The 144,179-nt window shown below is 39.2% G+C and overlaps 1 protein-coding gene across 1 annotated transcript; it reads right to left on the minus strand.

Moving 5' to 3' along the window:
* Window positions 1-23,812: 23,812 nt before the first annotated feature.
* STAC (SH3 and cysteine rich domain) lies at window positions 23,813-93,805 on the minus strand. The gene is made up of 11 exons (XM_015619830.3): window positions 93,324-93,805; window positions 69,805-70,081; window positions 51,473-51,573; window positions 49,182-49,263; window positions 47,644-47,759; window positions 43,269-43,350; window positions 40,000-40,064; window positions 39,012-39,100; window positions 35,234-35,285; window positions 34,964-35,101; window positions 23,813-26,855 (listed from the first exon to the last, which is right to left on the minus strand). Exons 1-11 carry the CDS (start codon window positions 93,438-93,440, stop codon window positions 26,757-26,759), a joined length of 1,218 nt encoding a protein of 405 aa, XP_015475316.1. The 5' UTR covers window positions 93,441-93,805; the 3' UTR covers window positions 23,813-26,756.
* Window positions 93,806-144,179: the final 50,374 nt, after the last annotated feature.

The following is a 144,179-nucleotide window of genomic DNA, read 5'->3' on the forward strand; positions in this document are numbered from 1 at the left end:
CATGGGTTAGCAGAGGTCTAGGAGACAAATTCTTTTTGATGCAGGCACTGGGTTGCTGTGAAGAAGGAGGTTTGTGGATTTCCTTGCATGTGCCAAAGCAAATAACCGGATCATTGATCACCCAGAATTCTCACCTTTTGTTTTGCCCCTTTATTCCATATTTTGTAGGTTCCCCAAGTACTAAACTTTTTCAGGTATCTAGGTTGATGGGATGGCATGACAGTCTGGCTGCAAGTGCCTCCTGTCACAAGGGTTTTCCCTCCTCTGTTTAATCCCTATGGAAATGAGCCTGTGTGAGCACGCTCTCAGAGGATGTGTCCGCCTACCTAAAAATGCTTTGCCAGCATCAGTCATATTTGACAGAGGTGTATTTGTCTCAAAGTGTCCTACAAGGCTTATGAAAATGTCTTGTGGAGGAGAATGGTGCATCCACAGAGGAGAGGCTTGTGCTACACTGGCATCAGAGAGTCACTAAGGTAAAGAGACACTGGAAACACTGTTCACGGGCATTGTTTCTAGACGGGAATCATTGCCATTTTGGCAAGAGGGGAAAATTCCTGATGACATGCCCACTTTCTTCTACATTTATTTATAATATTGTTTATAGTAGTTACTTTTGTTTTGGTGTTGCAAAGTGGCCAAGATGAAAGCACATATTTTCAGTTCTGTTCAAAAAACAAACACTAAAAGCAAAGCAGTCACGGGCTAAACTAACATGAGCCTTGCACATCTCCCTGCAAAGGTGAGCTTGGTTTAATGGGACACTCAAATGGTGTTTGGTGTGTTTTATCTAAATGCAGGGGTTCTGTGGAGGAACCTACAGACTAAGGGATGTGTGTCACTGGGATCAGCTTGAATTCAGAAGCTTGTGGAGAACCCCCTCTTGCATCTGTCATCTGACCTCTCTCATTTTTTTTTATCCTGTAACATACAAGGTGATCTACTGCACTGTGGTTTAGTGTCTCTTCAACCTTTCAGGTGATCAAAAACCTCTACCAGCACCTTTGGATTATATAGATGAATCAGGGGGCACATGAGGCTCCTGATAGCTGGCGCTACAGAGCAGTCAGGAATTAAATAGGAGATTAATGGGGTTCCCATAGTCTGTATGAACATGCAAGAATGTAAAACTGGCTTTCTCTGAGTGCTTTGTGCATTTTGATCTGTTACTAATTTTTCCATCTGCCTGCTCTACCCTCATGGGACCTCCAGCTCCCTGGCCCTTCTTCCTGCTGTACTGTTCTCTAGTTAAGCACTGATTTTTAGGCTGTGCCATGTGGGGTTGTGTCCACCATGAAATTGCAAGCGTTTGGGCCCAGCACCAGGGTAGGAAGGTGAGGACAGAAGAGGAGAGCAAGACAGAAGGTTGAGTTTCACTCCTGGCACCAGTGCAGATGTGATGTGCCTCCAGTGACACATTTTCTCCCTTGCCTTGCTGGGAGATGCTCAGCAGTGTCTCTGGGAAGGAAGATGTGGCTCCAGGGATGTCTGGAGCCCAGGATCCACGGGGAAAATGGGAACAATGGGGAAATGAACTGCAATTCCGGCAATGCTCAGTAGCAGCTCAAAAGCAGCAGATTTTCCTTTACATACAGCTGCAGATACAATGTGTACCTTTCCTTTTGCTAACAGTAAAACAAACAGGGAAAAAAAACAAACATTGGGGATTTTACTGATTCTCAGTTCAACAACTCTGCATTTTCCAGTGGAAGCATATATAATTCCCAGAATTTATAACCAGCTGTACTGCTGTCTACTATTTTCAATTTCCTTTCCATGATGTGGAGGTGCACCTTGCAGATGTGCTTTCATCTGTTCCTTAAAGTAGCTGAGTATATCTCACTGTAAATTAGCCAGACTTTTTTCAATTTGTCTTTTGGAAATGATCTGTAGTCTTTTATGTGTGGCCCTTAGCCACAAAACCCTCTTAAATCTCTGTCAAATAGGTAATAATGAAGAGAATACATTTTTATGCAGCATGGACCTTCTGACTGCAGCTCACAGTTATTTCTTACCCTCCCATGTTCCTGCAGCACATTGAGCTGTCAATCATCAAATGACCTGAAGAGGAAAAATGGAGACAAAGAAGCTGAGGAAAATTCTGGTACTTGGGTGAAAGTAGCTACATTTAGCCAAGAGAGATCTAATAAACATTGCTGCAAAATGTGCTTAATGGCAAACTAAATTGGCAGTATATGCTTAATTTGTATCTACTAAAACTGATGTCTTCCAGAGACACAGCCCTGCATTGAAAAATTCACATGCAGCAGAATGTCCCTTTTTGAGCTGTCTGTACAGGTGTGCAGCTACACCTTTATCCACTCATCCATCTCACAGGCTCAGTGTCCCCTTGGACATGGTGGATGCTGTGGTGCCTGTGGAGAGCAGCCAGTGCACGTGTTCTGTGCACATCTCCACAGGGCAGACCCTGTGGCACCTGCGCTGCCTTCACCTGATGTTGCAGCTGGGAGAGGCTCCAAAGGGGCTGTGTAGGACTCAACAGCAATGAGAGTAGAGTAGTCATTGGTGTTGACCAGCTGGTGGCTGCTGAGGACTGCAGCTGTCAAAGTCAGCTGAGGGCTGCTGTGTGTGGGTGGGTTTTGGGGCTTTGACAAAATCATGAGGCAGACAGACACTGACATAGATGATGAGAACAAGCATGGATATGCCTGCTTCTGATAGAACATGGATTTTCAGAGGTATTGCAACTGAGCTGCATTTCCAAGCACCGGACTCAAGACAGTCTTATCTCAGAGTTCTCCAAAAAGGACTTTTGCAGGACTGCCTTTGGCCAGTGAGTGAGGCAAGTGAGGGGTATTGAAACATCCCAGAACAGGTTGTTTGTTTTGGCTCAAGTTAAAGTGCCCTCCTGTTAGTATGAAGGGTCACCCCACATCTTTCATGTCCTGTTGGGAATTTCACCAAAGAAGCTGTGTTTCTGTGAAGATGAGCTGACCACAGAGCACTTCAGACCCTGTGTTGTGATGGATGCTCATTTTCTGAGTGTTCACAGGAGTTAAAGATCCTCTTCAAGCCCCACACAAGTCCTGTGTTGGAATTACCCTCTGTCATCTAAATTAGCCTGAAGCTCTCTTGACAGGCTCCAGAAATAACTTGAAGTCCACATCTGGTCAGTGAAAAGGAAGATCAGTGGTTTCAGTCTCTAGGTCTCTGTGGGGTACACCAGTGAGACTTATATTTCTCTTCTCAGAGTGTCATATAAAATATTTTTCACTCATGTGCAATATTTAATATATAACTCACTCTTTGTACATATGCCAGTGACCCTTTAGATTCCCAAAACTGAAATTTATCTTCTTATTCTGACTATGTGTGCTGCAGTCGGTACCCTATTTTAGTATCGTAGGATTCTTCTGAAGGCTCAGGACTGTGGAAAATCTGATTTCTGTGTTAAGAAATCACTAAAGCAAGTGATGTGAAAGTGCACACATTATTTCATGGGCATGAAAACAGAGAAGGAAAATATTAGCTCACACTTTGAGCCTTGTAGAGCAGTCTGCCTGTGGTTTCATTCTCTTTGCTCATGAACCTGACTCATCTGTAAGTACAAAGTTAATTACTGTCTTTATATGGACAAGCCTCAGATCAATCTCTCTGTAACAGACCCATCTGCTTGTGTCCAAATGAAATTTCAGCCTGTCTGGCATTTCCTCTCGATGTGTCACCCCCGGCTCCGGTTCAAGAAAGCTGAAATTCAGCTGCTCATCCTTCATCACAACTCTTAGCTGTTATCAACAATCTCTTTTGGGGCAGCTCTGCTGTTTGGTAGGTTGCCTATGTCTTGTATTTTTCCAAATATTTTGAGTTTTCTGTTTGTTCCTTCCATCTTCACACCTAGAATATACTTCTTAAGCATCCAGAAAAGTGATCTTTAACCTTTTGTTGAATCTTCCAAAAAACCCCTTTTGTTAGGAGACCAAAAAAACATCTCAAAAAACCAACCAAACAACAAAAAGCAGTCAAGAACCTCATGAATAACTAAAATTTCTTGTGCTTGCTTTCCTAAGCTGATGGTCAGATTATTCAGAATTTTTTTCTGATATTTGCTAGTATTGCTATTTAAGCAAGAACCTGGCACTTGTAAAAGCAGTGTGATTTGGAATGGAAAACAATTCTGTGATTTTCACTATAAATTTAACTACTGTTTAGATAGAAAGAGATTTAATTATTCCTTCAAAGGCCTCCCATGGCAAAAATCCAAGGGCAACAAAAGCACAACATCAGAGTGGAGAAAACAGCAGTCCCCCATCTGAAATCAGTCCTTCATTTATCCCTGCATTTATCTGTGATTTGGCATCCTTCTCTGGCTGGGCAAGGGAGCTCTGCAGTTGTATTACATCTGTGTCGCGTGCCTCTGAATTTGTATGTTTTTTCCTTGTATGGGGCTTTGTGGCCACAGCTACAATTTGCAAAGATCAGTGTTTTCTAATTCACTAATTTGCTTGTTGCTGTTTCCATGGTGCTCTCATTTGGCAGGCAGGGAGCACCCTTAACAAGTGCACTGAAGTCAAGCTGGAATTAATTTCTGCTTCTCTCTGTTTCCTTTCCTTACCCCTCCAGTGATGAGGTGTGGAAAGGACCAGCAGAAGTATTTCTTCCAGTTTGATGGGAAGTAACTGGAGCTGGAACTGGGGCACTCCTGTCCTCAGCAGCACATCCTGCCCCCCATCCTGCAGCAACCATGTCCTGGGGCAAGAAGGGAGGTGAACCTTCCCATGCTGACCTAACCCTGATGGATGAGCCCTGCTGATGGAGAGGGAAGGCACAGCAGAGGTGGCAAGAAATGCATCAATTAGGCATGGCAGGGAGGTGTGATGTTGACCTGGGAAACAGAGAGGTGCTCCTGTGAGCACAGACTCAGGGCAGGAGGCAGATACAAGCCCCTGCCACCAAGGTGTGTCACTGCATCTTCCAGGCCTGATGCGGTTCCCCATGAGCCAATGGAAAGGTAACCTGGTTGAGAAACCTGTTTCATTCCTACTCTTGGTGTCAGGGCATTTGCATACCCCTTGCAAAGGTTATTTTATTAAAACATGAACTGTTAAGCAAACTGCAACTGATCTAAATCCTTGTGGTTTCATCCTGACCACTATGTGTGCTTTTCCTCAAGTACTATTTGCTCTGTTTCCTCATAAACTTTTTTTTTCCTTTTTTTTTAAACCTGAAAATACAATTTATTTTTTTCAGTCAAACTTATAAATTCACTTCTGTGGTATACTGCCACAGTGTCCTCACTCTCAAAACTTCAGGTATAGACAGAATCTGGCTGGAATGCTGTCCAATGGAAAAGAATAACAGAATCAGGGCGGTGATTGTTCCCTTGCACTCAGCACTGGTGAGGCCTCACTTTGAATCCTGTATCCATTTCTGGGTCCTCACTACAAGAAAGATGCCAAAGTGCTGGAGTGTGTCCAGAGAAGGGCAACAGAACTGGGGGAGAGTCTGGAGAAAAAGTCTGATGGGGAGAGGCTGAGAGAGCTGGGGTTGTTTAGCCTGGAGAAAAGGAAACTCAGGGCAACCTTATTGCTCTCTGAAAATACTTGAAAGAAGGCGGTAGCGAGGTGAGGATCTGTCTCTTCTCCCAAGTAACAAGCAACAAGACAACAGGACAGGCAACTTGAGGAAATAGCTCAAGTTGCACCTGGTTAAGATTGGATATGAGGATAATTTTCTTCACTGAGAGGGTGCTCAGACATTGGAACGAGTTGCCCAGGGAAGTGATAGAATTGCCATCCCTGAAAGTGTTCAGTAAATGCCTAGCTGTGGTACTTAGGGACATGGTTTAGTGGTGGGTTAATGGTTGGCCTCGATGATCTTAGAGGTCTTTTGCTACCTTAATAATTCTACAACTCTGTGATCTCTCAGCTTTATGTTGTTGCTTGCTGTTGGCACCCAGGATTCACAGCTGGTTTATCAAGTTTTTGTCCAGGTGACAAGTGTTCACATCCAAAGCAATTTGAACTGACTTTAACAGTGAGATTTTGTGACATGGTATTAGATGCTTTGCAAAATCACTGTATATCATAGTTTCTCTTTTGCTATATTTAATACAATTGTCTTTCATATTCCTTTGTATCGACTCTCTTCAATATTCTGTTTGCCTTGTGTCTTCCTTTCTCTCCTTCCATTTTTCTGAGACCTGCCTTGTGGTTATTCTAAGCGTAGGATTCTCTGCCTCTCCCTTCTGCCTCCCTCACTTAAAAAATTCAAATAATTATGATTCATAATAATATTATGCTTCCACATATTTATTTGGTTAATAAATATATTAAGAAAATTTATTAAATACAGAGAACATGTTGCTAAGTCAACTCCACATCTTGTAGCACAATATTTAATTATGTAAATAATCACCCCACAAATAGTCCCTTTGGGTTCAACAGCAGTACATGGACAAGGGAGGATTTCTTATTAAACATTCAAAATTGGGTCCAATGCACAACATAATGAGACTATATTATGGTAATGATGCCTGCCAAGGTAAAAATAGGAGAGGCAGATGGTAGAGGAGAGAAAAATGCTGAATATTTATCCCATTAACAGTGTGAACCAGTTTGAGTCTTAAAATGAGGGCAGGGAGAGGCAGCATTGTAAATACTTTTCCTTGGAGGATCAGTTTCAGTTCTCTTGGTCATTAATGATCATTAATTCCATTAGCAGCTGTATTTCCACTTCTATTATGAATAATACCACATGAATACTTACTGTACAGGTTCCTATTTTCAGTTTAGTTCCTATGATTAGTTCTATATTCTAATTCCATGCACTTACTTATATTTAAAAATAACAAATGAACAGTGCAGGTAACCCAAACCTCTCACTAAGAAACTAGCAGTATAGCCCTTTCTCTTGTAAATTTGATTTTCTTGACAGCAATCTCCATTCTACAGCTCTTGTCTTGGACAGAATTCCTTTGGGAGGTGAAGAGTCAGAGAATGGCAACTCTCTTCAGAATTTTCAGATCTTTTAAGAAATGGGATTTGTGAAGTTTATGTGATCCTCACTTGATATTTTGGGTTCGTCAGTGTAGCTCTGTGAGTAACATGGTCTGTCGTCTAGCCAAGGTAATTAGCTCTCTCTGCAGGGAATGAATAGGAAACTTTGAAATTCAAGCTTTAAGCAGAGTGCAGGATCAGTGTGAAAAGGAACAGTGGGGATATATTATTTCACTGGACTGTATTACTTCAGAAAGCATCAAATAAACTGATAGTGAAAAACACAAGACTGACAATTGGGTAACCTCATGGTATTCAGAGCTCAGACAGAGAAGAGCAAGAATATTGCCTTGTTTTCTTTCATGTCTTCATGACCACTCAAATTCTTGGTTCTTCTTTCTGTTATCCCTTTTAAAGTGAGTCTTCACCCACCCTTCTTCAAGAACTTCAGTAACCTGTGGTTATTGAAGGACTACATTGTCTTGTGCTGCAAAATGGGGAAGATCTAAACTCTTCTGTTTTCTGCCCACCACTCCTGGTCAGCTCTTATCTTTCAACAAGCCAAGTGGCTGCACTGTGGCAGAAGCCTCTGACAGAACATCTTTCAGGTTTCCTTTTCCAATGGGTTTATAACCCATTTCCAATGGGTCTATAACCTTTACAGAGTTTGCTGAAGATCCAGCTGGTGTAAGACCTGTTAAAGACAGGATATCCCAACACTGTGCAGTGCTTTAAATCCAGCAGTCACAATGCCTGAGAAGAGTCAGTGTGAAAATTTTGCCAGGGTTTTGTCTGAGCTGAAGAATGATAAATTGAAAGGGAGGATAGTTAATAGGTGTTAGGAGCACTGCAACAATAATTAGAAATACTAGAAGCCCTGTGCAATATAAATTAATTGACTCTACACAAAAGATTGCTTTTTAATCAAATTGCTTTTGATTCACTATGTTTAAAAATGTACTATGTAGCAAAAGGTGTGAATCTGATCATTGTAAAAGTACCATAAATATTTTTCATTCAGTTCTTGAAAGCCGCTCAGTTTCCTTAAGTGTTCTCATCTTATCTCAGGAAGATAAGGGTTTCCATTTATTTTTTTATCTCTTGTTCTGTAAAATCTGTAGATTTTCTATTCATTTATGCAGATGCAGTTCTACTGCAGTCAGAAAGGCTCATTTTATTCATAAGTATAAAATAGTTGCATTAAATGCAATTGATAATAAAAGAAAGCTTATTTCATGCCCTGTTTCCTTTAGCTTACACTCTCCTCTCTATGGTGAAATAATTTATTGACTGCACATATATTGTAAATATCTAATATATTCTGCACACACTTTCAGGGATGTAGTTGTTTTTTTCCAAAAGCATTTTAGGGAAAGCAGGGATGTAATTAGATGTACAGTTTGATTGTGACTGAGTGACCTTAAGTGATCAAACTTTACAGCACCAAATGTCTGTAAAAGGCTAACTAGACCTAAATTAGTCCTTCTCTGAGGCCTTTTCTGCCAAGATTAGTCTTAGAGTGAGCATTCATTTGTTCCTCATCATGTAAAAACTTAGGTGCTTTCTCCATAGAAGAGGCTGATAACGTTGTGGTCCACAACAAGACATGAAGTTTGGCTCCCTGATAGGATCTGGGAAACTGAAGACTTGGAAACTTTGAGGTGAATTGCTGGTTTAGAATTTTTTTTCAATGCCTTGGTCATTTGAGACATCACTTTGTCTCCCTTGTTTTTTTTTTTTTTTAATTTCCTTTAGTCTCCCTCCCTTCTCTTACATAAAAGCAAAGGAAAAGGGTCAACAAAGGGCTATGGCTCAGTTTCTCTATGAGGCAGGTTGGATTAACAGGAGAAATGAAAGAGCTTTGTTCCTTGTTCATCCTTTTCATAAACAGCAGAAAATTAAATCACATGTATTCTTGGTTTTCAATAGCCAAAGCTGAAATGATAGATTTCCATCAGGCTTAGTTTGTTTACTGGTGCACAGGCCACAATGTTTGGAGGTCATGTTGCTAACAGACTTTGCCTTGAAACTGATGAATATCTCACACTCCTGCTTCTTTACAGTGAAGAGATGGAAAATCAGCATTTGAATTGAACAATGTCTTGTATTTCAAGTAACCCTACCCTGCAGAGAGTTTCTTGTCTGTATTTCAACAGGCAGCAGGGCTGATTATTATTACTGAAGGCTGCTGAGACAGCTAAGTGTTTGTGGATGTGCTCCTGCTTGTCAGAATGAAAGAAGAGGACCATGTTCAGCTCCCATTTATCTAGGCCTGTACTATGGCTCAGAGTGACAGGGATGCAACTGAGATATTTGGATTAATAAAATAAGAGTGTGCCAGCACCAAGTCACTGAGGATAGAAGACTATGATGCTGAACAAATTTAAACAAATGTTAAGATCTGAGGAGAGATGCAGACATGTTCTCATGATCCATGTATGACCCATGGCATGAGCTCAGCACATAAAAGAAGTTCATGTTATAGATCCCAAATGCACTGTTTACTTAGTACATGGCAGCATGCTAAGTGTTTATTTGTTGTTTGTATGCAAACATGGGATAGAGCACGCTGGTGCAAGCCCATATGATCCTAATCTATTTGGAGTTAGTCCAAGGTCTCCAAGTACTATGAATAAAGCATGTTATATACAATTTCTGTCTAATTTTTTTTGCTGTTGCCCCATGAAATGGCCTTAATAGCATTAGGCTAATTTGTGCTATCTCCTATAATGGACAATGAAGTGTATTTATGGGTAGAAAAGCAGTCCTAGTTTAACTTCCCTTCCCTGAATGCAACATTCATTCTTCTTCCCTTTCAGGAATGAAGAACAAAGGGCTATGCAGCAGCTTCTTGCTGATGTCAGAGTTCACAATAGTTATGTCTTCAGCCCAGTGAGGCAAGTTTTTTGTTCCATTTGTACAACTGAAGAGAAATCCCAGCTACTAAGGAAAGGCAAGGTAAAGTTTTAATTATTTTTATTTTATATTCAGAAACCCCTCAGTTAATAGAAACATCAGTGTAGGTACTGCAAACTGAGCTAATGTGATAAGGGAGATACAAGACATGATAAGCATGGTAACTCGCAATGATCTTGTTTCCAGTCATGTTTCAAAGATTTCTGTTTCTGTGAACCTGAAAAGACACCAATCCTTTCAGAGGCTTTGGGTAAAGGTCTGGTCATGATGCCATAAATGTGTGGGTGCTTCAGGGAACCAACACAATTCAAAGGACAGACATTAAAACACATTTTTAACTATGTGGGACCTGCTTCCCCATTCCCATATGTTTAGTAGATCAATATTAGCTCCTCTACAGTCAATAGAGCTTACTGATTTAAAACTGCTGTGTGCATGTTCTTAATGATTCATAGTTTTGAATCCTGGCCAGTTCTATAATTCAACCCTCACAAAGGCAAACAACCTCCTGCCAATCTGCCCTTTCTTCTCTCATCCTGTTGTTTGTTAGGCGTCTGTAGCCCATTAGCTGGCTTACTATGGTATTAATAAGTGATATAATTATTCATAGCCAGATCTGCTGATAAGAAATCGAATGCTCTGGTAAACAACTGACTACTTTTTTTCCGTGACATCAACAACAAAGTCAGGGTACTGGAAAAAGGATAATTCCCAGGACCATGCTGAAAGATTGCTTAGTTATGTAGAAGATGAGAGAATCTGCTTTTAAAGCACTGATCAGGAATGTTCTGTGTCATTTCCAGCAGACACCTGCCACCATGTTTTCTGCTCCCACCAGTGACATTTAAACTCATATGGCTGATCACTCCATGCCAGGTCTGGCCATCAAGGGAACCTGTCTTATCCCACCATCTTTTCCTCCATAAAACCAAACCAGGGCCTCAGGGTACAGGAAAGCACAAGTGGCTATTGGATTAATTTGTGGTACTTCCCTCCAACGCCAGTCTTGCAAGTGCTTGCTGCCCCTCCCTGGCTAGGAGAGTGCGTTTTTTGGGAGCTTTTTGCATATTGCAGGACTGGCTGAACAGGTGTCTGTCAGCACCCAGGGCTGCTTCTCACTGCTGCTGACTCATGTGCCAGTCACCTCGGCATGGGCACAATCCCCATGGGCACAGTTAGAATATGTGTGGTTTGCAATATGTGCGTGGGTTATATTAGATGTGCTTTACATTACTGTGATTTCTCTGGCTTTGTTAGGGTTGCTCTGATGCTCTGTGTGACATAAAACCCTCCCCCTCCTCCCCTTCCTCTCCCAGACTGCTTGACTATTAAGTGGTTTTGAGGCTGAGATCAACTGTGGTTAGAGAATTGAAAACTCTGGTTAATGATGTAAAAGCTTGGGCAGCTCTTCTTAACAAAACAAGTGTCATTTTTAATGCCTAAAATCATTTAAACTCCTTGTTCCTTTTTTCCTCTTTGAATATTCTGAATAGAATACTTTGAATACCCTGAATACTTACAAGGGTACACCTCTCAGTGACTGAATTCCATTATATGTTTCAGGTTAATAACAATGATTTTCAATGATAATTCAGAGGTTAAGTTCTGACATGACCCTTATGCTGTCTTTCACATTCCCCGTGTTATTCCTTGCAGTGTTACTGCTTTTTTGAGGCTAGTAGCTTCTGTGCAGAATGAAGATAGTTTTCTAAGTCTTCTCTTTGTCAAACTCTATCATTCTTCTGGCATGTTGTTCAATCAATCAGTTACCCTTGCTCCTCAAAACACTTCAGAAAAATCTGAATTTTTCTCATCTTTTAGGTCTTGTTGCTTTTTATTTCTTTGGCTGAAAGAACTTGTCACTGGCCTTGGCCTTGCTTTCTGAAAGCAATAAGAGCAGGTGAAAAAAATTACTCAGAAACCATCTTTTTGATGAGTTTCTGAGTAGCTGTCTTGCTGAAAGTAATTTTTGATGTGTCTGACATAATTTTTTATGCCTTTTCCAGCACTAGGTTTTTCAGCACCTAAATTGCAACTTGTTCTGTAGTTAGTATTCAACTTCTCTGTGTTGCCTGCACAGGTAACACAATCTCCTTTACACCAAGTCACATATTTATTTTTAAAATGTCTTCTAAGATCTTTTATTAAATCCCTAGAACTTCCTGCTGAAACTTCTTTTGTGCTGGGTGGGAAACCTGTAGAACTTCTGCTCTTTTCAGTGAGTTCCAGGATGTGACTGTCCTGATCTGAAGATCAGTGTCTAAAGGTCTGCCTGGCAGAGATCTTGTTTCTGTGGGCTGTCAGAACACAGCATGTTCAAATGGGTCTGTTTACAGGTGATTCACCTCCTTGTGAGTTTCTCTTGTCATGATTTTCCAAAGAGATTAGAGCTGTATTTGCTTAGTGCTAAGCTGGAACTTCAGCATCAACATTAGCAATTCTTAATACAACTTCCGTTGAACAGAGATACTCTGAAAACTTCTCTCTCCCAATCCTGACCATCCTAGATCTTAACCTGGTATCTTCAGCACAGAATTTTTATGTGTATAACATAAAAATTGAAAATTAAAGAATAAGAGGAAATCTAGAATAATGGTTTATATGTTTTAATTTGTTACATGTTTTTTTCTACCAGTTTCTGTTTTTCTGTCTTGTAATGCCAGCAAGTGCATCCATTATTAGAGAACAAGAGAGAGTGTTTAGCAAAGGATTGCTTTTTACATTGTTCCTTCATAAACAGAGACAGGGATTTGATGGTGTCCTTGGGCTAGCATGCTTTTTTCTCAGAATGCATTTTCTCACACAAAAGTGACTTGGAAACTCATTCTTCTCTAATGACAATCTATACAGTACCACCCTCACTCTGGCTGTAACATCTTCTTGGGTGGGCATATATGAACTTCACTGGGTACAGGATGTTTTTTCTTTAAGGAATACATATGAAGGCATTCACCTTAAACATTCTGATTATTAGCAGTGATGTTCCATTAATATATGTCTTCTTGTCTTGAAATTTTTAAGTTTTTCCCAAATGCATGAATCTCCATCTCTTCCTTCTGTGCCTCTTCCATCACACCTGTTTTGAAAAATAAATTTCTTAATCTGTCTTGTTTAACCTGCTCTTTAATTCTTTTCAAACTTAAAAAAAAAACCAGGCAGTGAGAGGTCAGATTCCATTCTCTGTGGGAGTCTTTCAAGACTCTCAAGTCATCAAGAGAAGCAGGATTAGGACCTGTTTGGTATGAGCCATGAGCTTTTGCCAGTTAAAACTTTTGCCTACACACAACCCCAATGGCACCTCTGGGACTTGATTCAATGGGGATGAAGGCCATCATATTAAAATTAAGGATGGAGCACAAATATTTAATCTATTCCTCCGGGATTCCACTCTTCAGGATAACAGGGGCTACTGACAGCATTCTTTTACTCCCAGTTGTTTCAAGAGTGATCAAAGCTGGTGTGCTATATGCACTTGCTCAAACAAAGATGTAACCTGCTCTGTTGGCTTTCCTGCCATATTGATTTAACAAAAGATGTCTGTCAAGTGGGAGGGTGAGTGGGTGGGCCAACACAAGATGGCTTTCCTGGGCACATGTATCCTGGCATTTCTGAGAAGCGTTTTAGCAGCTCATTTCTGAGTATGGAAAACAAGGCAGAACAAAAGGGCAGGTAGCATGCCCAGTGAAAGGCTAAGGATAACAAACAATACATGAGTTGCCTGGATTTAGGTTTCAATGTTGTGGCAATTTCGGCATGAAAGCTTACAGGCTCTTACAATAACATCTGATTATTTTTTTTTTCTAGAAGGATGTTTATGTTCTGGAAAAGCCATTATGAAGTTATTGTTTTATTTTAATTTAATTTTAAACCATCCACCCTTTTATAGCATCAGTCTCTGCATCTTACTAGTGAGTGATAGTCATTTAGGGAAAAAAAGAGGCCTGATAATTAACTTAGTTTTGTATGTTTATCTACAGAGCCTCTACAGCAGCATGAGATTTGAGAGGACTGCTCCTTCTTTTTGTTTGCCTTCCAATTGCCAAACATCATCTCTTCTGTTCCCCAAAGGAAGCAGCAGAGGTGGTAAGTCGTGCTCTTCTCAGCTTATGCACTGTGCTCTGCTTGTGTATTCCATTCAGTATGAAATACTGGAAGTAAAAAAAAGTCTTTGCCTAAAAAATGGGCAAATTTTGCACAAATATTTGTTAGTTGTAAGCAGTGCTTGAAGTCATATAATGCCCTAAGAAACCCCACCTGACAAATACTAAGCTCATAGGAGGAACATTGAAACAAATGTTCAAGTGAGATTATTCAGTAAAAAAACTCAAAAAAACAATCCATCAAAAACAACAGAAATAATTTATGCTGATAAATGTACCACAGAGGTCTTTAGCGTGGGGGCAAAGCTGTACTGCAGCTTTCCTCCCAAAGGTAGGCATGTGGCTGGGCTTGGACCCACTACATGCAGAGCAAACAGGAGGTTTTCTGGGTGGGAGTGGGCTGTAGTGTGGAGACCTGAAACATAGGGGTGTTGCTGTGGGTGTTTGTCCTCACAGGATCCAGGTGGGCAGAGCTGGCTGGTGGTCTGACTGTTTATCAGAAGACTAAAGACAAGTGGGTGCTGGAAAACATGCAAGGGTTTGGTCCTCAAGTACCAGCATACCTGCACTTGATAGGCACTTGAGGTGGCCGCACACTGCACTTACAGCTATTTGACTCTTCCCTTACGATATGAGAAAGATAAAGTGTGTCCACAGCCCACTGCCAGGGGCTGCATGTCAGGCTGAAATTTATCCTGAGACATCTCATTTGTATGCTCCAGTCCTGTCTGTCTATTGAATTATTTATTCCTTTGGCTTTTCCCCTTTAATTTCACTTTTCAGAAGCTCAATTTTCTCTAGCTATCATTCTGTATCATGAGTCATGCCCCATATACTGAGCAGTAATAGTGCATGCAAAGAGAATTGTACCAGCAAAGATATCCGAAGAAAACAGTTTTTGGAAAGTGGAATCTGCCATGTTGAAGCAGACCTAGTTTCAAGTTCCCAATCTTAATGAAATTGCTACCTGAACACTTTTTTCCTAGATTTATTTCCAGTTCATGAGAATGTGATATGTGTGATTACAGCAGCCTTAAATGACATCAGAGATCATTGCAGAACAATTCCTCTCTGAAGCCAGCAGGACTGAAATTAGTATAATGTCCACTAAATGACAGGCAATGTGTGAACCTCAGTCACAGCTGCTTTGGGTGTTATCAGTCTTTCAAGACTTAGAATGAGTCAAGTCATGCATAAATGGTGTTTATCTTTGCATTGCAAATATGTCTGAGAGCTTATTATGAGCCTCTCCAATTTCCTCAGATTGATGGTGTAGATCAGCCTGGTTCTGCGTGCTCTAGCCCAGGAGCTGAACAGGATATTTATGCAAAAAATGATTAGTGCACCAAATACTGAACTTTGAATAGAAGTCATCAATGATTTATCAAAATTGGCCTTTTATTCAATAGGAATTAAAAAGTCATGACTGGATTCTTCATGCATGTAGCAGAGGAATCTCTTGTCAGCTCCAAGAGCTGGGTGGACACCTTTTTATTAAGCCATCCATCACAACTCAAAGGGGATTCTTTCCGTTGCCTTTTTTTTTTTTTTAAATGAAGTGGAAAGGGAGAGTAATGACTAATTTATCTGGAAACCACCACTCCAGAACCAAAGTCTGCTCCAAGAGGTAACTTCCAAGAGGCCCTGATCTTTAATGGTTGCATGCCAGGATTCACTAAGAGATGCACATTTGGGGCCAGAGAAGTTGAAAGGCTGGTCTTCTGCCCTAGTTTAAAGACTGGGAGTTATTCAGTAATAGCATGGAGAGAAATTCTGACAATATGATTGTCTCTGAAATAAAATTTTAGTCCCTTTTCCTCCTTTCTTCTAGATACAAACCCTTCATAGTCAGCTGATGATATTTATGAATTTATAATTAATTTTTCTTCCTGGAAACTTTTTCCTTTCTCGGGTTTCCTCTGAGATCAAAGGGTTTTTATGGCAGCTGCTCCAATGGCAAATTTGGATTGTGACAGCAGGATAGTGTGTTTTCCCTGTATTGTACTAGACCTTGGCTGAAAACTCAAATAGTCTCAACAGGAAAGAATAGCAGACCTTGCAAATAGACACCACATAGCCCTGTAGCCCCTACATCATCTTTAAACATCAAAGAAGGTAAGAAACAGCATCCATTGCCATGTCGATTTTTTTTCTAATGCTATTTTCTTATAGAAATGGCAATTTATAGTAGCTGAAGTTGGGATTTTTTGAGCTTCCAACTCAGAATATGCCATCAGGAAAATTTTTGTATTTTGCATGCATATGGTACAGGAAATTTATGTTATGGAGAATATACTGAGCTTAATGAAGAGCTGAAAGTAACCCATGTGAAAACTAATTGCAGTTAAAATATTGAATGTTGGTAAAGTCTTATTTCCCAAAGACTTTTATCAATACAGCTTTTTTATTGCTGAACATGGTAAAAAACATTTAATCCCCAGTTGTTCTTAATATAAAACTTTTCAGAGGAAAGGCCTCACAGGAATCTGTTCAGTATTTTTAGATTGTGGGCAGGTTTTATTGTGTTGTGTTGGCTTTTAAAGCAGTCTATTTCCTCAGTGTTTTTGGCACCTCCTTCAGAAAGGACATAAAAGCTGAAGGTGTTGCAGTCATTTTGTCTGCCCAGTAGAAAACCTCACTGTGTGTCTGCAGCAATTTTGGGAGAGGTGAGTGGTCAGCAGGAGCTTCCCAGTGAGTCCTTTACACAGAGGAAAGCTTGTGTGAAGAGAAGAATGGTGGAATTGTTGGCAGCTGTGCCAGAAGCACAGGATGAATAAAACCAGCAGAAGATAAAATGAGAGCTCACACAACTCAGCAGCTGCATCATTCCAGGATACATACCTGCAGTGTCTCTAGAGTCTAAATGGGAGAGAAAACTTTGTCACAGATGTGCACAATGAAATCACGGCCTGAAATGTTCTTTGAGAGCCTGAAAAGTGCTGTGGTTTGGCTCCCACTGCTTCATCTGTGTAGTACTGACACAGCTAACATAAGGAGGAAAGGCAGAGCCAGAGGTCTCCAGCTGAATAATCTAAAACAATAAATTAGATAGGATTATCACTATAAAATTTTTCTCTATTCTTTCACTGTTTTTCCTTTTCACCTTAGAACTAATTTTCTGCCTTCCATCTTTATCAGCTAAGATTTCTCACTCAATTTTTCTTAATAGCAGTCCAAATCTGTTGCCTATCACCTGCTACTTACTTTAGAATGAAGAATCTGTCCCCATTTTACTCATTTCAATTAATTGTCATGCTTTAATGATCTTCTCCAATCCTCTCTAACCCCAAGGCACCTCCTATCTGCTGTCTTGATAGGTGATTAATGACTTTCCATTCTTGGAACGAATGTGAAAGACAAAAGAGAAATAAGACAACCAAGAAAAGACTCTCTTTTTTAGCCTTTCTTTCACCTCAATCATTTCAGGAAGGAAGACAAGAAGGCTAATAAATGTTTCACTCTCCTTCAAGGAACATCAGCTCTGTCGGATCCCAGTGTCAATTACCTGAAAAACATTTTAATGAGGGAACACAGCTTAAAAAGATAAAGTTCTTTTCTCTTACCACTTCTGTGGCTGTTGACACTGTTAACACCACCTTCCTTTAAGCTCTTATGTTGCTCCTCAAAATTCAGACAAGCCTAAGAATAAGAGCAACACTTTTTGTGGATTTAACTTTAATTCAGTCTACAGTGATTTATAGAGCACTAATTGCTGCCCAGTGTCTGTTTTGTGGTAACACTTTGAACTTAAGAGGTACAAGACTTAAAGTGCTTTACAGTCTGAACTCACCTTGTCCCACGTTTAATGGATTTTTATCACCCTTGTCCACTTGTTCTCAGCTGTGAGTAGCATGGATGAATACAGATCCAAACTTCACACATAATACAACTGTTGTTGTGATATTCCATGCAGGAAGTAGGGGATTAAATTGATCCATAAAGTCTTCTTGCTTCCCTTCATCTTCTCCAGGGCAACACTGAGCACTCAAATACATCCTGCCTATTTGAGTGATGAACTGTCATGCTGGGCACTTTTTCAAGGGCTTGACTGTGATTTGACTTGTGGCTTTTACACACTTGAAGGCTCCTTGTGCCATTCCCTCCATGGTGAGAGCCTTCATTCCTCAGTGCCACATAATCTGACCAGGTGAATGTCAGCTGGGCCCTCCTTCCTACAGTAACCTCAAATCCATGGTTAACTAGATTATTCCCAGCCTGCAGCTCAGTAGAGAGTCACCATTCCTCAGCAGCTCTGTGCAAAGCTGAGGATTCTGTTTTGAGAATAAGGGACTTGTGGTGACATAATGGATTCGAGACAGATTCTCAGGAAGCAGGAATGGCATATTTACTTTATTTCAGAGTCACTTATGCCCCTGTTTACAGTTCCTCCTGGGACTCCCACCATTTGAGGGAAGACTTTGAGTACAGCTTTGGTATCACCTAACTTACTTGGTTTTACTTAAGCCAGTTCATTTAATATTAGTCTGTATCTGGTGTGCCAAGGGGTGGATCACATAAGCTGGTTAGCTAATAGAGAAATAAACCCTAAAAGTAACATCTGTCTCATCCTGCTCAGGCTCTCAGATGATAATTACATCACCTGCTACATAGCTCATTAGCACTATTAGGTCTTCCTTCCTTTGCTCCCAAGACAGTGGGGCTTGGGGAGGGCAAGGCACTTATCCCACCTGTGTTTGACTTTTCACTAAGCAGGTGTTGAATCTTCATCTTTTCATGGAGAGACTCAAAAGCTACAACATTGCATTAGATGCTACTCTACTTGCCAGGACTTTGCTTGGCTGGTTGGTCTGAGACCAAAGCCACAGTGATATTGCTTAAAAGGTGAAATCTGACCTGCAAAAGGGTGATGTTGTTAAAAGGTGGCTGTGAAAGTGGTATCACTCAGCAGGGCATCATCCTGTGCAAGGACCACTACGTGGTGATGCCTGCCTTCAGAACGGACTTTTAGGGGCTGAGGATGTGGCTTAGCCTGGAGCTGGAACCTGGAACCCTTACAAGAAAGAAAGCAAAAGTGACGCTGATCTAGCAGGCAGAAGAGCTCACTCACAGAGACAGTTCTGAAGGCAGGAGGCTCCTTTGATGCCTCTGGCCTGCTGCAGATTGTGTCATTAATTGCTAACATTAAATGTGACTTAGTGAGCTGACTCTGTGAGGGGTGTAATTGGAGCACTGAAGCAGGAAGACTTCTTAAAGAGCACTTAAAACTCAAGAAATTAAGGTGCTTCCTTCTCAATTAGCAGATCTCATGTAAGTGAAGTCTGAGGGGCGAGTAGAGTGCAGTCAGATGAAGATCTGTGTGTCTGCTCCAGCATCTGGCCTCTCAGCTCATGTTTCATGGTGATTGGGTTTGTGTGTTGGAGGGTGCATTATGCAGAGAAGCAGACTGTATTTTTACAGCCTTTACTAATGTCACATGAGCCAACATAAAGGCCACAGTGATATTTGCAAAACCAAGAGCTATGGCATCATGACCGTGAATACAATATGGACAACCCAGGTGCTGCCTGACCCCAGACTGTGAAGTGGTGCTTTCTGCACAACTAACATTTACCCTACACTCCAGCCCTACTGCAGGGTAGCTGAGACCTAGCCTAAGAAAAAAAGCTTCATTGTCTGCATGAAGCATTCTGTAGGTACAGGAATGAGCAGCCTTTTATTTGAACAAAGTGCATGTAAATGTGCAGGATACAGAAGCTGTCCCTGTTAACACTTCATGCAGGCTTGCATGTCCCACTGCTGTCCTGGCACCTGAGTGGAGGATCAGCACAGGTTCTTTGTGGTGTCTCTGGTGTCTTTAGAGAGCAGAGCCTTGCAAGTGATGTGGAGGATAGCACTGCTCTTGGTGCTGAAGTCTCCAGGAAGAAATATCTCCCAGTCTGGGTATGTGGGAGCTTCTGCACTCCTAAGGAAAACTGTAAGAAATGCCTTAGTGTCCAACAAAGATTTATGTAATAGGAGTTAAACAAATTTTCTGTTCTTTCCATGAAGCACCTGTGAGTTAGTTTCAGGATGTCACTAAAGCAGACTTGCCTGCCAGTTGTATTAATAATGTGTATTGCAGTAAGTTCTAGAAGCCACAGGACTGTATATATCTACAGAAAAACTATAGCAGGCCATTTAAAAGCTGCAGGTATAGGATGAGGAGTAAGAGTAAGCTATTAATTTTGTCTTGGAATCATTTAGTACATTTACCATTCTATTTACATGGTAAAATGCTACATACCGTATAAATACCAATAGCACCACTAGGGGTATGATCATAATCCCCCAAATTAAATAATTCAGCTTCCCAGTACTCAACTAGAGTCTATTTATATTTAGGTGGTGTACTATGGAGTTTTAAAAAGCCCACACGATCCTATGCTGCCTTGCAGAAGGATGAATTGCAAACCAGGTGGCTGTGCTGGCCATATTCAGCCCTGGCTGAGATACAGGTGCAACAGTGGGGCTGGATGATGTAGCTGTAGCTTGGATAATATACACAGAAAGCACCACCTGTGGCAGGAGGGGAAAAACCAGGGTGGGGAGACCTTTGCAAGGCTGAGATGAAAGACAAGGCAACAGCTGATTAGGATGTGGACGTGAGTTAAAGAGAAGGCAAGAAAGGTTTTTATTCACTTTGCATTTCCTGAGCCAAGATGTGGCAATATAGAGTAATAAAGAATGTGGTTGGGCTAGAACCAGAAGTTATTCTTCCATGTTTAGTATGACTCATGCAGTACTTGGGCTTAGAGACACAGACTTGTTCCAAAGGCTCAAAATTAAGATAGTTTTCCTTGTTCCATCCTTCATCACATGTAAGTAGACCATGTCCATCCCCTGTGCTAGTGGGAATGGGGCTCACAGCAGGCCCAAAGCCCTTTGTAAGAGGCTTTTTCAAGCAGTTCACAGATGGGAAAGCTGCTGAGCCAGGGCAATGCCAGACTTGCCTTTTTTGGGACAACTAGCTTGACAGAAAACATTCAACAGAGCAGATGCATTGGATGGGCCTGAAAGGCTTCTCCTGGCAGGACAGAGTGAGACTCAGTGGGTGTAAAATGAAGATGGTTAGTAAGAAAAGTGCTGCAAGCTGCCCCGACAGAGAAGGACCAGGAGCAGAAGAGGTGAGTGACCCCTCTCAGGGAGGCACAAAGAACCACCATGTTTTGCAGTGCAGTTTGCAACACTGTTGGGGCATGCAAGGAGGCCAGGCTCCAAGGCTTTGGGCTGAAATGTGGAGTGGCTGGCTCTGTTGGCATGGTGTAGGCAGTCTGGAAAGAACCCAAAGGTCTGCTTTGCAGTTGTGCCCATGTTCCTGCAGTGCTGCCCTTGGAAAAGAGCAAGGGGTGGCATCTGCTGCCATGGCCACCCAAACTGGGCCTGCTAGGGGAAGAAGGCTACATGGAACAGAAAACACACACTGAAGGGTTTGCTTCTGTAGCACTGCTGCACTACTTCTGTTAAACATTGAATTTTACCCACAGCTATGTCTCATTTTTTCCTGTTTGTGATGCAAAGCTGAAACAACCCCCTGGTCTCTCAGTTTTGTGTTGTCAGCCTCTGACCCTGTCAGCTGGCAAACTGTTGGTAGCATAGTAATTATCCAGACATTGATTTACTTCATTCTAATTAAGGTAGATTTAGGTGTGCTTCTCATGGTGTGCATGTGTGACTGATTAGCACTTTTTAAAGCCTCCTGGCTTCCTCTCCTTCAGGTGTCCCAGGAGAAGTTATTCTTTATTTTCAATATCTCATTATTGTGAGGTGTTGGGTCAAAGTATGATTTACATGATGTTCTGACAGTGTTTTCAGGCTGCCAGTTTGTATGTGGCATGCAGTCCTCTTTGCCTGATGGGCAACGTGCACTTCAGAGCAGTGAGCATCTAGACTCTGCTCCATGCATTGTGTTATTTCCAGTTCAGCTGTTGTAACACTGGCTTTATATATTATATACATTGTCTAATACAGACAAAACTTCTAGACTTTGTCCATCTAGCTGCCTGTCTCAGTACTTATTGGGCACCATCCACTACTGTAACTCAGTGCTGAGCACAGTAAGATAAGGAAAAGTTCAGTCATGACAGACTTTTTAAGAGCATGTAGTATTGCAATTGGATTGGTGTTAATCTATGTAAGATATACCTACATATTTATGCATGTGTTTCTTGTATGTACATGAACAAAATGAGAAATTAATTTGAGCTCGTTTGATTGAAAAAAGGACATTAATGTAGGCAAGTGCTGTGCAGAGTTTCTTGGGCCACTCAAGAGATGGATGTACATGATGACCTGCAGCAGTCCTACTAAAGTTTTCCTGGGCCTCTTTTGTACCAACTGTGCCAAGTGTTCATTCTCCAGGCACATAACAGTTTTCTATATAAAGGATGGTTTTAAAAATAACTCTCATGTACCTCTTAGATCCAGACGCTCTTTTTAGCCGTGGAAAACTCAACATTGTGATGACATATATTCCCACCGGGGAAAATATTTATTCTCCTTGCACTGCAAAATGTAGTGTGCAAAATCTGGATGATAATTTGGGACCACATTTATTATGAAATGCCTCAAATATGAAATGAAACACTTGTATTGGTCTGATCCTATTTGTAGTAGAGCAAAGGAGTATGAATACATACAGAAGGAGTATGCATGGGAATATCATTCACACTCCTTCCTCCTTATATTTTATGTGTTCTATTTAGGAAGTGACCCTTACCCACCAGCCAATAAAGGAAATTCTATAAAAAGGGGAAAAAATGCACCTCTTTTCTCATTTCTAATAATAATCATGAGCAGTACCTTCAGAGGTATGGTAAAAAGGTACAAGATGTGGTAGTCAGGTGTTATCTGGTACTGATATAAATAGATCAGACAAATGACATCATAGGTTTTTGGGAGAACAGTAACACTGATGAGCCTTTTGCATTTTACTGATGAACTTTAGTCCCTATGGCATTCAAGGGTTCTTTTGAACTTTGGATTTAAATGGGATAAGATTGGTATGGCATACTGCATTTATTCAGCATCCTTTATGGAAAGAAAGATGTCTTTTAAATGCTCAATAAATCAGACTTGTCTGCACATATTTAAAATAAATGAGTTAGGTTCATTTTACAATGACATCTGTCTAGTTCCATTTTAGAAAACCTACATGGTCTCCAGCGGCTTCTTTAGAAGGTTGCAGCTCTTCCAAATCCCCCATGACACTTTCTGGCAACCCTGTGCATGTTCCTCTGATGACACTGAGTGCTACATTTAGTCAATTGAATGTTGACAAATAATTAGAAAAAAAAGGCTGTAAGCAATTCTAAGGTATCTAATGTTTGTAGCCGTAAGTGAAGTAGTTTCCCAGGGGCAATGAAGCTCAACAGTGTTGTGCTGCAGCACTCTTCTCCAGATGGAGCCACTGAGTCAAAATGGCCAAGTGCAGGAAGAGGTCACAGTAAACTGTGATATTATCTTATTTACTGATGGGAGAATATTATGATTTGGGCAGCTCATAATTCATGTTGGTCAGCTCTTGCTAGCACAGAGGAAAATATTCTATAGGCAGTTTTATGTTGTGATGAGATGTTGAATGGCTAAAACTACTTTCTGATATGCCAGAAACAAGTGTTCAGTGTGGCCCCACCACAAAACTTCCCCCTGAGTCTACGTGTTACATACAATGCAGAAATATGTTAGAAATGGTTTGATAAGTGTGGCAAATGCAAATGCTGTAAATTTTAAATGGAAATGCTCAGTAACATCTGTTGCTGATGGATTTAGTGACTGTTCTTCAAGGTGGGTAACCAAAAATTCCATAGTCTTATGCAAAAAGCCATGACACATACACTTCTCTTCTCCTTCCAACCATCACATAGTCTTTATTAAGCAGAATATTAAATTAAATCTGAGCAGCATTTATCTTCTGAAATTCAATTTTTCTGAACATATGTCAGATAAAATCCATTCCATCTTCTGTCTGATTTTTAACTGCTTGCTAACACAGTACCTATTGCAAACTGCATATGGTAGTAAAAAAAGTGATGAGATACTTGTCTGGATTCAGAGTAAGGCATCCAAAATAAATTTGAGTAAAATGACCTTAATTTAGCAAAGTACTTCAGCTTTAAGCATGGAAATAGCCAATGAATCACATGCTTAAAGTAAGACTCATGTACGATATGTGCCTCTTGCTAAATTAGGCATAAATTACATCTACATATTGAACGGCAGCAAAAGCCCAGTAAAAAGACAAAACCAACCAACCAACCAAAACCACAAAGAAAAGATAAACATGAAAGCTTTGGTTCAGAAGCAATAGTTTCTCAGATGTAATGCAGTCCACATAAGGCCTGTTTTGTTTTTACTCAGTCACTTTATTATTTATTGCTCAGTATCAAAAGGAATAAAACTGACATTGATTAAAGGCCATTGTGATTTGTAGGTAATATTCGTATAATTCTTTGAATAGTATGATGCACATTGTAAGGATAAATCAAAGTCATAGCAGGTGGAAAAAGGGGGGGATCACAGTATGATGCAATCATGTAAACAATAGCACATATATATAGATTAATAGAGATTTCCTTTTGTCCACTTGACAGGCCTGATCAAAAGAAGCAAGTATTTTAGTTGCAACAAACAGTTGAGTTTTTCCTTTGAATGGGTGAATATATATTTAAAAATAATCTTATAAAGCAGACTGGATTAATATGTCTCTACTGCTTTTCCTTTTGATCCTTAAGGATTATCAGAATCCTCTCCCACTGAGTTTATTGTTAACTTCTGAAAATGAGCTGAACAAATGTTGTTTGAAGTGGGAAAAAACCCTGCTAATATTCCCACAGAAGATATGAAATCAGATACTTTTGATCAGCCAGGAGTTTGTTAATAATCAGTATGGACTGGTTGCATTACAAAGGGCCATGTTTCAGCATCTGGCAGCCCTGCAACTTCCTCTGCAATTAAACGATGCATAAGAGCTGTAAAATATGTCTCTGAGAGGCTGAAGACCAATCTTCTCTGAGAACTTCTGGCCAAGTGTAGAGTTCACCTGGATTTTACAGGGCTTTGAACAAGATCAGCTTTTCAAATAGGGCAACTCAGCTACTGAGACCTGGGCAATGCAGCACAGATTCAGCCTGACTCAATATATGGGAACAGGGCCAGTAACTGCTTTTTTAAGAAAGGACATCAGCTTTGCAAAGGCCTATACTAGCCTGGCATGCAGTATCAGGATTTAGGACACCAATTTGTGGTTAGTCACAGAAAAGACAGGCATTCAGTTTTAAGCTAGTCATAGAAGGCATAAATTCAGCAGGGAGCTTTAGGATAGGGCTTAATCTCTATGTCATAATACATGCTAAGCTGTTTAAGTGTATTTGGTGCAATTACATCCAATTAAATACTTGGAAATTAGGTTCCCTGTCTTCAAATATCATAGGGCTCCTGCTCTACAACAGAATTGGCACTGACTGACTTGTGTAATTCAGTCAAGACTCACAGGTCCCACAGAGTGCTCCCCAGTACTGAAGGGTTCCTGTGCCCAGAACACATTTGAAGATGGAGGCTTATAAGGACAAAACATGGATGTTTGCACAGTCTCGCTAGCATGGAAAAGACACAAGGGATGATCATGGTGGTTTATGCCAAGGAAAGATTTACATTGGTGTATCTACTACTGAATCTGCGAAACTTCTATTTGGAAAATGGAGAAGAGAGCTTTGGTGTGTGAATACACCATGAGGCCACTCAGTGCCTTTCTGTCATGAGTTCTGCGTTGTGTTAATTACAGACCTCAGTCCTGTGTGCAGCCTGTCCTTTCCTAACATTTTCAGCCTTCCAGTGGGTTATATAACTGTTTTATTTTTTATAAATAGGATTAATATATAAAATGTTTTAAGTGCAATAAACACAGAAAAAATATAAAATGTTTCAAGCCTGTGGCTGTCTCCCAGCATTTTACCCATTTTCTGTATCATCAGATAATGGTGAAGGAAACACAGAGTGATGCTTCCAAGCAGACTTGTGAATCCAAGTACCAGAAATTTTTGACCTTTGGGAGCAGCCAAAACACACCCAACATACGCTGAGAGCTTTTGTTCATATACAGAGGAAACAAAGGACACACAAATTCGCTACTCTTTCCTATGGGAAGATTGCACAGAAAGAGAAAGTTGCCAGCTTCCAGGGCACAGTGCATTTCTCGAACTGACATTCACACGGTGTCTCCAAACGGATTTTTATGAGACTAAACAGCAGGACTTAAATGATTAAACTCGGTTGGTATTGGGGACAAAACTGTAGAACCACAGCCACACTTTACTACAAGCATTGGACTGTAGTACAAGGACAGTTTGAACGGTATTTTCCCCCCACCCCCAAAATACACACTTCAAACAAGAAAGCAGTCCAACATTTTTCTAAGACACAAGAACAGGACGCTAGTTTAGTCCTTCAGAACAAGCTGTCTGTCTCCATCAGGGTTGTAGCAGCTATCTTGCACCCGAAATCAGCCCAGGCTTTGTTTTTCTCCCTCCCTTACCTTATTCCTGTTCGAATCCGAGGACCTCTCATTTCCCTGGTGGTTTCTGACTACATTTTCTTTCAAACATTCAACTTTTCATATTTTTTTGTGTTGCTGTGGCAGTCTAAATGTCTTTTTCTTCATGTTGTTGCAGTTTTCTCACTATTTCCCTGAACATCTGCAAGACAGCCCATCTGGGTTGACACAGTGTGAGATGAGGCAGACAGGCATTGCCAACAAAGGGCTCCCACTGCAGTGAGTGGGCTGTTGGAATCAGATGTTTTCTAAGACATCTGTGGGGACAAAGCCTTTCTTCTTCCCGCTGTATACCTTGATAAAGCCGTCGTGTTCCTTTTCAGAAGTCACACAAATCTGAATACAAAAAAGGTGTGAAAATGTTAAACTCTTTGCTGTGATCAAAGAGACAAATTATGCCAGGGTATTTATCAGGCAGGTTAGACATCCTGCTGGTTAATTCCATAAGTAGAACAATCCCTGCTGGACTCTCACTGCTTTGATAAGAATCTCAAACTCACACATTTAGAGAGTTACCTTTCCCCCATCTCCCTGAAGCGCCACATAAGCACGAGAGATATCAAAATTGTTAAGAACTTTGTGGTGGATAAAAGATTCTGAAACTTGAGTTTTGACTCCAGCATATACTGTAATGATCAATGTAGCTGTCTCTGCATGAGAGAAATGGGTATTTCAGATCACAAGCTATCTGACTCCCTCAATGCCTGGTGATGAAAAATAATTGTGAGTCACTTGTAGCAGCTGACCCGAATGCAAGCATATTCTCTTTTGCTTGTTAAGGAGCCTTGGTACTTCTGAGACAGGCAGTGGATTATGTTATTTACTCAGCCCTTGCACCTGCAGATGTCTGTTTTGGATACCAAAATGTGTGACCCGAATCCAGCTCTCTGAAAGTGTTTCCATAACACCTACTCCATAAGGAAGCAGTTGTGAAATCATGTGGTCTTTATCATAGCACAAACATTAGATTGTGGTAAAGGTTTTAATTTCCTCCTGACCTTTGTGTCTCAGGCATTTCCACTTTAAGGAAACATCTTAAGGAATCATCTTCTTGAAACATCTGGTAAAGGCTGAGCCATTTGAAAGCCTAGTAGCACAGGCACTTTATACTGGGCACAGCACCACACCAAATAAAGACTTGTTTTCAAAAGTCTGTGCCAAAGAACTATATATTTCCCACTAGTCAAACAATGTTAAAATGTGGCTGGAAAACTGACGGTCCTATTGAGACCACTACACTGACTGATTTCTCATGATGTCAGTGCCAGCCCTTTATCTGGACTAACACTCATCTCTGTCTGATAAGTATTTACAATGTTTATTTACAATAATTCAGAGGATATGAAATGAACAAAAATAGCTCTAAAGTGTTCCTGGATAAATCCATTTCAGCATGACTATTACGGGTGACACCTAAATACCACTTCTTAATTCCAGGCCAGCTTGTCCTGCTGTTGCATACATAAAATTTATTAGCAGCACTGATGCTGCCAGAAGGAAATGAAAGGTTATGAGAAGGAGGTGAAGCTGCTTAATATTTACCACCTCTAGTATTTGGAAATAGGGTGGTGCACTGTACCTGCAAACAAAATCTTGGAAAGTAAATGGACTCATTAATTTTCTTACTTATCCTGCCTACTCAACACTAACTGAATTGGATCCCTGGGGCAGAATGGCTGAGCACACCAACAGGGCTGACATGCAATTAGAAAGAATAATGTATTATTGTTTGGGCTAAATCACATGGAAAGCGTGGGAGAGGTCTAGAATTGGTGCTGTCTGGTTTAGGTTCTGTTGAAAAACAGCCAAGCTCATTTATGTCATGAATCCCCAGCGCAGCATCTGCTTCCTCCACTGTCATATCACCGTCCAAAACAGAGAGGTGCAAAGCATGTGGACAGAGAAAGGTGTTTCTAACTACTGCTATATGTTGGTCTCTGAGAAAGAAATGATGAGAGAAAAAGCCTATAAGGAAGCCAAGATTAAGGGTGGCCAAGTATGGAAGACTATGCAAGTCTAGGAAATAGCATTAGCTAAAAGTTCCCCTTCTCAGCTGATCCCTACTGCCATGAGCCTTTGCAGCTTTCCATAACTAGTTGGTTAAAAGGTGTGATTCACTACATCATTGTGTTCTCCTGAAGATGATGAAGACTGAAGATGTCTGAAAGACATCTAGCTTTTTGATAGGATGCCTAAAATAATCACATCTCCAGCAGGTCTGCATTTCTCACTAACCCTGATGCATTTTTTTCCTTGAATCCTCCAGTGCTGTGCAGAACATATTGGAAGAACAGAGTGGTTTTCCCTGTTGTCTTGTATTGTCAGCAGAATGATTTGTGGACAAAAGAAAAATACTGAGTTTTCTGAGCACTGTTTTTCTTTGTTTTTGTTTGAAAAATATGGCAGATTTCTTGTTTTTTCAGTGGTGTGGGGTATTATTTTTCCTGTTGTTCTTTAGAGTTCTCCTTGATAACAGTGAGAGTGCTCTGCTACAGCAATAATTTTAGATCTTCTTTGGGCATGAGGAGTACAATGCCTTATGTGAGAACTCTCACTCTACCAATACATAGATCTGAATTCTCCCAAATTCCAGCTGAAATTCTCTCATACTAAGACACTAAGCCTTGCATGTGCCACACCCCCGATGGCAGAGTTCTTTCCCACTAACTTCCAAGGAAGGGTAGGGTTCAGGAACAGAGTAAGCTCGGCCACAATATGCCACACTTTGATAATCCTGTGTGACTCAGGAGGTCTCCTGGATCTGTGACAGCTGCTGGAACTTTGCAAAACCCTGGAGCTGCTTCAAATTCTGCAGTTTTCAGAGAAGACTGCAGAATAAAACACTGGCCACTTTTGCTCTCATCTATTTCCACTTTTGCTCTCATCTCCTTTTATTTATGTTGCCAAGAATTTCACCTACAAGTTGTAGCCAGGAGATTCAGCTCTTGATTTTCTTGCATGGGTGTAATTTCAGAGTAATCCCAGATAAGGACATGGTAGCATCCAGAGTTTTGGATTTCACCCAATGAATCAGGTGTTGTTGAGGATTAGCCCTGATGAGAGATGGCAAAGATTAAGGTTGTGAAGGCACGAGGAGCCACAGGGACAGACAGGTGGTCATGGTGGTTTTCTGGATAAAGTTGGAAACTGTTCAAAGTGTTAGCTACTCAGGCTGGGATGTTTTGGGTGGCAGGCTGCTGGCCAGACTAGAAAAGTGAGCCAGAGAAACCACTCTTCAGTGAATTTGGTAGGAATGCAAAGGGGGACAGTTGAGATTTTCCCCCTGCACTCTGGCTCAAGAGATTAGTAGTGAGTAAGCCACAGGGCAAGAAACCACATCTCAGGCTATTTCTCACTCAACAAGTTATCTTCAGAATTATCTGAAAGTAGGATCTATCATTATAAAGTTACTTCCCCATTCTTTCATCTCATTTTCTTTAAAAAATAGTCAAAACACTAAAAAATTCAAACATTCAGATTGTGACTGTTGTCTGAACTTGTCAATGGCTGCCCTGAGAATTTTTTATCTGTCAGTCAGCCCTGAGCAGGTGGGGGAGATGAGCAATTAGGAAATTGTCCTTTGACCTGCATGGTCTTTCCTGTTCTTCTAAATCCTGTGCTTTGAATTTGGGTTTAAATGGCCAGTTCTCTTTGGGAGTAATTTTGAACTTCCTGTAACTTTTTGCAGCTGTCTTCTCTTCTTTCTTCCACATAATTAACCCATCTGACAGCCACAGACTGGTTCTGATGAAGTAGGACTTTGGTTATGAGGGCAGTACAGTTTCAAGAGCTGTCTGGGAGCCCACAGAGAGTGCCAGGTCAAGAGGTCTGCAAGTTCAAGCCTTGTGTTTGCAAGAATGACAGCACAGCGATACTGTGAGCTTCTACATCTGCTGCTGCCAGTGCACTGAGGTCCTTGCCTATGTGAACCTTGTGGATGGAAATGCTAAGCAGTTCAGTTTCCATACCCATACAGGTATAGTGCAAATGATGATGAAGGGCTTATATCAGTTGTTTCACTAACTTTTCGACTGAGATCACTGTCTTGTTTTTACCTATATCACTTAGGGTTTTAAAGAAGACCTGGACTAGATTGGATGCATAATGACCTGTGCCCTTGTTTTGGACTCTGGAAAATCTTTTGTGCCACTCAGCACGCCTGAATGAATGGGGACACCCATCCCTTTTCAGCAAGGCTGACGTCAATGGAAATCAGAGAGAGCTGGAAAGCGACCCTGTTCCCTTTCAGCCTAGCTGTGAAGTGCATCACTTAGAGCTGGGGAGCACATGAGGAACTACAACATCACTTTCAGTGATGAGTTTGCCTTTTAAGTGATTTAATTTGAATGCATAAGTCACTGTGATGAAACCTATTTCCAAAGGCAGCTGAGTCATGCTCTTAGAAGCTCAGCTTCGTTTACAGCATCCTAAAAATATAGGGGCATAAAGTAACTCCAAAGAAATGGGGTGAAAAGCCAGGTAGCAATAGAGCATCCAGGCTAATCAGAAGACATCAGAGAGGTGGATTTCCTCTTGGTCTGTAGACCTGTCCTCCAAGCCTGCCTTATTAAGCCTAGCCTTGTGGATATGTGACATTTATAAAACACCCAACAGAAAATGGGTCTGTTGCACTGACTTGTGTGTAAACTTACAGTGCACTCTAGATGAGGCAAAGAGCTTCTGATCCCCAGTTTGTTACAAATGTCATGGTTTGGGATAATTTCTGTTGCCCAAGATCACTTGTGCAATTTAAAATCAATTGTGATATTTAATTACAAAAAACCCAGTTCTAAAGTAATTTGTATTAGTGTGACTGTAGGTGTCAGAGGCAGCCAGGCAAGGGTGTGAGTAGGATCTTTTTTCAAAGTAAAAGCAGACATTCAAACAGCAGATTATTTTGACTTCTTTAAATATAAGGATGATCTAATATCTGAAAGACATTTTAAGAGATGTTTTTCCAAATATTGATGATACATTAGATATTGAAATTGTTTTTTATTTTGTGAATAGAGGTAAAATCAGCGCCTGTTGTCATGCAAAGAAGTATTTGTATAATATTTGGTAATGAATTTGGGTAGCCTAGGGCAGAAGTTACAGACTGGAGAAAATTTTATATATACAAGTGATGGAACAGTCAATCAGAGTTGGAAATTATGCAGTTCATATTGTTTGTGAGAGAAGCTTACAAGTGTGGGAAGCCACTGAAATTGGCCAGGTTTGGTTTCCTTATGGATAATCTTGCTTTACTGATGTCAGGGGCTATGCCTGCCTACCTCCTACAGATCTCTGACTGAGCCCCGTGGTGCCCAGTCATCTTCTGAAGTGGCTTTAAGACTCAAAAATCTGTCAGTGAACCCTAAACACCAAGATGCTGGCATCTCTGAAGCAGTACACTTTTTCTCCTCCAGTCTGGGTTTCATATTGCATAGTGAAATTTTCAAGGGATCCTTGTGAAGACTAGTTTGGGCATATTGCTCAAGATGGGTGAACAAATTGTGTGGTTATTCTTCAGTCTTCTCCCTGAATATTGGCTTTCCCATAGAGGTTTGCATGAAGCTGAAACTCTAAATGTTATTTCCGAGGCATGAAACTGCCAAATGATTCCAGAAGAAGTCTTACTCACTGTGCCTCAAACTTTGAAAAATCTCTGTTTGCCTAAAATGGCTTTTCTTAGGGTAGCCACATGGCATTGTTGATATGAATTTATTTTTGCCTTACAAGAGTAGACTTTCTACTCAGCAAAATTCATGTAGGGCATGAGGGGACAGAGACCTGAAGGATAAATCATTGAAAGTATCAAGCAATGTAAATAAAATTCATATTATTGTCACTTGATAAGTTTTTCTGTTAATATATCATCCTTGCCTTTGTTGTCAGAATGGTTCTGTACTCTTGTTAGACCACATGGAAAGTGACTCAGTGAAGTAACTTTGCCATACTGTAGTCTCAGGAACTTATTAGACCAGTTAATTAGTTTTTCTAGCTAAAGTGAGACTTGACAGGGATTAGTAGTGATGAATAATCTCCCTTACTTGGTAAGTCAGTGCTTTGCACACTGTACATCTATTGCAGTCACAGCACTCTGAACACTGTGCCCAGAGACAGGTAACATGGCTTATAACATCCCACAGAAATTCCCAATAGAACAAAAGACAAACAAATAAATTCTCCCAAAGTTTTCCCCACAAGTCCCATTCAGATGACTTTTTTTCCTTCATGCCTTCCTCTATTGCTTCTTTCTCTCTCTGCTTCACATGGAAAACAATGGAGAAATAAAAACAGAAAACAAATGGCTGAAGAAAGAAGAAATTTGACTTTGGAAATACAAAATAAACTTTTAAAGTAAAAAATTCCCAATAACAATTAAAATGTTTTTCACTGTAATAGTTTTTCCATGGTGAAGGCAGAGTTATTCTGTTAAAAAAATACAGAAAATTGTTCTCTGTATGGAGCAACAGAGGGAAGCAGATGAGTGTCCATGGCCTCACTGTGGCTGTCCCACCTGGAAATTACCCAAAATGGCCTTCAAGCTATTTAAATGTCTCCCTTTTGCATAATTTGTGTGAGAGTGGAGCAGGATATGTTTGCTGTGCTCCTTTCCTCCCATGTCTCTGCATTCATGTATTTGTGCAGCCTGATCTCTGCCCCCTGTTTCACAACAAATATTTATTTCTTTCTTCCTCTGGAGCCTCTCCCACGTGGAGCGAGCACCCAACAGCATTCATATTCAGCCTCAGCATTTGTGTGGGTTTGAGATAGAACTGAAAAAGTTTTCTAAAAAAAAAAGGAGGTAGTACAGAGACAGGATAGATTCATCCCTTTCTTTACCTCCTGCCTTGCCAGAGACGATGAGACACCCCTGACTCCCAGCTCCCTTTGTGATGCTATGATGAAATAGGGACAATATGAAGGTTTTTGTGTTTAGATGAAGCTGCCAGAAACTGGAAACTGTGGTTTTGTGAGGACTGAGGCAAGCAACTGGGCTCTCAGTGCTTGCAGCAGTAGCCATGCTGACAGAGGTGATCTGGTACGCCCACTAATGAGAAGTGGTGCAGATCTTGACCATTCCCTCATGCTGACATGACATGTTCCAACACAACCATTTCCTGCCTTTGCCCTTGTGTATTGCTTATTTTAGAACACAAAGCCTCCAAAAGTTTTTGTTCTGCTCTAGTAATATTTCTTTTGTCTGTGTGCACAGACAGAAAAAAATTTAAGATTTGGGTAAAAAGAATGTAAGAACTTTCTTTCTAGAAACTGCAGAACTGCCCAAGGTAGTTAAAATATATTCTGGTCATGGTATCTCTGTGCCTTCCTTAGAAAGCTGTGTGCACCCAAGGATTGTTAGCACTTGTATGTTTTGCTGTGTTGCAAATCATCATCAACCAAGCTGTAAGTTAATCTTATCCACCAGTGGATGAAAGTGTTAAAGAAGTTCTGCATAGAAAAATCTATGGCCCTGAAATACACACTGGTTCTGACTTCTTCTCCATTTTATTAAAATCAGTGGCTGTTCAGGCTGTAGGGCAAAACATTTCTGATGTGATACAGTTGCCATAGGAAAGACCTAGTGAAGCAGAAGAGCATTGGGCTTCACGAGGTACGGTGAGAAAAATCTACCTTTTTATTACATCCAGATATCAGAGAACTCCAGCTGTGTATCACCCTTAGTATGTCATCCTCCTTTTTACATGAGTTTATGTCACAAACCTGTCCCTTAATGCAGGATTTGAGTCATGGTGTGTGCCTAGTGAACCCACCTGAAGGACACAAAGTAGAAGGAGATGCTGAAAATGCACCAGGGTGAATGGACCATGTAAGTCCTCACTGTATGGAGTGTACTTGAGCTCACAGAAGCACTTATAGCTTAAAATGTACTACAGCCTGTAGAAAGGGTATTTAAGTGGTGACACAAAAAAAAAAAAATAGAGATTAAATATACCTTGCAACTGGTGAGCAAGTGTTACATTTAGGATTTACAGCTTTGTGTGATGCTGTCTTAACTCTGTTCCTGTTGAAGCAAAGACAATGGGCTGTGTTTAGATCTTTAGGTAAGTTAAGGTCTGTGGAGAACTAATAATTTATTATATTAGTTCTAATGGTGAGGAGAAAGTCAGATCATTTTTCAGGTACACAAAGTCTATTTCTAAGACTCTGTGCTCATCCCTCTGACATCAGTAAGAGGGTGAGAAATATGTAAAGCATCACTATGAATGTCTGTGAGACTGAAAATTCAGGCTGTGTTAGGCATCGAGTATGTGTTTGCACAAGACAAACACTGCTCTTAACTGGCTACTAGATATTGCTACCATTCAAATAATAAATCTTGTAAAATTGCAGTGAAAAAATCTGCCTGTCCTCATCTTGCAAAATGTTCCTGTCAGTCATTGGTAACACTGCTGGGATGCCCTAGTCCAGTGAGGGTTCAGCACAGAGGATATTACCTGGTTCTCTTTCAGAGTTATCTGTCCCTGTTCCTTGCAGCCAATGAATGTCCTGATACACCTGTAAATCTTCTCATTTTGTTGCACTCTCTGAACAAAGTTAGCAGGAAAATATCCAGTTCTGTCATCAATTCTCCCCTATGAAAGAAACATATTGATAGTAGAAGACTTTTAACTTTAAGTAGCAGCTTTAATATGAATTCAGTATTGAAAACAAGATTTTTTTTTTCCTTTTGGAAAGAAAACAGATATAAACTGACTAGCACATACCTTCCACCAGTCTTCATTAGAGTCTTCCAGAAGGGTGATCATATCCCCTGGCCTGTGATTAGAAGAGAAATAGTACGTAAGATGACTCTTAATTGTCATGTTGAATCAGCTTCCACAATTCCCTTATAATAGGAAGGTGGTCCTTCCATGGTTATTTTTTCTGAGCATTCACTGAAGATAGACTCAATAAAGTGGCCAGGTTTTCTTCAGTCACATGTGCTAATGTACGTAGAGAGTGTCTGTATCTTGGGGCTAGATCTTTATTTTGAGACAATGTCTGTGAACTGGAAGTTTTGCTTACTGTTTATTAAGGAGCTGTTTAAAATACAGTCTCCCTTTGTTAAATGCATTATCGCTTTACTTTAAGACATTTCACACTGTTGGGACACACTAATTCATCATCTGTGTTTTCAAGCTGTGATTGCAGAAGGAAGGCAGCAGGAAAATAGTCCTATTTTACTGACAAAGGCAATTAGTCAGCAGGGATATAATTCTGCCCAAGAATGTCTTTTTGATTTGAATGGGACATATTTACCTTTATAACGTGTGGTGCTGAGTTATAATTGCTAAGTATCAGCATCCAACTGACTAGTTCCAAAGCAGAGCTAGGAAAATAATTTGTCTGGAAACATTAATAGCAAAATTTGCTAAGCTGAATTTGTGAAGGTAGTTGAATAGCTATTTGACCTTCCCCCCACCCCCCCGTTGGTCAACATTCCTACATGATTATAATAGTGGTATGTTGTAGAAAGTAAGTGGGAGACCTTTCCAAAGGGATTAACTCCAGAAAGCTCTGTTTGCTGGATTAGAGACATTTCTTGATCTTAATAAAATTAATTGTTGACCCCTCATTATTCAGCTTTCCCTGTTAGGCTCACTGTGTTGTTGAGGTATCAGCACAAGAGCCTGCAAACACATCTGGAGCATCTCTTATGATGGATAACAGGTCCAATTTAACAGGTGCCTTCAGAAACAGCATAGGAAATGTGGACCTGTCCAGGATGCAGCTGGAGGTGTGGTCAGTGGTGGGCCTCTTTGGTCCACTTCCCAATCGATTATCATTGCTGCTGACAACTGGAGAAACAGGCATTTAGTCTTCTAATACTGTGCAATCCAAAACAGAATTTTCCTCAAGCCCTCCTCAAGAACATGTTTCAATATGTTTGGAATAATTAAATGTTGCTGAGGTGAGGAAGGAAGCCAGACAAAAAGGGTAACTTGGTATCCCAGTGGTAAAATATTTTTTTCAATGGGAAAGAATATCTGAGTCCTTTACTACAGTTAATATTTTATATTAAATGCTCAAAGGGTTTTTAACGGAACCCATAACTTCAAAGAGAATAATCTGGGGCCAGCACCACTGGAGCCCTTACACTGAAAGAAAAAACACTTTCAACAAGGATTTAGAGGGCCTTGTGAACCCAGTAGTCTTCAGCCATTGTTAGAAAAATAACCCAGAAAATATAAATTTGTTTAGCTGTCAGAGAAAGATGGCAATTGAACCTAAAGTCTCTCCCTTATCACTTATCTGAGCTCAGAGAATTTTAGGTTGAAGGCCTGCTGATTTTGTTAATTTCTTAATTTTTGTTAATTTGTTTTTTTCCCTAGAAGAGAGCTATTATGGATGTCTTTAATCTCCAAATAGGATTCAAAATAGAAATCCCATCTGGACCTGTTATTCTTGCATCCTGCATTTAGGCTGCTAATTTCTGATAGGGGCCAACCCGCTTGGTTCTTACTACTGGTTGAAATAAGTCAGGTCTCATCTTTTTTTCTGTAAATTACAACCCTGGATAAATTGTCTGTTCTACCTCAGTGATATGGATTTCAGGAGGTGGCAAGATAGGCATTTGTGTAGGTCCCTTCCAACTATTCTATATTCTATATTCTATTCTATTCTATTCTATTCTATTCTATTCTATTCTATTCTATTCTATTCTATTCTATTCTATTCTATTCTATTCTATTCTCTATTCCTATTCCTATTCCTATTCCCATTCCATTCCATCCCATTCCATTCTCTGCAGTGTCTGGAACATGGGGTTGCTTGTTTTCAGGATTCACTCTTGTAATGTAAGGCTATCTCTTAGAATAAGTGTATTACTGCAATGTCTTACTATTTTACTTATGCCAGAGCACTGGAAAATCTGACTGACTGCTCCTGCTGTTAGGGAAGAAATTCAGGCTGTAATAACTTCTAATTTCAGCTGAAGTCAGGGCTACACATCTTCACTGCTGTAATCTGCCCCTCACTGTATCCTCTCAGAGATGAGCTGTGAACTCCAGAAATCTGCCCTAACTCTTCCTCTCAGTTCTTCCTCTGCTATTTTCCTTTGTTGTGATGGAGCTGATGAGTGCCTGGCTGGTTCCTAACTCGAGCTCCCAGGACAGTGCTTGTCAGTCTTGACAACATTGCTCTGCCCAACCCACCTCCAGCCCCTTACGATGCTAAATGGGAATTCATGCAACTGAGTTGGATCCTGCCTGGCTTTGCAGTAACAAAACAGCATTTCCAACTACTGGGCATTCCTTATGGAACAATGTTAACACATATATTACTGTATTTCTGACAGAGGGACAAACAGCACTGCTGTGGTTGAGTACCAATAGTCTAAAACCTATCTGGTATCCCTGGAAAGAGCCTGGTGTCCCCTGAAAGAGCACATTTCAGACCACAGGCTGGTTTTCCCTCTAAAATGTGGAACAGGAGGATTTTGAAGGTTGATATATTTTCTGGATTTCTGTGTTTGAATGAGGATGGTAGTCCAGTGCAGGCTTGTCTCAGAGATGTTCTATGTCATAGAAGGAAGACATAAGATGGAATACACTCCTCAAGAGCAGGATGCAAAGGGGAATCTTTCAAGCAGAATAGCTGGCAAGTTTCACTAAAGGTTCTCATATACTGAGGTTATTTTCTGAAGAGCTGAACATTCCTAAAATAATGATCAGGAAATTCCAGTAAAGCAGAATGATAGGAAAACTTGTAATTTCTCCATTACATCCTGCCTTTTAGTTGTCCAGAGCAGTGAGAAGTCACAAATGGGAACAGGAAAAAGGCTTTCAGTGTTGAGGTGCTGAGGAGAGGGGCATTTCTCTGTCAATTCCTTAAATTCTGTGGCACACACATGATTATTTTGGTATAGGGATACCTTGAAGACAGGTGACATGTTTCACAGTAAGATCTCTAGCAAGACTCATGCAAAATGTGAGTAAAATTATCAAAATAATTTCAATAAAAGAAAAATTGTCCTTTTCCTTCAGTGGGCTTGGATTAAGCCTTGTAATGCAAGCAACTGATGCAGAGGAAATAAGTGCTAAAAATAGCAATTAACAAGGTTATTTTGCAAAGTTCTCATGTGAAAACACTGCCATCCAGCAGCTGGACAGCATTCTCTTTTTTCAGACATGGCTGAATAAGAGAGAGGATCAAACAGGACTGGTAAAATTTTTAGCATTAGCATGAGATCTGGTGGAGAATTCCTAGCTGAAAACTTCTGACTGAAAAACAAAGCAACTAAGAACATTTTATAGCTGAAAGCCGTCTTGCTCCTAAAGTGATATAAGTATTTTTGAAACTTTTAGTCTATGTATCCTTGCCAAAATAATTGTCCATCTACACTTTTTAATTGTGAGAATGTCTTTGTATCTAGATGGTTGCCTCTATAAAGATGTCTGTTAAAAATGTCAGAAGAAACTCTCCCTTCCCCAAAGTCACATATAACCATATGACCATCAGTGCAAATGTGTCAAATCAACTAACAAATATTTTGGAATTCACCTCATCTCCAAGTCTTCATTTTCTTGTGGTACAAATTTGTACAAGGCAACATAGGTGTTCATTTGTAACGTGCTTTTATAAAATGATCCCTTTAAAAAAAAAGAGAAAGAGAAAATTTAAATATCTGCTCTGTAAAAGAATTTGGTTTGCTTTGTTACAGACAGAGGAAACAGAACCTGGTATTACAATAAATTAGCCAGAATCATCTCTCTGTTCTCACAGCTTGGAGGACTATGGCCCAGGTACATTGCAGGCCATTAAGGCAGTATCTATCTTAATTTAGAAAGAAGATTGTTTGAACTCCAAGATCAAATTCCAGGCTTCCAAAGAACACAAGCAGAAATTTGCACTGGCTGATCTTTGGTACAAATCTTAAAAATGAGTGTGCATTTTTTCTCTCTGTAGCATATATTATAACTCTTATGAGCCCAGAAGTGTATTATTGGCATTATATAATGTGTCTAGTCTAGAGTCCTCATTATGGATGGAGATAGAATTGTACAGTGCACAGGTCCAAATTCAGAGCAGGAAAATCACTTTTTAAAAGTGATTTTAATGTGTGAAAGGTTTTTGTATTGCGTTTTCAACAGAGAAGACTGGCTATTCTCTCTTCTTGCTTTTTCCACTGTTATTCTGAGGGGAAAAAGCAGCTAGAACAAACATTTAATAATTTTCAAAATCAAACTGTGATTTTTACATTATGGCAGTTCTATTGTAATTACATGGACTGCACACTGGATCTTTTGTATTCCCAAATCAATTTGCAATAAGCAGAAAAACAAAATGATGACAAAGGAAAAACCAAAAAGCCATTCAGGAATGTATATTGCTTCCAGCCATGGCCAGAGGCCCAGAAATGGTGTAAGAACAGGATAGTCAGAAATCAGTGACCCATCAGACCTAGTCAAGGTCCTCAGACAGCCATAAAAACAGGAGTTTTACATGACTTCCCATTACCATTGCATCATCACAAAATCTATGTTCATACCGGGGAATGTATACTTTTTGGTTCTTCTCCAAAGTGTTCTGTGCCGTTTTCAGAGTATGTAAACACTGAAATAAAGAAAACACATGACATTTTAGGAGTAGTTTAAGACTCTTCACCTTAACAGGACCACCTCCATTCCTTCACTTGCCCATCCTTTCCTTCGCTAACACATATTTCTGGGACTAGTTTACATGGTAGTTGACAACCTAACAGGTTGAGAATTGGAGAAGCTTTATGAGGGAAATAGTAAGGTTTTTTGATATCAGAGAGTTGTACTTGGATATTGAAAAGCATGACAGTGTTCTTGTAACAGATAAAAGACAAGCGAAATGGCAGCCACAACATGTACAAGAAAGATATTGTGCAAGGTGACAGGCATTTATAAACACACACTTCTCTGACAAAATGTAAGACAATGCTGCAGTCATAAAGTTCAATCTGTGAATGTGAAGGGAGCATGAGAGATGATACCTGCCACACTTAACATGAAAATGGCACAAGTTGTGTCAGGCTGTCCTGACTGCAGCAGACCTGGGGCCTCAATATGCTCCTCACCAAGTCCTGTTGCAAAGAGACTCTGACCCTGCAGACCATCACAGGTATCAGAAGGAAAACCTTAGAAATAAACCTAATTTCCTGTATCATTAATAGAGGGGGATATATTTATATATGTCCGGCATCTGTAGAAAGGGGTTTAAAGTGCTGCTATTACAGTTTGACAGAGTTTAAGTCCTATTAAAATCACTATGCTTTGTTTTTCATATTCAGATGAACAGGAGTTAGGAGGCAAGTTGAAGATGTTCTGGTGAATACTGAGTTGGGTAACCTAGAGCCTTTTGGACTTGCATAATGTCATTTACCAGATGAAGTAAAAGTATTTCAGCATCATGTTTGAAGTAATTCCTGTTTGGTGACAGAAAATAAAGCAAGTTACTAAAGCACAGCCTCATGGACTGTGGAGCTGACCCAGCACATGGGGAGGGAGCTGAACTGTATCCTTTTGATGGCTGAGAAGTGCTCACCAAAACTGGCTTTGCAGGGAGGACATTCCATATTTGATTCAAGGGGAAAATACTCAAATCACTGTTGATAACAGGCTCATAAGTGTCACTTAAAGTACAGTTTGGCTTTTGGGACTTCTGTTACATACAGCAGTTCACAGCAGTGAAAGAGTGTAACTGATTTAGAGGAGGCTGAAGAGCTGGAAATTAGGTATGCCATCTCACAGTTGTAAACTGGGGAGCTTTGCTTCATAGGATTTATGCCAGGGCCTGAATGAAAGAATCTCCCCTTGAAGTTGTTGTCATAGGAGTTCTACAAGGAAAATTACATGGCCACACATGTGCTGGGCCCTTTTACCCTTCTGGAGGCTGTCTTTTCTGCTGTTTCCCTTTATCAAAGAGCATCAAATGTACATTTTCCTAAATACTTATTTACAGAATAGTGTTTTAATAGGAAAAAAACCAAACAACACAAACTCAACCGGAATGGACCTGAGTCATCCAGGCATTAATGTGGAACTTCCTGATAAAGAGGCAGTGGACAACTGAGGAAAAAGGAGTCATGAGTCACTTTGTAAAAGCATTTTGAATGTACCTAAATTTTTAATCTATGTTTAATTCGTGGTCTCTGGATGTTAATAGGAGGCACTTGAATCTGAAGGCCATAGAGGTATGTTGCTCATATCTCCACCCAACAGAAATCCATCTATTTTCATACTTGTTTGCCCTAGCATGAGCAGACAAAAGAAAATAAAAAATAAAAAATAAAAAAACAAAAAGGAAAAAAACCCAGGGATTTTTGCACTCTGAAAAGGATTTTACCATTTCCATAGCTTGTGGAAACAGTGCAGGCAGTTTATTAAAACTCTACCAAGAGGAAATTTTTGGAATGACTGATGCATAATTTATACTCTGAGCCTCTAAAGGATGGATTGTAAAAAAGCCTGTGCTGATCAAAGGAATTGTTAATGTGTCGTGGAAGTTATTTGGAGGTTTGACACATGCTGAGTTTTTAAACTAATCTCTTTAAGTATGTTCCTTGAATGCTTTTCTGTGCATTCAGTGAATACTATCTCAAAGACAAAAAAAAGTTTCTGTAGGTTTCAGAAATGAAAGTATTGACTTGCAAAGGAATAAAAAGTCATCTGAACATTCAAACAGGGTTGATTTAATCTCAGGTGGGCAGGATTAAACAATGTGGTGCAGACTAAATTCTCTAACCAGGTCAGGTCAACTTGCCCTTGCAAGACAGAAAATTTAAAATTTTTAGGAGAAATCAGATAATATGGATGAGACGTTCACAAAACAAGAGGAAGGAAATGACAACACAGTGAGGAGAGGTGATAGGATCAAGAGGGGAGGAAAGGAATAAGGAGGCGGTGTAATATAGAAACAGACAGCTGAAGCTGGCCTTTTACCTACATGAATTGGTAGCAGTATGTAAGGAGCACTGGGGGTACCATGAAGTAAAAAGTTATGCTCATTGTGGTTTGTTTCTGTTCTGTACATCTTGTGAGATTCAGCAAAGGAGATTTCAGGTGCTGCTAGAGAAGTTGTCCTGATGGTTTGAGCCTGAAATTGTGCTGAGCAATAACTCTTTTTGTTTATGACTTCCACCACCATGACTGAATTCAGGAACAGGGTCACAAACACCAACTCTTGGTGGATGAGATTTCATTACAAAACTTTTGATGCTATGCTGCATTTCAAATCTCATCAAGCCAATGCTGTAAAAAAACATTACTTTTGTATTGCAAATCAAATGAAGGAATCGGGCCATTAGTATTTCTGAGCACATACTACAGTTGTACTGAGCAGCTGCAATTATAATCAAAATTCACTGCATTCTGTATTTTACAGATGTGAAGATCTTTTATGATTCGTTTTCTGTCCCAAAGAGGTTGTGATATACAAAATCATGCAGAAAAATCAAACATATGGAAAATAAAGTATTTTTTTGGTTCTGTTTTGCCAGCGTGGAAGTGAAGCATGTTAAGTCTACAGTCATGATTATGAAGTAAAGATATGAGATAGGCAATGGACCTGAACCTTGTCCAGTGGCAGTTTTGGACACAATACATCGAGGAAAGTGGTGGCTTCAATTTCATCTGAATGGCAAAAAGCATTCCTCAAGTCCTTGTACCAACTCACCTCCTGCTCTGAAAACCAGAACACTGCTAAACCTGGACATGCCATAACCCCCCACCTGAAACAGGCTGCACATGGGCTTTGCACCTGAAGGTGCTGTGCTGGCCTGGGGGCACTCACCGCTGTTGCTGCGTTTTCTGCTTATGTCAAGGGTGCCTGCAGAGCTATTGGCTTCCTCCGGAACTTCTACCAGGTCAGCTGTCTGCAGGGACAGAAACAGCAAATGAGACGGGATAAGCCAGAAAAACGGACTGATGGAATGAAATAAAACCACAGCAAGGGTCTCTGGGAAATTCAGTACTTGAGTGGTGTCAGAGGAGAGCAGAGTCAGCCTAATGGGATGGAAGGAAACTGTGGATGTGGTGATGCACAACACACCTACTGCACAGAGAGCAGTGAAAGCCCAGAAAAAAATTCCAGACCAAGTTTGCAGTCTGGAGCACAAAAGTTTTCTGCAGTATAAAATAAAATGAAAGTTAAGGAACAAAGGATTATGTTAAACAATGTGTTTCTCTGTACAAAATAGAAAGGGCATGAGGGAATTTAGATTCTGCAGGTATACTAAATAGTTATCATCCAGGGAGACTGAGCATTAGTTGAAACTACTGAGTTTTAATTTATCAGCCCTGAATATATTATTCAGTAAAATAACTGTAATGTAAAGGTCATTTTAATTCTGTTAAAATGCTGTAAAAGAAAGAGCTAGAGTGCAGTGGAGTGGATGAAGTCAGTCTTTAAATATCTGCCCTCACTTTCTTTTAAAACAGCCATCTGGCCAGTATGGTTAGGGAAATTGAAACCTAAGTGCTGCTTTTAGAATTACTATGATTTCTTCTTTGTACCATATTAATGTCAGTCATGATTAGGGACCCAGTGTTCCAGGATGTAAGAAAACATGAGATGACATAATCTCAAGCCTCAGAAGTATACTCTGCATACGGCACCAGATTCCTTGGTTGGGTAGTCAGCTTCTCCTTGTAGAGCCCAAGAGGAATGAGGAGCTGCTCCAAACAACTCTGTGCGAGTCTGACTTAACAAAACTTTAGTCATTGAACTCTCTACATCTTTCATAATCAGAGGAAACCCAAAGACTGAACTTGAGTCAGGTGCTTTTGGTAATCTGAATAAATGCAAATACTTACATTGTTCCTAAGTTTAATTTGTTTCTAGCTCACAAAATTTTAAGTCACAAGAAGGATTTAATGTTATTGCATAACACCTTACAACTGCACTGTACACACAGCTTGCTCTATTGCTTTTCAGTCCAGGGCCTGCATCACAGGAACATTCCTGTTTTTGTTTAGGGAGCAGAATCTGAATTGCTTTATAGATTTCACATAGTTCCTTTCCCTTTTACTGGTGTTGACAGCAAAGCTTTCTTTAGAAAGTACTTTCACAATTTTATTTCTCCTATCTAGTACTTTCCTAGCTACTTCTCCATGAAGGAAACCAATGAACAAAGGGGTTGAAAGGAGACTTATGCCACAGGTGTCTTGTTTTCCTTGCTATTTTAAGAATATATACTTTGCTGTTCTGTTGCTCCTTGTTTTTAGACTCAGCCTTTTGCAGCAGGTCATATTTGTCTTGCATCTTGCCCAAATAGGTCACCAGAGGATGAGAAGGCACTGCAATAATAAAATTTACACAGGTCCAGTGTAAAGCATATCTATGGATTCTGGTTGCTGGGTGGAGAAGAGAAAGACTGGCTTTGTTGAAAGACTAAGTCCCAGCTGTTTTTCAGTTCAGTGTTACAGCATATTCCTCAATTTTCATAGACTATCTTCATTATTGCTGCTTAGCAATTAATGTTATTTTGTTAAGTTCTAGTGCATATGGGATGTGTGGTGACTGTCTATTCAGTATATAGCTCATCCAAATCCTTCTGAGGCAACCTCATTTACCTTTAATGATTTTTCACTGAATGACTACATGACAAATGGTCTAATAGAAATGATAGAGGTGCAAAGCTGCTTTTGAGAGGAGTTAATCCACAAAACAACTAACAAGAACTAGATTCACATTTACATCACCTCAAGTGCCTTTTTGTATAAATGTGGGTTGCAGAAGCACAGTTTTGAAGCAAGCAGTAGGTAGTAAATCTGGAGCATATGGCCTCTTTCTTTTATGGGAAATGCAGAATCCAGGCGGAAAAATCAGTGAGTACGTCCACACAGCTCAGTCATGTTAAAAATACTTTGGCTAGTTTAGAGGAAGGTGGTTGTCTCTACTCTCTGCAAAGACATGAACTGCTTGCAGTATGGAAACTTCATGGCTGTAAGGGCAAGGTACAGCCCCTAGGCCAGTCACCTTTGCTTTTCACCACCTTCAGCAGGAGCAGCTCTGCTGACCCAGAGAGAGGCATTGGACAGCTTGGACACCACCTGCAAGGTGAAGCAGTGTCCCAGGTGTCTCCATGTCCCTGGTGCCCCTAGTTTGGTGACATGGCAGAACCTTGAGGCACATTCCTTCTCCCAGGGCTGGGACTCAGCACAGCCTCACAGCTGCATTGCTGCTTCTGCTTGGAGAGGAGCAGAGCAGCTCAGAGGTGACTGTCTCTGGGAAAGGTCATAGTCCCTCTGAGTTACTAACAACACATGCTTCTAAAGGCTCTGTGCCCCATCCCTGTTGCAGTCACTGGTCCCAGGTCACACATCACTTTTAAAGGTCGGCAGTTCCTTCATCTTGCTCAGGGTTGTGTCTACCCTGTTTTTTTATCCTTGTCTCAATCCACAAGCTTGTGCTGGCAAAATGTATGGTTTCTCAGGTTTGTTTATTCAATTCTCTAAAGTGTTCTATTTCCTGTATGCTGACACATGCTACATTCTCTCTCAGCTTCAATACCCTGGAGAAATTCCTGTAATGAACTTGTGTTCCTAATTCTACACCCACACCCCACCTAGTTATGATCAGCTCCCTAGAGTAAGCTGACACAGCATTAGTCATTTCTACGCTTGAGTTTTCATTTATAATTCAACATAAATGTTATTGATTTAGAAAGCAATAATTACATTTATAGAAATTTTGTTTCAAAGGAAATTAAATAATTGAAAGAAAGAAATGTAATAATGCGACAGAAGGTAGAGTCACTTTGGGTTTAAAAAAAAGAAAAGAGAATTAGCAAATTCCTTTTAAGGCACAAATGGGGGTGGATAGAGGACATGTCCCTTAATAAACCCCTTGCAGACTTCACTTAATTCTTTCTTTAATTAGTTTGTCTTTCCTGTCTGACATGAATTAATGCCTGTTTAGAATCCACCTATACCACCTGAGATTACAGGTCAGCTGTGTGAGTGACCATGCATTTAAAAACCAGGGAAATGTAACAAAGATATTACAGATATTAAACAGATAAACATATATTAGCATGGCTTGATATTAAGCACATAAGTATTTGCTTTGAGACTGGGAGACCAACTCTCATCACGTCTCTGTGCCCAGTGATTTGTCTTATGAGATGTGCTCAGAAGAGATTGTCAGATAATGTGGGTCTGATTTCTGAAGATGGCAATCAGCTTTAGCCTACAGTGGATTCAGGTGTGGGTTTTTTTTTTGTTTGTTTGTTTGTTTTTGGGTTTTTTTGTTATTTTTTTTTTCTGGTGGGGAGGCTTTCTTGGGAATGGAAGAAGACCTCAAACATTAGGTGTAAGCACCTGTTTATGAGAGGCTGAGAGAGTAGGAAATGTTCTTTCAACACCATGAAGGAGCTCCTGATCTCATGGATCCCAATACTGGGATAAATAACCATTTCTGTAAGGAAGAAATGGCCAATCTTACTGTTGAACAAGGTATGGGTGTAGCAAAGGCAGGGCCAAGGGAACTATCCATTCCCTTGTTCTCCACCTCTTCTTCTATGGTCCTGAAGAAAGTGACTTTTATGATTGGAGAGAGTGAATGACAAACATTATCATTAAGGCCAAAACCTCCCTGTCTGGATTCAACAACCTGAGCACACCTGTCTATATTCAGGGTTTGGAGAGAGAGAAGGATCTGTAATGACTCCCTTATGATTCTGCACTGGACAGAGGTGGAGGTCCCAGTCCCTTACTCTGCAGTAGCAATGTCTTAATTTTGTCTGGGCTTGTACTGGGGTCATGTACTTTTAAATCTAGGTTTTGAGGACTCCAACTCATCATTATCACTTGTATGAAGGGCAAATATCACTATGCATCTACTCCAGCCTGACAGTTCAACATCTCTGTTACACTTCTGTGTGGACATGCAAAATAAAAACACTAATATTTCCTTTTCCAATCTGATAAAAACAGTTCACTAATTTAATTAGTACTTTTCTCTTTTTCTCAGCAGTCATCTAAAAGATACATAAAATTTGCAAAAATAACAAGTTTTCTGGTCTCAATACAGAATACGAGAATAAGATTTTAGGGTTTTTTTGAGGTTTGAAATACAAGTTTTGTGAACTCCAGCAGAAGCTCATGTGAATGAATATCTGTTGCTCCTCCAGAAAGAAAATGGAAGAAAGATGTGGGATACTTACAGAGTTTCTGTTGGGAGAATCAGACCCACTTCCAGAACTTCCTTTTTTGGTTTTCTGAGCTAAAGAAGTCCCAAAGCGGAGAGTTTCGTACACAGGGTCAACTTTATTTCCACAGGCTGCAACAGAAGGAGCAAAACATGTATCAATCAATACCTTGAGGATATTTCTGGTCATGTTCCTGCTTAACTTGGAGCAACACCTGCCTCTACCAAGAGGTTGAGCTGTATGCTCAGAAACAATTTGAGACAATATCCTGGTAAAAAGTGAGTGTTGAACTTAACAGAATTGCTGTCAATACTCTGCTGCCTCTCTACTCCCATAAAGATCATCCTCCTCTTATAATGGCTCTTCAGTTCTTGAAGTCATTGCCTTGTCTCTCTTCACCTGATATTCTCCTTCTCTAATCATCACTGGTGCTCTCTGTGTGGAGGTAAGGAAGACAAAGTACCAGGAGGTTCTAATCCATGTTTGTCTCTACCAGTGACTTCTTGGATCACTCTCAACAGCAGTTCTCCCTCTTAGCTAGCCACAAAAATCATCTCCCATGCAAGAGAAATGGGTGTCTTCACTGGGAACAAGAAAATTCAGTTCAAACTCTCTTCTACATATTGTATTTTTTGACTTCAACTTCCCTTGTGACACAAGGCCGTGGGCATGAAGATTATGACACATTTGTAGCACTATGCAGAAGGAGGGAAATTTTAGCCAAAGTACTGAGAAAATACAATAGATTTTGGATTTTGGTAATAGCAAAGCACATCTCATTTTTTTAGCCAGAGTTTATTGAAAGTGTTTCTATTACTTCTGATAAAAATGATAGGTGTTTTTTAGAATGAGAAACTCAGATGAAATCCTTGTAATTTTTGTTTTTTAAACTGCTTATAGTAACAAAGCAAATGTCATCAGACAGGTAGTTTTAAACTGACTACCAGTTTTAGCTTTTATTTTTTGTACTTCCAGGTCTGCCTGGTCAGGAAAAATATTTTCCAGAATAAACTTAGCTTCTCCATTTCAAAATGTTTCTCTTTAGAAATTTGGCATTACAGGGAGGAAAAAGTGGTCTTTCAAGAACTCAGACAACATGTAGATATAATCAGTAAAGAAAACAATATGAGGAAAGTAAGAAATATGGATGAAAAAGCATCCCTCAAAAGCTGGACCAGTGATTTGAATACCTCCTGCTGTTTTGATCCTCCCGTTTTTAATCTACTCTTTCCCAGTTCACACCCTTATCTCCATATTTCAGTGTTTCTTCACTTCTAAGCTCCTACCTTGATCTCAGGTAGTCATTATTATAAACAGTGTAATTGCTAAGAGGTATGCATACAGGGTTTTGAGTGAAACACACAATGAACACACCCTCTCCTCTTCCAGCTTTGTATCTTTGAAGTGGTCCTTTCCTGAGATGGCAGAAGGGCATCCAGTCACTGAAAGGAGCTGGACGGCTGCTGAGGGTAAATACCATGGCTGGAAGTCTGCCGCTGCTGTTGCAGAGCATTGCCAAAGGAAGACTGAATGGAAAAGCAGTCAAAACCTACCAATAGGCATCACTTCTTTGATGCAGCCAAACTGTTCGTGAATGAGCAGTGGTGAGCTGTAGTACCGTCGAAATCCCTTTGGCTGGAGGGAGAAAAAGCAAAAACAAGTGAAGTGCATTGCTTGCTTTGACTGTTGAAGTAGAAATAGCCTCAGCTCTTTGGTTAATGGTGGAACACTGTGGTGAGGCTGGAAATTTGCCTCCTGTTGTTCAGTCGCTGTGAGGTTTAGAGATCAGATGCTTATTTGATTTTTCTCCTAGAAAAAAATCAGTTTCATATATTTATGTACAAGGTGGGGCTCATTTTCAGCTCTCCTTTCTCTTTTGACTTTCACAAAAGCAGCACTAATTAATTGCAGCAGAAGTGCTGAATCATTAGAGGTTCTAGGAAGTTTCCCTATCTTATATAATGTGAATTTGCATTGTGTTGTATTTGTTAAACATATGACTATCCTTCTTCATTCTAACTCCAAATCCTGATGTCCCACATATGCACATGTGAAACCCAAGGAATTTAGAACCTTTCTACAGGTTTTTCTAAGGTTTACTACTGACTGACTGCAGCTTCCACTTCCGTTTTTTTTTTTGTTGTTGTTGTTGTTTTTGGTTTTTTTTGTTTTTGTTTTTGTTTTGTTTTGTTTTGTTTTTTCTCTTGTAAGGTCAAAAAGCTCTCCAACCTGTTACCAGGTATTCTCAGTATCCTGTGTAGAGAAATGCACCATAACAACTCAAGTTATTATTAAAGGATACCATAATATGGAAAAAAATGGTGCCTATTCCACTCTAAAAAATGTATCTCAATTCAGGCAAATGCTTAGTACTCCAAATTAATGCCTTTAACGCACTGGAATTTCACAAATGGTCTCTGATTTCCAATGTCTGCAGTCTGTGAGTACTTCTAGTCACAGTGAGAAGTGAGGAAGATTTACAGAGATGTGCATATATTCCATATCCTCTGTTCAGTGTACCTCAAAACCTGATAGACAACTAGTTCTTTAGGTAATGAGCTGCAGAAAAGACTGAAAAAGACTGAGGGGACTGATAATCTTGGAGTTTTAGAGGAATAAATTCCATATTCTTCAGCCTTGTTTACCCCCAAGCTAGATTCAGACAGAGCATTGGCATGAACTCACAAAACTCCTGTGACTTTGCTGACAACTTCCTGACGTAAATTTGGTCCCTATTTCTTTGTTTTTGTAAACTAATTACTACAAGAGCTGAGGCTGGAATCAAGAAATGCATGAATCAATTAACATGGGATAATATTTGCCTTGTCCAGGGCTTGTCATTGAGCTCTTCACAGACCAACTTCCTGTACCAGAATCCCTCATGCTAGAACTATGATCATGGTTTAGATACATAAAGACTTGCCTCAGGGATGTAAGCAACAATAGCTTTCAGTGAACACTCTTGTGTGGAAAAGATCTTTCCAGTGCAAGGTGGGGTTTGTAGCACTTTTGAAGTCAGTGCTTGCATTTTCCCATCACTTAACACAGTAAAACTTGTTTGCTTTTAGCTCATAGTTGTCTCAAGTGCCTTCAAGTTGCAACAAATCTGAGAACATCTGAAACATGAATGTATGTACTTGCTTTTCATATTCTAATTGGTATTTTTACAAGTTCTTTTTCCAAAAGTAACCAAAAGGAACCAAATTCCTGTAAAAGTGAACAAGGTGCATTAGAATTATCTCATACATGGTGTACTGTCATTGCCAGGCATGAGATTTTGCTGCTCAGAAGACAACTGAGGCACTAAAGTGATGTGTCCATATAGAGGCAGGTTCCTTCCACGCTCTCCTGCTAAGAGCTTGCTTCAAATTCTGTAATGTCTTACTGTGAAATATCCTTTGGGTTTTTTTTTTAAGGTGAATTATTCTTTTTTATTCAATCTCTAGCAGTGGAGAAAACAATAAAACATAATTTGAAGGATTTTTCATTTGTTAAACCCTACTGAAATATTATGATTAATTTATAGCATTCTTTGAGAGGTTTACACTACAGCAAGCACAGCTGAAATCAATGTAATTAATTTTGTTAGCTAGCTAAATTTGTATTCTGTAAATGTATTTTCACATCCACAAAGCAGACCAGATATGTGCTTTGGTTTTGTTTGCATTCTTGTGCAGCAGCAGTTGCCCAAATTGACAACAGGGCACCACCTGGCTTCACTTTTCCCACCTCAATAAAGTGATCTGGTGTGGGTTCTGTTAATGCAGCAGCTAAATGCACACATGGGGTTCAGGCACACAAAGAAAGTGGCTCCAGCACAAGCTGCCCAGGGCTGCTCACTTACCAGCTTGCCCATGCAGCGCTGCTGTCCGATGCTGTCTGCACACTTGTGGTGGATGCTCATCTTACAAGCCTTACAGCGCAGTCCGTGCTTAGCGTTTGTCCCTGTGAAATGCATGGCAAAGATTGAGTTAGACAAAATCAATAGTTTCCATCCACTGAAACAAGTGACCTGAAAGAACTGATGGGTCAGTTGCAGCAGAGCAAATATTGACAGCATTCTTTGCCTTACCTACTTTTAAAAACGTGTATTTGTGTACCCATTGTCTCTCCATTTTAGGCATTTTCCCCCCAGTCTCCTGGCTAAAAGGAAATATTTATCCTGGCTGTTGCCTTTAGATATATATTGGATTATACTGTGCTTTATGATAATCTGACCAACAGTGTCTCTGCCTCCTGAACACCAAGCCAAACTCTTTGTTATTTTGGAAGGTCTTGGCATGGCTGTGCATGGCTGAGGGAGCCACTGAAGGAGCACCTGGGCTCTGGAGCAGCTCTGGGGAGCTGGGTCACCAGTGGAGGCCCAGGTTTTGTGGGTGAGAGGTACCTCCAGGCACATGTGAGAGGGTTAACCCAGCTCCCTTGCCATTGCCCACCCATAGGCAAACACATTCCTGTTTGTATGGTTGCTTTTCCTGTGTGGTTGCCCTGGATAAGTGTGCTGTGAGGATTTTTTTTTTGAGTTGTAGTTTCTTTTCAATTACACATGCTCAGAGCAATACTGACAATTGCTCCCAGGAACTGCTGCTCTCACCATCTTGGCCAGAGCTCAGAGGGTGCAGGAAGAGATTTTTGCATGTCCCTGAGTAGAGCAGTGAGGGTGCTACAAGTTTGACAGTGCTCTCCTCCCTTGACAGTGGAAAAGTTATGTGTCACATGTAGGGGAGCTACAGCAGAAATTTTGCATTAAAGAAGTAGAATTCTCCCACTAGGCCAACAGTAGCTCTGCATTAGCTTCAGTGAGGCCCTATGTTTAAATTACAGACCCAAGTCTGCCTGCTTCCAGGCAAGAACAGTCACTTTTATTCATGCAACCATAACACTTCCTAAACTATGCAGGAGCAGTGATGCTGCAGCAACTCTTTTATTCCTGCAGGACTGCATAAACAGAACAAGTAAACAATGTATCTGTTCATTATATCTACTGTGAGAGTAAGTATGAAATGAGGTAATAAAAAACCCTAAAAACTCTTGACATTTTAACCAGCCCTCATTAGTCAGACACGATAAATATTAGTCAGAAGGATCCTGCATCTGAAAGTACTCATTAAGCTCATTGGTTATTTGAATAGTCAAAGCCATGTACCTGCTGCCAGTTTCATTCAGTGAAGTGATACCTCAGAAAGAAGCACTTCAGGGAAGGTTTTGTCAAGCTGGTGCCAAAGCCTTGTGTTCCACTTTCAGAGGAAGAGGTGTCTGAAGTGGCCACTTTTACAAGCCAGATGAGGCAGGCTGAGGTAGCCATGGGCTGTTGCAGTGAGCCAGGCTCAGATGTTTCACCTGTCAGCTCCCTTTAGGACAGGGAACCCAGATCCTCCCCACCTTCCTACAGAGACTGCTGGAGAGATAGGGACTGAATGGGGTTGAGTGTGAGGAGTGTCCTGGGGACTTCAAGGGAGTGGGGTTAGCTCCTGGTCCCCACTCCGTTGCTCCTTTCAACCACCTTTCAGTGTGTGCAGACATCCTTTCCTTCTCTTTTCTTTTCTAGGGAATTTTTTTCCTAGCAAACACAGGATTTCTTAGAAGAACACATCTGTTTGTTTGGTTTCTTCTTCCTGCATGGTTGCACTTGGATTAGTGTGCTGTGAGGATTTTTTCAGTTACAGTTTCTTTTCAATTACACATGCCCAAACCAATATTGACTTCTGTGGCTTTGTGCTTTTATTACTGATGATGAAATGCTGAATCACCCTTCCTGGTGATCAACAATTGGCACTAAGAAAAGAGTGGTTCCCTCACAGTTTTTCATTATATTTATAGGGCAGAATGCAAAAAGGAAAATGACATCACAGTTGACCTATGCAACACATCAGTGCTTACACTGCGTCTAATTCTCCTCTCATGCTGGTATGTACTGAGTTACTCTTGTACCAAGTTGCTCCTAAGATTTAGCTGTGAAAAGGCAGATAGTCTTGCAGACAGTCCTTCCTGCTGGCTGTTATGCCCTTCCAGCCATTTTAGTGTTAACTTTGCAAGGTGGATATTGGTCCTTACATGTTATAACCATGTGATCACAGAAGATACACATTTGTCAAAACAACTGTGCTCCCAAATGATGTGCAAAATGAATTTGAAGCATCTGTTGCTCTCAAAAATCAAACTCCAACTCTTTCAGAACAGAAATCTGTGGTCATGTGAAAATGAGTAAGAAAATTACAAAAGAACAGCCCTGTATTTTCCATTGCTGAGTGCCATATTTTTATATCTGAGTAGCTAAGTAGTGGCTTCAAAGAGAAGAAGAGTAGTTCAGTCACACACTTGAGTCTACAAGAAGTCTTTGTAAATCAAAATGAAATCCCTGTAACTACCAAAAGCTCCTATCTTCAACCCGTTTTCAGTTCTAACTACTTGGTTTACAGTGGGGCTAGCTTGGAAAAAATTTCCCTGCATCTCTCTGCCTCCCACTGAGGAATAACTACAGAGCTTGGAGAAGAAGCATTTATGCGGTATTTATGCTTAACCACCATATCTCGAGCTCTGAAAATGGCATTTATGCAAGACACATATTTTTTCCCCCACAGAATAATTCTTTCTTCAGTTTCTCTTCCCCATTACACTAAATCACTCAGAGAACCACTGCTAAGCTGTTTCAAAAATAGTGCATGCCAGGAATCAGATAAATACATACCGGCAATGTACCTGACCCAGAACTTCCTGAGATTCAGAAATTAGGCACAATCACAGTCACATCACAGAGAAGAGATTGCATTCAGTACAGGTGTAAATGAGACCAGGGTTTGACTCATTGCATCAACTTCTGGCCTCCCATTTATGCAAACATTTTGACCTTGCAGATGCCTGAATGGGGCAGATTTTAGGAGATATCTGGTTTGAAATAGGTAAAAAGCAGACAGAACATGGGTCTTGCAAGGAAGTTATTTAAGGATGAGTGAGTACAGTGAGAGTTCTACCGTCATGCACCGGTATAAGAAAGTTATTGCATTATGCCTAAAGTAATGGCACAGGATATAGGAAAGTGTTGAAACGTTATTTTCCAATAAATTCCCCTGGAAATCACGAGCAAGTTAGGAATTTGGTCTGAACATATATTAAATAATAGAAATTAAGTGGTATTAATAACCCATAAAAGTAAAAAAAAATAAATTAAAATTAACAAAAATAGTAACAATAATAGCAATAGCTATGAGAACAAAATATGGCATACTATTTGAGGATAATTTTCTTTCACTGCCATAGGGTACTAGGTCTTGTTCAAAGTTGAATGTCTCTCTGTGGCATGGTTATTCCCACTGGGTTAATCTTCCTGTCGATTGAAGCATGGGGCAGGGGAAGGGTAAGGAGAGAGTTCACATTTGAGCTGGTTACAGCCCTGTCTGGAAGGTCCAGTTAGTGAAGTCTTGGACACAAACACAATCTCCTCAGGGATGTGTGCTGAACATTGATTGATGATCTGCAAGCCTGACCATCACCACTAGGTTGATTCCTGTCCCACTAAATAGCTGATGGCTTGATTGCAGCCTACTGTTTACTCCCACCAGCAGATATTCCCCTATACCACCCTTTAAGCAAAGCTGGAAGTAGTCACTGCTCTTAGTAGTGTATTAGCCCACCTGGAATAATTTCAATCAGAGGTGAATCAGAAGTACAGGAACAAAAGGCTTAACAATTAAGCTCTATTTGGAGCAACCCCAGTACTTTTTACTCTGGTTTTCATTCAAAGGGGGAGTAGACTAACAGCTTTGATAGCTTTTCTATTACCTTCAAAAAGCAATCATCCCTCCTGCTTTCCTCTCCAAAGACCCTTACTAAGGTTACTTAAGCTGATTGTTAAATACTGATCAGGACAGAACAAAATTCTACTCAATCGCTTTTTGGTAGCTGTGCGGGGATGTGATTTTCACTATTTTTATTCAAGGCACACTACTTCATTCACCAAACAGGTCAGACAGTGTTTGATTAATGGGCAGTTCTAGTCAACATTTATTTTTCACTTTCCTCAGTCAGTGTGTGTCTTTAAGCATCATCTCTTGAGTAACGTGTTAGCCTTATTCCGAATACAAAGTGATTAATGGCCTGTGAGTTTTCTCATGGGCTCGCTGTCTTTGTCTCTTGCCAAAACTTGTATGAGATGGCTCTCATTTAGGGGACTAAGGGGTAAAACTGTCAGAGGTTGAACTAATATTATTTTGGCCCACTTGCATGTTTAAGCAGTAAAAACTGCAAACTCTAAAACTGAGGGTTTAGAATGGAAAGTACTAGATATGTTTAGCTAACTTATAGTGTCCATGAACACTTAACATGTTCTCTTCAGTGAATGAAGCAGTGTCCGTGTAATCATGAAATTCATACAGGGAAAAAGACACACAGACGTTTGAACAAATGTCCTCTGTGTCCTATTCATTAATGTATCAATTATCTCCAGGTCTGTATAGGCTAGTATTCCTTTTTCAAAGAACAACAACAACAAAAAAAGGCAAAACTGACAAAAGAAACAGTATTTCACTGGAAAAAATGAGGAAATATCAGGTCAGAATACTGAGTAGCTCTTAAGTAAACTTACAAATGAGGTTCTGCCCAGTCATTTTCTTCACATATCAGCTAATATATCCAGGCACCTAGGTCTGGAAGGATGCATTGTTTTGAAAAGCAGGTCAAATTTAATAACACCTTGCTAGAAATACTCTGTGACTGGGTCAGCTCCCATTTGAATATCTAAACCAGTGGCCAAGTTTTCCAGAACAGTCATGGAAAATTGAATCTTAAACTGTTTTGATAATATGACCTTAAGTATCACTAAAAGAACACACTGCATCACTTTTGTAAATTTATATATTTTTTGGAGGAAACCTAAATGGAAACAGCACACCTCAATATAGGTGAATGGAAATATTTGGAGTCAGAGAAAGACAGAGGAAGCAGGGCAGAATTTGATTCTAACTTTTTGTCTATGTTTCCTACAAAAGCAGTTTAGTAACTACTGTGCATTTCTGGAAAGTCACATTTTTCCTAAAGAATGCAAATGAAAATCTGCTTGTTACACACACACACACACCAAGGGAACCTGTATCATCCTCTTGGCCAGCACAGCTATGGCCAGAGCACTGCTGGCTGATGCTTTTTGCCTGTTGTTCCAAGTCTCAACACAAGATTAATGGCTGGAGAGGGAGAACAAGCCCTACAGCCTGGAGAAATTTCCAAGAAAACAGAAAAAGTTGGTAACAACATGATGTTATGCTGACTGTATAAACATAACTATATTAGGCACTTATGCCAAAGTGGGGAAAAAAACAAAAAGGAAAGGATAAAAATGTTCAGGTCTATAAAAGAGAGAAAGAGGAAGGGAAAGAGACACAGAGAGACTGTCACCTCCAGCTAATCCAGCTATGACCCAACCACTACATTTTATCATTCCAGCTGAGAGGAAAATACCAATCAGAAATTGTTTTAAAACTTTCAAAAATAAATACATTTAAAATTACATAATTTCCATAGAACTTCAACTTCTGCTGTGGGAGGCTGATAAAAATAATGAACGTCTTGCCCCTTTCTCCCTAAATGCATTTACAGTTGTCACCAGAAAACTTCATCCATGCCAACATTTATGGGAAATGGAGAATTTTAAGCAAGCTGGGCCAGTATTGCAGCAGTGAAGGGTTTAAGATGCCACTGTTAAAAGAGGAAATCCCCAAAATGGGACTGGTGCCTCTGCAGTTATCTCTAAGCTTTTGTTCACTCTATTCTCATACCCCCTTCTTAGTTTTAATTTAATTGGTTTTGCATAAAAGCTCTGATGTTGAAAGAAATTCCTATTTTTAAAATTCCTCTGAAGCTGCTTCCTGCCCCTGTGGCTGTCTGCTGCTGGACAAGCACTTCTCCTTCTCCTTCTCTATTTCAATAAAGAGCTGTGAGGAGATCAGAGAATTGCATTTTCTACACAAGACATCCAGATTTTTAAAGTTAAAAACCCTGAGCCTAATTCATTTAAACCATTAGGTTTGTAAGAATGAGCTGGGAAGTCCTTTCCTCACCCCTCCTCAGCCTCCAGTCACCTTACAAACTATGCTCTGTCCCAGTGCCTGGCACCCTTCTGATTATTTTTTTGACTGATGCTGCCCCAGCACTTTTCCCAGCTGGCATTTTGAAGAGTACAGAGGCACAGATCCTCATCTGTTCATCAGGTGGGCCACAGACCAAAGACTGAACTCAGAGTTCCCCAGCCACCCCAGAGGGCTGAACACTGGAAGTCATTGCTGCACAATACCTGATTGAGAATTCAAATTGATGGCTACTCTTTAGTAATGAGGTTTCTTTCTTTATTAAGTTGTGGGTCGGATTTTTTTAATAGTTATATCTGCCAGTTCAAAATGTGCAGAGCTTTAGGTGTGTTAAATTTATAATTTCTTGGGATGAGGTACACTGTACAGGGATGTCCAACAACATGTTGGAGCTAAAGGAGGAACCTCTGAACTTGGGAGCAAGCTGCCAGGTGTTGACCTGATGCCTTGACTGCCTGAAGTGTCCTGTTTCCCTGACACCTTGTGTCACTCCAAACCAAATGGGATGTGGAGAGAGACTATATGTTGTATATTTACATTCTGTAGAGTAGGACTTGATGTCCAGTTAAATGACAAATGAATTTCCTGAAAAATGAATAAATTTTATATTACATGTCACTGAGCGGTGTGGGTCCATTCGAGTCCCTATCCCAGTTTCTCCATAACAATATCCAATGTTTAAATAGCAAGAAAAGTTGCTTTGCATGCAGGCAGGCTACAAAACAGTGCATAAAATTAGAACTGACTTCCTAGTGACATAGTTTTCTTTAGAAATGACATGCTGAGAAAAAAATGAGGCAGTAATAGGCAGGTTTTTCTGCAAGACTGTTACAGAGATGAAAAATATCCCTTCTAAAATAAAGTCTTTTAAAAATTTGGCCATAAGAATTTTTTTTTTTTTTCAAAATGCACTTTTCACATATTCAGCAGCTTTGCTATAAAAGGCTATCCCTGAACGGAAATATCCGCCTCCACAATTCTTAAAATATCATCTCAGGTTTTTGATCATCTAAATGTTAATTAGGATGCTGGAACGCCATGGTAAATAAACTAACAGCTATTATTGAAAGAAAACGTCCCCGTCCCCTAAACACTAAACATGCTAAATCACATCTGACATTCTTTGCTATGAGCAAACTGGCACTGATCTATTGATACCTACTTTTGTGGATAATTTTCAAGATTGATGGGCCTGTACTTATAGGTCTTTGAACTGGGCTGCTTTGCTGAGGAAGAAAATATTTCAGAGAAGAAAAGCATAGACCTGGCTGTGGGACATGATGGTGCCAGAGCTGAACAGGACAAGGGAACATGGAGAAGTTAAGCCTGATGTGTTATCTCAAATGAGGGCAAGCAGAGATGAATGGCTGATTTTGGTCTCAGTGGTATTAGCAAACATTGCATTTAAATAACTCTTCTTGAGGTGAATATGATGAAAGTCAAATTTCTCCATTTTGACAGGCTCAGCTTATTTGCACCTGTGGTCTTGCATGTTTTGAAATGAAAATCATCAGTTTCAGCCTTTTTTCCCTGTGTTTTAAAATGCTTTGAAAAAGCAGTTGAATTTTGTGGGGTCGTTCACATGTGCCAAAACCTTTATCTTCCAAGGGCCTTGTACCATTACAGAGGAGTTGGAAAACAGAAACCAGAAATTTGAACAAAAACTATGATGTGAAATGAAGACCAGGACTGTGAACTTGCTGAAAATGTGGGGAATGAATTACAGAACAAAAGAACAGTCTGTCCTCAGCAAAGGGATTTAATGTCCTCTCTTCTCTTCAAATGGATTTTTAATATAGCCTGTTTCTTATGTAGCTCCATCATCATCAAGGGCTTGAAATGAGAGACTGCCGTTTGCCAGAAGATCAGGAAAATCAATTAGAACTATAAAATGTTCAATTAAAAAAACCCCAAAAACCCACAAAATCCTATTTTATATATACATATATATATATATAGCCAGTTGTTCACTGGCCTTCTGCTGTTTCAGACTTCTGAGGGTTTGGGCTCTTTCCTTCTGCAGTAAAACAACTCCCTCAGCAGTGCAAGCTCCCAGTGTTGTTGTTGCAGGTCTGTGTAGGCACAAGCTGAGTGGCAGTGCCTGCAGTGATGGGCCTTGCATGCAAAGTGCTGAAGTGGGCCTTAGCAAGACCACAATGCCTCTTTCTCCCTCCTTTTTCCATTTTACAGTAGCTAGTGACGGAGATGGGAAGTGGAGCAACAAAATATAACTACATGTGACTAAAATCTAGTGCTTGGTCAGGATTTGGCTACAGGCAGAGATTTCTGTTCCAAAGCCATTTCTTCCCTTGGATGACGCACAGCTAAGGAGGATCTCATCAGAAGCTACAGGTGTAATTGCCAACATGATTTGCTTGGACTAGAGGGAATTCAGGGCACCACCGTAAATAACTGGGTGGTTACACCACTTTGGTGGGATCTGTTTTCAGGGAAGGTATTTCTACAGTTAGTCAGAATGTGCTTCTACTTTTCAGAATTTTACAATCACATTTTTTAGCAAAATGTTTTTCAGTTTCTCTTCCAATATATACAATCACAGAATCAATTAGTTTGGGAAAGACCTCTGAGATCATTGATCCAGCCTATGACCTAATACCACCTTGTCAACCAGACCATGACACTGAATGCTATATCCAGTCTTTCCTTAAACACTTCCAGGAATCATAACTCCACCAGTTACCTGGGCAGCCCTTTCCAGTATATTTTCTTGTTTTCTGTGAATTCCTCCTGATTTCCAACCAATGGAAAAACATTCAAGTGAGACCTTTCACACCAAGTGCAGGTTGGGGGAGGTGGGGGGTGGGGGTGTTGGTAATTTTTTTTCCAGAAATAGTTACTGATTTCAGTGAAATCACACACTCCCCAGAGTAAAAACACTTCATTTACAACTGTCATCTGCTCAAAGAGGCAATCTCAGCCTTCACTCTTATAACCTGAGAGAATTCTTTACTTGACACATAGCAGTACTGGCCTAAAGCACATCTACACATCTTCCAAGTGGCACAAATTACTGATTAAATGAATAAGAAAAACTTCTGTCAAATGATGGGCACAGACAACTCCCTGCATGTTATAAAGGAAACTGCAATGAAATCACAATTTTCAACTACATGTCATCTTTTACTGAGCATGTCTTCAGAATTGAAAGTCAGGACCCATGTGTTTGCAGCACCCTTCAGTGTACAAGGTAAATGTATGTCAAAGAGGAAAACAGCTCTGGATTTTGTATACCTGGAAAACTAAAATTTTGGCAGTTGAGAGAAGAGCACTGGAGAAGTTGTGGTAACTTGCATTCCTGTTACCAAAGCAGAAAAGCACGCGATGATCCATGTGAGCCACAAGGATCACTGCTCTCTGAGACATCCTTCTATATTAAGGACAGCAACAAGCAAACGTGGGTAGGCATTTTACTCTACATGATGGCACTGTGCTATTTCTTGCAAAAGCATTTAAGTGCCTCATTTTAAGATTTCTGCAACTCAGAGTAAGGTAAAGCTTCTAATAATTCTGCTTCTAGATAATGCTTTTGTCAGCTATTCAGCATTGTAATTATCCACATAACAGTCATGCTCTGGTAGATAAGGACCCTAAAGAGAAAAATAATGTTTTTGCTAGAAGGTCAGCTTTAGAGAAGATGCACTTAATTTGCTTATCTGTAAACACCCAATATCCCATGTGAGCCCTGGAAAAAGTACATAGCAGGACATAAAAAAACCCACTTGCATTCTGCTTCATCTCTTGGCCTTTAAAAAACCTTGAGCTTGCCATTATGTTCTTCATTAGAACTAATACGAGGAACAATGATACCAGGAGCCTACTCACTACTGAGTAGGGTGTTTGGTGGTTTTTAATATACTTTTTGGTTAAAAATCACCATGGTTAGCATAATATTAAAGTATTAATTGTAGATGTTCTAGAAATGCTTATTGTTTTCTATCTAATTAAACAGCAAATGTTGGTCAACATTTTTTAAAGTCTCTTTTGACTGAGGATTAACTGCAGTTTCATATTAATATCAGTTTCCCCCAAATTAAAGTGAGCTTGAAAATTATCTAGTAACAATTGTGAAACATGTCTGATGCTGCTCAAGGACAAATTAGAATTTAAAGTATATTTCCACCCTCTTTTCTCAGCTAAGCAGTTCCTGATTATCCAATTTACTGATAACATTCTTGCTTCATCTCAGAGGAGGAAGCCCTCCCGGAGGATAAACAAACTAAATATTTTCTTCTCAATATTTCTTGAAAGTATGTTTAACTCTTTGTTAACAAAGAAAAATAATAATTTAATGCAGGAATATGATGTGGCTCCCTGTAGCTTTTCTACAAATGTGGGGCTGTATGACTTGGATATATTTTGCCATGTTTATCAACAAATATGAGTAGAAGTAGATGGAGTACACCTATACTGCTCACACCAAATGTGTTTCTATACCTTTCCTTCTGTTTATTCCCACTGTATTTATTTTAACAGACAAAGCTGTTTCACTGTTGGAAATTTTGAAAAGTCGAGATGATATTACCTATACCTGACTGGTCTATAACTAACAGTTAAATGCATACTGTACAGTTAGGGTAATTAATACTTCATATTTCCAGAAGTCTTTTGTTTGGCCCTTCTTACAGGGCTCCACTCAGAATTGGGGAGGTCTATGCTTATGGAGAATTATTAACTCAAGAAAGAGACGGTAGGATAAGCATTTATAATTTCAATCTAATAGGGTAAAATAATTATTTTACACCAATTTTTAGCAGATGCATGTTAAAAAAATATAATGTTTTTGTTTACCTTAACCTTAATACAGCAGAGAGAGATGATTTATGCAATTCTCACTCATGCTGACTCTCAAAAGCACTAGAAGATTTAGATGCCCAGAGCCATTCATTGTCATCAACTGAAACAAAGTGTCTTAAATCCCGGAGTAAATTTAGTGGAGGGAAGGAGGAGGTAGAGGCAGGGATTGTAGATCATTTAGTAATATATTGGATGGTACCTGGTACCACTTATTGAAAAGATTACACAACAGCCCTTTTTCAATGAGTCACAGAGTGACTGGGTCTGGAAATGACATCTGGAGATCATTAGGTCCAATCCCCCTCTGAATCATGTTCTACTAGAACAGGTTGCACTGGATAATGGCCAGATGGGCTTTGAAAGTCTCTGTAACATGAAACTATGCAACCTGTCTGGACAACCTGTTCCTGTGCTCTGTAACTCTCTCAGTAAATAAGTTCTTCCTCATTTTCAGATGGATCTTCCTGTTTCAGTTTGTGCCTGCTGTCCCTTGTCCTCTCCCAGGGCACCACTGAGCCTGGCTTCATCCCCTTGCAAACCCTGCTTCAGGTACTTACAGACATTGATGAGATCCCTTCTGTTGTCTTTACTCCAGGCTGAACAACCACAGCTCCCTTAGCCTGTCCTCTAAGTGAGGTGCTCCAGACACCCAATTGTCTTTGTAGCCCTCCACTGGATCTGCCCCAGGAGCTCCATGCATCTCTTGCCCAGGAATCCCAGAACTGGACACAGCACTCCAGATGTGGCTGAGTAGAGGGGCAGGATCACCTCCCTCAGAGTGCTGGCAAAGCTCTTCCTAATGCACCCCAGGATGTCTTTGGCCTTCTTGGTCACAAGGACACTACTGGCTCTTGGACAGCCTGTTGTCCACTGGGACCTGCGGAGCTGCTTTCCAGCAGGTCAGCTCCCAGCTTGTACTGGTGCCTGGGATTGCTCCTCCCCAGGTGCAGGCCCTGCATTTGCCTCTGTTGAATTTCTGGAGCTTCCCCTCCATACAACTCTCCAGGCTGTCCAGGTCTCACTGGATGTCAGCACAGGACTCTGGGGTATCGGTCACTCCTCTTGGTTTTGTAATGCCTGTGAACTTGCTGAAGTTGCATCCATCCCCTCATCCAGCTCCTTGGTGGACGCACAAGACTGGACCTGGTACCAACCCCTGGGGACCACCACTAGCAATGAACCTCCAACTGGACTCTATTTCTGCCATTCAACCAGTTCTCAATCCCTGTCAATGTCCACTCATCCAACACTTCCTGAGTTTTTCTACAAGGATGTTATGGGAGACCGTGTCAAAAGCCTTGCTGAAGTCAAGGTAGTCAACATCTACCACTCTCCCCTCAATTAACCAGCCATTCATGCCATCACAGAAGGGTATGGTCAGGCATGATTTCATGATTCTTCCTCACAAACAAAACAAAAGGAGTCCGAATTCAGCTGCTTTTGAAATCTTCTTTCTGTAGGGAAACGCTTAGTAATGAACAAAACAAATTTATACTGTAGTAGTAATAGTGTCTCTGGAGAATAGATGAGGGAAGGCTCAGATGTGGCTACACAAGCCCTGCTCCAGGGGTATGTCCTCCCTGCTGCAAGCTCTTTACCCTTCTCTGCAGGGGACAACTCTCCTTCTGATGAAGTGGCAACTCTTCCCTCAAGGTCATCTGTGTTTGGAGATGCTAGAGAGACTAGGCAGAGTGGAGGGAAGAACTGAATGAATAACATTATTTTTTCTTTCATCCTGCAAGATAAATAAAAATGCCTTTTTTTTGTTTTGTTTTTTCTAAGATCTCTTTCCAAAGAGTCTTCCAAACTACCATGGCCTTGGAAAAAGTCAATTACAGTCATGCTTCCACGAATACTATTCTACTTTGTCTTGTTGCCAAGAAGTGGGGGTCAATCTGTGACCGTTTACTGTGGCTTTGTCTACCTGGAAAATGCTGGATAGAGGCAGGTTTGGAGCAAGCCAGAATGCCTACTTCATGAAATGAGGCAGCAAGCTTAAAAAAAAATTCATGCATATTTTTTAGGAGAGAGCTGATCAGACTGGAGGCAGAAAGCACTGTGTCATAGTTCCTGTGAAATTTTTCTATATTTAATAAACATCCACATAAATTACAGTTATATAAACACTTCCTCTAACCATGGAGTTTTTCCAGTACTTATTAGTCGCAGTTACTGATAGTCTAAGAGAAGAAGTTCAAATGCAGGATATAACAGAAAATCTAACAGAAAAACCATAGCTTCAATCTAGATCTCTTTCTTTCCTTTATTCCTGCATTTGAAAAGCTTGGACAATTTATCAACTTTGAGGCTAACTTTCTGGAGGATTTTACAATACAGCTTTGGGGATAAAGGGGTTGAAAGTTCTAGCGGCCACAACTGCACACTGAAATAAAGTAATGCAGGCTGCTTTTAAAAGATGAAGTGAGAAAGAATTATTCATGGTACTTTTTTGGCTGTCTGAACCTCCAGAATGACTGGCTAAACCAGAACAGACGGTGGTAGGAGTGAGTCAATTCTGAAGGGATAACACAATTTCACTGCTTAAGCATTATTGATTAATAGACTGAAAGGAAGCTATGCTACAGCTATGTTTTGGTTTTATCTTTTTTGCTTGTTTATTTGTTTTCCACAGGTCTCTCTAACTGCAGTCTGGTTAGTTCCCTGAGAAGAAAGGTACTGAGTTATTTACCTCCAGAGGTGCAAAAGTCCAGAGACTTTGCATCCAAACCAGAAACCCAGTTGCCTTGAGAACACTTAGAGATGCAAAGATCTCAACTACCTAAGCCAGGGTTGGCATGACCCAGAAGGACCTGGTTTTTACTGTTACTGGACATTGTAGACCACAATTTTTTTTGGTCTTCCTGCAGGTTTGTTCCAGACAAACATGCTCTAACAGGCATACCAAAAAAAATGGTTTTTGATTAAAATTCTATGCCATAGTTAAGGTTAAGAATGGAGTGAAACAGTTAGGTACACTTTGAAAACGCAAAGAAAGATAGGATATAAACAAGCAGATATTTCTTTAAAACACAGCTTTGAAAGATTCACTTTAAAGTAATATATTTTTAAAAGCAAAGTGCCTGACTTTTTGCTGAATTACTTATATTTGATTTAGATGGGAATACATTAATTGCATGTAATGTGCTTGGAATATGTGGAAAATAACCATTTTTTTCCCATGTGAATCAGCACAGGAAATGATCTTCAAATGAGTAAAACGTTGAGAATTCTACAGATGGAGGTTTTTCTTAAAAAGTACACAATATTTTTCAACTGTAGGGTACTGACATCATGTTTTCTTCAACAGTGAGGTGTCACAGAGATGATTGATGACACACCAGAGACTGAAGAGGAGCAAGAACTTGCTTCTGATCAGAATAGTTTAAGGCTGTAATCTGATGCAACATTAATTTAACAGTATCTATCTTCGCTGGCGATAGGCGGTTTTGCCTCCCGTAATTTGCCGCTGCCAAAGCTTACTGTTCTTGCTAAACACAGAAAATAGTAGATAACACGATGCAAACTCAACAGGTATCTGACTTGGTTTTCTTTTCACTGTGATGTAAAATAAAAAACTCATAAAACCAGTGTCTCCTAAATGATGATCTAGTAATACATTCCACAAGACACTTTGATTTTCAAATTTTCCCTTGCTGGGGTTAGATATTAAAATAGTAATAAATACTACTACTAAAACCAGCAAATTAATGGTTTTCTAAGAGATGTACTGTGAGAGGATGTTCAAGGGTGGATATGTTTAGGAAAATATGTAGCCCTCCATGGAGCTGAAACCTCAGTCCTAAACTAACCGATGTTAGGCACTCACAGCAGCAAAACAGTGAGTGGGAGAAAGAAGTACAGAGTCTGCTCCAACGCACTATTGACTTGCTCTGAAATTATGTGAATTATTACTGTTGAATTCACGATTAGAAATGATGATTTTATTGGAGAATTAGATGCTGTAAGAAGGCCCCATTAATGTAAAATGGATTCTGCATGCACTCTTTAAAACTCCTTCAAATGTGAAATTTCCTCCATTATTTCATTTGACAGAAAATTACTGCTTCTGTATCAAATTTTCCTTCTGTTTACTGAGGTGGAACTTGAGTCCCAGTCTAGTGCAATTAGTAGGAACATTCCAGCTCCTGCCTTTAAAGTGAGGTATGAAGCACACTATTAATACTCTTTTTTTCATTTCCGAAATCTAAGCAATAAACAGATTTTCTTTTGAATATGTTTCATTGCACTCTAGGATGCATGAAAAACATTTGAAAGAGTAAGTTTACTGGTACATATATACTGATTGCACTGCATCCCAATGGCAATATTTGGCTCACAGTGCCCAGGAATCAAAGAGAGATGATGCACATATCTTCTCCTAGTAAGATATTATTTCAAGTTAATTTTGCTGTGAAAAGAGCAGCACAGAGAGCCTTCTGCCTCTGCTCCATGTGTCCTGTTCACTCTGAAGCTACAGACGGATTCTGCCACATGAGTGAGACTGAAGCAGTTGCTGCACGTTCATGCTGTGCACTGTTCATTACACTGCCATGTACCAAACAGAGCTGCTCAGTTCATAGTTCAGAGTGCCATTTAAGGTGAACCTGGTGGCAAAATTGGAACCATCTAAAGTCAAGACACAATTTTCCTGGAATCTTTCCTCCAGTCATAAAAACATGTATCATGTCTTTGCCTTTATTGTCATCAATGAGGAATTTAAAGACATAGACTCATTACTCTTAAATGTCACTGCCTGTGAAAAATGCAAATACAGAGAACAAATAGGCTCCAGGTTTCGAGAATAAATTCAGAGTCCCTGAACAGAAATGAGGCTTTTTCAGTCTGTCTTTGAGGGCAGGCTTGACAGGGTTTCCTGAAAGCTGCCTGTTTTGCCTCTCTACTCCTATAATCCACAGTTGTACAACCTATATGGATTAATTGAACGGCAAATAGCAACATCGAGACCTACCACACTGCTTAAAATACAATACAGCAAAACTAGGCATGACTGCAGTAAGGATCAAAGAGAGAAGATGGCAGGAGCAGAGATGTTTTGCTATGAAAATTAGGGCATCTATACTCTAGGGCATCTTAAGGTAAAACCCTCAACATCTTTTCTGCCTAACCTCCAAGCAAAGATGAGCTGGAGGAGGTCAGAGCAATTCACCTGAGTCAGACTGCTACCAGACAAAATAGGTCACATTAGTTTCTTCAGCAATTATAAAAGGCTTCTTTAGCTAATGAAGTGGCTAAGATAGAGAACAGAAAAATGAATCCCTGAGCAGAGAGAACAGAAAAAAGTTGAGAAAGCACGGGGGTGGTTAAAGCTGATGTTTTGAAGCTTAAAGCTGTGCTTCAGGACTTTCCTATTCCAGGCAGACTCAGAGTGCCCAGCAAAGGAGAAGGGCAGGAGTGTTTATGAACTGGATTTACTCTCTGCAAAGTTTGCTGCCAGCAATAATCTGTCATGAGCAGCAGTATTTTGAAACACTGCTGCTGAGTCATGCAGATTTGTGATGATATTTATCTCCATACAACTTCACAAGAAGCCAGAAATTCAAGGAACTTATATCTGCAGTATATGTTTCTGAAAATAAGCTTTGATAGGTCATCCATCCACATTACTGAAAGAGACAAATTCTGAGTCTTTTCCCATATATAAAGTTATTTCAATTAACTACTCTTCCAGACTTACTGTCAGTTTCTGGAACTTCCCTGATACTGATACTTTTCTGCTTCTCTCTTTCATTTATTTTACCACTTCAAGTAAAAAAAAAAAATAAAAAAAATCCTTAAAAGACTGGAAAATGACACCAAAAAAATGTGATTAAAATTCCTTAGTTTCCTTGGATTTAGTACAGCTGTGGTGAAGCAAGAATATAAGTTAATTTATGGAACCAAGATTGTCTTGCATCAGTTTTAATGTTCTGTAGTCAGCTGCCTTTTCCAAAGACCACAAATTCCTCACACAAGTGGGGAACACTGAGCACCCTCATTTGAAAAATGATCAGTCCTATCAGCATCTTTCAAGAACTTACCATACTGTTACCTAAAAGGCAGTGACTTCCATGCCAAGGGACATGAGCTTCTGACAGTGAGCTATACAAATTACAGACAATACTTTGTACTCAAAGACCTGTACTGCTTCTACATGAAGCTAAATCAGTATTTAACTCCTTGTTATACCTAAAAGGTGAAAATTGTGTCACTCACTTTCACACTGGTAAATTGCCACTGAATTTACTCCTGCTCTACTGTGCTGGGACAAGTAGAAGGAAGACCAAACTGTGTGCACTAGCCACAAGGATGTGAATTTCCAGGATCAGATTTCTGAATAGCAACTCCTGCAGCTTCCCACTGAGGTGACCTTGCAGGTTCTACACCTCCAGGCACTTGTACTTCTCTCTTGACCTCTCCTTGCACAGCCCTATGGATGATCTGCATGAAGGCTGGCTTTTTAGGTCTTCACACTGCACTGAAAATTACCTTACAAGTAGGATTCAGCAGGGAGTTTTTTTCTGCACACTAGATACAATAATAAAATTATCTCCTGTCTGTAAGTCAGTCAGTCCCTGGCCAGAACTTACATACTCATGGACAGCTTCAGAGAGCAGATAGACCTGTCTTTCAGAGGTATAAATTAGTAGGAGGTTTTGCACATATGAGGGATCAGGCTGAAGAAACCCAAGGAAGTCTGCAGTGTAAATTAGGCTGTTGTATTTGGTTTTTGACCTGGTCTCCCAAAATATTCATCCTAGACAGCCCACACCCACACAAGCAGATAAGAGCCTACCACCCAGCAGATGCTACTTCTTGTCCCTTAAGTGACATGTGGGACAGCTGGGGGAGGTAAGTATGGTCACTGTGGAAGGGAACTGGGGCAATGCAGGATGTGAAGGCAGACAAGGAGAGATAAAATTACTGCTGATTAGGCGTCAGTGGAAAAGAGTGAGGATAGTAGCCACATTTGCAATATGGGTTTCTGCTGCTCCTAGTGTAGCATACAACTTGTGCTTGGTGCTCTGTATAACACGAATGACAGAAGAGTTTGATTCCAGCTGAATCTTTCACCTGTTATTTGTCATATCAGTATGTGTCTACAAGGCAAGACATCTGTCAACAAACGTAGAATTTGTGTTATCCTGTGGCAGATATGACATAAATCCAGAACCTCTCTGCATGAATATTCTCAAGCAGACATCTGGGCTCACAGAAGTTAGAGAAAGATCATCCTGCAAGTTCTAGCATGGACACACAATGAGATTTTAAATAAAATGTTTCTTACCGACAATCATATGGTTGCAGACATCACAGAAGGTTGGTTTTTTGAAGATGTGCTCCTGGAAGATGTGAGTCTTGTTGTTTTCTGACAGCTGTTGGGCTCTGGTGGGCGAAGATGCCTGGCTTTCTGAGTTGGGGAGCTGCCCAGTGCTTGTGCTCACCTCAGGCATCAAGTCAACTTGCAGTTTCACATCACTATTAGTCCTCTGGAAGAAATTGTCTGCACTTTTACTCCGCAAGCTTTTTGTCTTGAAGGAGAGAGATCGTTTCAGTTTCTGCAGCTGCAACAAATAAACCAGTTATAATTACTATTTTTTCTACTGTAAAAGAAATGCAAGGCTCTTGGTTTTGGGTTGTGCTGTTGCCAAGTGAACCTGGGAGCTACTGTCAGACCTTGAATCACCTGAACAATAAAACTGACTTTAAGATTTAACCATCAATTTCTGAGCAAAGAAAGCAGATCCCAATCAGAAAACAACTTACCCTACACATATTTTCTGATGGCAAATAAACTTGATAGTTCTAATGGATGTTTCTTCTGGTCTTTATTTGCAGGTACAACAACAAAGAAGTATTGCTGAAAGTTAAAGGCATTGGAGGAAATACTCTTTGTATTCAAGCATGAAGGAGTTTAGAGCATTATTCATCCTCTAAGAGTACTTAATCAGCCTGTAAAGCCATTACAGGAATAGCTGTTAAATGGTAGTACATGACAAGTGAATTCAGTAAATATATTTGATATACTTAAATTTCTTGAATTTGGAAGAAACAAAGATTATATACGTTTTATATTATATATATTTTAGATTATATGCATTTAATTCGCTTTGACTAAGAAATTCTACTTTTATTTATTTTTTTTTAAGGACAGAAGTCTTAACAGCAGTAAGAGTGTAATTAGCCGGCCAATTGATTGTTAATTAATACTAGTTAACACACATTCACGTATGTTCTTGTACATTGTGTGTTGATTGTCAGGCTATCAAGGCATTACTAAATTAGAGTGGTTAACTCAAACTCTGTAAAATGCTCTTGTGCCATATCAGCCATCCTCTCATTTCATTTTTCATCCTCTTCCCCAGTTTTGTGTACGGTTGGGAAGGGTACTGGAAAAGGCACCAAAATAATCAGGAAATTAGCCACACAAATTTGTGGGTTTGTCAGCTCCAACATCCCACAAGGAGAGGCCAGGTAAAAGGAAAGCCAGCTCAGAGTCTGCTTTGTGTTTGCCCTCTGTGAAGTGCAATAATTCTGTATCACCTTTCACTCGGCATTATTCAAACCACTGCAAAATAATTTCAATCACCGCTGCTATTCTCTGGGTAAATGTGATGTAACAACTGAAATTTTCCATGCCACTCAGGCTGTCTGTGGTAACCAGCAGGAATGGTTTATATTAGAAACTGTTTATGTTAGAAACAATGATTATTTGGAATCATAATTCACACTAATATAGAGGGAGGGAGTTTACATGCTTTCCCAAAAAAAGCATAGAGCTGGTACGTCCCACTGACTCAGTGGCCTCAGAGTATTTGCTCTCCCTAGGTTCTGTTCCTGATCCATCTGATTTCTTTATGATGTGGTTGACAGCACTCTGTTGGAGAGGAGAGTCAAGACACTGAGGGGAAGCATCTCTTCCACTTTCAGAAACAAGCAGCTTGTTCCTGGAGAGGGAGACACCAGCTCTCTACCCAATGCTTCACAATAAAATCCCAGAGTCGTATAAATGGACAAGGAGCTGCTGTTGGCTGCAGTTAACAGTGTTTAGGTTTACTAAATGGAAGCAAACTGCATTCTACTTCCTGAGCTGTTCCTCCATGGTAGTAGGGAGGCATCAGAGCCTGGAGCCCACCCCACATTCACTCTCTCACCCAACAACTCACTCTGGGTTCAGGGGAGGAGCCCAGGATCCAGAGGAGGGAAATACCTATTTGCAAGAAACTCTCAGTCTCTAAGGGAAGGTGAAAATAAGAGCAATTAAGTAATTAAATGCCAACTATGAGGTAAATGCAGTTTATGGTTTCTGATGCTCTTTCAGCAGAAGACTAAGTCATGGACTGATTGAGCCTAAAACTCAATGTAAACTGCTCCATCAGAATGTGAGATCTTGCCTCTTCCTCTTGGATGTTAAGTTAAAGGCTCTTGAAAGCACTGAGGTTATTCAGTTCTGAGATTACTTCATCTCACCAGTGACAGCCAAGATCTCAGCAATAATTCACCTCCTTGCTCCTGAAACCTTTCTCACTGAAGTCAGACCTAATTAGTGTAGCAAAACACAGAGAATTACCACACCACAAGGTGACTGAAATGGCATCCATCATTGATTTGCCATCCATTCCTACGGTGCCGTATGAAATGAATTAAATTTCAAAAACACTGTTCCTGACAGAAAAGTAAACCTAAGCTGTGTGATACAGTATTTGTTTTATCATGAAACAACAGTCCTGCTTGTTTGGACAATGTATGCAGTATATTTTAAGAAGCTTTGCATTTACTATCCTTATCCCATTCTTATGTGCACAGCTATTTACCAGCAGAGGAGGGATCTACCAGCAGTTTTATGTCCACCAAGCAGAAAAGTCAAGTTTTCCAAAGAAGACTAGTCCAGCATTCAGGCTATACCTGCCCAAACTTACAGAAAAACACTCAATAGCACGGAACTGCATATTCTGTGCATTCCCTCCCAAAAAGTTCAGAGGACACATACCCAGGAATGAATTGAGCAAGTTACCTTCATATATTTGGCAGGTATCTTTGCACAAGCTGATAGTCCTTTCTGAAATTCACTGAGCACCGTCCTGTGTTCATGCGGGTAAATAATTCCCAGACAAGATGGGCACTCTAGTCAATAGCCAAATACAAATTTCATGCCCATTTGCATTCAGACTGGAAGACACCTACATGTTTGGCTTGTGTTGTATACCTAAAACACCAGTGGAAGTCTGGGCTTATTACATCCCAAATAGTTTATATGTGTAGAGAAGTGACTCTGAGAAAATGAAGAATATTGGCAAAATTTAGCACATTGCACAACTAATTACACATTTTACTGTTAAAAATACCTCTCAGATCTGCAGGTTTTATTTTACTTCATGAGTAAGAGGGAGTATACAGAGCCATAGAAGATTGGCATCAGGTTTTAAAATCAGATCCAACTTTCCTTTCTCATATTAGGCTCATGAGAGAGTTTGAAGTAGGGCAAAGGTATGTGATTGTTTACTTAGGAAAAGTTGGCCCAAGCAAGGGCAAGGGCTGGTTGTTATACATGTATAAACTATAAAACCATAAAAGCTTAAGTAATTATTAGACTGCAGTTGAGTAAGCATGACTTCCCTTACTTAAATATCACCATCTCCTCATTTTGAAATTTGCTGTGGATTATCCTCATAATTTTATTACAAGATTTCAAATGTAATTAAATACAAGTATATAATAAATGTCTGATTTTGGTCTGCTGTAAACTGAGTTAATGCACTTGTGCTGCCACAGCTGCTACAACATTCACCTGAGGTGGGAATCAAATCTTTCAATAGAGAGAAAGTTATGAAACTTTATTATTTATACTTTATTCCTGCAGAGTGAATGGGTCCAAAGTTAAAGCTTATGAAGAAATACTACAAAACTTTGGGAAAAAACCCTGCAGCTAGGGTTGTTCTACACTCAATACTTAACTGTTTGGTGAAAAATCTTGTATTGAGACTGAAACAACCCCTAGACCAAGCCCAGAAAGGCTTTAAGAAACAAATTTGAAATAAATCTCCTAAGACTTTCACATTTTCTCTATTGTGAACAAGGCTGCAATTTAGCTTTCATTTAAATAAAAAACCCATTCCCAAAAGTAGAGGAGGTTTTCTAGACTTGTGTTAGCATCACAAGACTTCACAATGTTGACACTTCAGAAACATGAGCCCTTGATATTAAAGCCAAAAAGGTCCTGTGGTTTGAAATTAGAGTAAGAGAAAAATCTTTGTTTCTAGTTAAAAGCTTTTCATCAGTCACACAGATTCTCAGTGACTGCACATACTAACCCCACAGGCAAGATAGAGACAAGTGCAATAGCTCAACCTCAGATCTTGATTAACCTTTTTTTCCCTGTATCTTGCAGCACAATCTCAAATTTCCTCCAAGTCACTGAATGTTCAAGCTTCAAGGGATCAGGAAGCTCTGTTATCAGCACTCCTCCATTCCTAATCCCCCTATACAATAATTCTTTTGCTGCTATAAGCAGAAAACGGGAGGCAGAAAAAGAACAGCTATTCAGATTCATTGCTAGTATTAGCTGTGTGCCACTGCTTTTACTGTGAATGGGAATTGCACCTGCCAACACCAGGACTTTATTTGATGTAATTGTTGGAAGAACCCAATGTTTTTCTACAATCTTCATTTAAGAAGTTCCCATGAAATCTGGAAAGATGTAAGTGATTTGAGCTGTTTTATAATCCCTAGCTTTGCAATTACAAAGATATGCGTCCACCCTGCAGAGTACTTTATTCAGGCTCCTAAGTGCTCCCTGATATCTAGGAACAATTTTGCCCTTGATTCTCCAGCTTGTCTACATTAGCAGCCAGCAGGGTTCGGTAGAAGCAGATGGGAAGAATGAGGCAGGGGCTGTTGAGCACCCAGCATGCACCCATCAGGTTATTTCCCAACACACTTGGTCTTGTTGCCTTCTTGGTCTCTGCTAAACATCCCTGCCAGCAGCAGAGGCTCCTGTGCAGTTTTGTACATTTCCACTCAACTATTTTCCAGGACAAATGAATAAATGAGTCCCACTTATCAGCCCTAATTCACTGACTGACCATATAACCTTATTTTCAGATATTTCAGCTGTTTGCTGTATTGTGACTGGACTAGAAATAAACAAAAAAATATTGCTTACTGTTCTCTATCCCTTTCTTTATGCTGGTGTTAACAGTATCATTAGATCCACTCCAAGTAATTCAGGGTATTACCAGAGTTGCAATGAGCTATCAAGCCAGTTAGAATCCTGCAAGCCTTATAAAATGTAGCTATTTGTTTAGTATGTAGACTAAAAATGCTCTGTCAACAGATTTCACTCTGCTGTGAGATAAACATTCACCTTCTGCGAGGAACCATTTCTTCTTCCTTGCAGCTTCTTAGAGCAATTTTCCAAGTTATTTGACTCTCACATTGTTATAAAAGAAAGGCTTTGACACACATGGCTCAGATGATGTTGTGTAGATTTGCTAGAGAGAATGTCAGGTACAGGGTCTGTTACCAAAAGGGACTGAGACCAAAAGCATTTCAAATAAGGGAGAGAACAAATCCTTGATGAATGGCATCTCCTCTACTGAGTACAGTCCAATTTCTGGGTCAAGGAACATTCAATTTGTATTAGCAACTCTCAGAACGTACTTCAGTTGTTTACTTGCATTGTTGAAGGGCTGGATGTTACCAGGGTGTAAGCTACCCTGGCAGCATTTCTGGGCTCCAGCTAGCTGTGCTGATCCACAGCCAACAGGGAACCAGCTCAAATAGGAGTGCTTACTTTTTATGAGCATGAAGGCTAATGATTTTCTTCGTAAAACTGAGATACAAAAGCAAGTGATTTTTGAGGACAGACAAGAGTAGGTTTTTTTACTGATTTTGAGTTGAAAATTCTCTGCCTTGGCATTTTAATGAGAAAAATAAGATTATAACATGCCTAAAGGCAGTATGCAATTTCGTCAACAATATGTATGTTTGCAGGCTGATGAGAGGAGTATTAACAAGATAAAAGGATATTTCTAATACTTAAGAGGTTGTATTGTTTATTGGCAAAGCACCCATGATAAAACTTGTAAGCAAAGCTGATTTCTTTTCTACCATGTTCTTTCTAAATAATAAATTGTTGGAATGCTCTGCTAGTACAATTAGCTAAACTCACTTCAATTGTAGATGATTTATACACTCTGAGAATCTGGCCCTATCATGTAGATGTGTTTGCTCTAGCCAGCTGTCTTGGAAGCTGCATCCTTTTAATCCACTACAGACAAAGAGGGAGTGTTCATTATTGCAGAATCTGCTACATATTATATTTGTGTATTTTCCCAAACAGATTGCATAGCTGTTGTTAGAACAAATATGTTTGTTAGTGTTGTTAAAAGTAAACAATTCAAACTTTCTGCTTGAATATTGTACTGAAATTGTCAAAGAGTTTTTCCATAATACCTACCAATAATATTATTAGTGATTCATAGGGTACCTTCAACTACTCTGTTTGGCTCTTGCAGCTCTGATCATCGTCCTCGGATTCCCCTCCCTGTCTTACATTATTTTTTAAATCCACTCAGGGATCCTCAGACCTATTTAGAATACAATCCTTTCTAGGCAGGGCTCTTTCTGTGATTTTGTTCCACACACAGAGTCCTAAACTACAATGAAATGCTCTGATTGACACGACAGAGCATAGCAGCAAAAATCCTTGAAAGATTCTCAGGGTTTGAAAGCATGAAATCTAAAGGGATGCCCAGGTGTCACTGCCCTCACAAATGTGTCTGTGAATCCCATGTCCTCAGCCCTCTCCTGATGTACTACATCCATGCCAGCTGTGAGTTTCCATCTCTAGCTAGCAGACCTCTGAATTATCAAGAGGTCAGCCTGCACAGCCAAACAGGAGGTTTGCTTAGCAGAGCTGTTCATTCTCTATGACTCTACTTTGGTTTAAGCCAAGCTAAAAATTCACCTGGTTCTCCACAATTGCTCCTGCACTTGGTTTGAACTTAATCCTACATTTTAATGTGTGTCATCTTTTAACTCTGCGAGGAAGGAGGATTGGCAAATATGTGAGCTAAACATGAAATAAGGTTCATGATGTTTTAAGGCCTGAAAAGATGTGATCCAAATTCTTTTATATATCTTCAAAATTCAGCACCAGATGTGACAAGATAAAGTAATACAGTCCAGTGAGTGATAGATTTGAGGAAACTCAATTTATTAAGTGTATAAATTTCCGTCAAATCTCAAGAAAATCCTTTTCTCTCTCTGTTATGTTCAGATCTGTCTACTTAGTCCTAAGGCATAAAAAAGATAGACACTCTATTAGATTTCTGCAATTGTGACGTACCCTAAGATCATGTTACCTTCCCCACTAAATTATGTTTTCATTGTAACTTCAAAAGGCTCGCAGTCATTTATAAAGTTTAAAATAGTTTATAAAAAGGAAGAAACATTTTCAAAATTAATACCTGTATGAATAAAAATGAAGAAAAATGTAAGGTTTATTTTTTATCAAAAACTGAGTAAAATTCACACCCAAACTCTTGAATTTTATGTCTTACATCATTTTTGCTTCTGTGTTTTTGAACAGCTCTCTTTTGTTGTACTCCTTTAATTTCTTTTAACCAAGCTGTATTAGAAAAAGTAATCTAGAAAGAAAAGAGTACATATTCTATTATCTTCATAAGATCTAGTGTCTATCAGTATTTCTTCAAACTTCCTAACAGGTTTGATTTAAGTTTGTAGGGAAAGTGCTTGCAATGACCCTCAACCGTGGTTTACATTCAGCCTGCTTCTAGCAGAGAATATTTCTCAAATTTGCAGTATTTCAAGATAAGGTCAGAATATCTTTCAGAGAATCTGTACTGTAGCTTTCCGAAGTTTGTAATCCAGTTGACAAAAATCAGATTAACAGTCCCAGAGTAAGATATACTGAGTTCACTCTGTTGAGCTCAATGATCATCAATTCTCCCTCCTTTGTCAACATGTTCATGAATCAAAACACTTTTCAAATCAAACTAAAGAACCCTTCAGTCATTATCAAACATCAGGGTTGCAAAATATTTTGTCTCTTGGATCTCCCCTACTGACTCACCTAACAAAAGAGAGGCAAAAGACTCTGCTTCTTGCAGGAGCAGAGGCAAAGATTACAAACCCTGTAGCTATATCCAGGATTCTATTCTCCCTGCTACTAAATAACTGTTCCCACATGGGTGGCACCAGCTGCAGGACATCCTTTATAATTCAGGTTGCAAAAGGGGTCTGGCGCAGACTTCTATGTAGTTCCTGCCTTCCTTGCATAGACTGACTACAAGAACTCTCTCAAATTTTTCCTCCTGATGCCACAATGAAAGCTCATGAAGAAAGCAAGAGATTGTTAGGAATAGTTCTTCTATTAAAAAAAAAATTTAAAAAAAATCAGCCTGTACTTTCAGTTTCAAGAAAGTAGGTGTTTACAACATCTTATTTTGTACTTTGGGGTTCACCTCAGGTGTCTGGTTGCTAAGCAGCCGGGCATCTCCATACTTTCTCTCTATCAGGATGTTATCTCTTGCCTCTTGAGGTAGAAGGCATTTGGACTGTTATCTCTGAGGTCCCTTCTGGGAATCCCATATTTTGCATCTCTTTTTGGATAGCTCTTTTCCATTTCAGCTTCTAAATGGAACATTGATTTCCCTTTGGTAACTCCTGCTTCAGTCATATATTAATCTTTGCTGTGGTGGATGTGGCACAATGAAATTTGGAGATTAAAAGGCTGGGTTTCAGAGTGATGTAAATCCAGACAGCCCTGCTGAGGTGAAAGAAAATACCTGGCAACTACCTGCTGAGAGCCTTCCAGATTGATAATAATAGGACCTGAGTTGTGCTCCTTTTCCTTCTCATGAATAATCTGGAGAAAATGTGATTGTGAATGTAAGATTAATCATCCTTGACTGTATCCCATGTCTGTACCTCTATGAAATGTGAATTTCCCCTATTGGTCTTATGCCTCAGTATGATACCTTTGGACCTCTTAAAAAGGCCCCTAAAACACAACTAAAAAAGTTTTTCTGCTAAAAAAAGCTGGGCTACCTATAGCAATAGTTTCCACTAATATATTTTACCCATTTTATTTTTTAAATTTTATTTTTCTTAACAGACCTGTTTTATAATACTTTATATGGTAGTATATCTCAAAGAAAATATCTAGCAGAGAGGCTGATACTAACCGAGGGCAAATTAACATGAACACCACAACGCACATATTGAATTATCACATTTGTGTCATCTTAAAACAAAAAAGATGTCCGAGACCTGCTGGGAGTTGTTCTAGTTAATACTCTGTCAGTGTTTCCACTCTTACTTCTGGAGCTCAAAACTTGCACTGCTAAAATTGCTTTGCAATGACAACATGTAAGTGCTCTACAACAAATTAATTGTCACTGGGCCAAATCTTAAGGTCTTTGCTTACTGCTAACTCCCACTGACTTCAGTGGGCATGTGTCCTGAGTAAGGGCTCAGGGCTTGGATGGGTTATTGGAGGGATTTTTTGTTGTTTGCATGTTTTGAAATGAAACCTTTTTCATTTTTTTAATGTTTTATACATTAAAAAGGATTTCTGCATGCAGCATGAAAAGACACCAGGCCACATTTGACATTCTATTACCTGGCTTACTTTATCTGACTTTTCAATTCCCTCCTCTTTTTCTTCAACTGCTCTTTTCTAAACTGTGCTGCTCCACAACCAAATATAGACCCAGGCGACATTATGCTTCTGCTTCTTCTGTCTTTCCTAGACATTTGTATAAATTCATACTTTATGTGAATATATTCTGTCCAATTCTTGCTTAGCTACTGTGTTTTAACTTTGAGATTATTTTATCTTTGTTTTTCAGTCAAAGAAAGAGCTAGAACACAATGACAGAAATTGGGTTCTGTTTGGCCTATTGGCTTAAATGAAGCCCACAGGCCAATATTTTGTCTTATTGATCCCACAGGTTTCTTCACTCCCTTCATTCCTGCCTGCTCACAAACAGATTCAGATCCAAATTTTACAACTTGTTTCCATGTTGCCATTTCAAACCCTTCTCAGTGAGAGATGGCATATTAACTTATACCTTACAGAATATTAGCAGTGTTTGTTGGTTCATTTCCAATTTTTCTTTTTTCATGGTTCCTTTCCTCTTGCACATATTTTTGCAATCTGGTAGAAAATTTTCTGCCTTCTATCTTCTTTTTTCCCTTCCTGAAGACTAACAGTGTCTCATCGTGTGAACTCCTGATTTTCTCATCCTTCTGCCAGCCACTCAGGAGGCCAGGGCTTTTGGCCACCCTGGAAGTGCTGGCTCAGACACCACAAATCTGACAGGATCCATACAGTCCTGGTGCACATTGCTGCCCTGAAACCACTCTGGAATGAGGTCCTGGATCTGGGGTAGAACTGATAGCACATGAGGACTAAAGCTAGTTACTGCTCTGGGCTTCTCCATGCTTTACCTGGGTACCCACAGGGTTTCCTTCATCTTGTATTTTTAGTTCTTAAGTCCTATAGCAGCTACCGCATACATAACAAATGGTGTGTCAACTAAATTTTTTTCTACCTTGATAAAATTTTCCTTGTCATTTGTCCTGCATCAAGTTATTTTACTGTCCACCATGACCAAGATATGTTTATTTTCAGATCCAGTCCAGATCTGGTATATTTTCCATTAAAGCTTTTCTCAAAGTGCAACTTACAGTATGCATTTATCCCTTTAAACACATCTACTCTAGTAACTCTCTAATGTTCAAAAAGCATTTCCAAAAATTTTTGGGAAAATTATTCTTGTAGTACCAAACAATTCAATTCCAATGAATCTGTTACTGCTACAGAAAGTTTCCATCTCACTCTGTCTTTAGTCTTTTTGTTATGACTTTTTAGTCATGCCCAGCAAAAACTGCATTCAATGTCCTGCATAAAGAATAGGCCAATTCTCCACATGGAAAATCTGTTTGACTTGATGATGATATTGTCATACAGATGACACACAGTTACTTGGCGCTTTATGGAGACATTTGGAAGCCTAAACACTGCTTCAAGAAGTTGACAATGTAAACACGTATATTTGGAGATGTTAATTAGCAGGAGTTGTTAAGTACGAGATTTATGATCTATCTTTGACTCCTTTTGCCTCAGGCTAATCCATTTCTTTTATATTTTTTTCCTAAACCTCCAAGCTGCTGAACATATCTTTAGCCAGCTACTGTTTCAAGATCAACCCTGCAAAACAAAAGCATTTTATTTTTATCCTCACCAGCTGCACAATTTTCTTTCTCAAATTACCTCTATCAAAATTTCAAGATTATGACTGAACTGTAAGAATGTGGTTTCATGCTCAGATAGCTGGTTTTGTGTAAAAAGATAGTTACATACACATACAGAATACCATATGCAGAAAGGTAGAGAATTTAAGACTATAAATCTTTCCGAAGAACGACGTTTTTTTTCCTGACTTTTAAGACTTCATTTTAAAGTTCCTCAGAACTCTCCAAAGTTAAGCTGTTGCTAATGAAATCGTGGACACAAGCATCTAATAATTGTAATAACATTTTTGAAAATAAAAGCTTGTAACACTGTCACAATATTGTGTTCACCTAATAAATGGAGCTACATAATTTTGGTGTTGCAAGAGCAAAAAGCTGTTATCATTGACATAAGTTACCAATTATTTAATTTAATAAGAGTTACTGCTTTGATGGGAAAGTCAGGGATCTTGAGCCAGTAAAACTGTGAAGCCTTGTCTGACAGAAATAATGCCTGTGACTTCAAGAGGAACAGCATATTGCAAGGGGCTGCATGAGTGATTCATGCAGGTAGGAAAGCAGGGATATAGAAGGAGAAGAAAGTCAAGCTATTATAGGAGTTTTAAAGAATGTGAATATGAATCCTATGAAAGATAGGGTTTTTTTCATGAAGAGCTTCTCTTTGTCTCATCTATTCTACTGTTAAAGTAGGTGCAATTCTTCGATTCTTGATATTAGCTGAGTAACACGGACTTACAAGGCATGTGAAATATTGCAGCAGAAATACAGTTACTGTCTACTACTAAACTAAAGAGCAAGTGCAATGCTAAATTCTGAGATTTATATCAATTTTCTCCCATCAGTTGCTTTTTTTTATATGCAGCAGAGGCTATGTGTGGGACTGTGTTGAAAGGATATTAACTCATGGAAAGGAGATTTTTTTTCCTAGAATTCAGCAGCTGGTAGTAAAGATAAAATGACATTACTTCTATTGCTACTCTGGGAATATTGTATTTATTACAGTGTGTTTTCTACAATCCCAGAAAAAAAATAGGCTAGCTTTCTCATCTTGTTTAAAAAAGAACTGATGTTTTTTTGACCAGACTGAGTGGCTACTTATGGCCAGCATCTAGTCATAGCTGTATTCTTCTCTGAGGAAAATCACTCTATTAAGATTCTTCATTTAAGGTTTGACTGTCATTTTTTTGATCTTTATGAAATATTTTTAATTTTTCTACCTTCTAGCAGGATTCAGGTAGGTCTATTATAGTTGGCATTCATGTTAGCTTTGATAATCTCTAAGGAAGATGTCCAGTGCATTTTTCTTGGATGCCAGGCAGGTACTGCTAAAAATCCCAGTGCTGTTGAAGGGCAGAACTGCAGCCTGAGGAAGCCTGTGGGAACCTAATCTTCTGCGGGAAGAAAAAGCTCAAAAGACCATCAACAGCAGTGCACTTGAAAAGTTCAATTTTGGGTAGCATTGGTCCTCAGCTACCTACCCCAAAAGGAGGGGATGTGATGGAAAAGCTTGGAAGAGGGCTTTATTTCTTCTCCATGAGGAATGTTCTGTATTACCTCATTTTTCAGGTTTTAAATTTGTGTATGGTTTCCTGCATGGACATCCAAAGACACAATGAGGTTACATCAAGGGATAAATAGGTATCTGCACATGAGGGACAGGCCATTCAAAACCAGAAAATGTGAGGAAATTAAATGCAACTGAAGGCATTCCTCTGTGAATAATGCAAGTACAGGTGTTTAATGAGTATAGGTGAAAGGGAAAGTACAAACTGTGGGGTTTGCTTTTTTCTCAAGCACACTTATGGCATGAGCATCAGCACCCACACAGTGTTTATGAAAGGCCCTTTTCCTTAACAGAAGAACCACCATCGTTTTTCTTAACATAAATCTTGGCTAAGCCTGGAAACATGGAAGTTTCTCCTGTAAAGACTTGTATCAGAGAGCCTGGTCATGGTTTAAAGCATTAGTGTGAAAATAGGAACAGGAGAGGAAAGAAAGAAACATTGAAAGGCAGAGTGTGAGTGGGCGAAGTAGAAAAAAAGTTAACTGTTTTCTGGATCTTTAATGGTCAGGAGGATGAAATCCATTTGTCACTACAACTAACTACAGGAACCTACAGATCTAACAGCTGTGAACCTGCCAAAGACTCCTGTGTGCCCATACTTCCTGAAACTGGTACATGATTCATCTTGTGGCTACAGCTTAACAGCAGCACTTCCCATCCTGGAGCCTGGATAGGCTCACACTTTTCTCTCCTTTTCCCATAGGTGCAGAACTTCCCATTGTAGGACTATCTGGAAACAGCAGTTCTGCTTAGCAAAAATTTTCAAAGTTCGAATGATTTTGTTCCGCGTTGGCGTAAAAAAACCCAACTGCATCTTTTCAGAATGTTTTTGAGAGACCTGTGGGCAGGAGGGGGGAAAGTCAGACAGACTAGCCATGCAGGGGAACAGACAGCTCACCAGTCTTTGTAGGCAAGGTTCAAGACCTTGCTCTGACAGAATCTCAGTGGTGCTCATCTTACTTAAATTTGAGCTTTTAACTCAGCTGTAGCTGCCCACTCTGGTCAATGGAAAAAGATTTCTTCTCAGAGAGACTAATTCAGATCACACAAAGGAGGCTTTTCCTCTAAATCACCTTTGATAAAAGAGTTTTGATCTGTGTTCCATTTATAACATAGGGGGACCGAACTACTAACTTACCTGCCTGTAGCTGGTGTCAAATTACAGGTGAGACTGTACAATGTAACCCAGGATGCATTTTTTCCCCTCCTCTTTTGTCTGGAAATTTCACTTACAATCAGGAAAGCTCCCAAGCAAAAGTTTACACAATTAAGAAACTCAACAATTCCTCAAGAACAGATGTTTTGACATTGAAAAATAAGCAGTAAGTGCTTTTTTTTAAAGCACTCAACAAGCACGCATTTCACTTGAATGCTCATTATCAGAAATATTTGGCAAATCATTACAAGTCACCTAATGTTTATTTGTAAATTATTTCTTAATTAGATAATTTAAATTAAAAGAGGATGTGTGAACATGAGTGAAAAATTATCTAATATCACTTATAAATAATATAAATAAGTACACTAAGAGAGACAACAAAAATTGTATCTGCCAGGTCCTTGAGTTTACTGATACTAGCTGATAAGAGTAGGTGCATTTTAAAAATGCATTTGAACCTGAAACATCTTAACAACTGGATTCTCAATTTAACTGCACAGAAGTCAAGGATGCTGACAAGTTTGCCATGCTAAATGTTTTGTTTACTTGTGAGCATAGAGATGCTCATTCCAAGGCCATTTCTCACTGTATACAAAGGCAATAGAGGCTGGGTCAGGGTTTTTGGGCTTTCATTTCAGTCTCAAGATATTTTGAGTTTGGGAACCACAGCATTTAAACTGGCAGGGAAAACACTGGCAAGTCAATGTTGAATAGTACACCTATATAAGTGACATTTTAAAAGGCAACTTGTTTGCATCACACAAGAAATCTGACCCTTGGCTGACAAAAGCTGATGTCTCCCTTCACTATGAATGAGCAATATTTGAAAAAAAAAAAAAAAAAAAAAAAAAAAGTTGAATATTGAGGCAATGGCATTTGTCTGTAAGATCACATTTAACAGTTTTTGCTATAACAATCTGTCAGGTTGACTTTGCCCTCTCACCTGTAGCTGTGCCTCCAAAGCACACATTTCTTTATCTTACTCTGATGAATAAGTGAAAAAAAAAATTCTAAATGCAGATTTTAATAGCTCTGTGAATACCAGTCTATAGTATTTTTCTCCTTTCTTAGTTAAACCTAATCATCAGTTACTGTAGGTCAGCTTCTATTTCCTTTTCTATTCAGAATACTAGACTGCTAAAATGATCTTTATTAATAAAGCAGTGCATGTGTGGCATTTTAATAAACCTTTTAAATGGCACTCAGAGATGGAGCATATAATGTCTACAAAAAATAAAAGCATTAAAGTTCTTGCTGTAACTGCCTAAAGGAGAGTCAAATTCCATATTGAACTGGCAGCCTCCTGTGGCTGGGAAATACCTGTGTCTTTCAATTATTCATGCTTATGGTATTTTTAACACCACCGCAGCCCCTAAACAGCAACACTTTAATTTGACAGTACTTAGCAAACTACTCTCATCATTTAAAAACAGGTCAGCTAAGAAATGCTGACCTGTCAGGGAGAAAAATTCCATGAGCCTCTAGTATGTTTGTGTGAGACTACCGACATGAAACTTATTTAATTTTAATAAATAAGAAGATGGGCAAGCCATTTGTCACATTTAACTGCTGATGTCAGAGACATAAGAAATCTGTTTCTCAGCCATCCCTTGTAAATATGTTTTTTAGGGTTCCTGAGTTAAACTCCCTGACAGGGAGCATTTACTCTCTCAATTGGTCTTCTGAATCAAAGGGAGTTTCCTCCAACAGAGGCATATGTCAAAGGAAAACAAAGTCAAGTTATTTCAGTCACTCACACATAGATTTCTCATTTTCACAGCTGGTCCTATTTGCTAAGGAACATGCAAAGTTTGCTTATACTTCAGCACTTTCCTGGGAAGTGCTCATTTAACACTGAGTGACTGCTTGCCTATGCAACTGCAAGTTGTGCAGGACTGAGTACTGTGTTAAGAACATTCAACTCACGCTCACAACTGAAAGCCAAGTCCTCTGCTGGACCAACATGAGTATAAATTTATCAAATATGCAATCTTATACCCATCAGGAGAATGCAACAATGGCTCCTAGGCAATAGGTGAAATGCTTGTCATACAAAGAATTAGTTTTCTATCAAGTGGGTATGACTTGCATTTAAATTAAATAAAGTGCATAGGAAAAATGAACCTCTAAGCCATGTTTCGGATTTCAAAAATCCAAAATTGATGTGCTCCATTACTCTGAAGAAATTTCAGGTCTTCAGCACTCTCAGATACCTAGAGGTATATTTTAGACTGCATCGATCTTCAGAGTGTGACACAGAAGGACCCAAACTAGTAATTTTAGGAAGATATGAATGTCTCAGCAGTGGTCTGGAAAGCAGCAGAGCTGTCTTGAACCTGCTTGGATGTGTAAGAGACATATAATTTCTTCAAAGCTGTTAATACTAATACTAATGCTATAAAATGAAGCTAAATAAAAAGACTCTGTGAATATGTGCTCTTGGAAAACTGCATGAAAATAATTACTTCAAAAAGGAAATCTGACCTAAGAAAAGAGTCTACAAAGAAAGTTGGGAGGGGAACAAGAGAAAGAAAAGAAGTAAAACAAATGGTGTGAAAATAAAACTGGACCTTTCAAGCACTGGTCCTCAAGTCAAAGGATATTAATTGTCAAGAAAAGCTGAGTGAGTCCTTTGAAAATGTATTTTAGGAAATGTCAATGGACAGATTTGGGCTAGGGAAAGAAAAAAGAAGGAAAAGGCTGTGGTACAATAAGGACAGGATAAAAGGCTGGTTTGGACCTTCAGCAAACACTTCAGCTTACCTTCTTCCCAGAACCATGATCCTGGGGAAAAACAACAGGAATAATAGGGAAGAGATTACAGAAATTTATGGCACAACATTAAAAAAGCAATTTAATGTGTCAGTTGAGTTGAAAGGGAGAAAATAAACTAGTTAAAGTCTGTTATAAAATTTTACTTTAAAAGTCTAGAAACAAGCTTCCTTAACAAGCTTTATCAAGACAAAAATGATGTAAAGTGAAATGGAGGTCTCTCTTGAGAGGCAGAAAATGTGATCCCAGCAAATATAGATTTATAGACTTGACCTCAACAAAATTTGACAAAACCAAATCAAAATGAAACAATAAAAAAAAAATACAAATCCTCCTAGATCAGCTGTAATGAATAAGATGAACAATTTTCTAGACAATCTTCTAGAAAATGTTTTAGGTCAAAGGTAGATTGTGTCTAGTTGGATTTCGTTTAAATTATTGAGTACGCTGCTGAAAGGGAATCTATCAACCAAGACAGAAAAGACGGAAAGTTGTAAATAAATTTTATGGAAAGTTCAGTGGGAGATGGTTACTGTTGAAAGGAGAGGTTGAGGGTTGGACACTGGTAGAGCTGTTCAAAGAACAGCACTGACATAGTCTTAGGGTCAATATTGCTCTCTCTACTTTCATTACTGGATTTTTTGCAAAGATTACACATGTTATAAGGCCATTTCCCTCTGGCATTGTTGAGGAATACATTTAGTGCAGACAGCTCTGTGTGCAGCTGCAGATTGAGCTCTGGGTGGCAGGACCCCAGGCGAGACTGTGAACTGCTGACCCTTTGCATAACAAAGGAGACCTGTGGCACAGCCTGGTGGCCAGACCCTCGGCAGGACATGAGGACTCCAGGCTTTCCCATGCTTACCTGTAAAGGTATAAACCCCCTGGGTTCCCTTGGTTTGGGGTCCCTCCTTGGAGGCTGCCACCTCAAGCTGTTATTTTGCTATCATCTTAAGGATTGAAAGATCTGAGAATGTGCTATGGGAAATCTGGGATCAAGTGTGTAAGGAAACACTGGTGAGACTGTGAGTGTGGGACATGAGGCTAGGTAGGGGCCTTGGTCCCAGGGTGGTCCAAGAGTGATTGTGCCAGAGTGGCTCCTGGATGGTCAGATGGTTTCCTTAACATGAGGTGGGAGGCACTGTCATGTGTGGGGATGCCTGGATCTTGAGGGATGAAGTCAGGGAGATGTGATGAAGCTCAGCCCTGGAAATCCAAACTTCTGTGCCTGAGACCTGATTCAAACCAGTGCAGATGAGGACAGACAAATGTAACCTTCCTGGATCCCCTGGAAATTCCAGAAAAGTAGAATGGAGACCTCTGGTTTGCCAGGGGGTGATTAGGAGACACAAACATTAGAAGCAAGTTTTCTGGCAGTTAATGATACTGTACAAGCTCTCATAGAGGATACCATGCACAAAGTCACTCTTTTTCAAGAAAGATAATTGAATATTGAAATGAGGGCACTGCTCTGCTACCAGAATGAGATGAAGAATGGAGAGTTTATTTTGTGTCATCCCAGATTATTTACTATAAAAAATAAAAGGCTGGTAAGAGAGATGATGGAACATCTTGCAACAAGAATGGAAAGGAGATGTTTAAACTAAAGTAATATTATTAAAATTACAATGCCACACAAGCTGGCAAAAAATAAATGTAGACTGTAATTAGAAGAGGATGAAACATAGAGGGCATCCCTTAGCCATCCCTCTATTATTAGACCATACAGATGTTGGCAGAGCTTTTTAAAAGTAGTGATAAAAGCTGAATTCAAAACAGAATTATTTTATGAAGAAGAATACATTGTAAGAGACTGAGACAGTGGACTGAACTCTCTTCCAGCTGTGTAAACAACTCATTTTGTTTCAGTAAAAATTTGCATTATGTAAAATTTTTTTTTTTTTTTTTACCACACCAGATTTCAGTCAAGTCATTTTTAGTTTTTAGAAGGTAATAGATGGCTTCTCTATTTTGGCACCATTGAAAGTGTGGATAAAAGAGAATGAACTGATCACATTTATATTTTGTCTTAGATGTCTCAAAGTGCCTAGAAACTTATCTGACATATATACCAAAGCAAAAACAATACCAGAGAGTTTCAATCAGAACAAGAGTAAGAAAGAAATGTCAAAGTAAGTGTAAATACAAGAATGAGGCTGAGGAGACATTGATAGGTTAGAGTATTACTTTCCTGCTTTAATGAAACTTTCCTTCACATAATTTGTTGCAAAACACAAATACTTAATCTAATTTCTTTCCCTTGGTCTTACCTTCACAGTAGGTACTCACCATTTTACACAGAGGCAGAAGTAACACTGAGAAGGAAAACCGTTCTTTCTTCCCCTTTCACAGGATGTTTCTAAGCTATTTGGTATTCCTTTGAAGACTACAGCAGTAGTTTACACGCTGGATATTTATCACTGGTGTGGAGGGTGAAACACTAACTGCACACCATACTCCCTGCCCTTTTAAAATATTGATGAGTAACCATCTATGGAGCCTCATAAAGTATTAACTCTTTAAGTGGGGAAGATCTCTGCTTAACAACATAGCACAAGTTCTATGTGATTTAAATCCCACACAATCCAAAGAGTTTCAAGCTGTTTTTTGAAACCTTCTCACCTGGTTTTGAAACCTCAAGTAAGCAATATTGCTCTATTGATCCAGCAGGACAGGTATGTAAGTTCAATCTTCGTGATCGATGTGGGGATACTCATAAATGAAGTCTACATCTTGAACTTCAATGCTTAAATCTTTTTATTGGCTTCCTACTCTTTTCAGCTTCCATTTTATGTACTGCTTATCAGGTTAGCTCATGTTGGAAAAACTGTTGCATCTCCTGAATTGCCATACCTGAACTTGCAGATAATGGTCTGCATTTCCCTGATTATTTTCCACTAGGTAGTCAGTGTGTCAGTGTCAGACTGATACTGACTCATTTATTTTTTAAAATACATAGTCCAGATACCATATTTATTTGGAGATCCAATTTATCTTTTTCTCTTCAAATTTTTTTAGTTCAAATTACCTAGCTGAACTGAGTGTAAGCAATTTCTTTGACCCATGAGTTTGTGGTTCAGAGGAAAATTTTGAATCCTTCCAAAGATGTGCGATTACAGTACAACACAATTACAGCTGCATTTTATCAAATAAAGTAGATGGAAATGGGAAACTTGGGGGGGAAAAAAAATTGTCTTCACAGAATTCCATCAGTATTTTCAAATAAGTAACTTTTGCATGACAGATTGCCTGCAATGGCAGGGGCAGGACTTGGTACCCCTTCTGAGGTATATGAGAAAGCCTGAAAGATTTTAAACATATTGACATGGAATTGTAATAGCTTGAAGATCAGCAGTGCTAATCCACTCTAGTGGCACTAGCTCAAACATTGTGGATGCTCAGGTGTCCCCTAAAACTTAAAAATGTTAAGAGAATCTTCAAAGATAACCATGGTCTAGAAATACCCCAGCCATTGCTCACAGAAAAGTGATAACAACTTGATTCATGCCTAAAGAAATGAGCAGATGGGTTCTTTCCTCTCCTTATACAAATGTCAGTGAGACAAAACAAGAATAAAGTTAACAGAATTATGTGCCAGCTATGCCAAAACATAAAGAAAGCATGCCATGTGTAGGATTCCTATCTTTGAACACATATTCATTCAAATTTTAGTTTTCTTTACTAAATTCCAAGGTACATTTAGATAAAAGACATCAGAAATATGATCTCTGCTGCCCACTAGATTTCTGCTTATATTGCTAAGTTAGTGATTCAACAAGTGTACAGTATGTCTTTAATTGCTGCCACCCAGAAGAAATTTTCCCTCAGGATTCATTAACTAATGAATTCCTCCCTTGCTGAGTCGTAAATTTACAAAAGACCTTGGCAAACTAGTAATTTGCCTTCTTGGAAACCAGATGTAAATGTCCCAAAGAGGTGGGAGCCAGAACTACAAGCACATGAAAGTAATAAATTTTGCAATTGTATGTATTTGTGTGGTACCTTCCTAAAGTTATTATCCTGCTAAACTTTAAAATATTGACTCAAGTCATACTGAGGCATGAAGTAAATGTTTTCAAGAGCCAATAAATTAGTTTAATAAATTAATTATTAGTTTTGCAAAACTCTTAGCCACTTAGGCTCTAGGATTTTTAGCACAGTTGCAGTACATATAGTATTAAAGGATGGCTCTTTCAACAGCCAGGGTGTGCTCACCTCCAACTATGCTCCTAATCCATAGGAAAAGGTGCTGGGAGGCTTTAGTATGTGTTTAAGAGTGAGCTGCTTTCCTGCCACACAGGTGTGTGACTAACTCATGGGAGTCATCCTTCCAAATTTCAGCTACTCGGTTGCAGCCTGAAGTTCTGCCTCTCAAACTCAGTGCTAGTCAGAAGTTGCAGTACCTGCTCCCTGTCATCTTCTGAGTAAAGTCTGGAGGGTGTGAGATAAAACTGTTTTCTGGACTTTAGTATGACAAGGGATTATGTGCCACCAATGTCTATGATTACACTGGACTGGAAGGAAGCGTGCAGCTATTAGTTCTACACTATTTTTTTCAAAATTGCTTTTCTGCTGCAGTGTTTTCAAAGGCATTTAGAAGGTTGCTATTATCCATGTTGGTTCTGTTCATATATTTGGAATCATAATAAGTGGAGTGTTTTGCCACAGAAAAAGATTGTCAAGTTTGGAGTATTTTGACACAGAAAGAAAAGTCTTTGTGGGCTAATTAGATACTGCACAAACTGTTCTGCAGTAAATGCAGCAGACATGAACTTGTTAACCTAGGGAGCAGAGAGTACCTGAAGAAAGCTTAGTATTCTATGAATGACAGGATAGCTCCCTCAGCATGGGACACCACAGGATAAAAACACTGATCTATGTTTCTTTCAGACTTTAGATTTTGCAGTACATCAATTATCTTAGAAAATAAAAAAAAACAACCCAAGAATAAAGAACATCTCTATGAAATCTAAGAATTTTTTCCATCTTCCTGTTTCCTTGGCCCAAAAAAAGAAAGCTTATTACCTCAGTGATCAGAAGGCTCTTTTGATTCTGTCTATTGAAATGACAATGCATCGTGCTAGCTGACCATATTTGAAGCTCTAAAATGTGAATATAGAGATTATTTGTTTACTTAGATTATCTCTATCCAAGTAATGGCATCAGATGCATGGTCATAGCTTTTGCCTATTCCAGTGTATTGCTTCAAAAGCTTAAAAGACTGAAAACAATTGATGATGATAATGTTTGATTATAAACTAGTTTGCAGCCTATTTGTTCTCTGGCCAGATGTGCCTAATTCCTGTTGTCATCCTTGGAAGCACGTGGGTGCACAAACAGCAAGAAGGAACCCTCTGTACAGCTCTTCACTTTCCCGGAGTTTTGGATCCATGCCAGTCTGTTTTGGGAACAGCATTCCGTGACCCAGTGGGAAAGTCCCTCAAGCACCATTGTTATCAAGTGGCAAATGGAGCTCCTTAACCATTCTGGCACAGGGTGAGGATCACAGCTGGGATCACAGGGAGCACACAGCCCACCAGGCCCCATGCACAGCCCAGAACACTGGAGCAGCTGGTGCTGGCAGTGCAGTGAAGGCTGCAGTTACTTTTGGGACCTCACTAGGGGCAAAGCTTCCCACTGCCCATATAACACTTCAGTAATTCCAGAGAAGTGGACTCAGGGGGGTGGGATTTAGGTATCAAATCCTTTTAGAGCCCGGGTTTATACCAATAATCCACTTACTTTTCATTTTCCATGAACCAGGGAGACTCCAGTAGAGCTAAATGTGCATAGTGAATATTGTATTCTATTGTTACTGTAAAAGCTCTTTTCTTTTGAAGAGGTTGTATTACACAGGGAATAGCTCAGCTCTCCTCCTTGGAGTATGGCTTCTATACAAATATATAAAATAAAGAAGCCCAAACCCTGTGTCAAAACTCTACCCACACAGGCAGATAATTTGAACTCGCTCTCCAGACAGTGGAGAGCTATAACTGCAGAATAATGTAGCAGTCTTTCTACATCAGCCCCAGGCAGCCACTGCCTTTAAACTCAGGCCAGCACAGACCTTCCCAGTCAAGCATCTGTTTTGCTCACACAGTACCTCCTGCTTTACCCACCTGTGAGCTCCTAGTGACAAGAACCTCCCTATTTTTACATGTTTACACAGCATCACTATGAAGTTCACAGAAAGATCTGTCAGGTGCTATCATGGTATCAATCATAAGTAACAGAGGATCAGCAAATGAATATTATCCAAGTCAGGTGCAAGGAACTTTCGTTATGTAAGGGTACTACTTTACCTTTTACCTCTCTGTCTTCCAAGTGACACCCTGGCAGCCAGAAAAACTTTTCACATGTGAGTCAATTAAAAATTCAGAGGCCATGCCAATTCAGCTGCAAGTTAATTTTCAGAAAGGTAAATTGAACGATATTAGAAAACTCCCAAACAGGAAAAAGGCTGTGAAAACAAAAATAGTTTTCTGTGTGGTGTACATAAGGTTCATTATGATAAAGCTGTAACTTATCTCCTATTTCAACACACTCATTAAACAGTAAAAGTTCACTGGTGAGTCTGCCAGAGAAGTAAAGTCAGGTGAAATACCCCAAGCCTCCAGAAAAAATTATTTTCTCTGAACCTTTGAGAAAAATCAATCTTTTCAACAAAAAACCTTTAAGTGATCTGATACTTGGTGTGAAAATAGCTAAAAATGTCCATGGACAGCGATCCCCTCCCTGAGCCCCATCACTACCCCAGGATGTTACTGTAATAAGGAGGAAACACAGGTTAAAATCCACAATCCCGAAGGTCTCAGAAGGCAGGTATTTTCCCAGCTCAGGCTCCTGAGGTAACAGGGAGAATTCAGAAGCAGGAGTGTCGGAGCAGGCACCGCAGTCAGAGGTGGCTCTTAGCACTCTGACGCTGATCCTGGCACAGGGCTCCAAATGAAAATCAAAGCAATACATCTCTTTTCAAAATAAAGAAAGAAGGGGGGGGAAAAAAAAATAAATCTCGTTCTCTGAGTACCTTTGATTCCTGGCTGGTAGTTGATGCTGGAGAGGGGGGCTGCTCTGTGCTGTCCACTTCATTCTCCTTCTCCACACTATCCACGCTGACTTCAGTCGTGCTGCTCGGAGGAATCATTTTACCTCTAAAACACTGCTAGTATCAGGAAAAAAAAAAGCTACAGATGGTTCTTGCTTTTTTTCATTTAAAGTCCTCTTTCTTCTCTGCTCTTCTGGAGCAAATGAACTCCGACCGCTTGGTTTCACTATATTTGCCAGACTAGAATTCTCTGGATTTTCTTTTTTTTTCCCCCTCTTCTCCTCCTCCTTCCCCTCCTTCCTCCCTCCCCTTTGCTATGCGATTGTGCTGCGAGGGAGTAAGTTATCGATGTTGTGTAGGTCAGTTGTGTGCCTGCTTTTCCCCGATACTCCTCCCCTCCATATGAAGCCTGGAGGTGTGGAGCAGCGTCGTGACCGCCAGCCCCACCATCCGAGGGGAGTGAGCTGAAGCAGCGAGCCCAAGCCACGCACACAGACACAGACACACAGACACACAGACACACAGACACGCACACACCCGGCACTGGAGGGAGGAGTTGTATTTCTAATGCCGTGAATAGCTCTGGAGGAGCATGTGCTGTAATAGTAGTGAAAGAAAGTAACGCGTGCATGCACACATACACACACGCAGGCAGGAGGTGGATATGAGGTTTGGAAGCATTTTACCTTTTAACAGGCTGGAGAAGACAGAGTTGAAGGGTGCCCTTATGTTCTTTCATGTCTTTTACTGATGAAAAAGAAGCCCAGCGAAAGAGCTTTAGAAAAAGTGGAGAAAAATTGCTCTGTTTCCTTGTCCCAGAGTGTTTAAAATCTCAGTTAGTGTCTCTAAGGCTCCCACCCTGCCCCTGCTCCAAACTTGCTAGCAAATGACAGGACAGAGGCAGGGGAGAGTTACCTGTGGATCCACGTGTTCCTCGCTCCCCTCCCAGGCAGGATAGCCCAGCTCTGAGCCATGCACACGCAATCTGGGTCATCTGGAGCTCCCACTATCGTGCACACACTATACCTGTAGGTTGTCATAGTGATAACACTCCATCAGGCAGCAGCAGAGCAGAGGCAGCCATTGGGAAGAGCCTGTTGGCTTCCCCCGGTGCCGTCATACCTGAGGATGCAGCACCCGAAGTCACGCTTGGGTCTGCAGTACTACCGGCAGAAGGTCAGCGTGACTTTGCTGTCTGGCTCAGATTGCTTTATATTGCTCGAGGTTTTGCCTCTGATTTAAATCTGCTGCAAAGGTGCCTGTCAGCTCTCCTCCCTGCTGAATCAAGGTCTGTATTGTGAAAGGTTGAATGGATGTGCTTCCCACCAGATATGCTTTGCTGAGCGGGAACCACTCCATATGGCTGGGGGAGATGACTTTTTCATTTAAAGAAAACAGAAAAAAGCAACCCAAATATGTTTCTAATAGCAATACTTATATCCTGGAAAGTGAGAAGAAAATAAAAAAAATAGTTGTTTAGTGGATCTATACAGGTGTTTGGAGGCGATTTGATGGGGTCTAAGTCAGAGATGATCTTTAGTACCTTGTAGGTCTAGGAGAGGATTCCCCTCTAGCCCCATCCCTTATAAACACAACTGCTACTTGGAGCTGCCTTTAAGGCCCCCTTCACCTCAAATAATCATTGTGTGAAAGCAAAAGCAAGTTTATAAGATAGTAGGGGTTATACGGATGAAAGCCAGAGCAGAAATTGCCCTGCAGCCTCTGTATTCTTAATAACTATGCAGAAGCCAGAAAAAAAAAGAATCAGCTTCTCTTTGAATCCCCAGTGAATCTTCAGGACTAGAACTTAGATGGGAAAAAGATCTTTATGTTTTTGAAACAGAGCATATAAGATACCAAAATCTTTAGCAGACAATAAGGATGAAATGCTGCAATGCTATTTGTACAGCTACTTCAGAGCAAAAGAGTGTCTTAAGGGTCTGCCTGAAGAACCTATTATTTGGCCTGTAGTCACTAACACAATTACAGGGATCAAGACGAGAACACTGTTTGCTCTTGAGGCAGTGGCAGTGACAACTGAGATTGAAGCAAGGAAATAAAGAGCTCAGAGGGGCAGATTTGGCAGGTAAGTAGAAGAATTTATTTCTAAGGGCTTGCTTTCTAAAATGCAGCAGTGTCTTAGACCATTCCCTTTAGTGCTGGAGAAATTCTCCAGGTGCAAATGTAATTTCTTCTCTCAGCAAGTAAGATTGGGGCTTTACTGTAAAATCATCCTCTTAGCAATGAGCAGTGTTTCGTCAGAGCCACAGTTTTGGAGAATTAGGGCAGCCGTGGGCAATGGAGATCTTGGCAGGGCAACAGCAACTGACTGCTCCAGCTCTGGCAGTAGCATCCTTCCCTGATGATCCAGCCTAGAACAGGCAAGCCATGGCCAGCACATGGGGTCTGCTCCCTGAAAGGACTGTTCTGTGTGCCCAGCAACCTGACAGGTGAGAAACATAGAACTAAATTCTGCCTGGTTCCCTACAAGTGTTGTGATCTGGTCTTTCCTGTCAAGAGGCTCAAAAACATCTTATGGTGAACTTGCAGGTCACCTTTGAAATGGATGTGGAGTGGCTGGTTAATAGTTAATTATCTCAGTGTTGTAAAATGCTGCACACATTTTATATGAAGGGCTTGTAACGTCATGGCTGTGTAAATGACTATCATACCACTCTTTACTCTGATTGTTTTACCAAATTAGTACTAACACCTGCCACACTCCTTCTCTTCTCCCAATTACTCACTTGTCAACCACGATGGATTTGTCAGTTTCTTGACAATTAGCTTGGGAAAGATGAGTCAAACATAAAATTTTACCAAAAAAGCAAAAAGGAAAAGAAACCGTATTTGTTAAATTTTATTTCCTTCCACGGGAGTTGGCTACTGAAGATCTAATATAAAGTATAACAAAACAGACTGATCAAGTTAGATGAACCTACATCCCTCACCCACGCTTCACTCCTGAGAGGTTGGACTTGTGATTGCCGCCGATCAGTCTTTTCGTGAAGGTACTTGGAGGAAATGGGAGCACTGCAGCACAGTGCTAAACAAGAGGAAATTGAACAGCTTCTGTAGTGTAGAAAGAAGTGTAGATTTCTGGAGTGGGGAAAAGCAATTTGGATGAATAAAACATGAGTGCCAATTCCCAGCCCCCAGCTGAAGTTGTTTCGCTGTGTAAAGGCTGTTGTGTGCTGCCTGGAGTCCCTGCCGAGCGTTCCTCTGCTGGTGGCCTGATGCTGGCTGGGTGGGTGCCATGTCTTGTCTGCCCTCCTTCACTCCCACCCTCTGGTCCCACCCACAAAGGTGACAGGGTGTGGTGTGGCACAGCCCTCCACACTGGGCTCCAGCAGTTCTTCCTAAGCTCTGGCTGAAGCCAGCCTTATAAGAGCATATCCAAGGCTCCTGACTCCAGGAATATATAAATACATGCTTGCTGTGCTCCCAAGTTCTACCTGCTGGAGACCTCCACAATGGCAAGATTAAGCTGGTGGGATCTGCCCCATGCCATAGTTTTTGCCTCCTTTTTTGTTGCTTTTTTGTTATGGACATTCCTTTGAAATATTTGAGCACCTCTCTGCCAATGATATACAGGCACAATGCTGTATTTCACCAAAGGAATGATAAGAAACCAGTACTTATCAAATATTTCATTTCTGTTTAGACTCCCATGTTAGTAGAGAAAAAAATAACAAGGGAAAAGGAAAGAGGGAGATATATTTGTCAGTATTCAGAGCTTGGTGCATGAACCATCCCATGCTTCTGAGCAAAGAGGGTCTAAGGGATAGAGATGATATTGCTTTCAGATGGCACTGGTTTACTGTGTACCACTCTCTAGAAGTGTACAAAGCAGTGAGGAATCAGTCTGGTTGCTGCAGCCTGGATTCCTCTAAAGCAGACACTTGAAGGAAAGCAGAATCAAGCCCACTGAGTCCAGCTTCCAAGAGGATGCAGACTGAAAGCCACAGAAAACCATTAGACACAGAAAAAATGTTGTTGTCCTAGAATTTGCAGTGAAACTTGATCAGCTTCACCCCAAGTCCCTCAGTCCAATTTATGAGCATTCCAGGTGAGAAACAGCTCTCTTTCTCAAGTATTCCAGGTGAGAAGTAGTTCTGTTTCTTTGTCAAATATATTTTGTCATTGTGGAAACTGGCAACAGGATACCTTGTACCATCTGTGATGAGAATTTTACTTTTGGCATGGTGCTTTTGACCAGATCTACTGGTCCATATCTTCATTTACCCACAGCTGGCGACTAGACTGCAAGGACCATTGCTCAGAGTATCTTTCTGTGTTTCCAAGGGACAGGCTAGCGGGCTCTTCTCTCCAGCAAACACTGTACCCACAGAGAAAACAAGATTAAAATCATATCACGTGGCTGGGGTTTTTTGTTTATAATCACCCCCACCCCCTCTTTTTTTTGTTTGCTTACTATACAATCTTGGCACTTCATTGAGTAGCTAGCACACAACAAATCCCTGTGGATTCTGCTTATCTAAATGCCATCTGAGGTCTACAATCATCAGCTCATCAAGCTGGAAGCAAAAGCTGGTCAATGCTCTGAAAGCATTTCCAGTATTAATGGAACACTGGTGGCTTGCATTTTGACTAAATAATCTCAAAGTATTTTTTAGAGATAAAGTATTAAGCCTCCCACTGCTCCAGGGAGTGTAGAGAATGAGTAACTGTGGAGGAAGCCAAACCAACAGATTTGTGCTTATACTTAAGCAGGGAAAAATACCAGAACCTCTGCCTGAGTATTAATTTCAAAGCCCTCTTTCTCTCCATCCCCAGCAATGCCACAGGGAGTGGTGCATCTTGGAAAACTTGAATATATCTTTTAGGGAGGTCATGATGAGATTGAAACACTGCTACACAGACATCTAGACCAGGAAAATGAAGAGTGCTGCATCCTCTTGTGACAGCGAGAAATGTTTGAGAAGGAGAGAAGAGGATGTAATTATAAAAGATGGAATTTAGCCAAGATACAGCATGTAATATGTTCAGTCTTACAAAAAGCATGGCAATACCTTTAAATAACCAGCGACAGTCCCGACCTGATTTTACATCTCTGCTGGCAATAAGATTCCTTCTCACTTTTTATAGGAATGTGATATAAAAAGAAGAATCAGTAGCAACATTTCCTGTAACTTACAGATGATCCTAGAAATTCCTGCCTTTTAATAGCCATATACTCATTTGGTCCAGTATGACTGTAACAGGAATGACCTGAACCCATTCAATGGGTTGCTGAAGTGCTGATTTAGCCATGTACTAAATCCATTCAAGATATCCATGCCACAAAAAATGTAAAGAGATATTAGAATTATGATAGATAACATGATCTCTTCTGCTCTTTCTAGACTCTGCTTCATTTCTAGTTCCATGGGTAGTCATTAAGACTCTTCCAGGTGACTCTCAGTAGCAGTCAGAATGGTCTCACATTATCACACCATCTCAGCCAGGTCCATCTCTTTTATCCTCAGCATTTTCCAGGATATGGTGGGAGGAAGCCCCAACAGGGCAACCATGCTGGATCTCAGGCTTTTCTTTTCTGAAAGGTTTTTGATAGAAGGGGTCTTTAATCACTTCTTTCTTCCCTAGACCTTTCCTGACCTGAATTGCTCCTTAAATTCCTTTGTCTGGTTGTTAGCTTTTTCAGGCGTGAGCTGGGTATTACAGCTTGCAGAGCTTTACTGGATTGGTTTCAGGTTCCTGTTCTTTCCATTTCATTTCCATCTTACCATACCACTCTGGTATTGAATACCGTCATCACGAGCTATTTCTTAACTAATGTCAGTGAAAATGCATTGAGAGCAATGTTTTGCTTAGACTGTAAATAGAATCCAAAATAAGATCTGGCAAACATTCCCAGCATAACTGGTGGTGAACACAAGTATAAATATATATATATATATATGTGTGTCTGTATGTGTATGTGTGTGTATATATATATATATATATGGTTTGCTTTTTTTTTTCTTTAGATATCTTATGGGTATGCACCAATTTTTAACAGGCTGTGCATGCACAGTATTTCCTGTCTTTGGTGGTTACAGGATGCTTGACACTGTAATATTTAGGCACAAACATGCAGGCTGAATGCAAAATGAAACTCACTGTTGACTGCAAACCTGCAACTGCTGTACTAATGTATTTTGCTTTGGAAGAAAAAAAGATTTCTCATTGTACTAATGACCTTGGTCAAGAAAGGGGGCTTTTCTACAGGGTTTGTAGAACTCAGTAGTGCACAGCAAATCTTTTAAATGCCTTTGGACATTAAAGAATGAAAAGCTCTGTAGAAATAGCAGAAATTATTATCAAGATTAACATTTCACTCTATCAGATTAGTGCATGTGTCAACTGGAATAGAAGTGTGTATGATGAGGGTTGCCCACAATTATGTAATTTAGTATAAAGATGTATCACTGCTCTCAAACAATAATCAAGAAAGCAATTGTTCACCCCTTTATAAATGACATGAAAAAGTGAATATCTTGAAGATCAAATATATTCAGTTTATTCCTTGGTTCTTGATAAAATGTAAAATTTGAAAGATACTGATGGTAGCTGGGTTGTTAGTTCTCCATATATTTACCAATTCCAAACAGAGATGGAAATAAAATTTTAATTGAACAAAAAGTAAACTTTAAAAACACTGCAAGAGTTATCTAAAATGATTTGTATTGTTTTATTTGAAACAATAAAAAGTCTTAGAGCTCAGTGCAAAATGCTAATAAGAAGGTAAGTTTGTGTTCTTAATAAAGACAAGACTATCACAATCCTATGAGCCTACGAAATATACCATTTTGTAGCATTCAGGTCAATTTACATAGAAAAAATTAGATCTTACTATTAAGAATACAAGCATTGTTTAAACCACTAAGGACTGAGAACCTTCAAAACCTGGTTTCTTCATAGAAATAACACTAACTTTTATTGTGCTTCATTTCATACAGTTGTTTTATCTATGATGACTGATGTCCCTTTGAAATCTCAACACAGTACATCCTGGACTCACTGCTTCTTATGAGAGTTACATATCATGGCCTCTTATTATTCAAAGGGATCAAGCTCAGCTACAAGAGAAGATGATTTTACTAGCAAAGATATTCAAGATTTTAGAAGTGTAAATGTCATAAAAGAAGAGAAATAAAAGAAAAATGAGGGGGAAATTGTCCAAATTATGAGTGCCTTTACTTTCCTCATTCATAACTCTTTTTTTCATTGGAATCAAGAAAGAATCACTCAAGGTTTCCTTATGTTTGTTAGTCATACCACCTGCTGCAAAACCACTCGATAATTGTCATTCTGATGTCTCAGAATCTGTCTGAATTCTTCAGGCAGAATGGGACTGCACACCGGACACAGTAAGAGCTGGATCTTTCCTGCTGTTTCTATGAAAGGGGTATCTCTAATTCACATGCCTTATTACTGAGGTCTGTGATTTCAGACTTTGAATAAGCTGGGTACTGAAGTATGTTGGAGATTTATCCATGTAATTGGTCACAACGACTTTGGTGAGATAACTGAGACAGCTAAAGTTACATGAATAATGATTTAGGTAATAGATCTCTATAATTTCAAAATTCTATTTTAATTTTGTAGTCCATAACACTTCTGTATCTTATTATTAGCCTTTTTACCTGGACTGCAAGGAAAGAAAGGACTAGTGAGCAATGAGCATCAGGATGGTTGAAATTTAGCCAAAAGCAGAACTAACATAACTGAGTGCCAGTGGTTGGACATATGTAAACACAGTAGACCAACAATTAAAGAAAACAGAAGTTTATAGCAGGGATACCCATCATCTCCTAATGTAAGGGAGATGTTTCAAACTAGGGCATTGCTCTGGAAGGCCAGATACAAGGAAATCCAGATGACTCTGCAGCCCACTTGAACATTCAAAAGATAATTTCTGTCAGAAAAAGACTTTGATTCACAGGAAAATATGAAAAGGAAAGTTCTAGCAATCAAACTGGGATAGAGAGAAGGTTGTCTTCACAAAGGGATGTGATCAGCCTTCTAATATGAACTTCTGCAAACATAGAAAATTTGTATGTAAATTGTGAGCTCCTCAAGCCAGGTTTTGTTCTAATTTGAGCTTGTACAGAAAAAAGCAGATAGCTGGGAATTCTGTCTGGTCTTAAATATTGCAGGAAAAAATTGATCTTTTAAAAAGTGGATATTTTCTATTCAATCCCAGTGGCACTGTAAATCTAACTTGTGAAATAAAATGACTGTGTTCAAAAAATTTATCACCAAAAATTTTCCCTTTTCTGCTCCCCTCCTCAGTTTGTTATGATAAACAGAATGCTGTCCTGCACTGACTACTCGAAACTGGAGGAAGAAGTATAAAACCATTTTTCTTCTTAGAAAAAAGCGCAGTGTTTTCAAACCTGATAGCTTAAGCAAAGACATTGAAATAAAAAAGGTGGAACCTAAACAGTAACTATATATAAACACACACCTCTATGTATGTTCACATGCTGCATATTTAGCACAGCAGTAGCTTCATGTGTCGTAGGCAAGTTGAAAGATAAGGAACTGTGCTCAGGAGAGATGGGGGGAAAAAAATCTCTGCACTAAGAACTCTGTACATCAAAAGTAGTAGTGTAGAGGATGACCTGATTTAGAAAAAAATTCTGCTCTGTATTTGTTGACCCTCTAATGTGAGCTTTGTGTAGGAAATCTGTTTTTATCTCCCACATAGAAGAGCAAAGAATATGGAGTAACGTGAATGATATGCTTTAACTGCGGAGACTTGGTAAAGGTTTTGAATTCTTTGTGATTTATTTTTTTAATCCATTGCACCCAGTGGAATTATGAGGATTCTTGGAACATGTCTTAACAGTGGTTTTTCCATGAACTATAATACAGTGTTCTTAGATCATCCTGGGATTTTTCAAAAATGCTTGATGGATCTTTCTCTTATGCCACAGAGGTGAAATCTTGCTTCCTGTGGCCTAGACTGAAAATCTGAACCATAATCAAGCATTCAGCTGAAAATCCTAACACTACTTTGGTCCAAAACACTTCAGCCTATTTTTCTGGCTGCTGTTTTTTTTTTTTTTTTTTTAGTTATTAGCCAGCTAAAAATTCCTCCTGGACCCCACACTCAGAAACAAAAGTAAAAATAATATGGTGCTGGCTCCACTCACTTCATAGACATATTTTTTTACTTCTGAAAAAATGAGGAGTGAAAGTTTTATTCTAATGAACCAAAACTTTATCTGATCTAATTGCAAAAATTAAGTTGTAAAGAACATAAAAGACTCGGTGACAATCAGCTGAAAACATTTATTCCAGTCCTTTATTGTCAGGTGGTGTTTATTTAGCAGTTGGTAAATAGGCTATTAAAAAAGTCTTGGGACAAGATGTGAATGACACTCAAGTCCTGAACTTTGGTTAAAAATAGACAGATAAAGCTAATATTTTAGTTTAAAGAGAATACATCTCCCTCCTACCCAGAGAGGTACATTTTGAAAATTACAGTAAAAGCTTCTGTGACAATTCTAAGAAACATCTCTGAGCATTACAGCTTTGCACATTGAAGTTTCAGTCCCATTATTCTATTGACATGGGGGAGTCATTCAAATTCAACTATCAAAAAAAAAAAAAAATTGAAAAAGGATTATCTTAAAAGGAAATTTTGAGGATGTATGCAAAATCCTGGGACCACTGAAATCAGTAAAAGTCCCAGAATTTCATCCTTTCAAACAAATTGAAGTGGCTCCAGTTAGGCATGTACTACTATCTGTGGGAATAAAATTATTCCAAAAAACCAGGTCATAACAGTTATCTGGCAAACAGGTCAGACAGTGCTATTATAGTCAGCATGCAAGCCATTTTCCCTGTTAATTATATGCGTCTAATGTCAGAGATCTAATTATCCAAGAAAAATTAAAATTCCTAAAAGAGCACAGAACTGAAAAAAAACCTGGAATACAGCCAAACATCCCTGAAGTTTTAACTCATTGAAATGTTAGCCAGAGAGATCAGCATCAGTTCTGATAATTCTTTAACTGTGTTGCATTTTTTTTTTCAAGTGGAATGAAAAAATAGAAAAAAAAAAGAAAAATATTTGGATTTATCACTCTCAAGTGCTTACTTCTTTCCAGTGCTTTTTGTACCATCTTATTGTTCCAAATGATGCTGATTAATTTTTCTCTTTCCATCATTGCATCATTTCCATCAAGCATTTCCTGAAACATACAAAATTATTTTGTGAAACAGTTTTACACCAATGTTCATTTTATCTCTGAGAAGACTACTCAAAAGTTCCCAAAGGCATGAAAGAATACAAATAACTGCTTTGTTGAATAGTTAAGGTCATCAGTTGTGATTAAAATTTAAAATAGAAATTAAAGTTTTGGTGAAATTTCCTCCTGAAAGTATAAGTTTTCTCTACATAGCTGTCCAGCTTGTTTCAAGAAATGAGTTAGATATTCTGATGATGAGGTAAATATTCTGATGATGATCTTCTTTCCATCTTCCTCCTAGAGGCTCCCTGGGTCGAGGACCAGGCCTCTTGGGAAATGCTATCCATGTCAACAGCATGTTTGTATTTAGCAGCTTTGTCTCACTGTCTCCAGCTGAAATACCTTGTGCTCCTCTTTAGTCAAGATGCTGTTGGGACTGTGCTGTTCACATGGAAAATGGGGGGAAAAAAAGTGAAAAGAAGAAGAGGCAAAACTCTCTGAAATGTCCAGGTATTGGGTTGGTCCCCCACTGGAAAGAGGGGAGCCATAACACAACTTGCTTTTGAAGAAATATGTGGAAGTTTCATTTCTTTAGATATTACAAATTTTTTTAACTCAAGCCCAAAGTCTCTGTTGTCAAGTTTCAGCTTCTCCACTAGCAGAGGGTATAATACAAGCTGAGGGCAAGTTTGTAAAAGAATTCACCCGAAGGAGGAACAAGTATTAACTTGACATTACAGAAACTATATTAACTATATCACCTGGGACCCCAGATGAGATACAAATTAATGGAATCATTGCTCTCATTTTGTAAGAATCTATCCACAAGGGAGCAACTTGATAAAATATCAGTTTCTGTTTTAAATGATAAAGCCAAACCAATTTGTTATAGCTGTCAGACATTCCAGTGGAGAAAGGACAGTTCCTGTTTTTGGCACACACATTCCTATTTTCTGTATTTTTCTGTATAGTCTATCTCACAAAGAAGTGTAACTATTCCAGTGCATTTCATCACAGTTTAAAAGCCATGTCCCTATTTCAGCCTCAGGGGCTCCTATTAATTCCATTCAAATGTTATATATTAATTCAGGAAGCAAAGGTTTTCTGCTTTAATTAGTCACCTTAGTTATCAGCTCATATTCTACTCTCTGTCCTGAACATGTAAATGTTTTCTACATTCCCCACAACAGTAGCTTTGATACTGGGACCTGATCTAACAAATGGTTTTTCCAGGTCTCTCCAACAAATTTACCCTACTATTTTTCCACTCAGATTATTCTACAACACTATAATCCCTATTGGTATTTATTGGTAGATGTGAAGAAGTGTGGTTGACAGCTTAGGTAGCACTGTAACCTGCTGGATGATTGGAGTTTTCCCAATGTGGAGGAGGTGAATTGCTGCTCAGTGAGAGCATGGCTGGTGTCCTGGCCTTTGTTAAAGACTCACTGGAGATCTGGAAGAAAGCTGTGAGCTGTAAGCCTTCTTGGAGGACATTTTTTAAAGGCATGTGAGCATGTCCCTGTCAGCTGCTGCTTGAGGATTTTCCCCTCTTTCTCCAGGTGGGGAAGGAAAGACCATGGAGTTATAGAGTGATTTGTCTATCAATGTATTTGATGGAACCTGTGCGCCTGTGTTCACACCACGTGGACTCAGGAACAGACTGCAGGCAGATTTCAAAACATGTTCAGGAGAAAGCTTGGGTTTGGTCAGTGATTAGCTGATGGAGATGAGAGGAAAAACTGCTTCCCATTTATTAAGAGTGAACGCCTATGCACCACTCATTGGCTGTTCAGCTTGATGCTAGCGTGAAGGTCTGTTATTCAAAATGAAAAGAAAGAGGTGGTTTTTTATTCCTTGAAATTCTAATTCAACAATGTAAAGTATCCTGTCAGGGGCTGTTGAGCTTTCCCTAGGCCTAGCTTTTCAGGTCTAATGCCTATGGCCATGAATGCATGAAGACTAATACCTACAATACTTATTGAGGCATCAAGCATAGCTCCTAACTCCCTCACTCTTAAACCAGTACAAACTACCCTCTCCCACCCACTCTACCTCAGCCTTTGACTGAGTGCACAATTTATCTCATCTCTTCAGACAAATCTCTCCAGTGTTTAACATTTATGATGTGGACAAGTCCTTTCAAACCTGTGAGTCACTACGTCTTGGTGAAGCCATGTGGGTGCATGAAAGGAGGGAGTGTGCTTGTAGAAACACTGATTTCTTATCTGTCATGTGTCTGAAGTAAGACCTTTTCTAGACAACTACTCATGAACAGTGGTCTTTCTATAAAAGGAGGTAATGCACTGTGCATACTGTGTTCAAATGAGCTTTTAATTCTGAATGCAAAATTCTTCTTGGATGTCAGCTGTACATACCAATGTATATTTGAAATGGAAAATGGATCAAATGTTGCTCAGTGCTGCAGCTGTAACATCCTCCTTTTCTTCCAAAATGAAACAATTTCATTTATTTTTTTAATCCCTTAAGAATAAAAAAAGATAAAAGAGCAGAATATTAAGAACTCAGTTTCTGAAAAGGAATGTGGGGTTTGCTTTTGCTGAGTCAGATACATGGATGGTGGATTTACTGCAGTGCTTTCAGAGCTAATGGCAGCACTCTAAATTTGCACAGCAGAACATCAGATTATGAAACACTCACATGCAATCAAATGAAACTGCAAAAAGTGTCTCTGATTTTGATGTAAATCTGTCAGGTGGTTCATCTGTTTTAGAGGAACATGATTTCTTCAAATTTTGATGCACTTGACGTTAACTATTACTTAACCGTAGCGGAACTTGAACCAAGTAGAGCACTTGATAGTTTTAGGTTTAGAAATATTTAGAGACATTTTCATTACAATGTTCAACAAAAAGCAACATTTACCCGTATTAAATTCACAGCCCATATTAAACAGCACAGCCTTCCTGTGGCTGCTCATCAAAGGCAATGGGTAACTTGAAGTCTGTAATGTAAGAGCTACGGTTTCTCTGAGAATAGAGCAATTTCACATTTAGGAGAGTTCAAAATCCAATTTGAAATACATATTTTTTTATATATATGTTGCAAATGCTGCAAATGCTTTTCTAGGCATGGTGTGCTGCAGTAATTACTTTGATAACAAAAATTACAGCCAACAGAGAATTAGCTCCTGGGCCACCATTTATTCACTATGGAGTGAATAAATCTCATTAATCTAAACATCTCTAAGTTTCAGATGTAAAAGATGAACCAATGTCTGAATTCTGCTTCACACCATTCAGCCTCCTGCTCCCCCCTGTATTCCTCTTGGTCTTGCAGCACAGAAGTCAGGCAACTTGTTCCCGGCACAGCCCTGTCTCATCCCTCTTGTTGCTCCAGTGCAACTCATCATCAGCCTCCTCATGTGTTTTCATGATACTTCTACTAGAAAAATCTATTTCTTATGCAACACTGGAAGCTGCGTGGTCCTAAGCAAAGGTCTCTGGTTCTGGAGGAGAATTGCATGGGATCACTGAGTTATGAAAGGGCTGCAAGAATTGCAGCCTGAAAGTATATCAGCTGTAGGCTCACAGCCCCTGAAACAAGTACAGTGAGATTTTTGTTTATAGCCTCTACAAAACAGATTTAAGGCAATCTGGGATGGCAAAACTACCTTTGGAAAATGAGTTTAATCAGCCTGCACTAATCTCCATGTTTAGATCTCTGTTTTGTGAATGTCTGTCCAAATCGTTAATTTTTGAACTCCGTGGCTTTTTTCTCTTGCTGTAGCCACACTTAAAACTAAGACCTCATTGTATTTGTAGCATAGCTCACCCACAGCATGTCAGCAGGATAGGTTTTACTTCCTCAGCATTACACTGGTCATGCATCTTTGCCTCAAGCTGGCAAAGTGGCTCACAAAGGGCCTGAGCAAAGGTTCATTTAACACAAAAAAAATAAGTTAGAAATAAGGACACTGAGCCAATCAGGTTGGCTCGGCACTGTGAACCAATCAGCCTAATTAGACAGATGTGATGAGGAGCTACTGACCTCTCTAGAAAGACACAACTGTGCACAGAGCTGGCAACAGTAATCAGTGTTTTGTTGGAGACAAGAAACAAAACAAGCACCACAATTACCATGGTCTGACACCTAGGTGCAGAACCTTGTCTATCTGTGTGTGTGGCACTGGGGCATTTTTAGGTTGGGGTAAAACTCTGCTCCAGTAGCTAGATTTACAGAGAAAAAAAGAATAAGAAGAATGAAGGATGTATATTAAGTTCTAGCAGAATTAATTGAAAACTGTGAGATGTTGAAAAAAAAACCTCCAAAAGAGGCAATTATATACCTGCAGTTTTATGAAGTTATTTCAATGTTGATACAAAAATAATTGAGCAAAACTTATTTTAAAATGTTGAAATTAGACAGAATTTCTTTTCATGCTTTTGTACCTGCACACTTTTTTGAAAAATTATAGTTTCCAGTCCTTATGATTATGACTATAATTTAGAAAACATTAATTGGAACGCTATACAGAGTAGAAGTGTCTTCTGTTACTGCCTGAAACAATAGCTTGGATAGATATGAATTAGCTCATCTTAGAATATATTAACTCTGAAGACATATAAGAACAATACAATTACCATTTTACTACTATTCATTTAATTTGAAATACTTAGCTAAAGCACATATCTCAAAAACTCTAAGCATAAAACCAAGCATTGCCTTTATGTATAAAACCCTCCTAACTATATTATGTGTAATCAAGCATGAACACGCATTTTTCTTCCAACCTGTTGGTTTTTTGGAGTTCCTCTGACAGAAATGTTTTCTTCAGGCAAATAGTTTCTTTCAGTGCCTTTAAAAGGGTCCATTTTCAACAAAACATGAACTTTCAATTAAGCTGAAACACTTTTTCTAGAGTTAAAGTTGACAAAGTCTGAATTGGAAGAGGCAATTCCATTCATATTTAGGTTACATTCCTTGCCTGAGACTCCAAGGACCTAGAAAGCTGTGGGTCATTTTTGTAAAATAGGTTTTATTTAAGCTTTGCTTTAAATGGTCTTTAAGATCCTTCAGGACCTGGCTAACCCAGTTACAAGCTGCACCACATTAGACAATAACCAGAAAACAGAAATGCCAGAAAATTTTCTACTTTTTTTTTTTTTCTCCCAGTAAAAGAAGGAACCAAAGTGAACAACTTTGTTTTCTTCCAGTCTAACTCCTCTTACATCTATTGTTAGTTTTTTTATTTTTCCCCTCACTTAACATTTTCTTTCAGCTGCAGATCTGGAAAGTAGTTCCCTGCTTCTAAATTTGTGTCACAGGCACAATGAGCCAGTGGGAGATGAAGGCAGCGGAATTCCACAGGCCCCCCACGGACTCCAATTAAAATGAGGGCCAGAAAGCAATTACTCTGTGAAAGTATATATATCTGCAGCCACCCGGGAGGGGTGCCATTAATAAAGAGTTTTAATGCTGTTGCCTAATTAGGAGGAGGAGAACTAAGGTTAGCAGTTTCGCATGTTGCAGTGATTCAAAAAATGACAAAGAGCAGTGAGAAATAGTACTTCTAAGGTAAAGAAGGCTTCATTTTCAAGCTCCAGCTAACTGCCCTTTCATCTGGTATCTGTATGGCAGATGGATGGAAAGGGTCTAAGAATAAGGGAATTTTCTAAGTTGGAAAAGACCCTAAGATCATCTAGCGCAACCGTTAAGGGTGTGTCACAGATTCTGGAAAGTTGCATCTTCAAGAAAGAGGAAATTCACCCCCATTACTCCTATTAGGAAAGGAGTCAATTAATGTGTTTCTTTTGAACCTCACTGCTACCCCATAATACTCTTCCTCCCTCCTCATGTCTCACACTTGGGCAAATGCCAACTTAGTGAGGCTGACTCTTTGTACTCTGGGTGATTTTACAATTTGCTGGTGCTTTTTCTCCTTTCATCATTAAGCAAGAAGTTCAGGGGCTGAAACATCTTTGTTAATCTTATCTGGACCACTGTAAATTAATTTAAAAGCGATCATCATCCTACTCTGGATGGTCAGCTGTCTCTCCTTGCACTCACAGAGTGAACTTGATTGGTTGCCTGCCAGGCCAGTCTCCATCCCCTCCTCTCAATGACACCTGTATGAAAAGCCAGGCCCTCACCTCTTCTAGAGGAGGTCAAAGGAGGGCTAGAAACCAACTTTTCAGCCAAACTGAGCTGTGGAACAGGGTTTACTAGGAAACTTTTTCTAAGGGTGCTGTGCTGCCTCCTCTGCCAAACTAGACTACTTTTTCCTGTGTGACAAACTGGTCTGTACCAGTTTACACAGGTGGGTTCTCTGGATCATGTTCAGTCTGACTGGAAGAAGAACTTGAGACAGACATTTCTGCAATCATCCTTACTAGAATGGATAGAACACTCCACTCTCATGTCAGGGCATGAGACCATGTCCTGCCTGCTGCTCTTCAGAGCCTTTGTTTTGAGTGTTATTAATCTGGCAGTACATCCAGAGGGAGAGAATCCCCTACAGATAATTTAATCATTGATGATTTTAAGGTAGAAGCACAACTATAAAATCATCTCTTCCTCCAAGGTTCCAGATTTCCAGCCACTTAGCAACCACTCTTACCCTATCTGTATTATTAGAATTTTTGAGACCATGGCCCCATGGACTACATGTGCTGCTTAAACATACAGATCCAATAGCTTAATATTGGACAAACTGGCACTGCAGGCTGTTTATTAGCAGAAATAACTACTTCTCATGTGCTAATTATTTACTTTGCTACTGGGAAACATGCCACCCTAATATCAACATAGAGCAGACAGCACATAACATTTACACTGAACTTTGAGTCATTTCAGGTACTGCCAGAATATTTAAGAATGGGAATCTTATAAACAATTATTACTCTCTAATATATTTATAGTATGACCAGAACAAGCTCAATTGCTCTCAAATGCTAGGATATCCTTATATATGATCAGCAGGGTTAAAGGTGATAAAGGTAGGTATAGATATATTTTTTTTCCTCCTTTGCTGCACAATTATAACAATGTATACTCATATTACAGTAAGACTGTATAAGTTTTTCTCCCCAGAGCTAATATCAATTGGAAAGATATATGCTCAAGTGCTATTATGTCTCTGTACTACCAACTAAAAGAAGAAAAACCACCACATCCACCTTGCTGACATTTCTCAACTGCACAGATTTCCTTCCTGAACCAGCCAGCTGGGGAGGTCAGAGAAGAGCAATCCCTATATTTTAGGTGATTCAGAAACTATGCTTTCACTGTTACTGTCATGAAGGGGAAGCAGGAATCTTACAAGAAGTCTGGAGAAGTGACAAGGCTTTCTTCCCTTTTCACCACCCACACAACAGGTCCACACACAGGACAAGGAGAGTGCTTCTGATGGAGATTAAAAGCTTGCTTTCCCACTGCCTGTGAGGAATTAGACTCTAGGGCTCTGGCTTAAAAGCCACCATCAAGTCCACAGGCTCCCAAGTGCATGCCAAGATTCCTGTTGTTATGAAAAGCCCTCTCATTAAGTTCGGCTGGAACTCAGCGTGTTTTACCTGTGCTACTCTGGACAGATCTCCTATAGCCAATAGTTTGGGTTAGAAACAAAAGGGGACAGAAAGAAAACAGTGTGACTTTAAATAAATTAAAACAAAAAAAAGTCTTACTGAAGTCAGAAAGATAGTGAGCGGATAGAATGAGAGCATATTAAATGGTGAGTCATTCTGAGAGGCTCTCTATTGTGTGGACCTGGATGATACCAGGGGAGCCCTGAGCCAGTACAGGGTGTCAATCTGCCATGAGATAGTGGAGAATGGTAGTGCTGAGTAGCTTGTGCTTTTTTTTTACATTATACTCTGAAGTGTGGAAGATTTTATGATAAAATAACAATGCTACATCTACTCAGCATGCGTCTGCACCATGCAATGGTTGATTTAGCTCTATTCTACCTGGCTTATTTTCGCTTGAGGCAAATGTTTCACTTCAGCTTTGACTCCATTTTGAAATGCTTGCCTTCTGTGCTGCTCTTGCTGCTTGATAATTGTCTCCTGAGTAGCAGACTTTTTACAGTGTTTCTGTGAGGATGTCACTACAGAAGCATTCCTGACACATGGCTGCTAATGTCACCTATAAGAATGAAAGGAAGAGGTCCTGAATGTGCCAGAGACTATAAAGAAACAGAGCAAAGTTTCTAACAGGGCACATAAGACAAACGGATTCTTAAGGGGAAAAGGGGAACAATGGAAAGGAGTTAGCGATTTCAAAATTATCTCTTTAATTTGCTGAAAAGGGGGGGAAAAATGGTGCTCAGTTCTGGTCTTAAGTCTCCTAATTGAATTTTCTACATTTCCTCTCCATTTCTCCAGTCCTCATTCTTTCCCAGCTGCATACAGGGCGTTTTAAATGCTTGATGGAGACCTTTTCTTAATGCCACCACTTTGTGGAAATAATACATTTCCTCAATACACAACTGAAACCTTCCCCTCTGTAAGTGGAATTGAAGAACCCTTCTCTCAATTTTTATCTTAAGGTTGGCATAATATCCATGAGTCTCTCAGGAAATGCTGCACACCACATTAGGCTGTGGTGCATCCTGCTTGGAAAGAAGTGAGTCATTATCTCCAGCCAGCATCAGTACTTGCACAGTTTTCCTTGCCCATGTAGCCCACTACCAGGACCCTTTTGGCCTATGAACCCTACTGCAAGCTTAATCCAGTACCTTGGGCATGGCTGATGTTAAAACCTTGCCCTACAGGAATGAGTTAGAGACCCATATGACCTTGCAGGCCAGCCTCACTGCTTCTGTATCCACTCAGCACCAACAACTATTTAGCACAAAGCAGAACGTTTGCAGACGGAAGGGGACTTTGAAGACGAAAGAAAAGATAGGAAGCAGAAGGGGGTGACTTGGTTACACAACAGTATTGATTGTTGCTCATTACCAATAGGCACTTACTCCTTTATGTAGCTTTATAATAGAATGACAAGGCCTGGAAAAAAAGCTGGCTGTGCCTTTACTTACAAATAAAAGATATCAAAAATCACCGGAACCTCAAGGAATTGAAAATGCCATCAAACAAATCCAACCAGTGCTGGCCTCCAATTAAACTAGAAGTGAAAATGCACTTGCCTGAACATTGTTTTGGATTGAAAAGTTTAACTCAAATTCTGAAAAGTAAAATCTAGAAAACTTGATAACAAAGGCAGATACATTTCCTCTGCTGGCAAAATACAAAGGATTTGCAATACTCTGTTAGTGATAGGAAGAATTGGCTTTTCACCAAATATATTGAACAATCAATCCAGGAATATTTGCAGTGCCATTTCCACGAATTAGTGTCTTCAAATATAGGATGATTTCTCAAATTCTCTCTTCTCTTACCACATAACTTTTCTTATTGTATGTTGTTTTGAAAACTAGAGAACTCTCAGAATCTTAGTGCTCTATCATTCATGGTGGAATTTTAGTGTTTACACAGTCCAGTTTCTTGAGCTCTTTTGAAAATCCAGCCTCTTAGCCTGGTGCCTAAACACTTTGAATTAAACTAATTTGCAGAATCTGGTATAGAATATGAGGACCACCTAACTTGTGCTCAGATTAGATTCACAAACATCTAAAGATCCACTAAAACAGGCAAGAGATACAAGCACATTAAAAACTAATTTCTATGTCATTAGACCAATAAAAGGAAAAAAAACCCTAAAACAGTTTTGCTGACGTATCAGGGAAGACCATAATGATTAAACATTTCTATAGCTCTTTGCCAGAAGCAAAGCTGTTTGAAACTATTACAACTCTGTGGTTTGGGGTCTGCTGATGAGGATGAGAAGGGCAAGGTTCAGGTGTCCCACGTGGATGTGGCACGTTCTGTGCTGAGGGCAGTAAGAAAGGTGCCTGCAAAAGGCACAGCTCTAGCAGAAAAACTGGTGTTGCCACAGCCCCAGGGATGCCCACTAAGGCAAAGGGTGGTCAGAGGACATGGTTGGTGCTTCATGGATGTGCTCCAGGAGTGCATGGCCCTAGGTGGGAGAATCACAAATCAGGGAACAATCCAAGTTTGAAGGGATCCACAAGAACTATCAGGGCCCTTTCACATCTGTCTTCAGCCACGTTGATCTCACCAGCTCCTATTGCTGGCACAACAGGGGCAGGAGCACCAAAAACCTCCTCTGTGGACTCCCAGCACACCAGGTGATGTGCTTGCATGGCAGAATTTCACAGCAGGCAGACAGGTGAGGTGGTGGGCCTTGTACTGGCTGCTGGGGATGTCTTCACAGGACTGTGTAGACACTGTCACTCCCATGAAATGTCAAAGCAATTTTCACTTCTACAGATTCACAGCCACAAGATTATAAACAGCTAAATCCCAGATAAACTCTTTTTGTGTTCTATTTTTTTTCCCTGGTGCCAGCATAAAAGCGCATTTCGTTTTTTTCCTGTTGGTTGGAGTTTGTTTGTTAGTTTGTTTGTTTGTGGGGTTTTTTTGGTTTTCTTTGGTTTTGTTTTTTCATTTCTTTTGTTTTTAATCTGACAGCTGATTTCTGAAGAGGTTGACAAGGAAATTATATGATGAACTCCTGTTACTGATTTTTTTCTCTGTCTTCTTTTCAGTAACCAAAACAATGTATTTAGAGAAAAACATGAAAAGAAGATTAAAGGAACAGACTTTCTATTATAGTATTTTTTATCACTTCAGAATCAAGAATCAAGAACACTTTCTAAAATGGCTTCTTTTTCCTGAAGAATGTGATAAAACACACAGAATAATTAACCTGAACTTCCTGCCAAAAAACCCAACATAAAATAACCTAACACTTTATATTTTTCCCTACAGCTGATTCTTCTTTGGAAAAGTAGGCAGAAGGAGATTCTTTTTGCTTAAATGAAACAAGTTTATCAAAGGTGGTAGAATCTTAAAAGTTGTGCAGCTTGGGAATTAGTTATAGCAGGATGAAGCTTTTTGAATATTTCTCTGAAGGTCTTTCAATGTTTTGGGTTTGGGATGGGTGGTGGTTTCTTTGTTTTTTTTTAGAGGGAGAATTTTAATTTTTTTAATTTTTTTTTTTTTAAATTTTGGTCAATTTTGACAAATTCTCTGTCTAGGAAAAATAAGTAATCTCATGAGTTTCTTAGACACATCCTTCTAATTCCATACTTAAAAGCATGACATTAAGCTTTCCTTCTGCTATTTTCCTAATTCTGTATGATCATAGAAGTCAATACTTGCAGGAATAATTATTGAAAGACTTAAATATGCTAAACTATTTTTATCATCACTCTTAGAAAGATGGAACTTCAGAAAAAAATAATTATTTTGGGCTAGTGACTGAAACCATAAACCAGCCAGCAACAAATAAAATGTAGTTTGAATAAACTGTAGTTTATTAACAACAAATAAAACAGCATATAAATTGTAGTTTTCTCTTCCAACTAGATTAATCACTAGATTAAAGAAAATGCATAACCATTTTATTTTTTTTTAGAATTTAAAGTTGCACTTTTCTATTAGAGCTTTTTTAAATTCTGATTTTGTTTATCATGATCTAAAACGAGGATTTGATGAGAAAACGTTTTCACTTTGAAAATGCTGCGAGAAATATGAAAAAGAATATTATAAGAGCCTCTTTTTTCCTGAAGGATTTTTTTTTCTGAACTTAGTTCCCCACTGGGAGATTGTTTAGGTCATGAAAAAATTGATTCTCCAGCTAGTGAACAATGTGACTGAAAAGTTTTTCTTTAATCTAATATTCCATCCAGTTTTATCTCAAACAGTTCAGCAGTCCTAACCTCATTTCATAGGTTACTTTCCAGATCTCCTAACATTTACTTAAAGATAGGTAAAATCAGATATGCCATTCAATCAAGTAGTACTTGCACATTCCACTAAACCATATGTTTTTCAGTAACCACACATTTGAAAGAAGTATATTAAAAGCTTTGGTCTTTTCTGGTTGCACATTCCCTCGAATTTACTAGCACCCACTAGGAATTAACACACTGGACCCTTGGGGTCCCTCTAAATGTAATCATATCATATCATATGTGAAAAATGTGTGAGCATGGAAGACAAAAAAAAACCCATTTCTCCCTGCACAGTAACGTATTAATAAAATATGCTTACAGAAAAATGCCCACTTTTAGAATTCTGTGCACATTAAAAATATGATAGTGTCAGTTAGGGACATTTTAAGAAGATCTAAAGAATACCAGGACACACACACAAAAATTACATCTACAAAAGTGCAGTGCTGGAAAAGATTGCAAAACAACCTGTATGTAACAATGTAGAGAAATGCAGCTGATTAATAGAAAAATTAGGAACATGGTAGATAGTCCCACCATGGCTGGAAGAGTAGGAAAAATCATTAGGAACACAAAATGGAGAAGTAATTTGTAAGAATATTTTTTGAGGGATCTAAAGAAGAGAGGATAAAAGGATTATAAAACTTCATGTCCTGGCTCTGTGCTTTATGGCAGGTACACCATAATGTGTTTCTCCTGAGAAAAACACATACACATATAAACAGATAATTAAATAGAATGACATTTCCCTGCCTTTACCTGAAACTCACAGATGAAGCTGAAGAACAATGGTGTGTAGCAGAAATTCAAATGCTCTACCATAGTCTTGTGGCCTACTGAGATTTTTTTGGATGTAAGTCAACAGTCCCTGTAGCCAGGAGAACAACTTTATTTTGTTTTATTTGTCCATTTGAAGGTGCCAACAATCTCATTCAAACTGACTAGGTTGTGGCTGATATTACCAACTCATGGAGGTAGTGCAAAAGAATCTTGTTTTGGAGAGGCAATTTCTCATTTGCCTTAATTATGGGAACTTACATGCTGCAGATATAGGAGGCAGTGCAAGCAGTAAATACCACATGACACCATGTCTGAAATACACACCCAGGTCATGGTCATCAGGGCCAGTGCTGATTGCTGGGAATTAAAGAGGATCTGAATGCTTCCCAGGAGGTGTGAGTGTCCCATCTTTGCTCTGCCAAACTCTGAGTGGCAGAGAAGGCTGAAGGCTTGCATTCCATGGGAGCAGCACAGGAGAGCTTTGCAGTGCAGGAGAACTGCAGCTCAACACCCCAAAATCACAGCCAACAGCTTCAGCTGCTTGATGAGAAGCTGCTCAGAGGCAGCTCTTGTCCTTGCTCTCTGTCTTGGGTTTGCAGTATCTAGCCAAATTAGAATTCTGCTTCTACAAGCCTTGGGTTTATAGCTTCTAAGCCATAAATTTAACTGTGACTGGGGCTATTGTTTTCCCTTTGTAGCACATCTCGGTGTGATTCACAGTTTGAAATGATTCATTTACAAACTCAGGGACATTCACAAGGAATTATTTTTGGAAAAGGTCAAATATCCAAGCATTGCAACAGCATCATGAGGAGTTACTTCTCCAAAGGCAGAGGAGATGGCTGGGGGATCGTAAGCAGCTGAACCCAGAGCTCTGCTACAAGCTAGTGCGAGGAAGTGCTCCTATGTGCATGTCCATTTGTCTGCTAATAAGAAACTGGAAAAGGTGGTAAACAAAGCAGTAATACGACTCATTAAGACCACCAAATTATTCTCTTCACCATCCTAATATTTATCTATTATATTTTCAACATTTTTTTTTATTTTGTGACTAATTTTTTTTAAAATAATAAGGAGTGTTAGAGAACAGACATGGCTTTTTGATTTGAAAGGATTTTTAATTGAATTTCCCTCAAGGTAAATAACTCTCTCAAACTGTTCCCTAACTAGAAACTCCCACAAAACCCACTAGTGATCCATGCTGCTGGAGCTGGAAAACAGCCCTGTCAATAGAAAGGGAATAAACCTTTTATTTCAAAGGGATACAACTCAACAGCCCTCCCTGGGTGCAATGGATCAGTGCAGTGGAGTATGTTCAATGCAACATCACCTCAGGCAGACAAATTCTGCATTTAAGGAGAAGAATGATCTTCTTTCCCAGTTCCCCACAGTGGAAATTCATTCAAAAAGTGAATGGGGACAGCAGTAAGTGTAGGAGTAGTCCTGTTTTCTCTCTCTTGTCAATAGAAGAGAATAGGTGTTGGCAACAGAACAGGGAAGACCACCAGCTTGTGAAATAACCACCCTCTGTCTAGACTGAAAGAGAGTTTCTCACACTCATCTCTTGATTTTAGGGTCTTCTCGATAGTTTTTTTTACCCCTGAGAAGAAGCTGTGCAAAATTACAGTATTTTCTTTACAGGCTACTTTGCAATCAAAAGGTCAATGCCTCCCCATGAAACTCTCCTCAGGTAACCTACCTGAGCTTTGCTATAACCCTGAGTGTGAGCTGATACCAACCATGGAGATACAGGGGTCTCCAGAAGAACAAAACCTCATAAAGACTAATTTGTGCCCTGAAGAGGAGGAAGAATAAAATAAGATTAATTTTCTCTATGTTCCCGGGTAATAAACAAACACATGACAAGTGAGAAAAGAAGTTTTAAAGGCTTTCTGTATAAAAACAGTTTCAGAGTAGAGTGGATTTTGTTTATATTCAGTTTCTGCAGCTAATCTTTTGAATCTTGGATTCTCAAAAAGTTGCATTTTCTCATAACCTTATTTTCTATACATATCAACCTTCTGTGTAGGAAATCCATTCTCACGTGGCAGGGCACATCCTTCTACATCAGCAGCTCCTGTCAGTGAATAATGTGACTTTCTGAAAATGGATTCTTTCTGGCTTCTTTCTTTCTGGCATGGGTCTGGACCCTTTTGATGTTACACAAATAGCAGTTTTATACTCCTGGTGATTATAATTCTCTCACACTGAGTTTAGGAGTTACTGACTCTCATGCAGTCTGTCCACTCTCTATATTTAGATTCATAAAACTAATATCCTTCTCTCAGGAAATATCACATTCAGATCTGTCTTTTCATCCTCTGAGAATTTCACCACTCTGCAATCATACAAAAAAGACAGAAAGGTTTAGTTTTCCCCTATATTTAGTCATAGGACAATATCAGAATCTGAGATCTCATTTTTTACCTAAAAATTGCAGCTTTCAGTAAGTGACTCAGCTGCTTTGCCCCAGTCCCACTGGAAATTTTGCTGCTGATTTTAGTACAGGAAGAACAGTTCAACATGTTATATGTAAATTTGATCAAAAATTAATTATCTTTATGATACCACAGTGCTATTTGTGTCATTATCTTTTTTCCACCACTGGTCAGTAGTTTGATGTAAAATACAAAAATTTAATATCATGTCATTTGACAAATGCTTTTCTAAAGTACAGAATTTTAGAACTTTCATGGCATATTGATATTTAGCTAATGCAACTGAGCATTCTTGTTGTCAGCTGAGATGGAACATCAATAATAAACAGTATTATTTTGCAGTGATTCTGGAGAAGAGTGCAGTATTACTCTCCACTAATTGTTTCCTGGGGTGCATAACACTTGCTGGAAGCTTCAATCAGAACCTAATAGAGTATTACCTAGGGTTAAATAAGAGTACAGATAATTAAGTGCAATATTTATTTTCATGGTTTTAAAACCAAGTTTGGTGATTTCATGTTTTTCATCAGACTGGCTGCTTAGCCTATGACAAAGCATGGAATACCCTCTCTGAACACAGGTATAAAAAGGTAATCACAAAAAGTGAAACTCTCAGCTACAATAAAACTTGAGACAGCTATACATGGTGCCTGGAAGAGAAATCTTTTTTAACAAAAAGAAAGGCAAACCATGGAGGAAGATGATCAAGCAAAAGAGATATTTAACTTGAAAGATGCTCCTTAAAATCAGATATAAGATAATATCCAAGGCATGGATTACAAAAGCTACATGCAAAAGAGAGAGATGTGTGTATTATATGAGGGTTCTTTCTTAACCAAATTAGAAGGTTATTTATGGATGACTTCTATGCATAGTGTAAGTACATAACCTATTTTTACATATGCACACAGATGGAAAAGTACCTGAAGTAAAAAAAGCATGAGCTTTCTTCTCATCATGTACTTTATGTGACTCAGGTGGTTCTTCCAAATCTAAATTTCATGGGAAGAGTATACTGAACACTCAAGTTTTCACTCAAATAAAGAGTCCTCTATAACTTAGGAGGCTTGGCTTTGAAATCCGTGAATGTTCACAAATTGCAAATCTTTATGTCCAGAAAGGACAATACTCTGATTTCCTGTTTATGCCTCTGTAGAACAAGGTTACTGATTTAAATGGGTGAGAGCTCGCAAGAAAAAAAGGCAAGGCTGGATATTGGAGGTGAGATACTGAAAAGGTTTCTGGGAAAACTAAAATTGGAACATAAAAAGATACAACATTACAACCGTATCTCTACAAGAACCAAACTGAAGCACAATTTCTGATGCATTCCCACTGTGTCTGGTCCCAGTTGTGATCTTTTCAATCCAAAAGGGTAGCAATCCCTTTGCACATCTGGAAAAGGACCATACCCAGAGAGATGTATTTGAATGGTTTTATACATGAAAGTAGGAAGAGCTGCATTTTTATTATACTAAAAAAAAAAATAAAAATTCCTGCACCTGTAGGAAATGAACAATCACAAAACATGTGTTTGTAGGAATTGCTAAGTGCCTAAGCTGTTGGCAGCAAGGAAAAATCACAAAGAAAATAAACACATTTAAGCTGAGAACTCTGAACACAGCAGTAGGGAGAAAAGAATTACTAGACGACCACTTTGAAAACAGTGAGCTGCATTTATCTGTTATTTTACTCTGAGTTTAATCTGAAATTTGAACACACACACACACACACACTAAAAGTTGCAATAAAAACAGTGAAAAATGGACTGGTAATTGCTTTGTCATACCTCACCTGCTGAGACATGATTTCTAGCAGATCTGCATCTGAATTGTGTTAAATGTGGTAGCAGAGAGCAAACTCACCACCTCCCAGGGTGACACAATCTTGAGCCACCCTCTGTCACACAGCTTGGTGTCATGAAAAGAAGTTCCATGTTTCTGGCAGGTTTGGTTAAGATTGGCTAATGGTATCACAAGTACCAGAGATAAGTGAAGGAGAGGATTGGTAGCCAGACTTTTTTTGTCCACACTTTGTTGGCCTAGGAAATACAGCAAAAAAAAAAGCTCTGGGAAATTGTTTTCCAACACCATTTAATAGAGTTAAGCATTAAGTTTAGCATTGTTTGGGCTGAGTTTATCCTCTGGACCAAACAAAGTGATGGCAGAGAGGAGTTTTCTGCACTCCAAATAAGGATTCAATAGTAGTTTCACAGGCCATTAGACATCTTGGTCCAATTCTGCTTGCTTAGCTAACACTGGAACTGTCACACCAGCAGAAATTATCTCTGAAGTAGTTCTGTCAGCTCTACTATCTCATTGTTGACTCTCTGTTTGGTAAGTAACAGCACTGTAACAATATTGGTCAAGTAAGCATTAGCTGAGAAAATAGGGCAGAAATTGGATAAGTAGGTAAATGCAAAACAAAATGTAGTTTTGTTTTCAGCAAAGTGGAATTACAGAGAGGGCATCTCAGAGAATAACAGCAGCAGATTCAAGTGATTTGCAAGTATGTATGAGACCCCACTATCAACTTTAATTAAAGTGCTTCTTCAAAACAATCTATAATGCATTTTGACTGTTCAGAAGTAGGCAGGCATAAGAAAGTAAAATGTATTTTTCTAGAATATTGCAAATAGAAGTGAGGAAAAAAGTCCTAACACTTAAAAATATTCTGATGCTCCTGTTTCCATGTCTTTATAGGTCCAAATATAACAAAGTAGGGCAATTTAAACCCTAAATGCCTAAACATTAATCAATTTTATTGGAGCATTCCTGTTTTCCGATGAAATTATTTGGTAAAAATCTCAGTTAAAATGCAGATCATTAAACTGTAATTATAAAAATTTCTTTCTATATTTTTCCCCTTGCTGTCATGCAGGAAGCTGTAAATAAATATTTATAAAACATACCATGCCTGTAATTAAAGCGATCACAGTGTTGGTAGTGAGAGGACTGAATGAGTTTGCATCAAAGTGCTCCTCTCAGAGCCCTTATTAATTTAAGATGTTAAGCTGTTCATATTTTTTTTCCCCAGTATTTGAACAAATCTTTAAGTGCTAGGAAATGAGATTAAAGGTTCTTTCTTGCCCCTAGGCTTAAAATGCTGCAAATACAGAAGTTTTATTAGTTCAGTTAACAATTAATATGAGTTATAATAACCATTAATATTTCCAGCCAGGGGTTTAAATGAACCCTTTGTGTGCTTCATCTTTGGTTCTTTTAGCTCTGCCCAAAATCTGGCAATTTATTTGTAGCTTAAGGATTGAAAAGCTGCTTAAGGAAATCTCCCCTTTTTGTGCCTAGTTAGAGAGCTTTGATATTGAACTTCGGTCTTGAATAAAGACAGAAGATTTTTGCAATGCAAAATGGTCACTTCTTTACCACTACACAGGGCACAAGGGGTCACTTGGACCTATGTTTCAATGGAACTGTTCCAAACCCATATTTTTTCCTACAGAATGAAGGTGAAAATGAAGGTGAAGCATGTTGTGTAACAATCTTTAAATGCCATACAAATATGCTTAAGAACTGGCTACTTGAATGCAGTTAGTTAAACTAAACATCTCATCAGCCTCTCAGACTAAATGTCCCATTCCCAGGCTGCCTTGCCTTTGAAATCTGTATGAGAAAATGTCCCTAAGCAGGGCAGCCAATGAATATAAAATGTGTGGGAGAACACCACCCACGACAAAAATGACAACTTAAAGTACCCACATAGACTTACTTGTGTGCTATGAAGATAAGGAAGATTACCTTAAAATCCTCTGCATACATCCACATACTGCATGGAGAGGGTGCCAAAGGTTTGCCCTGTTTCTGTGTAGAATGCAAGCTGAGGCTAGAAACTTGCAGCTAAACTGTGTGAGTCACTTGCCAAAGCTGAGAACTCAACCTGGTGGCATTTTAACTTTAGATTAGAAGAAGATATTTTTCTGGCTTCCATCCCTTTGCTGTGCTTTCCAGGGAAATGGGAGCTGGGTGTGTGGGTCACAGCCAGACTGCAGAGCACCTCACTAGTCAAATAGCCACACCACACCCTAACTGCTAAACCTTCCTTTTCTGTATCTCATTCGCCCCAGACTCCTGCCTGATATAGCTGAGCTACAGCTGCAGCAATGTGCTATGCAAATCACATGAGAAATTGCTTTAATATTCTCTTTTCATGGGCTCTTTTAAGTACTGAGTCTCATTTAAGTACTGAGGTCTCATTTTCCCAGTTTCAGGAAATGTGCTGCATGGGTTTTTGTTTTTTAGGCTCAATGTTAGATGTTGTCCACGAGTGAAAAAACAACCAATCTTTTCTTCTTTGTCCTTCTTTTCCTTAATGTGACACGAGAGAGAAAAATTAAGAAAAATAAACATTTTGACTGACTTACTTGAGGCTTGTTCTTTTCTGCCTGCTGCAAACAATGTTGTAATGAGTTCATTTTAGTTCATTCCCATTTTAGGGGTATTATGAGTTGTAGCACCATCTCTGCACTTAAAATGGAGCACACTCTCTGGATCTGGCAAAGACACTGCAAACATTAAAACCTTCATTTCACGTGTCCATTATATTTTTATTTATATTACTTAATAAGAACCAGTGAGGAAATTTTGACTTGAATAACTCGACAGAAATTTTAACAGGAGTGGAATCAAGGGTTTTCCAATATGAATAAAACTTGTTTTATTCTTCTTTTTTCAGAAGAAAAACTATTGTGGTTTGTGCCAGTTCAACCAAGAATATTTCAGTTTATCCAGTTCATCAGGAAACATTAAGTACATATCATGTTTGATAAAACCTTATGCTGTTCCTCATAATACAACATAGACTTGAGAAAAATGAGTGTAAGGTCTATTTTTTTCCCCCATGGTGGTGCATTTCCTAGAAATGTAATTCTTTCAGGGTAAGGCTTTACAGTACTTTCTCTTCTGTAGCAAAAAATGATAGAAGATATTCCACATCTGCCTGTTTCCGTCCTCCACCTCCAATGCCATTCACTTGGAGATCACACACTACCCTGGGTCATTGGGCTGGGTAAAGTTGTGTACTGGAGCCCTGTTTTTAATCTGGTTTACATTGTGGCCCCCAAAGTCTTCACCAACACAGAGGTGTGGAAAGAACAGGACCAGAGCATCTCAGCTGGGCTTTAGCCCTAAGTGCAGCACACCCTCAGACTGTTCCTGTGCAATGCAGCCATCCATCTAGTTCCTGATTCACAAAAACAAGGTATGGGAGAACTGTAGGAGATGCAGCCCGTGGGGAGGATGCTCTGTCTGGAAGGAGATGCTGAAAGACCAGAAATTCAAAGGTTTGTTTCCATTTTTTTAAAATTCACACTGATGATAAAATGTACTGTGATAAGTTACTCCAAAATATTGTGTGATTTCAAAAGAACCATCCTTTGAGAATTTTAATTAGAACAGCTGGAGCATTCCTAAATTGAATGAATCTTGAGACTTTCTACCTCAAAGCTATCCTGATTTTACCACTTTCACCAACTGACAAAACATCCTATATTTTTCTATGAGATAGGAAACCTTTGGGTACTTATTTCAATATCATCAGATGTCATTAAAGAAATATATTATTTAACTTTGTGTATTTTTATAAAGTTAGATAAATACTCAAGGAGTATAATAAAATAAGCTGCAACTGAAATAATTTAAAGCAATTTAGCATATTCAAGGATTAGACTCAGCACTTCAGTTCTGTTTTGATTAATTAGACCTTCCAGCCTTTTAGGGGGTATAGGAAGATCTCTAGAAAATGTAGTGGTTTAGATTCTTCTTCTTCTCCAAACATCAATCAATGTGAGACCACCACACAAACAAAGACATTAAAAAAAAAAAATAAAAAATCTCAGATTTCATTGAACAAAGGTAATTGTTTTCAACACGACAGTCACAGCAAAATATATTTAACATGAGGTGTTTACAGTTTGGAAAATGTCACTCCAAGAAGTATCAAACAAAATATTTAAAACTCATTTTGCTTTTCTCAGCAGTTCAGCAGTCTAAAGAAAAAATGAAAAATGAATTTGGGCAAGTCAAAAATACAGAATTTTTGAGGTTTAAAATAATTTAGGTTTCTTTTCCCCTTTTCTACTCCAGCTACTATTTGGTGATCAGTGCACATGGCTGATGCAGCGCAGATGTTGATGATTCACCAGTAACAATGAAAGATAGAAATGGAAAACACTTGCCATACTCAGTGATGCTGGATAATTGTCCCTGGTTCATATTATTGCAATACATTAATCTTATAATGGCAGAAGAATAAGTTTGGATTCCTGCTGGGGATGTCAAAAGGATTATAGTTCTAGTCTTTCCTTTCTTCACTATGTTAGTATAGAGGAGGAGTAAGCTTGGCTATAAATCATCTTTTGCATACATAAGCTTAGAAAACTCATCAGGTTTTGACATAATATGTCCCTAGGCATCAAAAGAAAATTTCAGAGAGAACTGACTATATTACATTAGGAAAACTAATTACCTAAAGCACAATCCAATTAAGATAGGGCATTTAGGGGACAGGATCCCAAAGCTAGGATTGCTAGGGGACTCTTAGTAAAACACTGAACAGGGAGCTTCTGTGAAGCATCATATCTCCTCTATACCCCACATTAAACCAGTGCCATTTTCTAACAATACTCCTGCGAAATCCTTTCACTGCTTGAGGTCTTATATGCAATGCAATTTCATTGTATAACATAATTACTTTAAAATATGTGTATTAAGCATAATGTATGGTTTCCATTTCTACATCCTGAGGACTTATGTCCTTCTATTAAAGGTAATATAAGCCATGAGCATGGATATAATACAAATAGTCTGTAAAAAGCCAGGCTGGGTAAGTAAATAATGATACTTTTCAATTACTCTTTAATAGCTTTCACAGAACCAGCGAAGTCTTGGAAGAAAAAAGAAAGAAATGAGCCATTTATCACACTTAATTTACAACAATTTATAAAAAGCTTGGACATTATCTTTTCTAAAGCCTAGTGCACTCTATGGTCTCCAGCTAGATACCCAAGTAAACAAAAATCTCACTCTTTATAAATAACCATACATCAAAATTGCTCTTTACATAATTTAAAAGAAATAAAATAAATTGAAAGAAGCAAGCAATTAAATCCGTCAGTATTTTTTTTTTAAATTTTTTACTTGCGTGGAGACAAGAAAAATGTGAGAAAACTTGTTTAAAATCTCAAGGAATGTTTCTGTCTTATTTCTATTCTGTGCCTTTAGCCATTGAACTGCCCCTTATGATAGCCTTGATACATGAAAAACCACCCTGTAATGCTTGTCATCAAGTTGTGGTATCTCACTGAATAAGCGGTTCAAAAAGTTAGCAGAAATTAATATATTTTATGATAAATGGTAGAGGGCATGAATTCTAGCACTTGCAGGAAGATATACTTAATTAATTATTGAATAAATTGTTAAGGAATGACATTTCTTTAATGACTAAACCAAGACATGTCCCAAAGATAGCAATTTTGCTATTCATTTAGAATGTAGCTTAGAGATTAAAAAAAAAAAAATAAAAAGAAAAAAGAAAAAAGAAAAAAAGGAAAAAAAATCAGAGCAATGTGGCTAGAAATGTAAAAAAACCCAATGTAAATTATCCATTAAGCAGTGACTGAAGAAGACATTATCACAATATTTCTCCTGGTTTTCCCAGGGTTTGGTGGTTTGATTGTACAGTTCCTTTGGGACTGATTTACTGTGTGTCTGGACTTTGAATATGTTGAGCATGGGCAGATGAGGAAGACTGTACCCATCCCTGCATCCCTGTCAAAATTTTTAATGCAAATTTTGGACAAACAGTTTTAGAAAAGTCTTGAAGTTGGCCTGTGCTGTGGCAAGGTCAGTCTCCAGCCAAGAGGAGAATCACAGAGCTGTCAGCAGCTCCTCTGCTGCTTTTGTATTTGTTGACAGAGGATATTTGGGTCATGCCAGAGAAACTGGCTCAAGTAATTAAAATACAAAATACCCCAAAACCACCAAACAACTTGGGAGGGAAAGTTGTGGTGAGAAACTAAAGAAAGAGGGGGGAAAATGCACCTGGAGACTGATATTACCATTTAAAACAGTTTATAGATTAAACATTATGCATCTATTAGGCATCAGATACTTTAATGGTAAAACTGAAATACAAATCAGACTGCACAGCTAACTTTAATAATGGTGTAAAATAATAGAAAACCAAAAATATTTCAGGCTTATGCCAACAATTTAGAATAAGCCATTGCTGTCAAGGGGAGCACTCTACTGATTTTTTAAAAGTAATTGTCCTAATGTTGCTGATATATACCCAAATCTTATCCTGAGATACTTTTCCCTAGGGTCACACATAGTACTTTGTGTAATTACTTTAATAGTCTCTCAAACTTTTTCTGCTCACAGAAATTTTTTTATGCCACTCTTAATGCTGCAGTTTTTTCTTACATGTTAATTCATTATTTGCACTGGAGAAACTATGACAGATGAGCTCAGAATGGACATCTGTATACTGGAAATCATTATTTTTTTCCTGTGGAAATATGCAATATAAATGATATTTTGCATGCTAATGAGGTTTTGCTGAAGTTTCAAATGTACTGAGATATGAGATTTATTACCAAGATGACCTAGCAGCTACATAGTTTTCATGACATTTTTACAAGTGGGCTGAACCAAAAATTTTGTGTGCAAGAAAGAGATATTATTTTTAGAAAATAATTAACTAAAAGCAGAGTTTTACCATAGGGTACAGCTACACCTTTATTCTACTTCAAATTAAGCCTACTTGGAGTAATAGACTGTTGAATGAAACTCTTGCTGCCAGAACAAAGCCCCAGAATCTTGACCAATTAAGTTGGTAATTCAAATATCCATATCCCTTGCCCAGAGAAGTACAATCTTGATGTGTTCCTAGTGAGAATCCCCAAATGATGCCTTTATTTTTTTCCTAGCTTATATAATTTACTTTGACATCCTCTCTTTCTTTGTAATACTTCATTATGGTATGGCCCTGTGACAACAGGAAAAATTATTTCTCTTGTTTTCAGTCAGCTTTTTCCCAGCTTCTGCCTGCACAAGTCTTCATCTCAAATTTTTTACAAAAGGAAGTATTTAACTTAGCCTGCACTGCTGGCTTTCACTGCTCCCCTGGTAAATACGAAAATGATCTTACTGTGTACTTTCTGCTATTCTACATCTGAGGGTTGGGGAAGAGCAGCCTATTAATAACTGCAATATTGTGTTCTTATCCACATCCACTGACTTCCCTAAAACTCTTACTGCAAAGGTTACAAAAAGACATCTAATAGTATCCATTCCTCTCCTGTTTCCTACATATTCACAACTAATCTTGACTAGTATACCACAGATATGCTAAATGCATCATCATCCAAGTATTTCTTTGCATCTTTAAAATTGTCTTCATCTGTTTTGAATTTCCATCTTAAATTCTGGGGGAAAAATCTTTCTACCTATTTATATAGCATACGAAATAAGATGAGCCTTAACCATACCTTGAAATCCTAGCCACGTGAGTTATAAGTAATATTCTTTGATCATGAAATCTCTTCCTACACTTAAAGTAACAACTGCAACAGCCTCTTTTACACAGTGCTTAAAGCATCTGAAATCTGAGCTTTCCATGTATTTCATAGCTATTCAGCAGCATCCTATATAATGAAAAAATGGCAAAACCCAAAGGCTAACAAGCACACTTGTTATAGCAACAGTGATAAAGAAGTATGAAATTATACTGTAAGGGACTGCTGGTGACAACTTGCTGTTGACTCTGGCTAGCTCCCACATTAATTCATTGATGCCTCTGGGAGACACTCTGCGAACAAAAGTCAGCCATACATCTTTTTTCAGCAAAGGTTTCCTGTTCTCATTTCAATACTGAAGTGAAACACATGCAGATTTCATTAATTCTTTATGAAACTTTGCTAAATTGATCATCTAAACAGGAAAGATTTTAGCAGATATAACTGCAGATTAATTTCTTCAAGGTTTTAGTGTCCATTTAGATGCCAGAAAAGATGGCAAGCTTTTCAGAAGAGCTCATAGTGGTAGATACTGAATCAGCCTAGAAACATAGCCCTTATTTATAGATGTGAATAAAAAGTTCTTTTGAAAAGCTTGCTGTGAACACTTTAGAACAGTTTACGTTTAAGATGGGTGCATTCACGAGTTCTCAAAAACTGAGGCTCTGGTACAGTGTTGCTTCAGCTAACCCAGACTGATACAGAGTGAGCATAGGAGCAGCAGAATAGTGAAAAATACTGAATACACAAGGAAGACGTATAAATTGTTCTTTCTAAATGGTTATTGTCATCCATAATGATGCTACCAGATTATTACATCATCACAAAATGATCAAACATAAGATGAATTTTCTTTAAAATAACTACTTCCAGCAATTAGCCAAAGTGGCTGAGATTAAAAAAAGGAGGTGAAAAGTAACTTTAAAGTCATAAAATTCTATTTTTATGAGCTAAAACTCTCCTTGAAGCTGCTGTAAGAATGCACTAAAATAATGAATCCAGGAATAGGAATTTCTAAAAATTTCTGCTTCTATGGAGAGCAAATTTGGAAGCAAAATTGTCAAAATCCTTCAGTCATTAACTTTATTTAGCTTAAGGGAAGCATAAGAGCAATTAAAGGGTCATCTTTTTACTGACATCTATCTTCACAGACAAGAATAACAGCAGTGAAACCCTTGATGTTCTCACCACAGCTACAATAAGATTTTTCTCATGAAAGTTTCCTGTGGGAAGGATCCAAACATGCAGAAAGGTCAGAGAAGATGACATGTAAGAGAAAGACCCACCTCTCTCATACCTGGCATAAAACTGAAGGAAAGACATTTCAGAGTAGCTCAGCCCAGAGGAATATCCAAGGTAGCTGATTTTATAGTTCCTCAGCACTATGCAAAACCATGTTGATTATCAGCCATGACTCTTCTACAGAACTGGTACTTAAGAATAAGCACTTCTACAGCTTCAAAATCAAAGGATAGAGCATGTTTTAACTGGAGAAAAATATTGGACTATTAAACTATTTTCTTTGGAGGGTCCCACTTCTGACTTAAAAATAACCATATTTCTTCATGTAAAGATAGCAGCATGGTGGCCATGAAAACAAACCAGCATCTAACTCATTTGTAACCAAAAGGCCTAAAAGCCTTTACAAAATCCTAATTGTTTGTATACCTTGAGTCCTGGAAGGAAATGGGAGCATCTAAGAAGAAGATGCATCTGAACTGACAAACAATGAATGGTTGCAAACATAGCATTTCATGTTTCAAGTATTTGTCATGTCATTAATTTTTCTAATTAATGTCTTCCTCAGAGGACATTCCAGTCTTTTTCTGCAAAATTCCTTGGATTTATTAGAATAAATAAATCAGGATTAAGAACCACAACAAATCACCAGCTCAGTGGGAATTTGTTTGGGAATTTTTGGAAATTATTATAACAAAAGCCTGTTAAAACACCTCCAATTTCCTCGTGGAAGATGGGTCATAATTTCTCCTTCTTTTCAGTGTACAAAGATACAAACACACACACACTCAAGGTGTCAGGCAACTTTTCAAATTCTCCAGAAAGAAGATACATATATCTCAGGATATCTAGGGACAGCATTGGTCTGTTTGCATAATTCATTTCCATTTTCAAAACTTCAAGAAATTTTCCCTATGGTCTAATTAAAATTTTAGTAACAAAGAAAGGACCAGAATGACAGGTGAAATGGAGCAAGGAGGGAACTATACATACTTGAAATCATATTAAAATATAGACATTTTATCACTCTGTTTGCTCCTAGGTCTTTCTCACAGTTGACAAATATTCAAACACTTGACTGTTCAATGTTTAAAGAATTAAATAAGACTTAATAAGAATTTTAGTTCAATACTATCTGCTGTGTGATGCATGTGCTCTTTATCAAATTTTCAAGAGCATTTGAACAATAGGGTAAAACTGTAGTAAAAATCCAATACTATGAGAGAAAGATACACTAATGTTGATTTTAAGGCTACCTTTTTAGTTTAAATATTTCAAAAGCTTTGCAGTGTACAGTTGCATTCTCATCTACACATCAATTGCATTAATGAGTTCTAGATCAGAGTAGCCTATGTAAATGTAGTGGTTTAAATTACATGGATTTTCACTTCTAGACCTAATTTTCTCCTTAGTTCCCAGGGGTTACTACACACCACATATTTACCACAACATATCCTTAGCTGAGGCATCTTTTTGCATCTAACATGAACAAGCTCATGCTTTGCAAAAGGTGCTATCAAATCAAAAGTGGTTCTTCACCACTCTGAACTATATTTGGGTTGATTTTCTTCCTTTCATAAGCAAATAAGCTGAAGCCAAGATTTAGATGACTCTCTCTAACTGTCTGTAGATTCAGAAGTAGAGATCAAGTCCAGCATTTTTCTGCAACTTAGTACCAAAGTGCAGCAGAAAACAGTGGTGAAATGCCCATGAATGCAGACTTGCTTTGGGTTACAGCATCCAAGGAAGAAAAGGGAGAAATGTTAGCTGCTGGTGAGTAAAGGGACATAGTCTCAAAGTCCATATTCTCTCCTTAATGTTACTGGAGCATCTTAATTTTAATGTTGCACCTCTTTTAAAAAAAAAGTCTTTAATCACAAAACAATTTAAAATGTTGTGAAAAGTAGACAGGAATTGGTTTTGATAAAACGGTCACAAAAAGTATTTCTGAATTAAAACTCTTGATAGAAAAGAACAAACTCTTTTTGTTATAGTTGCTATCATTACAGCCCTGTCAAAATATTTAAAATTGTCTGTTGGAAGCCACACTGACATAACTTCTTTCAAGCAATCAGCAATGCTGTGAATGCAGGTGAGCCTTTGTCTGGCAGCACAAGTGCATATGTTACTTTCATATTCCACCAGAAAGAAAGGTGAAGCTTTTGCCTTTTAATCCTTCTAAAGTGGTAAGAATCCTTGATGAGATAAATGCAGTGTTTTTCAGAGGGAAGAACAGTTTAATCTCCATGAGATTACTCTAATTGCTTGGCAATACTTTATTAGGGCTGGGTTTTGTCACTGTGAGTCAGGAAATGGATTGTTGGAACGCCAAGCACAAGATTTTGGATGCTCTGGCTTTCTCATTTGAACACTTAAAAAAAACCTCAACAGGTTTATTGTGTTTTTACTTTAATTTCTTTCCCCATGAATTAAACAACAGTTTGCAGAGCAATCTAGAAATTGAAAAGACTTTTAATATTAAAGCCATTGCAAATGGCTCAGCTTCTGTAAACAAACCCCTAAAAATTAGGGCTATTTGGACCTAGTTCTCAATTTTTTATCATTCAATCAAAATGCAAAATATTTTCCAGTTTTCATTCTGAATTCAAAGCATGCTGCCAATGTAGAATACATTTTCAGAAGAGGTCTGTAAGCATTCAAGACACACCTTGCAGGGAAAACACTAGGAGCAGAGGAAAGCTATATCAGAGACTCCCTCTGCTCTTCCCACTGGGACCTGCATCACTGGGACTGACCTCAGTGTTGCAGAGGATTTCATCACATCTATAACCACACCAAGATCAATTGGGTCTGTGTCTCTACAGCATGAGTTAATACAGCCTAGGAGCAGCTTTGAATCCTCTGGGAGCCAGGGATGGCCTTGACATAACTTTCTAAAATAATTTCCCTCTCTTACTCCTCTTCCCTGAGCCAGGGATGGAGCAGTGTAACCTCTTCCTGGGCTGCTGGTTTAGTTCAGCAGCCCAGGAAGTAATTCAGTACCAAATTAAAGCTGAGAAGAGCAGGGGGTGCAAGACCTTCTGAATGACAAAGCTGCACCATAAAAAGGACCCATCAAATTGCACATGGGCCAGAACTCAGAACTTTTTACATCTAAAGAGAGGAAAATAAAGTGACTGAGGTCTAAAGTTAGGCTGCTGTGTTGACCTGCAATAAAACACTCTTTTCTCTGTTTTTTCTTTGTCCTCCATTTATAAGTGACACAAGAAGCCAGCAGTAAAATTATTAAGGGATTACTTCTTAGTTTCTGACTTTAGAAGATTTTTTCTCAATAAATACCATGGGTGTTGGGAGGAAGTAATGGGAAAGATATTAACAATTAGTAGAAACATTAGTGAGCAAACATTGTTTCCTAATCCCTGCTGGTGTCACTGGACGCTTGTGCACAACAAACGGGATGTTTTGTCAAATAAGGTGCTATGTACTGCAGAATCAAGTTATCAAATAAAAATAGCAGAGATAATTTCAGCTCCATCCACAGCACTGGGAGCTGAGGAGGGGAGGAAAGTGGAGGTGGAAAGGAATATTCGTGGAGTGAAAAAATTCAGATTTTTTTTTGGGGTGAGAAAAGAGGAGGAAAGATTTATATAAAAGCTCTGCAAAAACTGCTGGAAGAAGAGAGCACGTTTAAACATTTGTGCCATAAGCCTTTGCACATAGACCCTTCTCAGCCAGACAGCCTAGTCAGAATAGACAGAGTTTGTAGGCCTGTGGGAACTTAGATTTTGAAGAGACCAGAAAGAAGCTACATGGAGAGCTCAGCTCTGCAGGACTCTGAGGTACACAGCTGACCATGGGTTCAGCCAGCAAAAACGATGCAATCAATTGGCAGAAATTCCTAGATGGAGGAAAAAAAAATAAATCTTAGCCATCAGAGTTATGTTAGGACTTTCAGAAAAGTTCAGCTGGAGTATTTCTTAATGTTAATTGGCGACACAATCTTAAAACCAGTAGGTGAACACTTACACAGTATAAGAACAGCTGACATTCAACTTCCCTTATAAAAATAATAAAATGAAACTAGCTTAATTTCAGCCATTTGTTTTACTGAAAAAAACCCCAAAAAACAACTCCACAGATAAGATATAATACAGTTCAGCTGTAATAGAATTATATTCTCTCTGAATTCTCTGTAGTAGAAATAGAAACCCCAAAGAGATAAGCCTAGACATTGCCAAAAGAAAATTCATACAAGAAGAGAAAATCTCTCTCAAACAGTTATCCATATAGATATATGCCCCCCATGCTAACAGTTTAAGAGCAATTTCCTTTTCTCAAATGAAAGTCTGTGACAAAATAACATATGCTGATTTATTACAAATTCTGAGCAAAGCAGATTTTCCTACACTTGATATTCATAAATTCGATGAGGCAAATCTTTGTATCACACAATCTGTGTTTTCAGCAGAATCATCCTTAAGGCAGCCAAATATGTCAATTTGTGGGGTTTAGAAAGTCTTGGGTATAAATAACACTTACACATTCCAGGGAATTTTAGCCATTATTGACTCAGCAGGAACAACATGGGATCTATGGACTATAGACTATATTCTCTGTTCTCTCCCTCTCTTCTCCACCTTTATTTTTCTCCTCCATTGCTTTGCCTGGGCACAGCCCAGCTCTCATATTCTACTCCATACTCTGTACTGAAGTTTATTGTGGGGCTGGGGAGCTTGTGGAAGAGTGTTTCTGCTTCTGAGCCAGCATCTTTGAGAAGTTTCTTGTGAGAAGCTGAGAGCTTATTGAAGGGTACTGTACAGAACTAAGGGCATGTTACCAATCACTTGTGAAAGTCTATTGTATAAACTTGAGGGCTTGTTAACCAACAGCTCGTGAGTCTAAATAGTGGGCTGGTTTTCTGAATTAAGGCAACCATACAATAAAGCACAGGAATTCCCGTGTGGTCTGGCATCTTTGTTCAGACTGATGAGAATTTAAAACAAAGATCATGGCCCCTACTGATGGGTCACAACACATGCCTTCCCCTCCATCCCCTTCCTTAATTGAACAAATTAAAAAAAAAATAACTAAACAAGAAAAAAAAAGAGTTGTACATCAGGTTCCCTGTGCTATCTAAAGTTTTCCCCCTTTCAAACACTTTCTGGTGCCTCTTCTCCAGGAAAAGTCTTTCCCAGAAGACCCTCATTTACCAGGAGAAGGGATGTTTAGAGAAATAGATGTATGGCATGCTCCAGGATAGCCACAGCTGTGGCTTCCCATGTCCTGCATTGGTGAAAGATTTGTGACAGCTGCATTTCCTGAAGGTAATTCAGGTTTAATCCTGTGTTCCCTGACCACCCCAACACGCCTGTCAGTGCAGAGTCATGGTGGGCTGTGTTTGAGCAGTCTGCTCCCCTGGCCTGGTGGCAAAGGTTACATTGGCATTGCTGCTCTTCAATTCTCCCTTTTGGGGGCCTGGTCAGTAACACAGGATATTTTCACTGCTCTTGTGTGCTGAGACTACAAGTACACTTGTGCCCTCACACTTGCTCACCACTACACATTTGGGATATATCTGCAGCTGACTAAGAGTCCCATGTATAGAGATACACTTGGTCTCTTCCTCAGTCTCATCAGTCTGAGTCCCAAAACTTTCACATATGATGAATGAATTTCTGAGTCTGAAGTTCATGTTTTTAAGCGTCTTGGTTACTGCAGGAGGAGAGTGTGAGACAGAACAACATGCTCAAGCACTACCTGCCTTTGAGCAGCACTGACTCACCAAAATACAAAGGAACAGAAAGCAGTCCCTGCTTTTCCTTGTTTCCCAGATGTCTTTATAAAGTAACCTTGTCCACTCTCATCCAGTAGCAAAGACTGAAGGGAAAGCCAAGCGCTTCTAGGAAAGTGTTGTGCAACAAAAACAGTTTCAAGACAAAGTGGGTTTAAACAGAGCATCTCCCTACAACTTCATTTTTGTAATTCCTTTTCAGCCTCTAATCTCTGATTACTCCACCAAGTAAACTGGCTTCAATAGCAAAGCTGAGCAAGCCCTCTCCTTTAAGTGATGCTTGTCTCCCTAAACAAAGCCCTCCAAGGCAGCTGACCAGCTGGTCACTCTGTGGAGGCTTTGTCATTCTTCTCACAATGTGCTTTTTTAGAGGGCTGCGTAACTTTGCTCTGCCTGCTTTAAGGCTGCATGAACGCAGCTGTCACTGGCTGAATTAAATGAAACAGTGACTCATACTACATCTTTGATATTGAAAAAGGCGTGGGTAGTATTTTGTAGCTTTCAAAAAGCTATGATTTCACTTTATGTTTAAATAAAGAAGGGCAATGACTTTAGAACATATAAACCCAAGATGATAGATGATGTACTATGTATTAAAAAGTTTGGGCAATATTTTATATGGTTTTGTCATCATCCATCATCACGAAGATCACAAGCAGAAGAGAAGTTCAGACAAACTTTCAGAAGAATGAGTATACTTTAGAGGAAAGTAAAGTAAGGAATCAGAAACACACAGCACTGCTCTATTCCCTCCCAGATTAGATTTTCTTTGGTAGGGTAAAAAGAAAAGACTGTACTTGCAGAGACTCTGGCTATATTTGGCTTCATCTCACACATTAAGTCACCTTTCTGCAAAGTGGATTTATGTGCTATTGTTCTTGCAGAGTGGCATTCTCACATTTGCCTTCTGAAATAAGGGCACCAGGTCCTGGCAACAGAGAATTGTAGGCAAGTAATTTATGGTGTTAGAAACACATTTAATTTCTGCTTCTCCCCATTCCTCTTTTCTTCTGCTACCAGATGTGTAGTTTAAAAAAATATTTTCAAAAAGTGATTTCTAAGCAAATATAGTAGACACCAGAAGTACACTGTGCTGCTTAACCTCTGCAGGAAATAAAAGTGAGGAACACATGCTAGGAATTTCTAGGATTACTATAAGAATGTATATACTTAGGGTGCATAGTGATGGTGCACTTATTCTGCTATGGGGCAAGGAGACACAGCAGTCAAATTAGTAATGAAGGCAGCCATTGGAAAGCTTGATGAACACTTTCCTTCCCATGCACTTCAAACTACAATCTGGTTAAGAATCACCCTAATTTTTAATGTGGTTTCTCTCTTGCTGTGTATTCCAACTCACCATTACTCATTTCAGGTAAGATGCTGTTGTAGAAGTAGGTTTGAGTAATCTGGGAAGTGTTAGGCAGATAATACCCTGGAGTTATTTAGAGGACTGAATTAAAATTTCTGAGCATGATTTTGAACACCTGTAAAGTCCCACTTTTTCCTATTAGCCAATAAGAGTGACTCAACCAAGAGAGTTTTAATTTATTATGTGTACTTTGCACCCACCTTTATAACTTGCATATTTCTCAAAGATTTGCTGTCATTCTTCTTCAGTCCTCACCTCTCTGTCTTGCAGTTTCTTCAAGTACCAGGGTAAGTTTGAAGTTCTCTAGGATGCCACAAAGTCCTAATAAAGAATAAGCCTTCCCAAGTATTTTCCCCATATTTCCTTGTCTTCATCATGGCCCATTAAATCTAATTATATCCACTGGAACATCCCTAGGGTGTTAATACAACAGCTCTCCATCTGTCAGATAAACTAATAGTACATTCTAGAGAAATGTACTCAAAATTCTACTTGTGATTCAGGCCCCACACACTGAAAGATACAGATTTACCACTTCCTCTGACACTCATATCACCTCACACAAAGGGTCATTGAGAAGACGTAGCAGACTTGCAATTCAAGTTGTCTGTTTGCTTGCCAACACTTTGCACAGTATGGGAATTTCATGAGGAGCTAGGATAAACAGCTTTTATATGTTTCAAACAACAATATACTTTTTCTAGAATCTTCTCCTTGACCAGATACAAATGACAATACCAGATTTCAGGAGATCCTAACTCTGGATTTAGATTGTTTTGTAGATTCACTGGTGTGGCCTCACCTTGAATATTGGGTGCAGTTTTAGGCTCCACAATACAAGAATATTAAACTATCAGAGAGCATCCAGAGTGGGGCAACAGAGGTGGTGAAGGGCTTTGAGGGGAAACCGTATGAGGAGTGACTGAGGTCACTCGGTCTGTTCAGCCTGGAGGAGACTGAGGGGAGACCTCACTGCAGTTACAACTTCCTTGTGAGGAAAGAGGAGGGGCAGGCACTGATCTCTGCTCTGTGGTGAACAGCTACAGGACCTGAGGGAATGGCCTGAAGTTGGGCTAGGAGCAGTTTAGGTTGGATATCATGAAAAGGTTCTTCCCCAAAGGGTGGCTGGGCACTGGAACAGGCTCCCCAGGGAAGTGGTCACAGCACCAGCCTGACAGAACTCAAGAAGTGTTTGGACAGTGCTCTCAGGCACATGGTGTGATTCTTGGGGTGTCCTGTGCAGGGCCAGGAGCTGGGCTCATAATCCTATTGGGTCCCTTGCAATTCAGATTATTCTGTGATTCACATCTGGTTCTTGGTCCTTGGAAACTCTAGGTATACAGAATTTTATCCTTAGCATTAATTTTTTCATAGTAATATAAAGCAAAAAGAGGAATAAATATCTACTTTACACTACTACACAGGATTACACTTTTGTGTAGGGCTTTGTTTATTTCTTTTAAGAATAATAGAATAATTTTATTTGCTTGTTTTTAGAATACCAGAATAATTTAGATTGAACGGAACCTTTGTAAGTAATCTGATTCAAACTCACTGCATAGTCTTGGTCAATGTCAAAGAGATATTGGGTTACACAGAGATTAATTAATTAAAAGGGGGAAATATAAAGTGAAGGAAAGAATGACATTCTAGTGCTGAGGGTATGTCTCTATATTTTAAAAACTCTTTATTGAGGTATCAGAGCAAGAGCTTTACTTGCCTTTCATCTTACTCTTCATCTCAGGAAGAAAGATACTGCTGATTGCATAGTGGAGATCCAGCCAATTAAAGAATGAAAAACTTTGTGGAATATGTTTTTCTTCCTTAAAGCTTGTACACTCCATGCCAAAGGGAATTTGGAGAAAGAATGTGACATTGCAAAGCAACTCTGGCAAAAGAAATATGGGAGTGGTTTACAAAGAAGCTGCTTCTTAGTTGTAAGGACTTAAAGAATGGAGCTGAACTGTCTGAAAACACTGTCAAAGCCACAAGAAGAAACTTGCCATAAGATAAGCCACTACAACAGGAACTTGAGATAAGAAGGAAGGCACAGCAGGAAGGAATTGAATCCAGGCCTAATGGAGGTGAAGGTTTTGTCACCATCCAGACAGAAATTCCCACCATGGCATCTATACCATGTGGATACCTGGGACTTGGACTCTATGAAAGTGATACGTCCAAAAGAACAACCCTTTGACCCCCAACAATAAGACTAGGATTAAGAAGGACCAGCAAGACACTGCAGGAATTCATGTGGTGGTGATATCTTTTGCTTGATCTCTTTCTCACTCCTGCCTTTCCCTCCCACAAACCTATAAAGAGTTTAAGACAATACTACTAAGATCCTCCTCTTGACACACAACCTATTAACAGTATCAGCTCTCTGTTCCTGGCAGCATGCTCCCAGTCCATGGATATCTCTGCTTAGGCTACAATGCAATAAAATTGAAAATGTTCTGGCAGAATAGTGTCAGAAAGAAAATTAACTGGAAAAATTATCTACAGCTACAAAGTTATCCAGTCTATGTTTGGCCATGCAGTACTGTGACACTTTGTCCCTCCTCACTGTCTTCCCCCTCCTCTTTGCTGCCAAATTATTTCCCTTAAAAGTAAGATTTGTAAAGGAGCAGGAGGTCTCTAAAATGACGATTTGCTAATTGCAAAATTCATGACCAAAGGAGTTTCTCTGCACACTCAAACTCTAGGACACAGCTGGACCATAAACCATTGGGGGCAGTCAGAAAGGCACCCTATCTCTTCCCTAATGCAATGCTAATGGATGTTGCTGTCCCTTTGATAAAAGAGCAATTCCACAGTTCCTGCATGGGAGACAGAGCTCATCTAGAAAAGGACAAGGAATCTACATGGCCCCCTCCCCCTTCCTGAGGTATGTCTTCTGAATTCTCCCTTTATTTGGTGCAGTTCCCTCCTTCCAGTCGTAAACCATAAGACACCAGTCACTCCCATCAAATACTATGACCCATCTTCATTTCCAAAACAGTCCAAAGAGAAAGACTATGCAGAAAACCTTGGGAGACAGGATTAAGTTTGTGAAATATGAACAGTGAAGGATAGAGGCTTGTTTTGTACGGTGATGATCACTCAAAGTGACATTCTGTCACACATTATATGACATTAGATGACAAACACAGAGTGGATGATGTGAAAATTTAAGAAGGTGATTATGAATTAGGGATCTCAAGCCACCTTTCCTAATTAACGCTCTTAAACATCCACAGACCATGTACATTTATGATGAACGTTCTGCCTGAAAAAAAATACTGTGACAGAGGTGAGTAGTGGTTACCATTTTTTGGAAGCTGAAATTCTCAGCCTGGGAGTTTACTGAAGGGATGTGGGCAGAGGTAGAGCAGGAAGAGATTGCCACAAAGCTCTTCTGGCCAAATGAGATGAACTGGGAGAAAAAACATGAATGGTCATCAAGTGCTCCCAGAAGCAGAGACATTGACTAATACTAACAGGTTTCAGGCAGAAGACAAAGAAAAAATTAATTCCCCAGATCACACGAATGGAATTTCTTGCTGCATCATATTGTGGGTGCTGAAAGCTGGCACAGTCTCAAGGCTTGATTGAACAGGTTCATAAAACTGGAACCAATTTAAAGCGATTAAAAAGACGGTATCTTCACTAAAAAACCAAACAGCTTTATGGCAGAGCCCCAGACTATTTGAAAGCTGAGAGAGTCTTTGAGAGAAACAGCATGATATGTTTCCGCTCATCAAGCATACCTCCCTAAGGATCAGCTTCTGCACATTGCCAAAGATCTAGCTGAAACTTTGATTCAGGGACTGTTTTCCTAGACATATTCTAGGAAAATGCACTCTGATAGGAAAGAAGAGACTGATGACCACTGTAACTGTAAAGCTGTATTTGGCCCTTCTTTTCAAGCAAATATGCTTTGTTTTGCAGCTTTACAATTGTGTAAAAGCCTGAATGGCACTTACTGATTACTAACGACATTTTAGAGTACTGGAGCATTACAGGAGTGTGAGGTGAGAGTCCAAAGTGACACAAGCAGGTGCAAAGGAGAGCCCTTTTATCCCAAAACCCAGCCTTTTAAAGCCATTAGCTGATTATCACTTACGTGGTTTTAAATCATAACAAACATAATTCAACCAACCAGCATACACCATGATGTGAATACACAGTGGTTATGTAACATGCTCTTCTACCCCTAATTCAGCAGTCTCTTTCCCATAGTCCTTTTCTTACTTAGCCAAAGTCACAGGCCTGAGACATGATTTTACAAGGCCTTTTATAAAGTCTCACTTATTGGTAACATAGGACAACTGCAATGCTAATGCAAACTCCGTGCTACACTACAGGATCATAGCATATATTTATGTTAATCCCTAGGGCTTCCTAGAGTTCCCAGTTTTATGCTTATTCCCACCTGTGAATAATTTGCCATGCTGTATCCAGCTTGTGGAATGTCGGAAATGAGGAAAATTACAAAGCTTCTAGGCCAGCATTTACTGTGGATGTCACAGATGCCCTGGGAGAAAAGGCCAGATTCCAGTGACCCAATGCAATCATACAGTAAATCCCACAGAGGGTAGAGTTAAAAAGAGATAAAAAGGAATCCATGCTGATATTTCAAGTCTCTGGTTTAAATAGAAATGAACTTTGTCCTTGGTGAAAGTACCTGTGGCTCCCAAGAGCCGAGTGCACAACATGCCTGCATGCTTCTACTGGAGTGTCCTTCAGGACAGTAGGCTAAACAATCATTCATTAACAATGCTTGCATGGCACATGTCTCTGAGAGAGCAGTTATCTGTCTTGCTGAATTGCAAGGGAGAACGACTTTAATGATAGGAGGAAGCTTTGCTGACAAAGTGCACTGTTCCACAGGGTTGGGTGCTGGTCATTCCAGTACACAATGAGAGCTGGTGTTATGGCACTCTAAGCTTATTTCAGCTCTGAAGAAAAGCTGTCCCACTGTAGAGAAATCAAAACCATTTAAGAAATAGAGTAATTACACTTTTTAAAAAGGTATTTAGCTACTTAAAGAAGAAGATTTATTTTGAAAATTCCTAATGGGTGTCATACTGCAACTTCAACTGCTCATCTTCAGTATGTCTACAGATATTGAATCCATATCAGAGAAGGAAAAAGTTCACCTTTCCCCTTTCTCCTTCTCTGCAGCAAAACAGTTGGGAAGATCCTTTGTTTCCAAATAATCTTCAGGGGTCCAACTTACAGATATACATAGCATACATAGTTTGCAAAAAGAGTGACTCTTAGAGCAAAAGGGGTTTCTACACACACAGGGCATGGGGAAAACCTGGACTGCATGTTTTATCTTCTCTCTTGAAACTCAAAGGCCAATAAAAAATAGTATCTTTTATCTATTAATTAATTTAGTTATTTAAATTAAAGGGTTTTGGATATTTGGGCGACATTCAATCTGAATTGACAAGTATGATGAATAACAGAACATAAAATATGTATTATGTTTCCTCTGGTTAGATTAGAGGAGGTCTTTTTTCATCATCACCGTTTTAACTCATTCTACCTTTAGAGAAAGAAGAGCATTTCCTATTCCACTTTGAAACTTTAGAGGCACACTAGTTTAATAGAGGCTTTGAACTAGTAAAAATTACCCTCTGTTTTATAAACTATATTACAGTTTGTTGTCACAATACCAAAGTCTGGCTTTGTTCTTCAAAGTCTTCTGAGATGAGTTCACAGGATGAAAAATTCCATAAATATGCATGGGGCGGCAGTGTGCCTTTTGTTTCCTAATTAAATATTTATGTCATTCAGAGCTCCAAACACTTCACCTTAGACAGAGCTGGATACCATGGTATGTATCCCAATGATATAAACTATACAATGAAAAGTACCAGAGACAGCCATTTCCTTCCACTATTTTCAAAAGCTATTAGAAGAAAAAAAGAAAACTATCTTGAATTAGACCAGTGGAAGACTCAGAGATAATTCTATTAAGAATTTTAAAGTGAGTTTCCCAAGAGGATGGAACTCATTGACTTCTCCATGACTTGTGTTTTCAACCCCAGGAGGACATAAAAAGTCACATGTTCCCATTGTCATTCTCTTGTGCCCCTACCTTGGTTCATCTGTGCCTGACACCTGTGATATAAACATAATGGAAAATCAGTATGTCTAAAGGTAAAACAAGGAAGGCATTCATCTGACATATTCATCCATAGTGAGAAACAGTGAAGATACTGAACTTGGGATATATGAATTGATAGAGCCAAGAAAGCATTGGAAACTACAGGAACACTTTGCATACTTTCATATGCTGAAGTGAGTTATCCTTTTTTCCCTATAGCTGCAAAGACTTGATGGGCATTACATTAAACTGGAGTTCTTTTCTGGAAATTCAGAATCATTAAAATGCATTACTAACTAAAATAATCATAACTCATGTTGTCACCTGATATTTAACTCAAAAAAGAATTGTGAAGTTTCTGAAAAAGCTAAGTTGTCTTCTAGAGAAACAGGAATTTCCTCCTACCAACACAGGACTAAACATGCTAGAAAATGTTTGAAGTTACTAAAGAGAAAAAAAATTCTCCAAAGATCAAATGTGCCCAGGAGCTGCAATGGTGAAAAAGAACTGCATTATGAACTACAAATTGTTCTCTCCTCTTACTACCAACCATGACATAATTTTTATTACTTTCTTAAACATTTTCAAAATTTTTACCATTTCAGATATTTTTCCATTTTAGATGTGTGTTTTTGTTTTTTTTTTTTATTTTCTTAATTTTTAATATATTTAATATTAAATATATTTAATATTTAATAATATTTAATATTATTTTAGTATATTTAATGATGGGAAGAGGAAAGGAGGGAAAACAAGAGAAACAGCAGATACCAGATTTTTGCAAAATTTTGAAGATAGAAATGTTTCATCTTGATGCCTGCAAAATAACCAAGAAAAATGCATTTTAAGTGTCATTAAAAAACAGACACACTTTCCTTAGTAATTTCTACAGTAGGGACTCTGAAAACATTCAGATTGGAGCTCTCATTCATAACATTCCACATCAAGATTATAGCTAAAAAGTCATCTGAACTAATCCTAAGATGCTGGATTTTCTAATTGTCAACAGATCTATCAGTGAGAAGTTGTTACAGCTATTTTTCCTTGATAGGTCTCAAAGCATGATACATTCATTAATTACAGACTAAAGCAATCTCATCTTCTTGAGAATGTACTCAGAACAAAATCAGGATATCTTGCATAAACTTTATCTCCAAGTGAATAATCTAATCTTTTATTTCAAACACATATTCCCTAGCTTACAGACAGAGTCTTTATGTCGTGTTACTAATTTTAGCAACTGCTTGAAGGTAAGAAGGCTGTAAACTGTTAATCAATTGAAATACAGGATTTACGCAGCAGCATTAACAGAACATGACTCAGAGTGCTCTCTGAAAAATACAATGGAAATTCCTGAGTGCTTAAATAGCAAAAGCCAAGAGAAGATTCTAGAAACAAGCTCACAAGTATATACACAATAAACACAGAAGATAGGAGTTCATTACATTGTTCCATGGATGTCTCCACATTGCCAAGTGTTTTAGTTTCCCCAAAGCTCCCTACAGACATCTGAACCCATCTGGCAGGTATAATAGAAAGCATGCTGCAAAATACGAAGCAGGATGTTAAGCTTCTGGGTTAATTGAAAAACAAAATAAGTCACCAGCAATTTCTTCTTCATATTGTAATTAGAAGAGTGTT

The sequence above is a fragment of the Parus major genome, chromosome 2 (genome assembly GCF_001522545.3).
Source record: "Parus major isolate Abel chromosome 2, Parus_major1.1, whole genome shotgun sequence".
NCBI lineage: Eukaryota > Metazoa > Chordata > Aves > Passeriformes > Paridae > Parus > Parus major.

Excerpts from the sequence above, each read along its gene's own strand:
- STAC (XM_015619830.3), bottom strand. The coding sequence starts at position 93,440 with ATGATTCCTCCGAGCAGCACGACTGAAGTCAGCGTGGATAGTGTGGAG. Across the intron at positions 51,574-69,804 it reads CTGCAACCATATGATTGTCG|GGACAAACGCTAAGCACGGA; the intron begins GTAAGAAACATT and ends TGCATTTCACAG. Across the intron at positions 35,286-39,011 it reads AATGAAGACTTGGAGATGAG|GCCAGGGGATATGATCACCC; the intron begins GTGAATTCCAAA and ends TTCTAATCACAG.